We start from the raw sequence: 144179 nt of genomic DNA on the forward strand, positions 1-144179 counted from the left end.
TATTGAATATTCATATATGTCAGGTATCGTCACATAAAGCTTTGAGGGATCCACTGACTCATCAGGGTTTGGGCCACCTCTTAGAGGATCTATACACACAAAGAAAAATTAGAAATATAGGCAGTCCTTATATGTTGGATTTGAGCATTTTCATAAAGGGCTTAGAACCCAAATTTTTTAAAATTAAAAAATATATATGTAACCCTTGAACCTGCTCATGAAGCCATTATAGAAACAATCAAATTCAATGGAGAGGGATCACCCATCAGGATATTTTGGGTGTGTAGATTTAATCAATTAGTGAGGATCAGTGGGGCCCAAGATCAGTTCTAAGTGACAGTATTTGAAGTTTTGAACTAGACCACAAGCAAGACAAATACCAGTGATGCACACTTCAGGTAACTCAGGGTACTTTGTGAGATGGCTCAGAATTCAGATAAAAAAAAACACTTTAATCTAAAGGTGGGTCCCCCTCAAAGTCCTATGGACAAAATTAATTTTAGAGAAGTACAACTGGAGATGTCAGAAGGAACAAAGATGGTAACCAATACCAAAGTATCCAATCTATCAGACCCAGAATCAATCTAACATCACTCAATCACTATCAGCACACCAACAATGACAACAACTACTCCTCAAAAATATCTTTCTCTTGATAGATTGTGATCTCAGTGCCCTCTCCATATTTATGTGTAAGGTAGATTTTCCCCAATTTGGGTTCTTTTACTGACTCACAATTTGGGTTCTTTTACTGACTCACAGGGAGACAATCTCCAGACTATGATTGGTAAAATAATAATATAAAAAAAAAGAAACCTTCCATTGCCACATCAACTTTTACTAATGCCACCCCACGATGTGTGCTAATTTACACATGAACGGGGGTGGTATTAGCAAAATTTGGCGTGGCAATAGAATCTCCCTTAAAAAAATAACCCCACTAAACTCCTTTTTTTTACAGAGAACTTTAACTTACTCATTCCACTTCTATTTAATAGGAAGAACAAGTGCAAGAATTCATGGAGTTGGTTTGAAGTTGGAACTTCTTAGAAGTTTAGGTGTAGTTTGAAGGAAAAATGTCCATTGTTTTCTTATAAGGTATTAAAATTTCTATATTGGGTTTTATTTGATTTCTTATGGACTTAACAGGGTGGTTTGTCTTATTTTCAGTTCTTTGATGAGTTTCTTGAGTGGATAAGTGTTGTTCTCCTGTTTTATACTTTTACTTGAACTTGATTGGTTTTGTTTCATTATATCATGAATGGGTCTCTAAACAGATGTGTTTTGCTTTTGTTTTGAGGTCTTCCTCTATTATTTTCATTCTCTTTGCTTAAATTAATTTTCTAGCTTTAATGTTTATTTATTACCTCTTCTAAGTATCTCAGATGCTCTATTTGTTCTTTATTTCAGTTGTTTTAGGAGCTAATTAGCATAGATTTCCTTATTAGGCCTAGCTAATCATGTCTTTTAAATGGTTTCCATATCTGATTACTCCCAAAACAAAAAAAAAATAGGACCTTGTAATTCTAGTTTAGAATTGAAAACCCAATTTATTTTGTTTCATAACTTGATCTTACCATTATTGATTCTCAATGTTAGTCATGGGAATTTTGATTTCTTGTACTCTTTCATAAGCTAAAGTTTCTCTATTAATCTCACCTTACAAAGAAACCTTCTTTGCGGATAGATTTGTTTTCTACTCTCTAGTCTCAACAAATGAATAAACATGAACTTCAAGGATTCCCGATGTTTCTCTTATGGGTGCAGGACCCCTAGTTTATGCCAAAGCCACAACACTACACAAACACCGGCTCTGATACCATTTGTAGGAGCAACAATCACTCATCCACTAATGTGTATAATGCACCACCGTTAAGATCAAGACTCAAGTGCTTTACATCAAATCATTATCTCAAACATGAATATGAGCCAGACCAATTTCGAAGATGATGAGTGTGCCACTTCTCAAACTAATGGAAGAAATACAAACCCATTGTTCCCTCAATCACAAGATTTACTTGGTACTAGTATTCAATCACTCGGGCGGCAAATTTCTAGTTTGGTAGAATTCGATCAAGCTCCAACCATATCAGAGGATTCCCAAACCTTTAGAAAACATTTGATGAATCTTCTTGAAGCATCAAATGAAACAGAACACACTAGGGATGAAGATGGTTCCTTTATAGGTAGCTCCAATGCGTCATCTTCGACCACGAACCAATCTTGCTCAACTTCGTACGAAACAGATTATTTTGCTGCTATTGTTGGGAGTTCTCGATATCTAATGCCGGCTCAGTCCTTACTTGAAGAAGTTGTTAGTGTTGGGGGCAAGGCTATCGACCTCGGTTCAGATAAACTTATTGGAAGATTAAGTTGTAATGGCAGACGAGGAGCTCTTGGAGTTTCCCCTGAATTGCAAGCAGAGTTATTGTGTAATGGGTTCTCATCGGCAACAAAAGATGAACTTCAGATTAGAATTACAAAACTAATGGCATTATTAGATGAGGTAAGTGTAACATAGTATTTAATTTTTCTTCCATGTATTCGGTCACTCAAGCTTGGTTAGTTCAAAAATGTTTTTTATGTGTTTTTTATCCTACCCATTAGATGGGTTTCAATCTAACATTTAGGAAAAGTTTCCATATTTAGAAATCATACAAATATCGATTTTAGGATGGTTTTACAGTAATTGGATATTTTCTTCTTAGTTTCGAGAGAGAGGAATAGAAGAGGAATAAAAGGCACTACATGAAAAAAGGGGTAAATTCGATGGACCTTCGTGTCGAATTTACCCCTTTTTAACGTAGTGAGGGTGTACAAGGGTTTGGGTTTGGGATTAAACTCAAGTATCTTTCTTGTAGTATTCTCTTTTGATTCTTATTGTGAAAAAGGTCAGATCACACCCCTATTATCATTTATGGAGCCTGATGATACTAGAGAAAGAAATTTTTCCAAGAGTATTTTCATAATTTCACTGGTATTATGTAACACCCCAGTTATGTTTTCATAGGTATATATTTTCAATTTCCTCAATAAAAGGGTGTAATTTGTAACTGTCAGTTTTCTCTTCATAGTGAAATCGATGTGATCTGTGGACATACCTCAATCTTGAGGGAATCACTTAAAATGTCTGTGTGATTTGCGGTTTTTTTTTTATTTTTTTATTTGTTTCTTGGTTCAATTGCCCCTATTTTCTTAACAGTCATGTGGACCTAGGCGAACCACGTAACTCTTGCCGTTCTCTTGTTTTGATATTTGTTTGTTTTTGCTATTTTTATTAATCATTTTGAACATGTAATCTCCGAAAATCTCAAGAATTACCTTTCAATGGTCAGGTTGAAAGAAAATACGAGCAATATTATCGTCAAATGGAAGAAGTGGTATCTTCATTTGAGGTGATAGCGGGCTTAGGGGCAGCCAAGTCTTACACTTCTCTATCACTTCAAGCCATATCCAAACAATTCAGCAGATTAAGAGATGCCATAATCACTCAAATACATATAGCAAATCGAGAATTTTCTCAAGATTTACCGAGAATCAACAACGTTCTTTCCCAACTTAGTCTGTTTGATCAGGAGATAAGACATACTCAAGCACCACTTCAACATCAACGACAAAAATGTGGACCGATAAGAGGGTTTCCAGAGAATTCAGTCGGGTTCCTTCGCACATGGCTTTTCGAACACTTTCTCCATCCGTAAGCACTTTTAACCTACAATGTCATTTTCATGTTTCCTACATTTTAATTCATATTTTCAACTACTTGTTATGAGTTTCTTATAGATATCCCGACGAGTTTGAGAAGCTAATGTTAGCATCACAGACAGGCCTAACCAAGAACCAAGTAATTTTCAAGCACCCTTTTACGAACCTTTGGAAATTTTTTTTTTTTTTTTAGAACGTAGGTTGATTTTTTGTAAACTATGGGTCTTGTCGTGGTTGTTTCAGGTTTCAAATTGGTTTATAAATGCTCGAATTCGGCTATGGAAGCCTATGATAGAAGAAATGTGTAAAGATGAGTGTGAAGAGCCTTCTACGGATTTGAGTCCATCAGAATGTGTTCTGACGAAAAACAAGAGTGTCTCAAATCATGCAAGAAAGTAAAGAAGAATGGAGGATTGAAAATGGGTGTGATGTTGATTGAACTTTGATGTCATGTTTGTTAAGTAGAAATGTAAAAGGAAGGCAGTTCTAATGAAGAATAAACATTATCATTCACCTTTCTTGCTCAAACCATCTTGAGAGAAGATAATTATTTTGAGTAAATTGATCCAAGCAAGCCAATCCCTTTCTCAGTAAAATTAGAAGTTAAAATCATAAGGTTCATCAAAACTCACAAAAAAAAAAAAAAAGAACTTTTCATTGTAGTTGGGGTAGTCAAGGTCCATTTTCTGTTGGTTTTCTTTTTTTTTTTTTTGGATGATTTAGATTTACCCCTTGAGTTCGAAGCCATTTCAGCTCTTGGTATATTTAAATAATTTCTCTTTGATATAGAAAAAAAAAAATTCTCACTTCATGCAGGAACCAACGATAACAATCAAAATAAAACAAATGAAAACAAGTTTGCTATGAATTTATAATCCGTACTAAGAGGACACTTTCGATTAGGAAAAAAGTTAAGACATTGTGAAAAAAAGTTACTCCAACATTATACAAGTCACAAATATAATAGATTGTTTTGAATTTCACAAAATTTCATATCTCCGAGACCCAAATCGAGCAATTTATTTTTTACTTTTTCTATCTAACATAATAAAAATGAAGAAATAAACCAAAGGATCAAGATTCATTTTAAGAAATGGAAAAGATTTTAGGATGTTTCAATTAAGGATTTGATGACAATGATGATGAAGATGATATGTAAAAGCTCTTAATCTTTCACTAGGATGGAAGACTTTAGGCTAATTTGCTAGGCCTACTCCTTTTAGATAGTTTGTATTTAACCATCTTTGCAATTTTGAAGAACCAGAAAGCACAAACCAACTGCAATCCGAGCGCCATTACCTGCAAGGAACCAATTTTACTATCAATATTAATAATGGCACGGAAGATCATTTAACATTATCAAATCAACAAGAAAAATTATTTCAAGTACTCTATCTTAGCTACATAGCTCCAATGTTCCTAAAAACGACCGAAATAGAATTCAAGATGACGACAATACCTTTATAATCAATGGGTTGTCGGCAGATAAAGTCAAGTAAGCGAGATAAGGTCCACAAATCATCCTTCCGAATGTGAAGATGACTGCAAACAAAATCTATAAAGAACCAAAATTATTGTATAAAAATCGAGGAATGAAAGAAAACCAATGTTCATTGTTTGAAACAAATCACGAAAAAAGATGGTGTTAGGAGAGAAAAATCACATCGGCTGCCAAATTAAGGTCGGTGTCCTTGTAACCGAGTTCTTTGAGAAGTTCCCTTATGTGGAGAAATGGACTAGAAATCTCCGTTATCCATAATGCCGCAACCAACTCTGACCCACACTACAAAGTAATAGAGTCGATCGATAATCGTTAAATAAGCAATAAATGAGTCTAAACATCTATAGTAGATGTTGAAGAGAAGGGGACATTATGGGTACTTGTACAAGGATCTTAGAAGAGAATTTACAAACAAATAAGCTCAAGAAGTTACTACTAGACCAAAGACATAACTACTTTCCCATAGAATAAATTCATCACAGGCCCTGTATGGAAGCTTATAAAAAAATTCCTAAGGAATACAGTGACATTAGGTAAACCGCCATTGACCGTAAGTCAATGTTGTATTTTCTTGATGATTTAACGGTGAAATTTTGAATTTTTTTTTTAAATCCTCTTCAAATACTTAAATTACTAAATCAAAATTTCAATGTTAAATCATCAAGAAAAAGCAACGTTGACTTACAGTCAAGAGGGTAAACCTAATCTTGCCTTTTGCAAGGGGTAAACCTTATATCGCTTATTTAACAGGGGTTTATTTCAAGAATACCCCAATATATACATATGGAATTTTCGAAATAGTAAAACTAATTCATATTTTAGGAAAAAAATTTAGCTTCAATAGAGGCTCTAAGGTTTGAATTCAAACCTTCAAGATCTGCTAGAACTTGTTATGTGTAGGCTGGGTAGCTCGAATTCCATTGTTGTTATTTTACTCTCTAGCCATCGAAAAATGGTCCCATTGAGTGGAGAGGTTGCTTGGGAAATCAGATATAAGCCATCATTTTGGTCTTATTTTGCATATTTCTCAATTTTTGGGATAAGGCTTTGTTGTTTTTAATTAGTAGTTACATTTGGATTGAGAGAAAATGAATTTTTCTCCCTTTCTCTTGTTTGGATTGTTAGGTAAGGGAGAGAAGAGAAAAAAAAAATGTGAGTTTCCTTTCTCTCAAAAAATGGAGAGATTTGGAGAGAAACCCTTTTAAAATATGTTATAATTCCAACTCTGTCCCAAGATTTCTTTTAAGACACTATAAAATTCCAAACCCATTCCTTTTTCTCTCCTCTCAATACAAACATGGTGGAGAGAAACTAGTTTCTCTTCTCTTAATTTAAGAGTTTCTCTTCTCTCCCATTCTCTCAATCCAAACATAGTGTACACGTTTGGATTGAGAGAAGTGGAGAGAAGAGAAACTCATTAAGAAAAGAAAAAGAAACTCATTAAGAAAAGAGAAGAGACTTTCTCTCTACCATGTTTGGATTGACAGGAAAGAACTTGAGAAAACTTTGGAATTTTAAAATATCATAAAAAGAATTAGGGATAGAATTGGAATTGTAAAATATTTTATAAGGATTTATCTCCATTTCACTCATCTTCTCTCAAATTCTTTTCTCTTCTCTCCCCACTTAACAATCCAAACAAGAGAAATGGAGAGAAACTCATTTATTTACTCTTCAATTCTCTCCATTTCTCCCAATCCAAACATAGAATTAAGGTAACTATAACGTTAGACTGAACCTGCATTTTTATCACGGAGTTCACTATTTTACATAAAGAATATGAATTATCCTTTGTCGAACAATAGACCAGACTCAAAGAAAATCAAGGGAATCAAATAGAGTAGCAAATTGAACGTACCATTTCATAAGCTAGGCTCGCCCCGATGCCAATAATGCTAACTAAATGATGGATAGAATTATCAAGAGAGAATTGTTCATCGAAGAAGCAACATATCATGTCATAAATTAAATAAGCACTTGTCAATGCAAGTGTTCGCATCTGCAAGTTTAAAGAACCCAATTAATCATCATCTCATCATTAAAGTCTTAATTATCCCAACTCTCTTACGTAAGGTCGGATTTATTCAACTATCCAACTTTATCTTACATTAAATCAACAATAAAACATTTTTATATATATTGTCAAGATTTAGTAATGAATCATAACAGTTCAAGATCATGTTAAAAATTAAAATCACCATAGTGTCAAAATCACCGTCTTAAAATTATATCTCCACACCAAATTTATTTATAACATGCCAAAACTATGAAAATATAGAGAGATTCTATTAGCACACCAACGTTTATTTATAATACAACAATCCTTTCAAAATTAAGAGGTGGTTTATATGTAGGTTGGTGTATTATATGTAAAAGTTGGTGTGTTAATAGAAGTTCTCAATCATATAAGGTGTCAAGTAACCCTTCTTTCCATTTTTTTTCTTCTCTGAAATTAATCTGATCTAATCACTCAACTTCAAAATTCAATATAACTTACTCAAACAGAACAAACCCATTAACAAAAAAACATATAAATTTAAAGAACTTCTATTGGTACATCAACTTTTACTTAAAGCACACCAAATGACACCCCCTTTGTTTTTTTTTCTTCTAAAGTCTCCCTTTTGTAGATGACTTTGGTGTCCCTTTACTCTAATTTGGTGTGGAAAATATTATTTCATTCATTGGTGTGTTATAACTAAAAAAATTTGTGTTCCAATAGAATTTCACTAAATTATTCAAGCTTAGTAGGAAAAAAAATATTACCTGCAATGATGAAGACTTTGAAGCCAATGGGCAGACAGGACAGCTCCAATCTTCCACAGAAATAGAAGCTAAAGTAACAGCCATGAGAGCATGGATTGTAGAGACAATTCGGTTGCAAGAATTGAAAGACAAATTGGAGAAAATCTTTCTAACTAATATAAAAACTATTGTCCATAAAATCACTCCCAAAACAACCAATTTTACAATGTAATCCTCCATTTAGCTTTCACAAAAAGACAAATAAGTAAACTATAAAGTGAATTTTGGGTCAGATTAAGAGATATCCTCTTCAAAGAACCATCTCATCCATAAAGAAAACCAGAAAAGTAGGAAAAAAAAAAAAAGGTAGAGAGACTTGAGTGAATGAAACTCATGAGTATTTTGAAGAAGTTTGAAATCATAGGGTACAAACATTAGATTTTAAAAATGTTTATTGATTTTTTTAGTTGGGTTGGTTGGGGTAGGTCAGTAAGACTTAATAATATCATATGAGATGACCGAAATACCCTCATATTCAATTCCTTTCAAACTGCATTAAATACACCTTAGAAGTTGAATTTTCCATAAAAGGAATTTGAGTTTGACAACTGCTATTTACACCCCCAACTTTTACTTATTATACTCCAATTATAGATTTAAATACATTCTTCAAACATGACAAAGGCTTGGTTCAAAGTACAATACTTCTTTAAACAATTTCAGTAGTTGCTTACAATTACGACTAGGCTCATATAAATTCCTTCACCCAAAAAATATGAAATTTAGCGTGCACACACACACACACACACAAAATTGAGAGAACTTCTATTGGCACACCAACTTTTACTTATTCTAAACTATTTACTTATTTTCTTTATTTTTAATTGGGATGTGCTAAGTAAAAGTTGGGGTGCCAATAGCATCTCTAAAAAAAATTTACCAAAAATACTCTCAAAATGTATTTAATGCAACTTAACGTGAGCCCTAAGGGTGCATATTAACAAAACCCTTAAAGTCGAGATAGTGGCCTTTGGTGGACACTACGTTTAACACTGAGTTGGCATAGTAGTGCATAGATAATCATAGATTTATTTTCTCAAGATACAAATTAGAAAAATCAACAATTTTATATGCACTACCATGTCAGCTGAGTGTTGTACATAGTGTCAAACTAAGACAATCCTACTTCTAAACACAAGGGTTCAATCAAAGTGGAGAAAGTTGGAATTTGGAGAAAGTAATAAATACCCCCCTCATGGGTTTGCAAGCTGTGTCATCAATGCTCTTAACTAGCAAGAGTACTTGAACATATAAATCCATGTCATGCTCCCTCTATTACAAGAAATTAGGATAAGTATCATCGGTGCAAATTCACATTAATTAATTTTTAAAATTATAAGCATGCCTTTACATTACTTACAACATTTTATAAAGTTAGATATTCATTGTGTAAAGATGTCTCTGAAAATAATAAGAACAAATATAAAAGTAAAAAAACTAATTTTAGATTAGCAAGTAGGATCGCTATATTGAGGATTGAGGGACTAATGTTTTAGATTTTAGAAAATCAAAAGAAAAAATATTTGATTGTCGAGAAAAACTAAATTTTATTGAAAATAGTTAAAAATAAGAAAGACTTGCATTTTAATAAAACTTAGGGAAAATGAATCCACCAAAACAACCTAATTAAATTTAATTCTAATATTCAAGTTCTTAAAAAATAATTCAAATCAAGAATCCAATTAATGATCTTGACTCAGAATGTTTTTCTTTAAAAATCATTGTGAAATAGGTCTAATTAATTAGTCAAATTTTTCTTCCCTTAAAATATTTTATTATCCAAGCATGACAGATAAAGAGAAATAATTGAAAAACACTTAGAATCCAAGGTTGAAGAAAAAATTATGAAAAATATAAAAAAATACTAGAATTAAATCTAACTAGTTTAATATGATTTCATCAATCTCTCTAGAATGGGAGATTAGTCAAACATGATCATGAAGACACAATAGTAAATATAAATAAAATATTATCTTTATTATTGACGAAATCCTTGAATAAAATCTTCATTTCTTCAAAAATTACAACAAAAAAAAAGTAAGAAATAAAATATAAATCTAAAATATAAAGAAAGTGAATAGAAAATGAAAAGAGATGGATCAAAGAGAAAGTCCAAAAACTAAAGAGTTAAGGTCTTTTTATAGGAAAAAATTAGGGTTGCGGGACAACAAATTTTCACCATTTTCATCTAAATTGATTTTTCTTCTTGAAATAGAAATATATTCTCTTAATTAGAATTTTAACCCCTATTTACATTATCTCATTTTAATAATCGAGTCAAATTTATGTTCAAAATGATAAAATGTGATAAAAAATGGTGAAACATGATAGATTTAGAGACTCTAACTTATCACGCATGTTTTACTAATGACAAATCCAAATAAATCTTTCTTCATGAAATATGAATTTGTTCACCTCTTAATCAATTTTTTAACCTCATTGATTTCATCTTAATTCAGTGAGTCAAAAGTTGTAGGTAAAATAATATGACGTGACAGTTTTAGAATGAAAGAAAATTTGATTCTTTCAATCCGAGACCATCAGATCTCTTGAACGATGCTTTGACTTTGAATTTGACATTGACCTTTAACTTTGACTTTGACTTTAGTAGTTTTCACACTTTGAATCTTCAAGTTTTGCCTAGTAGAAATGAACATATAATTAAACCTTCGAAATCTGTAAAAATACATGCAATTTAGTTAATAAAATATAATTTATGATGAATTAACTATTATCATGATTTCATTAAGAAATCGTACCTATAGATTAGAAAATATAGTTAAGTGCTCTATAAAATAATGGAAAAATACACATTTTTAAACACTTAATATTAGACTATCTATTTTAAATTTCTAAATATATATATATATATATATGACATCTTAAACTTATGAAAAAGAACTTATATGTTCACTCACAATCTCAACTATGTAAATGTGAAATCTAATGGTCAGGATTTATCTTAGAGATACGTAAGTATTCTTGCTATACATCTTTTATCTAATATAGTTGGATGTTACATTTACATGATTGGGATTGTAAATTATTTTTTTAATTATAAGAGCTCCCAAAAAAAGAAATAAAAAACATTTTTCAATCAACGCATGTTAAATGCAGGGATTCAGTGACCATCTATTTTCTTTTGTCTGGCAAAATTTTTATTTTATTTTATTTTTTTTATACTTATTTTGAAGAAAGAACTATGGATTCTAAAGGGTAGAGGTGTCATTTAGGCAACAATGTGGCAGTCCAAATGGCTATACATACATATTGTATTACATTAACTCAAGAGATAAAATATGATCATCAAGACATGTATTCTCATGTTACACATAAAATCCCGACAGTTGCATATTGTGTTTACACAGTCGGGATTATCTCAACCCATATTTATTGTCTCTTCTCTTCCTCCCATTTTCCAAAATATCCCTGTGTCATATGAAAGGTGTCAGCTTACCAAGTTGGTGGAAGTCTTAGAAACATAGATCCACTTGCAAGTAACTAATTTTGGCGGATCCATCATAATCCATACGTATCGTTGGAGTACATGAAGCCCATTTTGAACTTCATGGCTTCCAATCGAGCCTTTCGAGTCTACATTAGTATTCACTTATTCATGAAAATCAGGCTCTCTCTATCTTGGCCAATCCCTAAATCGACTTGGCCAAGTCAACCGGTTGGGGGTCCATATAAGGTTTTTGTATATTTAAATGGTTTTTAACAATTTAAATATCTGTTATTTGATATAAAAATTAGAGAAATTTACCAAAAAGGGAGCACCAATTTGGATTAACTCCCAAACACGAAGTATTGTTGAACTTATTTTTGAAAATGGTAATTTATCATTTTTGAAATTATTATTTTTTTACCAAAATAGTAAAAATATATATATATGAATAGTAAATTGATCATTTTTTTATACTGAAAATGCCCTTTGACATAACATCATAATTTATGTTCGTACATTATCATAAGGACCCCATTGACACAACATTAAAAAAAAAATTTACTCAATGTCAACGGAATCCTCTTGACATGATATCATAATTTATTTTTGTACATTGCCAAAAGGATTTTATTGAGACAACATTTTTTTTAAATTACTCAATATCAATAAGATCCTCTTGACATGAGATAGGAATTTATTTTTGTATAATGTCAAAAAGATCCTATTGACAAAGAACATTTGTTTTAACAAAAAAAATGAAAATCAATGTCAACGGGATCCTCTTGACCTGAGCAGATTTTTTTTTGTACAATGTTAAAAGTATCCCATTGAAAAAGAACATCTTTTTAAAAATAAAAAAAATTGTATTTTTGATATAAAAAATTACCAATTTACTGTTCTTATTTTTTTACTGTTTTGGTATAAAAAAAGTTCGAAAACGGTAAGTTATCTTCGGAATTAAGTTCAATAGTGCTTCGTTTTGGGAATTAATCAACTTCCAATGTATGTTTTGGTAAATTTGCCTAAAAATTATGCTTTCCATTTAATGTAGGAACGAATTCCCATTTACATCAAGAGAGAGTGGGCATGCACATGAGCCCATGACCATAACTACAAACCAATAAACTTTTACATTAATTTCAGGCAAAGAAGAATAGCCTTAAGGGTTGAAAAGATCCCACTTTTAATTTGTTTAGATCCACCACATCCAATTGACGGTTATAAATTCCACATGATGTCAAGTTTCCAATACTCACATTGAGGAAATTTATTATTTAAAAAATAATTCAAGATAAACTCATCGAAACATGAATCAAATGAAACAAGGATCAAGATTCATGTTAAGAAATGGAAAATGTTTTAACAATGGACAAGATATTTCTATTAAGCCATGAAATATACAAACATTTGATCTTTCAATGGGATGGTATTTCACCATCCTTGCAATCTTGAAGAACCAGAGAGCAACATTGCCTGCAAATGGATAGCAAATTGAGTTAAAGGAACAAATTTTCATATTAGTGCTTAGTAATGGTGTGGACAATCGTTTAACGATACTAAAATTACAACTCAAGAAAAAAAATTAAGTACTCTAGTCTTAGGTACATAGATCCCATCCCATGGACCTAAAACTGATCAAAATTTTCAAGAATACACTAACACCATTTCAACGGGTTTATGATAAAAAAAAATGGATTATAGAACTTTCCAATGTCTCCTTACGAAAGAATTTGGGACAAAACAAGATTTTTTGCAATCATGCTTATCGATTAGTCGAGCCTAATCCAACATAAGCTCGAAGTAATCAATTGAGATCATAGTAAATGGTGTTTCTTATTGAGAGCACAAGCACATCGACTTTAAGATAAGAGTTAAATAGCAAAGTAGGATTCATGTTTGACATTACCTTTATAATTAAGTGGGTTATCTGCAGATATAGTAAAGTAAGTGACATAAGGTCCACTGATCATCCTCCCGAATGTGAAGATCATTGCAAATGAAATCTATAAAGAACCAAAATTATTATATGAAAATCGTGGAATGACAGAAACCCATTTTAAGTGCAACATTGTTCAAAACAAATGGTGTTGAGACATAGAACTCACATCGGCTGCCAAATTAAGGTCAGTGTCCTTGCAACCAAATTCTTTGAGAAGTTCCCTTATGTGGAGAAAAGGGCTAGAAATCCCCGTTACCCACAACGCTGCCACCAAGTCTGATCCACACTATAAAGTATTTCAATCATAAACCATTGGATTCTCCTACATGCATCGTGTGACTGTCAAACTCGAACATGCTTATTCTATTAGCATAAAGAGTGCAATTCCCATGATAGTTTCCAAGTAATATTTCGGGAAATACACCTTCATAATAAGATAGATGAGAATTTGGAAGGACTGATTTCAAATATTTAAAAAAAATCACTTAAAAAGAAGTTATCTCAAGAAATCAATGAAGATTGAATTAGGTCTCAACAGGAGAATTGATGTTTTATTACCAATTACAAGTTTAATGTTGGACGCAATACTCATACTTGAAGTTATTTCGAAAACAGGACCAACACATATTCCAATTTCCAACACGTGAAGATAGATATGAATCGTTAATGGAAGGACATTTCAAGCCTCAACCCATGGTTGTGGCTCTCCATCAACATGACCATTAGGATTTGACGAAAAATGCAGATTTCCTAGAGATCAATTACAATCTTCTAGGGATTAATACACTTTCATAGGCATACATTTTTCTTGGAAAAAACACACACACGCACACAGTTTCTTGTTCTCGGTGTTTAGTTTCGTCATTGATATGGGATTATAGAATTCGAAAATCAAATATAAGTTATCCTTTTGCTCATATTTTGTGTCTTTCTCTATTTGCATTTCGTGGAAGCTCTCAATCGTCATCACTCTGAACATAAACTAATGCTTGTGAAATTTTTATCTTAGTTTTCTTTTTGTTTATGTATTGCCATTGATTTGGGTTGATAAAAATATGGTATTTGATTCATTAGTACATTACAAAAAAAAAAAATAACATTTATTTGATTAACTTTCTTAAGAACTTTAATGATTTTTTTTGGTACTCAAACTGAAGGCCCTTTCTTTGAGTTCTGAGGAAACTAAGTTTAATTTTGAGCCCAATCTGCTTTTTGTTGTGTATGAGCTATCTTGCGTTCTAATGCGCTATGCAGAGTTGCGGGGGAGCAGGGGGTAGTGCTAGAGCTTAAAATGGGTCGGATTTTATCCGAAATCCAAGTGATCCGAATCTGGCTTTTAGTGGATTTGATTTTTTGAAGTATATCTAAATTAAAAATGGGTCGGATATGGGTTAATGTCCATTGACCCGAGTCGGATATGGGAAGATGTCCCTTGACCCGGGTCAGATACAGACCCATCCCTATATCCAGATGATATATTATTTTGTATGTTGTAAATTATATTTTTATATTTTTTTAGTCTATCATTTATCAAAAAATGAGTATTAGGTGTAGTTGTCAAAACTTCCTTTCAAAAGGGTCGTCTTAAGTTCAAATCACATTTAAACCACATTTTTTAATAAATTACTTTATAATAATTTAATCAAATCTGGATATGAGTTTAATGAAAGTTTTAAAAAAAAAAAAAAAATCGGATATGGTTTGAACTATTAGGATCTAAGTCAGATCTGGATTTGGACCCGAATTAAAAATTCGGATATGAATATGGGTAGACACATATCTGGCCCAAACCCAACCCATTTTAAGCAATCTTTCTTAAAGGTTTTCTATTTTGAGGAGATAAAACACATTTTAGCAACTCCGACTTTATAAATAGAGATCTCTATAGGGTTGGAAAACTTAAGAGAAAATAGTGATTATTTTTGTTCTAATCCGTGGAAGTAGGCACACTGTCGAAACACGTATATCCTTGTGTTTGTACAATTTTTTGTCATCTTTTATATTTTATTTTTCACTCTTTTTTTATTATGGGGTTCATCATTTTATACTAAGAATACAAACTATTTGTCTACGAACAATAAACGAGACTGAAAATTTGGAAAGAAAATTGGAAGAAAATCAAATATAGTAGTGAACATACCATGTAATGTCACAGGCAATGCTCACCACCAATACCAATAATGGTAACTAAATGATGGAAAGAATTATCAATTTTGAAGTATTCGTCGAAGAAACAACATATCGTGTCATAGATTAGATAAGCAAGGGTGACTACCAGTGTTTGCATCTACAAGTTTCAAGAGCTCAAAATCAACATCTCATCGTTAACGAATTCTATTCATTTATCCAATTTTATATAGCGCCATGTCGTATCTTAATTCAACAATAAAACATTTGTGTTGGGTCTAGACCATCATCTCAGGGGCGGAGCTAGTAAGAGCTGATGGGGGCAATTGCCCCCACAAAACTTTGAAACACCCCTATATTTTCAACTAATTACATGCCCCATTTGTCCCCACTCCCTCACCACTTTCCCCATTTGCCCCCACACCCTCACCTCCCTCCAATTTTTGCCCCCACAGAACTTTAAGACACTCCTATATTTTCAACTAATTACACGCCCCATTTGTCTCCATTCCCTCACCTCTCTCCCCATTTGCCCTTACACTCTCATCTCCCTCCCATTTTTGCCCCCCATATAATTTTCAGACACCCCTATATTTTCAACTAATTACATGTCCCATTTGTCCCTACTCCCTCACCTCTTCAATTTTTTATTGATGATATTGCCTCTTGATCGGGACTTCTCAAATATTAATTAGAAATGACCTAAATATCATTTTCTTCAATTTCTAACTAAAAACCTCTTAATTTCTCCCTAAAACCATTCATCTTCACTAAACAACTAATCAGAGTTCTCCTCCACAACAGGAAAATCATAGATCCGCCCCTGTCTCTATCTTATTAATGTTTTATAAGTTTCATCAGAATACTTTTTTAATTAGTTGGATAATTCAAATCAAACCACACATCCAAAAATGCATTCAATGTCTTGGATTATAAGCCACAAATCTGCCTATGGATAATTACATCACTTTCATTTTTCATTTTATTATTTTTGAAAACGTTAGATTCCAACTCCTCCATCAAACAAACAATTGAAACAAGAGGAATAATGAATATTTCCTAAAAATCAATATTGATCGCCTAGGAACCAATACAATTTTTTTTTCTAGGGGTACATTTTTCTTGAAAACCTATATCATCTCAATCGTCTGTTTGACGAAGAGCCTCAACGTGAGGCTAAACTTTTATTTGAAAATATGAATAACATGTCCCATTTGTCCCCATGAACCTTTGAGACACCCCTATATTTTTAACTAATTACATATCCCATTTGTCCCCACTCCCTCACCTCTTCAATTTTTTGTTGATGACATTGCGTCTTGACTGGGACTTCTCAAATATTAATTGAAAATGACCTAGCCATCATTTTCTTCAACTTCTAACTAAAAACCTCTTAATTTCTCCTTAAAACTGATCATCTTCACTATACAACTAACCATAGTTTGCCCCCACTACAGGAAAATCCTGGCTCCGTCCCTACATCATCTCAAAACTATATTTCAAACACAAACCTTTCTTATAGCACAAAAAAATGAAAAGATATTTATGAAAACATGCACTACTTTTGCTCTAATTACGATTTGGGCACTCTATTCATTTTATTTACAAAAACGTGCTTGTGGTACACTATTCACTTTTACACATCTACAAACTCGTAAGTTTAAACGTGATGAACTTACAAATTCGTAGATATTAAAAGTGACGAACTTAAGAGTTTGTAGATACGTAAAAAGTGAACAATGTTAAAATGAACAATGCGCTGAAACCGGAATTTCAGCATATTCAATGCACGATTTGGAGATTCACTGGAAATGAAATTAAGAGACCTTCTATTAACAGGCCAACTTTTACTTATAACATACCAATCTAATGTAAACAATCAGATGTTTTTTTCAAAAGGATTGGTGTGTTGCAAGTAAAGTAAAAGTTGATGTGCCAAGTTACACCACTAAAACAAACCCATTAACCAAAACAAAATAATATGATCTAATCACACAACAAGTTCAAAAATTCAATCAAACAAAACAAACCCATTAACCAAAAAACAAGATAAATTTATTCAAGATTACTAAAAATACCTGCAATGGTGAAGACTTTGAAGCCAATGGACGGACAGGGCAGCTCCAATCTTTGACAGATATGGAAGCTAAAACAACAGCCATGGAAGCATGGATTCTAGAAACAATGAGATTGAAGGAGTTGAAAGAGATGTTTAGGAAAATCTTTCTAACTAATATAAAAACTATTGTCCATGAAATCACTCCCAAAAGAACACATTTCACAATATAATCCTCCATTAATCTTTCACAAGAGAACTAAGTAAAGTTTTAAAAAAAAAAGTGAATTTTGGATGAAATAAAGTTTGAAATAATTGGGTACAAACATTGATCACTGTTCTTTATTTGTTGAATTTCATTCTAGTTTTGTAGTTGGGTTTATAATTGGAGTGGGTGAGGGGTACCTTCTCTGTTTATAACTTTTTTTGGGTGATTTAAATCTACCCCTCTAGAGTTTGGTGAATATTTGAGATAGGCCTCTGACCAAAGTCTTCGACCAGAAGATTATAAGAAAATGACTGAAATACCCCTCAGCTTCTATCTCTTAGCATATAAACAACTCTTGAATTTTTTTTTTCTAAAACATCAATCGCTTTGAACCTCTTCATAAGAGCATCTCCAACCCACATCTTCAAATTTTTCCATCAAACTAACATCTTCTTCAAATTTGAAGATGGAAATCCACTCCAAAGTCCAAACTACTTTGAACTTCCATTCACTTTAAAAAAATAAAATTCATTGAGAACAAAAATAGTATTTAAAACATGTTCATGAAAAGAGATTATCAAAAATGACAATTATAAAAATAAAAGAGACAAAATAGGTATTTAAAAAGGTGAATAGTGATTTAGCTAGAACTTTCAAATTCCACCCCCTCCCCTCTATATCTCAAGGTGTGAATGATGATGATGTAGAGGGGTTAACATAAAAAATGTAAACCGGTTGGGATTAGGTTCAGAGGTCTTCATTTCTATATTTAGAGTTTTGAAGATCGATTGGAAATAGTCTAAGCAATCCTTGAGTTTTTTGTACAAAAACCTTGATTTCTCCATTAAAAAGTATTGTCGTCTTCAACTCTTGATTTATTTGACTAGGTAATCTAACCTCATCTTCAACTTAGACATGAAGTTGTTGTGGGAACAATCAAAGAATATTTTTTCGTTTTTGAGGAGGGGGTTTGTTGGAATGAATTTTTTTTTTTTTTTTTTTTTTTCTCAAGTAGTCTGGTTAAAGCATTATGTCATCAGTTTCAGAACCCAAGGGTATCTCAAATATACACAAAAAATTAGAGGGATACATCAAAATTATTATTTTTCAAAAACTTATAAGTACAAGAAATCAAAAACCACTGGAGAAAGAAACCAAAGACAATATATTTTAACAAGAAATTGCATTTCGAGATATGGTTTTTGAGACATAAATCGAAGATATCCTTTCTTTAACAAACAAAGGCCCGGGATTTATTTACTTAAGAAAAAAGGGTAATTTAGACTTGCCCCTTTATGTTTTGGCCAATATAAGAGACACCCTTATGTTTACAAACTGATGACATGCCCTTGACTTAAGTATTCTTTGAAAGATTAGATGTCCTCATTCTCTACCTCTGGTCTAAAACTCCTTGATTTTCTCTTAAAAATCAGTAACCTTTAAAATGGATATACAGTTTTACCATCTTCACCTTAAGATCCGATCTTTATCAATCTTCAAACCTCAAGAATAAGATAAGATTTTTTGAGGAGTATATGAATGAATTTTTTGATAGAAAAATCAAGAATTTTCATAAAAACATATGGGGTGGGGGTAGGGGGGTATGTCTAAATAATCCTAAAAGATTTGAGTCCAGAAACACATACGACCCCAACCATATAAAGCACAAATGGAATTTATACATATCTCAAGGATAAGACTTGGATTTCAACCTTACATGTATATTTTTTCTCGAGTTATTTTTCGCTAATTAATAGAAGCTGGTCCTTTAACAAATGGGTTCAAAGTTGAGAAAAAAAAAAAACTGAAATTTGGTGAAATTAAATGGATTGTTTCCCCCTAAATCAGCAAGTTTTCAGCAACAACATCACGACGATGAACACTCTTAACAATCTCTCTCTCTCTCTCAAAATTGTGTTTCAGGATGTGGAGAAAATCAAATTTACATTTAGTCCTCGGCTTTGATCTTTTTAGCTCATCTAAATATAACCATCAAGATTTAACCAAATTCAAAAATCAGGGCTCCTCATGGAGAATAAAAGGCTAGATAGACCTCTTAAAAGTGCCTTGTGGTGCACTCTTCTTGTCTAATAACACGAATACTATAGAAAGTTTCAGGTACTATGGGATGTGTCTTTATTGACCTATACATGTACATTATTAGAGGTTAAAAAAAGGAGATTTTGTTGATGAGATAAGACACAATTTTTTTATGGATCATTCTTTATTGCACCTACCACAGTCAGTGTGTGGACTCCTTAATCGAAAATTTCATAATTTTTTAAATGATAATAATGCCCCTCGATTTTTAATAAGTGCATCCACCATTTTCAAAGAGAAGTTATAACAAAGTTCATACCTCGCTGAAGAAGATGGAGTTAGCAACTAGGTTTTTAAGCTTTTTTTTCCGTATTTTGGACCAATTCGTCCTCTCTAACTCTTCCAAGATTAAGATTTTTTAAAAGAATTGTGCCTAGAGGAACCTCAAGATTAGACCTCATGTTGCACATAATGGATGGGAACCATAGATGCTTTTCACTCTTTAAGGAAGAGTATCTATGGTTTCCATACACTTTCACGTTGTGCAAGGTGAGATCTAATCTTGAGGTCACTTCAGAATAATGCTGAAGTGACCTCAAGTTAGAACCTCATATTGCATTTCTTGATGTGAAAGTGTACGGGAAAGAGCCCTAGATGTTTTCTATCCATTTTCACATCACTCCAGCACGACTCTTCAATGAGCTCAACACCACGAGCATGGAAATTTCTTTAATCTGCAACTCCCTTTCACTTCGAAAATCCACCAACTCTTCTTAATTTTCCCAACAAATCGTGAAAGAATTTTCTTACTCAATTTGAAAGCATTGGAACTCCAATTTTGGAGATGAGAGAAAATAAAAATTAGCCCAAATGACGTGAGAAACTACATTGAATGTAAAATGGAAAAAAATAAATAAATAAATAAATAGTTCACAAAAGTGATGCTCGAAAATATTACAGTTAGAAAATAATTCAAGTTAGATGACCAAATAAAAATAAAAATAAATGCAACCTTCCAATCATTAAATACACTCATTAGACAAGCTAAAGAGTCCAATACCTCCCAATAATTAAATTTCCTTCAAAACCCAAAGTTCCAAGCAATTTTGTTCCTAGATCGAACCAAGAAATTCTGGGTTTTTATTTTTTTCTTAAAAACTAGACATTTTGGGAGAAGAGAAGGGTTGAGGGGGAGCTCATGGGGTTGGCAATCCTCCCAAACATGAACATGGACTTTGTCATCCTCTTGTACCCCTAAGAGAAGTTATTCTGAATTCAAGTAAATACCTTAATAACGACCCTTCAAAGTCTACAACCATAAGAAGACTACTGACCTACTTATAACCAAAAAAGAATACTGACCTGGTCTCCCACCCCCAAACTCCCCAACTCATAGTTCGTCTGAATCTTTCATCTCTACGACTACTTAACTATCAACCACCGTAGTTATTAGGAGCTCAAACATGACTACATGCCACCAAATGCATCTTATTTGACCGCCTTTTATCATTCTACAGAAAGTAATGAGCAAGTTTGTTGATACACCTCACCTCTCCACGCTCCTAAGGACTGAGAACAAGAATCCAGATTTCCAACAACATAACCTAGACCTTATTCTTTCAATCATTGGGTTCCTGTTGGCCTTAGACTCATAAGAAATACTAACTCCGACGGGGACGGAGGGAGGACGACAGAAAAGGTATCAATTAAATAGCCCACCTCACACCACAAAAGACCACCCAACAATGCAATTCTAGGTATGAAGCTCAAAATCCTTACTCTTGGGGAGATAAATGGCTAGAACAAACACCACCTCCAAACAGATCAATAATCTTTTTTCAGAAATTTAACCTGAATAGGTGAGGCATCAACCAAGGCAAACGTGTCGTCAACAAATTAAAGATGAGAAATCATCGGACATCCCACTTTGAATATGAAATCAAAGAATAAATTGTTTTTTTTTTTTTTCTTAATTCTCATTTTGTATGAAATCCATCTCTAATCTCATCAACAAATAAAATATACTAAACTACATGCTATTGAATATGAATAGTAACTTAATCTATAACTAAAAGAAACATTTACAGGCTCGAAACTAGCCACTCACAAAATATCAACTAGGGCATCACATGCCCCTTTGCTCTACCTATTTCATTACTAGATACACCTTGGCACAACAACAGCGCCATCTTCTCTCTTAAATCTCAAATTTGACAATATTTTTTTAGGGACGTTAATTAATTTTACTAACTGAATTATACCTTTAAAAAGACGAATCATTGCCCCACTCTAATCAATAACTCAATTCTATTTTTCCTAATTTCATAATTTGATTTTAACTCGTTTCCCCACCCTATTCATCTCATAACCTAATCTTCAATCTGTTTTAAATCAACATTATTACTTACTAGCAATAAATATTTTAAACCATTAAAGTTTTCTTGCACTTCAATTTTGAAATTTCAGTAAAATTACTTCGTTTAAGCACATAAAAAATAACAAAATCTCTTTAAAATTTAAAAATTAAAAAGGATATGACGTATTAAGCATTAAGCACAGATTTCCAACAACATTACATGACCCAGTAGAAATATTATGAACTTGCACACAACAGGTTGGAGCGAAGTTTGGGATTGGACCTAACAGAAGGGCCGGAATGCTAAAACAGCTCACTAAAGGGAAATCATGAAAGATCAAGGCTTCGAGAATATTTTTCTTCCACAATTTTGGAAAAAAAACAAAACAAAACAGGAGCCTGTTACTTAACAAGATACACGTTATATCTTTCTCCATTCATGATTCTGTTTCAACCGAGACCAAGGTGAGAACAAGTCAAGGAATCCAGGAACCCATCAAGGAATCCAAATCAGGAAAGACACCAAGACAACCATTGTTTGAAGATTTCCAAAAAGATCTAAGAGAGAAGAGTATACTCATGTGTGTGCTTCCTGGGTTTATACTCAACCTCCTGCTTAGCAGCAATTCAGAGGGAGGATATGTAATGACATTAAGGGGCGAAGAATACTATTTATTAGCAGCATATGAAGTAAAAAAGGATTCAAAAAAGGCATGTGCCGACCAATGCAACATATATAAGAGACTTGAGTGGCTCATGGTCTTACCAACTCATTCCTTAAGATATCTTGCCCAAAACCCCTTCCTTCTTGTAGACGACTCACTCACTGACAATGACCTATTTGATTTCATTCCAAGTGAAAAATGCCGCCTCAAGAAAGGGCCCGCAAACGAGCTCCTCAGACTCAAACTAGTCGCCAACTTGGAACCTTTCCCCCCTTTTCCATTAATTTTTTGATGGTCAGACGCAACAGAATCATCCTCGAGGTCACCATCCACGACACGGTTTCGGGATACTCTACTATTTCTCAACTTTGAATCCGCTTCAACTCTCGAAGCTTTTCCAGATATTTTTAAGGTATGCTTCACTCCTGGCACACATACCGGGCAGGAAGGGTCATATCGATCAGTTTGGTATGTCATGTTGTCCAAGCACTCTGCATGGTACACATGCCCACAGACCAAGACAGCAACTACTGAGAGTTCATTAGTGGTTATAATTTTCTGGCTACTCCACGAAGATTTCTCTGTCAAGAGCTTCGAACACATACCACATGTTTGAATATCAACGGATGGAGAAGCTAAGAGATGGCTATTTGATCTTGTTATCTTACCACGACTAGAGTCAAAGGTATCGCTGTCGAAAGACCATCTTTCTCTTTGAGAAGAGGCCACGAGCTCGGTGAAAGCACGCATAGACCAACCATCTGGAGATCGACCTTGAGAGCCCATTGTTATGTCGTTGCTGCACGTGGAAAGGACGAAAGATGGTCTTCCTTCAGACATCGAGTTGTTGTTAAGTGACTTAGATTCAGAAATTCGGCTGTCAGACATACCCCTCGAGAGATGGTGTCCTGGTGAACGACGGGCCCATCTAGATGGGGTTGAGTCGGTAGGAAGAGAAAATGAAAGCTTTGATGCTGATGGATCTGCAACTGTTGTTGACTCTGTTAAATCTTTTACCTATAAAACAATAAGAAAGATGAAAGATGTTAAACTAAAAGCAGGAATGACTGGACTTGAAAACCACAAAGCACACCAGATATCCTCTTCAATTGGTTCAAACTCACCTCGGTCGAGAAACTGCTTCCCATGGACAGATCTGTTCCAAACATGTGTAAAGATATCAGATACACTGAACATGGTTCACCATTTTATGTTTCATAAGAAGTAAATCAACATTTAACGTTGACTGGGAAAATTTTAGTTAGAAATGGAACAGGAACAGAAAAGGAATAGCTGACTGGGAAATGAATAGATGTATGCTGTACACAGACATACTGACCTGATTGTATTAAAAAAAAGAAAAACAAAAACCAAAAACCAAAAAAAAAAAAACTTTTTAGGTCATAAGTATGTTACAGTGGGGGTAATTGGGGCGCACTTGCCCCAAGGAATTTTCAAAGTCTATAAGGAGTAATGAGATATTGCGACAGATAACAGCAGCAGATATAAAAAAATCCGCCGCTATTGCCCCATAATTATTTCTTCTACTCCTATTTGCCCCCACAAATTTTTTTCCACTGTTAAGTGCCCCCACGTAGGCAAAATTCTGGCTCCGCCCGAGTATGACACCAGCAAGTCAACAAACATATTCTCTCTAGAAAGTCTGTTAGTTTATGCACGAGTATCGGGCACTCAATGCGCAGGCTTTCAAGATTCCACCATTAAAAATAGAAGCCATAAATGCTTCAACCGAACATTAGATTTCTTAATGTTCGCGATTCTACAATGGATTAGTAGCATACACATCAGGACTTGTAATGGGTGATATTTAATTTAAGATATTATAGAATATGAGAAATTTTCCCCATTGACAGGATGAGATAGAGCCATCATCATCATCAAAACCCTATCCCAAGTTTTTTTGATAAGTAAAGATAATTCCATTTTGAGCAGTAAAGATGACCAGCTAAAAAAGAATTAATAAAAGCAACAAAAAAACACGCAGCACACTAAGAGTCTAAGAGGAAGTAATACAACACATCTGATCCCATCTAACCAGAAAATCCTCAAAAAAGTTTCCTTTGAACTCCTTAAAGACTTTACAACAAAAGACCTAGAACCGACAACACTGCATCCTCCACAGACTCACTCCTACCTTTGGAAACCCTGCAGCTACAGTCCTTCCGAATCCCCCAACAAATAGCGAAGGCGGTAATACCCCAGAACAACCTCTTGGAATCCACAAAAGAGGATCCCCACTCAACCCACGCCTAGAAAACAATGCGGCCTGACCAAGGCAAGCACCCACAATACTGAATAATTCCAAGAAGTGTTACATGATCCGCCATGCAAATGGGAAATGAATAAGCACATGCTTTGCCAACTCCTCGTTACCCAAGCATATAAGAAAAAGATTAGGACCCGGGAGACCAGGACTCCCCATCTCATGACCTAGTTCCCAAAAATCAAGAAATTCCACGTAGCACACTGCAGTTATCTTGATTAGTCAACCATTAAGGTGGAGTAGCAGTCAAAGATATTCACGAAGGCAATCTTTTAAACATGTGGGGGGGAGCACTTCAATGGCCTAGATCATGAGTCGTATGCCTCAAAGTGTTGAGTATAAACCTCACAAGCATGCCTTCTTAAATGAACACTAAAATTAAAACTAATAAATAACAGAAAATTTAAATCAAAAATATCTGGGGGGTTGCCACCACTAGCACATTCACATAGGGTACATGCTTCTGACATTTGGCATTTGAGGAGCTGAAGTTATGCGAGGCCTGTATTGATTAGTAGTATGACTCAGGAGCTTTTATACTTTTTAATAAGGAACAAGACATTTTGGGGAAAGCCTGCCAAGCCTCAAGGCATAAGCTTCATAAAATATTGTCCCACTGATGATGGTAAGATATATATGGAGCAGCATCAAACATTTTTTTTATAGGAAAAGCAAAAAAAATTATTAACAAGAGAGATGTGGCCAAGAGCACGTCAAACATGAAGAATGATGATAGTAGAGGACAAGAAACATGAAAATGAACACAAAGAAAATAATGTGAGGGGAGGGTACATCAGCATGGAAGAGTCGAATCTTCAAGCCAGGGGAGGGTACATCAACATGGAAGAGTCGAATCTTCGAGCCAGAATTTAATGATAAGTGTTTTGGGGCATCTGTTTTTTTGATGCAAACTTTGGCCGTAGTTTAAGGGTGTATTTTTTGAAGATTTTGTCTTCAGATGAGACTCTATTTGTATTCTTTAGGTGTGTTCTTGTTTGCTTTTGGTTGGTCATCTCGACCACCTTATGTATCTTTTTTCTTTGTGGCAATAAATTTATACTTATTTAAATAAATTTGATAACCTCCCCCAACATGAAAAGTAAAATAAAGGGAAGGCTTGCTTGGGAAAACCCATTGCAAGCTAATATGACCTAAACATGTGCTTCCAGAGCTATTTAACATAGCCAAAAGATAAAAGAAAAGTTCTCCTTTGCTTAAGTGTGAGAAATGCAAAGAAGTCATTTTTATTCAGATTTCATTAATATAAAAGCAGGATATAAGATAAATGTAAATAATTGTTTTTTTGAGAATCAAGGAGGGATATGTAACAAGTGAGTGAGCATCAATCATCTAACGAAGATAGACTTGACGTTTTATAACATTTCAAAAACAACCACAAATTGTAACAGATCTCAATTAAACTAGAATGTAGGGAAAATGCAAATGCAGCCATTTTCTCAACAGAGGAACTGATAAAAAAGAACATCAATTAATGGAAAACACTGACATAGCATGCCAAGTATTGCCAACTCAAGACAACATAATCCGACTTCTACCAGTTTATCAATTCATCACCTGTCACAAATGCATCTATGTCAAGCATGCTAAGATGCGTTAGAATTGTGATATTATAACAACTCCAGTGAACAAAATGAAAAAAAAATGGCATTCATCTCAACCAAAAAGATGCCCTTTTGCAGTTCTTTGTGTTTGAATCTGTAATTCCATATTGTAAAACAACCTGTAACAATTTTTTATTCCATGGCTAATTGGATGGTGCAGAAATACAAATGGAAAATGTTAAGTAGTTGCGATTCACATTTCTAATCCTACTGATGCAAGTTATTCCCTTCTAAATGATATAGATTCACATATCAAAGAGGTTGACGATAATTCCTTTCAAAATTGATAATTTTCCATCTGGGAAAAGTGTTCTAGAAATGTTTGTGATTGAGTAAATAGCTCTACAAAACGAATGGATAAGATCAAATTTGAGGATAGGTTAGTCTTTTGATATTTCTACAAACAATATATTACAGTTTAAAAAATTAAGAAGCCCACCTGAAGCAGGAGTTGTCAAATTTCCTGCAGTTCCATCGTGAATCGGAGACTTTTGCCACACAGGTGAATGTAAATTCTCCAATGGACTTCCTCCATCTGAAATATCTTCTGTTTCTATATCCCTCAAACCCTTATTCACAAACCCACCATTCCCACTGATTCTACGGGAATACGGATCTGGGGGATTCTCTATTTCACCTGCCACACGCCCTCGATTATCCCATCGAAAGCTCCAAGAAGGGGAGTATCCAACACTCCTATACAAAACTTCACTATTGTTTCTGTTCGGAAGATCTCTATCCCTCACAGCAACACATGAACAAGCAGACCCCATAGTCGCTCATACACATATACCAAAGATAATCTAACCAATTATCAAGAAACCCACAAAAACCTCCGATTCTTATAAAAATTCTGAAGTCCGTTGTCTATGAAGAAACCTACACTTTCAATGGCTCCTGAAAAGAAATAAAATCAAACATAATTCAACAAAGACATCGAATTGCAGATTAAATCTCTAGTACAAACTATAAAATAATTAGAACACGCCAATCCATCAAAAAACCTAATTCAGATAGAATCATAAAAGCAAATATCATCAACCCCAACAATAATCAAATTGCAGAAGATTCTAGTATGATTCTGAATTAATAATTTAAAAAAATAATCTCCCAATTAAACAGAAACAAATTTGTAGAAGATTTTAGTACCGAAAGCTACTTGAAACGAGAAATTAAAATCCGTACGATCAGATTTTAGCAACGCGTTCTCTATCAGTGAACCAAAAGATGAAATCAGCCACAAATTACAAAATCACGACCTGTTTATAAAACTCGATTAATTACAGTCAAATCTCCATTAAAATTAAATAAATCTAGATTATTAATTACAATATATACATGAGAACGAAAACATGAACAAAAAATCAAGAAGCAATATACCTAAAATTGAATCTAATCTGCCCCCTTTCCGAAACCTTACCGAAAGTTTCGATCGAGATCCCTAAAATAAAGGAAACTGTTAAACAGTTCTAGCATTCTAGGTCAAAATAAACCCAAATTAACGACCAAAAGAGATAATTAAAGTCAAATCCACCATTACTGTTCAAACAAAGCTTTAATTTCAAAAAATCGATAGTCAAATAAACCCTAGTTTTCAACATCAGTCACAGAAACACAAGCAAACAAATACGAAAGCTTCGAAGTCTCACCTTTCTAGGGTTAGGGTTTCAGAAGTCAGAGAGGGATGAAGAGAGGAGTGGGAGTTTTAACTAAGTTGTACCTAAACTCCGTTAAAGGATATTTGTCTTGTTTCGTTTCGTTTCGTTGCAGTGAGGTTGCCGTTACTTTAACGGAGTTAAAAGAAAGAGAATTGTGCCACGTAGGATATTATTCTGCTTTTTCACGAATCCGAATTTTTTTCTTCTTTTTTTTTCTTTTTTATTATATAATATTCTGACGAAACTGTGAAAGTTAAAGTTGGTGGTCTCTTCTGCAGCACGCCGAGTGCGCAGTACGCATTCCTTTACTTTAGTGGTCATACGTAATCAATGCATTCTACGGGTTCTGACTTCTGAGTCTTGACTTCAGAGATTCGTCGTTGCGCTTGCACACCCGGCGTAGGTTAGCGAAAGTCAGTCATATCGTCTTGGTCTTGCAGAACCCCACCAAACTTCACTTACAAAGCTACTGTTAAGGGTCTGTTTGATTGTAGAGAAATTCATTTTTAAGGATAAATGATTTTCTTGGAAAATCAAAAACAAAATTTGATTTTATGGCATAGTTTTAAAACTCATCTGGTCAATCTTGAACTGGATAGCGTCGACTTGATTGGATTGGATTTCGAGGTTAATTGAACCCAAAACTAAATTGAATCAAATTGGTAAATTATCGAGTCAATTTGGTTGAGTCATCTAGAAAATGCACTTAATCAAGTCAAAACTTCAATCAAGTTATTCTATTAGATTTAATATTTCTATGGATAACAAGATTAATAAAGAGAACTACTATTGCCACACCAACTTTTACTAATGTCGCACCAAATCCTATATAAATCATCGAGGAATTGCACGTAATTGGTGTGATGCTAGTAAAAATTGGTGTGGCAATATCAACTTTCTTAATTAATATGAAAAGTAGCCGATGTCGGCTAGCTTAGGTGTTGTTTGTTAAACAAAAAAAAATAAGTGATGAATGACTTTACATGCTGAAACTTATAAGCATTGAATTTAAGAGTTGAAAAAGTTGTGTATTTAGATGCAAAATCATGTTTGTTACACATTACTAAAACTAGTAAATTGTCTTTTTTACCCTTATAATCATATTATATATTGTTTGTATGTTTTAAATATTTATTTCTTATCAAACACAATAAAATATATTATTTCTTATAAAATTAAAATACAATTCATTTTTAAATAATAAATAATACTCAAATTTTCAATATCTAAATAATAATTTTTATTTCTAAAATCCCACAAATTTCAAATTAAAAACAATAATGTCGTACAAGTCACCAAAATTTGAAATCAACATTGAAAAAACTTATTTTTAGATGAATAATTTTCAATGGAAATGAAAAATGTGTAATTATAAAAGCACCACACGAATTAATAAGGGCAACCCACACCATAGCCAAATCTTTTTATATGAGTTAAAGTTTTTGGAATGAGCCAATTTTTGGTGATGATGATCTATATGGCCTAAAGATCATCCTCACAAAAAATCAGTTATTTCCGAAACTTCTAACCACATCAAAATTGATTTCCAAAAAAAAAAATGAACGATTTACAATTCTTGAACTTGTTTTAATGGGGTTAGAAGTTTCAAGATAGGCTGATTTTTTGTGAGGATGATCTCTTCATTGTAGAGATCATCCTCAACAAAAATCGACTCATTTCCAAAACTTTTAACCCATATAAGATAAAACAAGTCAACCATGGTGTGGGTTTATTAATTTGTGGGATGCTTATATAATTATCTTTTTAAATATAAAGGTATACTTATCTATGCCAAAAAGGAGAAGTGACTACCGCTTCAGTGCAAAAATTAAGCATGAAAATAATGTCGAATTTTTTTCACTTATTTTCAACTATAAACACTAAAAATATAAAGTAAACAAACGCGGCTACTTGACAAAAAGTGTTGAAATTTCTTTTTTCAACATTTAGCACTGAAAAATAGCACAAACAAACAATCTCTTAGCTGGTAAAGTCTTTAATTGATGATACTAGAAACCTGTGTTCAAATCCCATCAACACCAAATAACTAAACTCATTAAAAACAAACCGATAAAAGAAACACAAGATTAACAAATATTAAAAATTATTATGTACATATTAATTTGACTCACTCGAGTTCACTCCATAGCTATCCACTTGACTCTATGGACATCTAAGTCACGTTGAGTTTTTGAGTTTTGTGATTTTGGATTCTAAGGGGTGGGAGTAATTGTTAGAGAATAACGTCACGAGGTGACAAAATCTTTCCGGACAGTGAGATGGGAATTCATTTTCATGGAAAATCACTTAGGATATAATCATTATTATCATCAAAACCTTATCCAAAAGATTTGGGGTTTGCAGGTTCATCCATTCAATTTTAACCATCTTTTTCTAAAGTAAGTTCATATATGTATCTTCAATCATAGTATTAATGTCCATCGAGTCAAGTAAAATTCATGACTCGCAAGTTGACTCAAATGAGTGAAATAAAAATATATTAAATTTATAAATAATTAAACAATATTTTTAATGATTTAATATAAAGGGTAAATTACACTTTAACCCTTGTAGTTTAACATAATTTCATTTTGACCCTCTAATGTTTTGATAATTGCACTTACCTCCCCTTTCACTAAGGAGTTAAAATTTAAATGTTATTTTACTATTTTACCCTCTTATTTTATATTATTTTTTATTTAAAAAATAAATTAAAATACTTCCTTCTTAACATTCATTGAACTCATTTTTTCACGACATATTTTTATTTATAAAAAAGAATAATATTTTAAAAAAGGTAAAATGATCTCTATAAAAGGAACCTAACAATTAGGTTGATGACAATTTGACAGAAAGGGTAAGTGAATCACTTAGATAACTATAAGAGAGGTAAGTGCAATTATCAAAACATTAGAAGTTAAAATGAAATTATGCCAAACCTATAGGGGACAAAGTGTAATTTATCCTAAAATAAATGATGATATTTATTTTTTATTCTTTACAAATATTACTGCTTAACCAAGTCAAATTTGATCAACATTTTTATCTGAGATATTTTTCAATCTAACTAGGTCAACTAGACAAGCTGAGTTGATGATTTGCCAAGTAAATTAAATTGACTAGTTTCATTGGAGTGGACCTTCCACTCTCTCAAGATCCCTAACTGGGATTATAAGCATTCTGTTCAGTGTTCTTTCATTGAACACAACTAAATCATCTCAATCAACTTTCTCTTAATTTATGACTTATTGGAGTCACTCCAACAATTTCTAAATATATTTCTTTCTACTCATCATCTCAACACTTTCCTTTGGAATAATAACTTGACTCCCCCTCTGACATACTCCCTCTTCTACTCTCCTGAAATGACATGTGCATAGTACCATAGATTTTTTCCTTGTGATACACCACTGCACATCCCCATAAATACATGCAGTTGTGCATCCCAAGAACAATAAATATATATATATATATGATTTTATACTCATGTCACGTCAGGAGAGTATGTCGGAGGAGAGCCAAAAAATCAAATCATGATTTTCTGACTCAAAAACTCACTCCGTGTGTATGCGGGTGACATGACAAGGGCACAGAACCATAAATCTTTTTCTTCAGCATACACAAAGAAAATGATTGATGGTGCTGTGCCCTTGGCACATCAGTCAAGTACAGACCAAGACTCCCTTTTAAAAAAAAACAAAATAAAAAGGTTTCGAAAAATTCACGAGTTTCAATGCAGCCTGATTCATTGGTCGCAATCTCAATCACAGACAATTCAAGAAAATAATGGAATATAAGTTCGCCATCAAGAGATGCTTGCATGCATCCCTCTAAACACATTTCAATACAATGTGCAAATGTGTTTTTCAGCCAATTTTTTGTATAAAATAAAAATTCTTTCCTTATCTTTTTACGAGGTTCAATCGGTTCAACGGTACATAAACCAAATCTACTGTAGAAGGTTTCATACAAAGCTATTAAGTGAGATGAGATGAAAATAAAAAACAAAAAAGAGAAACAAAACAAATAGAAAAAAAAAAATTGTAAATAGTATAAGACACGTAAAGAGTCCAAAACTAATGTTTAGCATATGTGGGACTAAACCCATAAAACATCTTTTTAACACTCACAAATACATGAACACATCAACAATACTACCGAAAACATCTATCATCTATTACATGAACATACACCAATTAAGATATAACTAAGTACCTTAAACATTTCATGATGCCTATGATGACGTCGATGATGATTCGACATCTCTCTTTTGGTCTCTCTCATGGCGCAAACTGTTTTCTCTGCTATAAAGATCCTTGGCACCCTAAGAAGTTATAGGAAAACAATGTGAGTTTTAATTTTATATGAATTAATTACATAAATTGTAGATGAAACATTCTCCAAAAACTGATTAAATTACAATAGAAAAGAAGTTCATGTCATAAACTCAATAAATCTATCAGACAAATGTCATACATAGTAAGGTTCGAGTTCAAGGTTATAACAATAAGTCAAGTACCTGACCAAGTTATAGGAAACACACATTTTAAGTTTGAAACCAAATTACCTTCTCCATTGCCAGCTTTTGATCTACTTCAAGAATAATTTTAACCTTTCGAGAAGTTACCTTTTCTCTACTCTTTTGGCTATAGTTCTAATTGTTGAAATAAATACAATAGATGTAAGTGGTTGGGACATCAAAATTGTTACTTTTGCTCCTTTCCCTTGAAAAATGTATTTAGAAGTCATTGTATGCTACTATGCTTAACCGTGTGAAACTTGCCATTATTTTATTTGCTTTATCTGCTTTGGCTTGAATCTCCGCCGGATATAAGAGTTTGAATCAATTTAACGATCAATGATCAAGTAAATTGTAAGAGCTAGGTGTAGCGCTGGCAACGGGTGAGACAATATCCAACTCATCTGACCCAAGTTATTCGGGTATTTGTACAATTTTCTTATCCATAATTATTTTATCCAAATTTTTTTAGGTTGGTTATGGATGTGCATCATATCCAATCCAATCCAAACTGAAATTCATTTATCCGAGTTTAATCCGATAAATTCACAATAAGATATATGCATAACCCAAAATTAAGGTCCTTCCATCAACTTCACAATGGGTATATATCCAACTCGGATATCCGCTTGAAATTTGGGTACAAGTCGGATATGGATAGCCTCTAAAAATTTGAATAAATGGTAGGATATGGATACCCTTAGCAAAACTGGGTAACAAATCGGATACGGATATCCAGATATAGAGTTGGATAAGGAGACAGATATATGCTTCATCCGACCCATACCCAACCCATTGCCAGCCGGGAGAAAGTAAAGGTCTCATCCCTAAGATCACAATCGAAAAGAATTAAGTACCAACTGGAGACCATTTAGAATACCACTAAAAATTGTGAGAAAGACACGTAAATTAAAGGAATGAAATGAACACTTACTTGGAAGATTGTTCCAAGCTTTTTCAAAGCTTTGGCTCGTAGCTTGAGCACATCCTTTGAAACACTAGTATCTTTGAGAACCTGAAGCAGAGTATAGAACTAAAAATCAGTTCCTTAGTTATGCAGTCATGTTTTGTCTTTTTAAACATTTTTATCGGGTTTTGTCAACATGTTCCCTAAGGGCACACGTTAAGGTGCATTCAATACACCATTGAAATAAACATCTGAGTGTAATTTTGATAATAAAAATCCTTTTTAGGGCATCTTTTGTTAGTAAATGCATTTCCAAGGTGCAATTTTTAATGCAATTTAATGTATGCCCTGAGAGCACATGTTAACAATACCCTTTTATAAGTCAGACACACAAAAAGACTTGCAAAAATGTACTTCAGTTTTGTTTGTGTTTTCTTTGTTTTCAGCTATTATTTGTGGAATACCTATACAATTTATTCTATCCATCTATATTGCATGGAGGGTTACTTGAGTGTAAATTTATTTTCTCAAAGCAGGATGGACCATAACCAAAGCTCACCGCTCGGCAGACATGTGAGAGAGTTGACTCAATGTCAACCACGTTGATCTTCCAAAGATTGTTAACCATGGCTTCTTTCTTATCTTCAATGACTTTTGACAAGTTCTCTTCGCCATTCTCATTGTGCTCAACCTTCTTCCCATCATCCTGCATAAGAATTAAAGATACTGCACCTACACATTCCGGAATACAAAAGAGTCAGTTTCTTTTATCTTAGAAACTCCAAACGAAAATGATGGGGCCCAAACCATTTCTCCTCCAAAGAAGCTCTCTTTAATTGCAGACAAAATTTCACCTGAAGCTGCTGTTACTTGTGATTTTATACAGTGACCTTTGTCTCGCACCCATTCTGCTAAGAATGGCACACCCATGAACCGTACATTCTTCCCAAGTTCCTTAGCAGATTGCCTCGTGTAAATATAACCGATAGTGTGCAACATAGCCTCACCAAAAGCTGAAATTCAAAGTATGATTTCTTAAAAAGTGTAATTTGGTGAGGAAAAACAAAGGGGGTGAAAACAATGTTGAGTGTATATTTTCCTCCTCTCTCAGGTGTGTCATACCGCATTTAAGCCCTGTGACCTTCGTTATATTCATAGTTCTCCCCCTCTCCAACAGATCGGTCTTTTGGAGTAATTGGTTGATTAACATGGTATCAGAGTACTAGGTTTGTATGGGTCACGGGTTCAATTCTTTCCACCATTATGGGTGAGGGGGAGTGTTGAGTGTATATTTCCCTCCACTCTCAGGTGTTTTATACCCCATTTAAGCCCCATGACCCTCTAATATTCATAGTTCTCCCCCTCTCCAACAGATCGGTCTTTTGGAGAAGTTGGTTATTTAACAAACAGTGCTTCTTTCTCATTTTAATAGAGCGGGTTTTCAAAGAAATTGTGATCCTATGTTCCTTGGGTATGGCAAAGACAAAACATTTGTACATTAAAAAACGAAGTGCTAGTCACCAATATGGCATCCATTTTGAAGTGCCCAGGGGTATTATAGTAATTTGATCTCATAACTATTTGAGTTCACAGTTTCCACAACTGATCAGGGCTAATGAGAATAAAAAAACATTAACTTTGCACTACATTAATAAAGTAGTGGAACACAAAAAAAGATTTAGATTCATAGAAGTGAAGTAGATTTCGCTATTTCAATTGTTTCTGCAGCAAAGTTCGGTTTTGGACAAAACCGAGAATGAAATATTGAATGTTCTGGATTGTCTTAGAAAGTCAATGTTTCACTTGAGATCCTTTCCATTTTTTCTCCCAACCGAAAAAACAACTTGAAATGAAGATTTTAAACCTTGTTCAAGGGTATGATTAGGTTCAAGGATTCTAACAAGGAAGAGAAAGGAGTGGAGTTCGAAGAATCATGCACATTTCAATTCAGACCACTTAATCATGGAAGGATAATTGCTCAACTTGACTAGATGGGCCTCCAGTAATGGTTCAATATTTGTAAGAACTTGATTTTATTCCAGAAAAGACACTCAAATTGTTGAAGAATTTGGTTCAGTTTCCAACAATTTTAATTTTAATTTTAATTTTTTGGGGGGTTGGGGGGGAGCTAATGATCCAATGATTCTTTGGCCATGTTCTTTAAGTAATACCATCTCATAAGCATGAAAATATTAAAAAATGAGAAATTAAAAAGAAGAATTTGGTTCAGTTTCCAGCATATTTAATGACCCAATGATTCTTTGGCTATGGACTCTTAAGCACAAAAATATTAAAAAATGACAAATTCAAATGCAGATTTTATTACCAGCTTCCGAGAGACGGCGGGCTTCTAAGTTTGCCTGCTTTATGAACTCATCCCTTCGACCTTCAACATATGGCTGAAGACGGTCTTTCAGATGTTTTACAAGCTTTTCTTCCCGTTTACTCTGCATCTCCTGTACTTCAACAATGAAATGGTGATTCACTGGCATGAATTGAGGTGCTTAATCTAGAGAAATTCAATTGCCACACCAAATTTTACTAACGCTACACCAATTCATATGAAATCATCAAAGAATTAGCACACAACTTGGTGTGAGTTAGTAAAAGTTGGTGTGGCAATAGAAGCTCTCTTAAGTCTATTTGAGAACACTAGTGAATGACGGGGTACCCTCATCTTGTCCAGAAATTTTTGTTCTTGGCCTTCTGGGGCCTGTAAGTCTTCTTCAGTTTCCTCAGATAGTAAAGAAGCCATGGCAAGCTGACCAATATAGTCTTCAAAGAACTCACTTCCGAAAAGCATCCCAAATACAGCGGCAGGATCCACCAAAGAATCTCTGAAATATGGAAATGTGTTAAGCCATAAATACTACAACTCTCTCTTCTTCTTGTATTTTAGATGAAAAAATAAGGATCGGATTAACATGGCAAAGCATAGCCAAGAAGAAATAACATTTTCAACAATAAGTAAGGCCCCACAATTTCAATTAGAACACCCTATGGAGAAATTTGTGTCAACTTACTGGGATATGCCCGCCTTGCCATGCTGGTCATAGGCTTCACGCTTCTCAGGATCACTTATAACTTGATAAGCCTCCCCAAGTACCTTTGCAATTATAACATAATCCATAGAATAGCAATTATGTTCATTTGTGTACTAACTGACATAATAATAAACAACAACTCCTAGACCACTAGAATACCTAATTAATTCATCTTTATTTGTGTTTTGTCCTTAGTATATATTGAGTAGGAGTAGTTTTGGCATTTATCTTTAATTTACCTATTTGTGGACTATCTGATTACATAATCATCAACTTTTTCCTGTCCGTCAATATTTGTAGTCCATCATTCATTATAAATATTCTTCTTATTGACATCCCTCTCCCTCTACATAATAATTCTCCTCTCTAGATAGTCTTAATCTCAATTTCTCTCCTTTTTGTTGACATCTCTATCCTCTTTAAATAAAAACTCTCCCTCCTTCATCTCCATCATCTCTTTCTTCTACAAATTAGTAAGATTCCTGGTTTTATCAAAGCTCCCCGTGGTGCTCCTGCTAACATTGCTTCCACATTACAAAGCTTGGTGGTGACCCTAAGGAATGTATCACCCCCCCACCCCACTGTGTGAGAGATACAAATATTTGTATATTTCTAGGGTTAAGGTCAGGATCTAGGGTGTTATTTTTGTTTTATTAGATTTTGGGTTCGTTGAGAGAAGCAGAATAAGATGCCTGAAGATCTAATCCATTAGATCTCACTTGGCCACATCAACACATAGATTTCATTTCACGTCTATCCTTTAGTTTCTGCCTCCCTCATGGTGTTTATGGAGCTTGAAATGATAGGCACATGTTAGCAAAGAATCACTGTGACGCAAGCAGAGTTTTCCAATTTTTTTTATATTTTTTTGCCTTGATGTTGATTGATGAATCGTCAACGTGTGCTACATTTATGTTATGGTGCTTACTATCAGTTGCTTGTTTGACATGCATATGAGGAAGGTATGTCAAATAGTAGCACCTAAAGGAAATTCCATCTCTTATAAAAGTGATTCAAAGGGAAATGATTCCATAAAAACACTTCTACTAAACATAAAGTCATGCGAAACAGGTCTAAGATATCCAGTTGGGACTTATTTTATTCAAATGGCTCCAATTCCTACTACAAAATAAAAGGACCCACATTCGTTTTTCTTTTTTTCGCTGTTCTTTGTAGATAATAAACCCTAATCTCTACTTCAACATTGCATAAACAATGCAAGATTCTGATTCATCCTTCAATAAGTAAATTAGACCAAAAAATCGTACCTGAAAATTGTGGGCCGCCTGTGGATCTCCAAGATTTTTATCTGGGTGTACCAGCCTTGCCTACAAGAGAAACCCATGAAATAACTTTATAATAAACTAAAGGACGTTAAATTATTATAGGTACTATTGGCACACCAATTTCTACTTATTACATCCCAATTTCTTAAATTATTTATCACACTCTAATTAGAGATTAAAATGCACCATTCAAACATTACAACAGCTCGGTTCAAGTTATTACTTCAACATTACAAAACATTATAACACATTCAAATAACTTCAACAGTTCTTTACAATTAGAATTAGGTCCATATAAAATCCTAAATCTAACAAATAGAAATGTTTAAAAAGGAAAAGGAGAATGTTTCTATCGGCACCCCAACTTTTACTTATTCTCATCCATTGACTCTTTTTTTATTCTAATTGAGGTGTAATAAGTAAAGAATTGGGGCGCCGATAAGAGCTCTCTAAATTATTCAATCTATAGCAAAGGATTCAGACATCTCATTCATGCTTCGTGGTGCAGTATTAATGAAAATATAATTAGGACCTCTCATGATGGGACCCATAGATTCCTACCAAAAATATATAGGATGATGATCTCCGATCCTGTTTTGTGTGTGAAGGAAGAATAACAAATTAGGTCTATGCTTTATACACTGAAGTGCCTCCAAAAGAAGCATTAAGTTGTGAATGTAATCCTCCAAAGATCACCATCCATACAAAGATAATGCACCAATAAGACCACTGAGTGATGGTTAACAAACAGAACATCTCGGTGTAACTTCTAAAATTTTCAATATTTCTAGCTGACCCTAAACAGATCTGAAACCCAAAAAGAAAAATAAAATAGAAATTTAAAATACTGATTAAAGGTTTTTTTTTCCAGATTAGATAGTAAGAAAAAAATGATATTCTTTGTAATTTTGAAAATGAAGCAACGTGATTCTAGGGTCATGGGTTGCAATTTTCCCGGTTTGTGACTAAAATGACCCTAATTATATTAAATTATATATAAAAGTGAGGGTATTTATGACCACTCAAATTTTGGTGTCGAAGCATTTCTACTCCACCTTCTTCATTATAAGAATAAAGATTCGAAACATAGCTGGACCTAATTATACACACTACTGAAATTTACAAAATTAAACCTGTTGACATGAGGTTGAGAGCTTACCTTAAGGTAGTAAGCCTTCTTGATCTCAGCTGGAGATGCATCAATGCTCACACCCAAGATGTCATAATATTCAGTTTCCTTCACCATAACTTCAGACCAAGCTAGGAAAATAAAAATCCCCAAAATCAGATCCTATGATCAATCATAAAAGGGGGTAAATCACTTAGATAAACATTGGTAAATCACTTAGATAAACATTTTCCTCCCTAACTTAGTAAATATTTTAAGCCTTACTAAGGGTCGTTCTGCTCAAATGGATTACCATATTGGCAATCCAACACCACAGCCATCTAAATTTCATGGGGAAAAAAAAAATTCCTTTGGGCTTGATCCAGAGTTTTGAAAATCGGTGCTCCCGAACTTCCACATAACTCACAAATTTAAAATTAAAATTCAGCGGTGAAAAATAACTTTTTTTTTTTTTTAATTTCGAAGTCCATAGAACTTTGTCCTCTACAACCCTGAAACATCAGATCATGGTTTTGCATGCAACAAGTTAAGCCCAAGGACCCTCGGTGAGGATGAAATCCTTACTAACTTAGTAAGGCTAGTTGAACTCAATCACTTGAAGCCCAAAAAATGAAGACAAACTCCAGTGCTTGGTATCATGTAGGAATCCATTTGATGAATTGTTCGCATTTGACTGGTATCCGATATGACTCCTCTATTACTTAGAAAATATTGTCATAAACAATAAAAATTGACCGAGTTGGCTGGGTTTTATATATTTGGATAATTAATTAATTTTTAGGAATTAAAATATTTATTATCTTAAATAAATATGATTTTGTGATGAAACATTCTAATCTAGGGCTTAAAATGGGTTTGGGTCGGCTTGGATCTGAGTATATTCATATCCGGATCCGACTTGGATCTTATTAGTTAAAACCATATTGATTACATTAAATCCGGATCCGACCTGACCGATTTATTGATTCGGGTCGGATAATTTTGGATTATTCAACATTTTTTTGTTATTTAAATAGGAATCTATATTATAAATAATGAAAAGTGAGTTGAATGATTTATATACTAGATGACTCAGGTGAGTCAACTCGATTTTTGGGACTAAAGATTTTTGCCTGGAGTTGTAAACCCCACCCACATAGGTGGGAGTTGTAACTCCTTTAAAAATGGGCGTTGAGGACCTTCTTGGAGTTGCATCTCCATGGAATTGGTGAACCAAACAACCTATTAGAATTTTAAGGTGAAAGTTGTAACTCCAACCCCCATTTCCAAACACACGCTTACAGTAGTAGTGGTAGCATGGTTTCAAAACTCTTCCGAGACCGAGAGGTATCGCCCAAGTCGCCTCGGTATCAGGCATGGACGAGACAGACGGACAAGTCAATTTTTCAGACGAGATATTGATCCCCACGTTCATTACTCTTTTTTTTTTTTTTTAAACTAATGTATCGGAAAACTCATCCGAGACACCTCGGTATCTGGCATGGACGAGACGCAAAACCAAGTTTTAAACCATGAGTGGTAGTCGTAGTAAAGTCCAAAGATTAGTAAAAATGAAATAGCCCCAACTTGTACAAGAACAAAGATCGTTCTTTAAGACGAGATTCAATCCAATCAACAATTGTACATTAATCAACAATCAACAATCAACAAAATTAGATTTCCAAGAGGGAAACAAAACAATTAAAAAAAGAGAGTAGAGAGACAGAGAACAATCTAACAGATATAAACAATGGGAGGGACAATAAAAATAAGAAATTAACATTTTAGACAGAGAACAAACTTTAAAAATTAAAAAATAAAAATCTAAACTTTTAACATCCTCACATTTGAATTCAATGCCATAGACGACAGTAAATTAATCAGATTTTCAGTAGATGCTTAGATTCTAAGATAAAGAACTGAGAATTTAAAAAACGAACCAAAATAAGAAGAAAAAAAAATCTCAAATCAAATCATTAATGTAGCAAAAATTAAAAATAATAATGAGACAATCTTACAGCAATAGATCGATTTAGGGTTTTAGAACCTCTTCTTGTTCTTCGTTTAGAAAGTTTTTGAGAGAAAATGGAGGAAGGAGAAGCGAAGAGATACTCAGATATTTAAGGAAAATAGTCTCATCAAAATAGTCTCATCCACCGTCATAAAACCTGGTCCCAAACGAGTTGACTCGAGTCGTTTCGTCTCGGACGAGTCAAAATTGTTTAGATAGCTTTGAAAAATTATTAACTTAACTAGAAGGTGGCATTGGGAAACACACATGTATTAAAAGGGCTTATTTGTAATTTAAAATACTGATTCAAAGGTTTTTTAAGACTAGATAGTAAGAACGAAAAAAAAAAGACATTCTTTGTAATTTTGAAAACGAATATCCTAAGGGCGTGGCTGCAATTTTTTTTGGATCTGAAACTGAAATTATATTTTTTATATTAAATTACATATAAAAGTGAGGGTATTTATGACCACTCAAAATTTGCTAGCCAACCACTTCCACTCCACCTTCTTTCACTGTAATAGTAAAGATTTAAAATATTGATTAAAGGATAAATAGTAAAAAAGGGAAAATAATTTTTAAAGACAATTTTCGAAAACTACGGACCAACAAGTCCTCATTTATAATATATATATATATATGGGGGCGGTTCAAGGGCCATATGTAAAAACATATGAAAAAACAATAGTTTTTCAAAATATAAGTTAGAAGTTTTGGATTGAGCTGATTTTTTGCAATGATGGTCACTATGATCAGAAAAATCAGCTTAATCAGAAACTTTTAAATCCATCAAAAGTGATTTACAAATTATTGAAAAAAGTTGACAAAAAATCGACGATCCACATTCTAAATCACTTTTAATGGGGTTAGAAGTTTCAGATTGGACTGATTTTCTTTTCAGATAATCTTTCTATCATAGAGATCATCCCCACAAAAAATCAGCTCAATCTGAAACTTCTAACCTATATTTTGAAAATTTATTAATGTTTCATTGTTTTTACATATGTTTTTTCATATGGCCTTTGATCCTGACCCTATATATATATGGGTCAGGTTCAAGGGCCATATGAGAAAACATATGAGAAAACTTTCATTTTTCAAAATAAGGGTTAGAGATTTTGGATTGAGCTGATTTTTTGCAAGGAAGGTCACTATGATGAGAAGATCATCCTCACAAAAAATTAGCTCAATCAGAAACTTCTAAATCCATCAAAAGTGATTTACAAATTAGTGATAAAAATTGGTAAAAAATCGACGATCCACATTCTAAATCACTTTTAATGGGGTTAAAAGTTTCAGATTGGGTTGATTTTTTTTTTTTTTTTTGGATGATCTTCCCATCATAGAGATCATCCTCACAAAAAATCAGCTTAATCCAAAATTTCTAACCCATATTTTAAATTTTTTTTTACTTTCGAAAGTTTTCTTATATGTTTTCTCATATGGCCCTTGAACCTGATCCATATATATATAAATTGACCGTTCAAAGCTTAGTTTTTCAAAAATTATTTAAGATATTCTAAATAAAACTTCCCTTGATCATGCGATGGACAGGGGTGATTTAGAGTGGGGGCTATAGGGGCACTTGCCCCCACAAGAACTATTAGATTCTACGAATTAATGTGCTATTACGACATATTTTAATGATGGATAAAGAATTCTGCCACTATTGCCCCCACAAAAAAAAAAAAAATTCCACTCTTAATTGCCTTCACAACTTTTTTTTTCACTCTTAATTATCCCCACAAAAAATTCTCTACTCTTAGTTGCCCCCACATAAGCAAAATCCTGGCTCTGCCCCTGGTGGTGGAAATCCTTAGTTGGATTAGCTTTCATGTTGTTTGTCTAACATTAATCCTGACATGGTCTAGTCTACATGTTATTTTTCCTATAATGACGTAAGTTTAGTCTAATGTAGTAAATAGCTCAAATATGAATTTATATAAATTATAAGCCTCAAAATATGCATTACAAAATAAATCTTAATACTAATTAAAATAATAAATTTTTCATTGCCATATGCCTATGCAAATGATGCTTAAAAAAATGATATCTGATTTATCTCTATCTTAATTTGTTCTTTGGTGAGTTGGTGGTTGAAGAATTTTTATGAGTCAAAACTAACCTTACTAGTTTAGTAAGATTTCAAATCTTACTAAGGGTGTGAGCTCATATCTTAGCATCCAAAAACAGAATCCGATGTTACAATGTCACATGTTTGTAGAGGACGAAATTCTAAGAATTTTGAAAAGAATTAATTAGAAAACATCATTTTATTTTTCCATTGAATTTTAATTTTAAGTTTTTGGAGTTTTGTAGCTGTCCATTTTCAATCACTTGAATCAAGCTCAATCTAATTTTTTTTTTTATGAAATCTAAAAGGCTATGGTGTTGGATTGGCAAGATGGTAATCCATGTGGATCCAACGACCCTCTGTAAAATTTGGAATCCTACTAAGTTTGTAAGAAAAGTGTTTTTACGTTGTGGAGTTGATGAGCCTTTTGGTGGGATTCCCCAATCCGAATTTTCTTGGTTATGCTATTCATGAGTGGAATCCGCTAATTTAGCTAAACATTGATAAAGTGAGACACATAAACACAAGAAAAAAAAAAATGGACAACGTATCTTATACCTTGCTTTGGATAGTATAACTTGGGAGACAAACACGGTTGGCCGAAAGGACTTTTTAAAACTTTTGTTATTGTTACAATTATTCTTCAAAAATATCAAAAACACCTTTAATATGTAGATTATTAATCTATCCTTAAATATTTAATAAATTACTTAAAATACTATTAAACTGTTCTACGTTTCTCTTTCATCTCTCCTAAATATTATTTGTTAGTTGGGGAGTCGTCCATGGTTCTCCCTTCACCCCATGCATATGGATCTCATGTAACCAATGGCATGTGTGCATTGGAAATCGGTTATCGTTGAGAAATTTGATTCGAAAAGGTTTGAGCGGATTCTCTCCCAAATCTCCAACTTTGGAGAGTAGTGAAGAACTAAACAAAATAGATGGTTAATTATTGACTAACAGAAGACATGAGAGAAAGAAAAATACACAAACAAATAAGGACGATTTGAGATGCGTCACCACAGCCGATTCGACTATACAGGATAGGATTCATTTCGCCCGTCCTGACGTCGCTCCCAATATGGTTCAGACTGGAAGTGAGCATCACATTGTCCCATGTCTACATAATAAGGTATACAAATAAGAGACATACATATACATAGGTTTGTGAGAAAAAAAAAAACAATTTAATTCGTTTTTGATAATTTTTAAAAATTAGATTTTTTTTGTAAATATTAAAATATTTAATCATCTTTAATAATTTTCTCTCATTTTTTTTTTATTTGAATTAAATTCTTTTAAGATCTTAAAATCATGTGCTCTACATCTTTGTGGTATCATATCAATGTTTTTGGATGCCGTATGTGCTTTTACCTACAAATCATTGATCACTAATCTCGCTTGCATAGCAAAAATAAAAAGAAAAAGAAAATACTTATACAAAGAGAGATTGTAGTAAGGAGTACCTCAATACTCCATACTCATCCTTTTGATGGATTCATTGGGTGAGCTCACGATATCAAGACCTTAATTTTTAGAAAAAATAAACGTTCCAATATAGCGAGAGGAAGACCCAAAAAGACATGGATGGAGATAACGTGAGCAGATATGAAAACTCTTTCTATAGCATAAGACATGGCCTTGGACAAAGTGGAATGGAAAAACAAGATTCATTTAGCCGATCCAAATCTTTGGGATAAGGCTTTGAGAATGATAATGAATCCAACATACAGAAAGAAAATCTTCAAACATAACTTTATCATCATAAGATAATCGATAAGTCCACCATTAATGTACAAAGAGAGAAGGGTTCTTGGACCACATACATAACCACCATACCTATGTACAAGTTCAGAGGTCACTAAGCATGAAAAGTTCAGACTCATAACAAAAACTCTAATACATAAACTCAAGACTCTCATGCATTAACAGAACAAACATCTAATGCATGCTTTTACATAAAATAAAATAAAAGGCAGCAGTGTTACAAAGACAACCTTTGTCCTCCGAACTAAACAGTCTTCTAGACCTCTCAACATAATGAAGAAAGAAGGGTTAACGGATACAAACCTTCAAACCTGGGTATTAGCTGAAGCAGCTTCGGGATGGTAATGAAGCATTTCTGTCCACATCATCTCTCTGATCATCTCTTCCCCTAATTCCTCATCTATTTCGAGATCGATTGGGACTTGGGCTGGAGGGTTACGGCTTGGGTCATATAGGGGAGACATGTATGGGTGTTGAAGCGCTTCAGTGACACTAATTCTCTTGGTTGGATCAAAGACGAGCATTTTCTGAAGGAGGTCGATCGCTGGTGGACTGGCTTTGGGATAAAGACGGGCAAATGGGGTCCCCGGGGATTTTGGGAGTGTTTTGATGTAGTTTCTGGCTTTTGGATTGTCAATGAACTCAAGATCGGCCTCACTCTGGCTGCCAAGTACGTTGATGATCAGTTTGAGCTGGTTGAGGCACTCAGTACCGGGGAAGATGGGTTTACGGCCAAGAAGCTCTGCAAAAATACACCCAACGGACCAGACGTCAATGGATGTCCCATAGTTGTCACAACAGAGTAGGAGCTCGGGAGCTCGGTACCAGCGAGTGACAACATACTCGGTCATGAACTGGCCCTTGCCACTACTGGTGCGTGCTAACCCAAAGTCACAGATCTTTAGGTCACAGTTCGCATTGACGAGGAGGTTCCCAGGCTTCAGGTCCCTGTGGAGGATGTTTGCCGAGTGGAGATACTTCAGACCTCGAAGCAACTACATTTCACAGATATAAATATATAAATTTCAGCAATAAATTCAAACAAAGTAGATAAATGACTAAAAGTAGCATAAAAAGATTACAGTTGAAGGGGTCATTTTCTATCGAGGTGGCAATTGACATAAAAGAGGACTAAATGGAAGGTTGGTATGTTTTGAAACTTTTATATCTTCAGTTGTCAAGCTCCGTGACGTTTTTGAAACTAGCGTCACCAAAACTATGGTGATGACTTGTAATATTTGTAGCAACAGCATTAAGTTATATAAATGCTTTCCCACTATAAACGCTTCTCCAGAATAGAAAAGTCGAAAGCAATTTAAATTGCGAATGGTGGCAACATAGTATAATATAGCAGTAACTAAACTTTAAATGAAGTATTCGAAAGAAATCACATATAATCAGTCAACTAAACCATTTGGATGTCCGTAAAAGTTCTTCAATGTGCTTATGCTTAGAACAATGATATCATTAACGACTGTGTTCACAACGGATCAGACTTCCATCGCTAAACCATCACAGACAGCAAGAACGAGATGATTCTCATTTTACAGTAACTACAAAGTGTTGGATTTTGTATTCCCATCAGACCGAGTGAATCATGGGGTTGAGCTTTTCCTGCCGACCTGGAATCCTCATCTTGGCACCAATGAAGTATACTTGTTGAGAGAAAAAAAAAAGCTTAAATGAAAGAAGTAGATGGTGTTTCCTGTCGAACTCAATGCATAGCTCGTATGGCTTCTTGGTAACAAAATCTACATTGTTTTTTTCCCTAAGAAGGGGAAACTATATAACCCAACCGAGGGGTGAGATTAAGTTTTTAAGAGCATTATGTAAGTTTGGGTTTTTTATAATAGGATGGAAGGCTAGGATCTGACGGAATAATCCAAGAGCTTGGAGTGATCCAATGGTTAGGGCTTTGATAAAAAGCCATCATTTAGAAGGAAAAAAATTAAGATTTTGTAGTGGTTTGAAGAGTTGTCTCTAATCATGATGGAGAGACTCGTGGCTCTACTTTTGCAAGGTCCAAGAGAGAAGTAGCTCATTGTTGAGGATCCCAGTTTCAATTCCATCTAACAGCAGATGGGATCAGGTCTCCAAAACTATCTATCACCAATGAACACTGTACTCATCACAATGCCATTTCAAGGAGGTGTATTGCGAAAATCCCAAACATGTTTGGTTGAACATCTTTTGTTTAGCTAACCTATTAAATAGACAGATTAGTAGGAGCGAGTTCAGAATTGTGAAACTAACAGTTGTTGCACTGTGCAATACAACTGAACAAAGGCCTTTCTTGTACCTTTATAGCACCCCTAAGGGGTCTATCAGAGTTGAACCACTGTATAATAGAATCACAGAGAAAAAGAAGTCCTACAAACGACAAAATAAAGAAGACTTCTTGGGGGATTGATAAAAAAAAACCCTATATTGTGCATAGATCTGGAGAATTTGAACATGGAATAAACAGAAATCCAAAAAACATCTCACTATCAATTTCTGAAGATTGATTAGCCCTAACAATTAAATCAATAGCACCCGTGATGCTTCAAGTCTTCAACATGATAATTAAGTGTGGGTGTCATTAATAGTATACACCCTAGGACCAGTATCCATCTTATATGTATCCACGAATTACATATGCCAGTTATACTAATCAAGTCTTACACTGGACTGCTTAAGTTGATTGATACTAAACATAAGACCAACATGGAATTGATACTTGTCTTCTCTAAGGCTTTAAGTGTCTAAAGTCTACTAAACATTCAGTAACTAAAGGGGAACAAGAAGTTACTGCCTCATATCTCTTTCAGTGAATAGACTGGTCTGCCCGCCCCTACCAGCTCCAAGACTGACTTCGAATATTTGGATTAATCAATCAATTACAAAGGGCAAAACCATATTTTTGTGCTAGTAGGTTGCTAACCCTAATTTGTTAAGGGTATTTAAAGTAGTTTTCTAGCGGATAGATATTGTAACTCTTTTTTGCCTTTTTCAAGCATAGTGAAATCGGCGAGGCTTGGGGGTTTTTACCTGAGTTAGGGTTTTCCACATAAATCCTGTGAAAAATGAAAACAAAAAAGAGAACTAAAATCACACACAAAAAAACAAGGATTTACGTGGTTCGGCGGTGTACCTATGTCCACGGATCAGATAAAAAATCCAAACACTATATTCTTTCGAGTTTTACAGCTCTAAAGATCTCAAGCAAAAAAACAGGAGTAGAAAAAATGCATCTATCTCCCAAAAATAGAAAAAACTTAAGAAAATAATACATAATTCCCCTTTCCGGGACCCCACCCCCGCAGCTCAGTGTACCCCCAACAGAATACAAGACATTTACACAACAAATCCATGTGTTGTGGTTGATTTCTTTATTATCATTTCTTGTTCGTTCGCTTCAATTAATTCTGTATCCCAGGACAATAAGTAGGATTATTTTTCCCCAACCATATGGTCTGGTAGTAAACATTTTATAACTATTCTAGTAACGAATTAAGTAATAATATGATGTATCGAGTGGAGGAAACTAATTCAAACATTAATTCATTATAATTGAAAGAACAAGTATCCAAGACCAATTAGAAACAAATTTATTAATTACTACCAATATAAATAGTCAACAGAGAATTGCTGACCTGGAAAAGGAAATATTGGCAGTGATCATTCGAAAGTTCTTGAGACGACTTAATAATTTGATGAAGATCCGTGTCCATTAGTTCGTAAACAAGATAAACATCCTTGAAACTTCTCCTATGGGTGGCCATCATAACATCCTTCAAAGCTATAACATTTTCATGCCGAAGGTGTTGGAGAAGCTTAAGTTCTCGTAGAGTTCTCAGTGCGTCTATGCGATTCTCAAAGACATTATTAATCTTCTTAATTGCAACTTTCTCATTTGTTTCCTTGTTCACCGAAGAACAAACGATACCGTAGGCTCCTCTACCAATGGGCTTAATCGGCACATATTTTGTGTCGATCTCGAATAAGGTTTGCCACATTGAGTAGTAATGCTTCCCTGGAGACCCGACCCCATTTGGGGGATCCACATAAGTTGCCATTTTTCCTGAAAATCAATATAAGCCCGTCAATGATCACAAAGAAAAAATGAGATCACTTGAGTTTAAAGAACCCATCACAAATGTTTCTAATTTTCTAAACTGTAATATTCATATTTAATAACGGGGATTGGTTAATTTACAAAGGGATTAATAACAAATTTTATGAACTTGAGTACTAAAAAGGAACAAAAATCAAAATAGAAATAACTATTCTCATTAATTTACAAAAATACTAATTTAGGGGTCCGTTTGGATCTTCATTTTTTGCACCCAAAAAATATATTTTAGAACAATTCGCATGAAAATAATTTTTTGGGCAAAAAAATATTCGTCCAAACATACCTTTAAAATTTAATTTTCCACATAAAATTAAATTAAGCAAACGAACAAAATGAAGAAAATAATAACAGAATGTGAAAAAATGTGGAAAAAAATGAGAAACTGATGGATAATTAAAACAAAGGAATCCTTACCTTACTTGGAAGAATTAAATAGATTTATTAACTTAATCGATTTCAAAGCCTCTAAATATCTTCAAAAAACCTTCGACTTTTACACAAATCGTTGAGTTGCTGCAACAATTCTCTGTCCTAAACGTTCTGAAAAATCTCTTATTTTCCTCGAATCCAAGCTCTAATTTCTACTGCTTTTATAGCAAATCTACTGCAATTCGCACAAAGACTCAAACTTTCATCTATCCAACACGATTCTCTTAAAAAGACCAAATATTTTCTCCTAACACCTTCAAATCAAACCCTCACCTTCACAAATTTCAACTCAAACCTTGAAAAATCTAGAAATTTCCTCCAAAACAACGACCCAATTTATCCTTCCCTCTAATTACCACACTAATTCTCCATAATTCCTCCAATTTTTCAAATTTTCCGAGTCAAATTCTCTCCTTCCTTCCGAATTCGACCCCGATTAGCTCAAAAATCCATGAATCTTCAAAATTTGCTCAAATTCATACAAAAATATCCCGTTTATCGATTTCCCGCCAGAACTATCTTAGATCTGAAAGTCTTCTTCGCTCTCTATCCATCTAAATAGTATCTCTCGTCGCCTTTGTATGAGATTTTCGATGCAGACTCCTTAGATCTCCTGCCGATATAGATTCGTTCTCTCGTCGCAATCAGACCTTCGTGATCAGATAGAGAGAGAGAGAGAGAGTTTGGCGTGGCGCATAACACCCCGGCTTTCGCTCGGCCAACGACAAAAGTCAAATTATTTATTTATTTATTTTTTTTTTTGGAAATCCTATATATCCTATATCCTAAAACTATTAAAAGAAAAATGTTGATCCTGTACTCCTGGTAGTTGTGTTACAATTCAAACCGGACCTCTTTTGAGCACCACTTGATATATTTTTCTGTCTATGTTCCGACCTAGGAGTTTCAATGGATTTGATTATATCAAAAATCCAATCCGTTAGATAATTTTGAGTCTTGATCGATGGTTTATTTTGATGAGGATCTAATTTAATAAGGTTTCAATCCAATAAACTTTTGGATTGATTCGGTATCAACCTTGTCTCGATCCTATAAAATATGTGAAAATATATAAATTATATTTATATATGAAGTATACTTATATTTTGTGTTTCAAATTGGGTTTTATTCGATTGACTTGATATAATTTTTATTGGATTAGGTGTGGATTTTTTTTTTTTTTTAAATTAGAATTTTCGTCCACACAACTCATGTCCTGACCCTATAAAAGTTAATCAAGTTAAAATTTTAATATTTAGATTTAATAAAACTTGATCCGCAAGAATTCGATCTCGTAACGTCTCCAATCTGATCCTTATCAGATTAATTCCAATGTGATTTGGATCCGGATCCAATCCAATAAAAGACCCACCTAGTCCATGGATCTTTATTTCAAAAAAAAATCATGGTAGGCCTTGCTTACATGGGTGGATACCAGCTTAGATATTATTGACTTGTGTAGATCAATGGAGTAGGGAGTAGGAAGAGTGAGTTATGTGGCATGTATAGGTGTAGAGAGTGGAGTTGCAAACGAACTACCCGAAGTACAGGATCTATACAGTCACCAACTTTACCGCTCTTTGCCCAACAAAAGTTCATTCAAGTATGGCCATAATGATTGAAACAACTAAATAGCCAATCCTGACCTTCGACAAAGTGGGCCCTGTTGATCATTTTGTCATCCACGGTGAAAGTCCAATCATTTGTAATCCACATTGCACTACCGTGCCCATTTGTCATTTAGCAATGAATCCAGTGCAGATGAGTGAGTTTTTTTTTTTTTAGTCGGTTTATCAGGACTGTTCATACACGAGGAAAATATCTAGACAAATGATTTTCTGACGCCCTCTCTGATACATATGCTCCCATCACATAATAGTAGATCATTTGTATCGGGATGCATAGAATCATAAATCTTTTTCTTGTGTATCCGAAGACAAATGATCTACGGTACTATGATGAGAGTATATGTCCTAGGGCGTTAGATTATCAAGACTCAAATATCTATGGTTTTATGCACTTGAGTTGATTTCGGGTATCTTTTTTTTTTAGTCAATTTTATCATAATTTTTTTTTTTTTTTTTGCTAATCGAGTGTCCAGGCCCGCAACTAATCTCGGGGAGGACTACCACAACAACCCACTGTTATGGTCCCCCAGTTAAATCATGAGAAAAACCTAAGAGGGGAATCGAACCCGTGACGTGCGCCTAACCCACACTTCACGTGATGGGTGGGTCAATTGTATCATAATTGTTTAACAATATATGAGGACTAATGATAAATCGACATAATAAGAAAATACGATGCCTGTACATTATAAGGGAACAAAATCGTTGATATTTTCCGTGTGTATCCCTGAAGAAAAAGATCTATGATTATATGCCCTTGCCATGTTAGCTGCGTACAAACCGCTTATGTTTTGGCGTGTTGATTTATCGCGGCTCATATATGAGAGAAGATCTTGTACTTTCAAGATTTAAGTTGCAATTTCGAACTCAGTTATCCACCACTTGACCTATTCTTTAGAGGCTTGACCCGTAAATCTACATATTAAAAATAAGCTTGATTGATAATTTCTAATTCTTCGATTCAAAATCTTTGTCATAAATGCCTAAAAGGCTTGTAATGTCTTGCTTATACACCTATAATGGAGCCCAAGAGTCACAGTCTTGAATATTCAGAAAATGGGGGGATCGTGAAGTGTACTAGACATGGCCAACTAGCGTAAGTCTTAAATGTTAGAGTATGTGTGTGAAGACTTTTTTGAGTTTCCACTCTTCGAGATGAGAATTGTTTTTTGGTTGTCGACTTAAACTTTCTACTTTGTTAGTACTGACTTGATTGACCTCTTCTAATGGTTAGTTTGATCTTCTCCTTTGTTGATATTGATTTGATTGACCTCTTCTAATTGTTAGGTTGATCTTCACCTTTTGTTGGTGCTAACTCGATCGGTTGACCTCTTTTGATGGTTGGCTTGATATTCCTCATTTATTGACGATTGTTGATTTATGTTTTTTTACCACTTCTCAGTTGATAGACGACAAGAATGAAAGAATGATGAGATCCCGATGTGGTGTCTACTAAGGATATTCTGATAGTCAAGTTAGTACTTAGATAGAAAAAGATGAATAGTACTCAAATACGAAAATCAAAACTTAGCTAAAACAACCCAACCAAACAACAATTTTTTTAGTTTATGGAGGATATACTTATAAGTAAGCCTTGGAAATGAGTATCACCACATTACTTGTTTAAGTGTATGATGAGCTGGATAATTAAGATACATTTGAAAGCTTTAACAAATGTAACCATCACTTAAAAACAAGCACTTGAGTCTGACGTAGGTAGTTGAGATACACTTGAATGTTTTAGAAGATGTGCATCACTTGTAAGCAAGTACTTGAGTTTGATGTGCAAGTGTTTTAGATCATTTATGCAACGTTGAAAAATGTAGAATTCTGCCATATGCAATCCCATCAATACGATAAGATCTTGGTCTGTATCCTTTTTAATGTAAAAGGATGGGAGCTCAGGCTCAAGTTAGATATGAGCTCGAGTTCAAGTCAGACATGAACTAGGCATTAAATACGAGTTTGAGCTCAGGTTAGAAAAGAGTTAGGGATCAGACTAGAATCAAGCCAGGGATCTCATGTCTTTATGTGATATCATTCAAATGAATTCCTTTAACATGTTGATTTAAATAAGTTTGGGAGCTCGAACTCTGTTTTATTACGTGAGAATAATAATTTTTTTAGGATATGTGTCACAATCTTAGGTAGGGACAAAATTGGTTACCATAATGTGCATCGCTGAGTATTATGTCATTACTATGTTAAAAAAAAAATTCCTATAAGAAGGTTGACCTAAACCAACAAAGGTGGCAATAGATCAAATAGGGCACATTGGATACCCGTCCAAGCCATAGTGTTCAAATAGGGGAATACTAGAAATGTCGTAGTATGGTGCACTTACCATGATGTCTAAGATAACACATTTTTTCATCACTCCTTGCACTTGTGGGCATGACGTGTTCATTGAAAACTTCACATCAAATCCCAAATGCCAAGGCATATCATGCTTAGAGAACCCACGACGATCCTTCCAGGATATATCATCCCATCTTGACTTCGGGACAATCCCCGAATAAAAAAATTGATACCAATGACAATGAATCTTCACGTCATACACATAATATTGATTAATGAATCACCAATTACGTTGAACTCGTCTTCTGATAGCTAGCTTTTTCAATTTGAAATCACCCCGTCTAGATGTGAGGGGTCCTACATTATGTCATATGACCTACCAGCCTTTTTGACATTAGTGTAATATTCGTTAATTAGATTAGAATTAAAGCAAAGTGCATGGCATGGGGAAGGTATGGAGAAGATGTAGTTTTCACTCAAAATCCATAACATTCTCCAATTCCCATCCAATATGTAAAGCACGACAAATGGAGGCCGCCCAAAGGCACCACCACGTGGGTCCCACTTGAGTGTGGGTGTCCTTCACGTGTTCCATGTTATTGGCAAATATAATATGGATTCTATGCCCTTAAAATGTGAGATTATTTTTATTTTTAGGTTGAACCTTTATAAGGAGCCAAATTGCAACACAAGAGTATCTAATAGGGATGTCAATGGATCAACCCGAGACCGATCCAATAAGGGTGGGCATATGGGATTGGATTTTTATCCAACATGATTTCATAATAATTGGGTTAGATCTGGACTGAATCAAATACAATTTGATTAACAAAATATACATAAATTTATTTATTTCAACAAAATATATAGTGTAATGTTCAATTTCTTTGATTTGGACATGATTGATCCAAAATTATGGGTGCAACTTGGTCCCGTTCAAATTGAGAACCGAACCAAATCAATAGCTTTGGGGTGGTTTGGTTCAGTTTGGAATAAGTTGTGGTTCGGTTTCAGATTACGAAAATGTACAATCGATCAATTTGATTCAGTTCTCAGATCAAACTTGTATAGAATTGAAATTGAATTCCTATGCAATAAATAAATAAATAAAATTTCATATATATATATATATATATATATATGAAATTTTATGTTTGTTTTTTCATTAAAAAATATTATTTACAATTTATAGAATATTGACAATCCGTAGAATCGAACCAAATGGACTTTAATTCGGTTTGGGTTGGTTTGGTTCTAATGAAATGTGGTTCGGTTATAGTTCTTATTCAATAGAACTGACCTATGTCGGTTCGATTCCAATTTGACCTCAAACCAAATTGAACTGAACTGAACCGAACCAAGTTGCACCCCTATCCAAAATGAATAGATAGGTTATCAAACTGGACCCTTATTGAATTAAATCCTTATTAGAATCCAAATTCTCGATCCATGTCCAAAGTTATCAGATTGGAACAGATTGAGTTTTGGGTTTGATTCAATCCCTAGGGCAAAGTCAAAAAATTTGACAAATCACTACAGTTTAAAAAAAAAAAAATTTAAGAAAAGAATAAAAAAAGCTGAAAGGGTCTATCGAAAAAGAATCAACAATTAATTAACTGAGAAAAATTGATCATTAATTGAAAAAAAATTCAATTATTAAGAAAAATACGTGATTTGTTTAATTGTTGATTATTTTAGAAAAAAAAATGGATTTTTCCATCCTTTCAAAAGAAATAAAATTTGTTCTAACCTTTCCCCATAATTTTTTTGTTTTGTTTTTTTCCCCCTTAAATTTCTCAAACTTAATTAAATTGACCTAACCCGTCGAATAATCATCCCGGCCTATAAGATCGAACATCTACATCGGAACAGAAATGAGTGTACAACATCAATACTAGGATTCAAAACCAATTTGACAATAGTTGGACCAATTCTATTTGATATACACAATTTAAATAGACTTTATTTATTAACAAAATATATAGTGGAATGTAGATCCTTTCTTACAATTTATTGAATTGGAACATATAATTTATTTAAAATCAATTCGAATAAGTTATCAAATTGGATCCTTACCTGATCGGATCCTTGTTAGAATGCAAATTCTTGTTTCATAGCCGAAGTTATCGGAACAATCCAAATCCGAAGTTTTCGGAACAAGGGGTTTAAACGGTGTTGATTGATGGAAAATGAGTGGGACCATCACCGGATTATGGTTGATCTATAAAAGTTTTAAAAGGGAAAAAATTGGAACAAAATAAATATAAGTTGGAGATGCGGGGTATCGATCCCCGTACCTCTCGCATGCTAAGCGAGCGCTCTACCATCTGAGCTACATCCCCATATTTTTTTAAGTTTTCAACTTAAAGCAATATATTATTGTGAAACTAGAAAATTACTACAATTCTAGAAATAGTTCATTTATAGAGTCAAATTAGATGTGTGGATTACTATGAAACAGATCGCTAGAAGCAATGTAAGAGCATACATGGAGATTGAATAGAGTGTTAATACAAGGTCAAGGTAGAAAGACGAAAATAGTGCACATGTTGTCAAAATTGATCATTAACGACGATGAAGAAACATGGTCTGATGACCACTTAGTGGTGTTTTGAAAGGTCTCGTGCTTGTTGTGCAAAATTTATAGACATACTACCGTGGCAATTGGCACAAGGCACGCGCGTGTTCTTGCCTTCCTCCTCTCTTGTTTACAAGAACTCAAGGAACCCTGTGATGAGGGGTGACCATTTTGAGGAAGGGAGATCAAATTTTCAACTTGTATGATTAAATGGAATGAAAATCTCATCCTCTATTGGTCAAGTTAACAAAGAGTTTTGCATTCTAAAATGAGAAAAATGTTATTAGATGGGCAATTTTGTTGTATTATTTAACTTAAAAATATTTGATGTAACCTCGAGGGGGTGGCTGAATGGCAATTTCAAATCCAATAAATAGTGAGAGTCCGTAGGTTGCGTGTTTGGTACCCATTATAAGGAATATTTGCTCGGGGCCACCCACAAGGGCGTTCCCTCACTTATATGATGTGTGTGATGTGCGGGCATTGCACCTTCCCAGAGGCGGAGGGAGGGGTCCATATACTTTGGTTCCGACCTTGGCTCATCTGACCCCCTAATATATATAGTGGTGTCGACAACCAATGTTAGGAGTAAATTTTGTCTTATATGACTTAAAAGTTTTGGATTAAACTGGCTTTTTGGAAGGAGATCATCCTCACAAAAAATCAGTCCAATTTGAAGCTTCTAAATCCATTAAAAGTGATTTACAAATTATCGACAAAAAATTGACAGTCCACAATTCTAATCACTTTTGACGAGGAGATCATCCTTACAAAAAAGTAGCTCAATCCAAAACCTTTAAGCCATACAGGACAAATTGTTGGCTCCTTGCTAGCTGTCAAAACTGACTCCCCATATATATATATATATATATATGGGTCCCGTTCAGCAACAAACATTTTGACAAATATTTTGGCAAAACATTTTTCAAAACATGGGTTAGAGGTTTTGGAATGGGCTGATTTTCGGTGAGGATGATCTCTACGGTGAGGAGATCATCCTCACCAAAAATCAGCCCATTCCAAAACTTCTAGCCCCAGTTACAAGTTGAAAAATCGTGGACCGTTGATTTTTTGTAAATCATTTTTGATGGGGTTAGAAGTTTTGGAATGGGCTGATTTTTGGTGATGATGATCTCCTCACCGTAGAGATCATCCTCAACAAAAATCAGCCCATTCCAAAACCTCTAACCCATGTTTTGAAAAATGTTTTGCCAAAATGTTTGTTGTGAGGAAAAAATATGGATATTTCTCTTTGTTTTAAAATATTAAAAATTATTTTATACATTTATAAATTTGACATATTTTTATTTGACTCATCTGATTTTACTGAGAGACATTTGATATGAGTTAGGGTGTGCATGTCATCAATTTGAAAATGCAAGATTGCCTCTGATTTTGACCTAAACGTCGATGACGTGTCTAAATCAATTTGTTTTAGTCATGATGGAACGACATTGGAATTGACATTGATTCACACATTGTTGATGTGGAGGTGCACACATAATCATAGATTTTTTCTTACTCGTATCTTGACAAAATAAAGCATCTATGGTTCTGTACACATCCACGTCAATAATGTAAATGTGTGAATCAATGTCAACTTCAATGTCACTTGAATATGTATATATATATATATTTTTTTTTTTAAAACAAGTTTCCTTCAATCTTGTCGTTTATAAAGGAAACGATATAGTAGGATATTTGCAGCATGCTAATAGAACTCATCGAGCCAACAAAAAACTAGGCCAAGTCGACTTGAGTGACTACGTTGAATTTTGAATTGATTTTATCTAGAGACTCGATGGATTCAACTCACAAAATTGAGTCAACTCGTCAATTCAATGAAGTCAGCTTGAAAATACACCGTATTGGGTTAAAAACTCAATTGAGTTATGTAGCTGTACGTAATCATTTATTTTAAAATAGTCTATTTTTAAAAAATTAAATTAATTTTTATTTGATTTGTTAAATTGACATTAGAATTTTAGTTGAGTTTTAAAACTATGATTTATAGCTACATCGAGTCTTGAAGATTAATTCATCATCCCAACCTAAAAGCATTAAAGTTGACAACCCCACACTTGATAAATGTCAGAGTGTAATTTATTTATTTATTTATTTTTTATCTAAGTGTCTATTCCGTTATTATAATTTTTTATATTTTTGAATATTTCATGAAGATTTGTTTAAGTAGGGCTAAAATCAGATCAGTTCACTATTGGATCAATATCACTCCAAAACCAACCCGAAAATTTAAAAATATGTACCCATCCAAACGGATTAATGAATATGTGAACCAAATTCGATCCATTTCTTTTCATCCTTAATCCAAAATCGATCCGAACACATGCCTTGTTTTTAAATGATCAATGTTCAAAAAATTTTAAAAAATTAAAATCATAAAAATAAAATTTAAAAAATTTAAAATTTTAAAAAAATCTACTTTCCAATTACAAATATAGAGAGACCAAAATGACTAAAACATTTTATCGATATGTATTTATATGAAATTAAGAGAATTTTTTTGGACTGGATTGGGATAGATTCAAATCTGATCCGAAATTGTTTCAGAACTAAGATTCCAATCTGATCCGAAAGTCCAATTTTTTGTATTTTTCGAATCATTTCGGACATTAGATATATTTCGGGTCATTGCCAACCCTTTATTTAAGGATGAGCTCATCAATTTTCAAAAGTGATAAGCTTGTCATTAGATAGATCTTCACAAGATATTTGAAATATATAAATAACAATAGCAAAATGGATTTTCAGATAAAAAATTACTTCTAAATCTTCAAAATTGCGAGTATTTATATGTTGTTTTTCATTCGTCAATCACTGTCACAAATCATCGAAATGAATTGAAAGTAATGTTTGAATCTTCAGAATTATGTATGTATATGTCATTCTTCATTAGATATTTGCCATCACAAATCATCTACATGAATTGTAATAGTCATTAAAAAATTCAAGTAAGATAAAAGAGATAATAATGAGTATTTTGGGTACTTAATTTTTTTTTTTTTTTAAGATAAGGAGGAACATATTTAAAAAAAATTTATAGGGATCGACTAGTTGCACATCAACTAGTACCGATTGCATTCCAACCTAAAAAATAGCATATTTTTGACTTTTCTAAAATTTCCATCCTATCCCTAATTATTACACCTCATTGAAGAATTTTACGACAATACATTAAGATATATAGCCCATCATTAATAGGAGATTAGGAGTTCCTTCAATTTTTGCACCAAGTCTATCATTTAACAATGTATAATGTCAAAATAAGCTAAATTAAAATATTGTACCACAAAAAATTAAGAAGAAAACTTCCATTAATTCATTTGAAACTCTCTTACAAATAAAAATATATATGAAGCAATATAAAGAAGGGTTAGATCAAGGGACATATGAAAAAACATAAGTAAAAACAATGCAACATTAATAAATTTTCAAAATATAGGTTAAAAGTTTCGGATTGAGATGATTTTTTGTGAGGATGATCTCTATGATGGGAAGATCATCCGGAAAAAAAAATAAGTCCAATCTGAAACTTCTAACCCTATTAAAAGTGATTTAGAATGTGGACCATCGACTTTTTATCAATTTTTGTCAATAATAAAAAATCACTTTTGATGCATTTAGAAGTTTCAGATTGAGCTGATTTTTTGCGAGGATGAGGATGATCTTCTCATCATAGTGACCATCCTCGCAAAAAATCAGCTCAATCCAAAACCTCTAACCCATATTTTGAAAAATCATTGCTTTTACATAAGTCCATGAACCGCCGCCTATAAAGAAATACTAAATGCCGTGTAATTGTATATATGAGAGTTGCTATTGACACTCCAACTTTTACTTATTACATCCAAATTTCTTAAATTATTTATTGCATTCTAATTAAAGATTAAAACACACTTCTATGGTCCAATACCCACCATAAAAACACAAAAGATTAGAATACAATACTCAAAAATTACAAAAGTTTGGTTTAAGTTATAACCTCAACATTACAGAGAGAGAGAGAGAGTTTCTATTGGCACTCTAACTTTTTACTCATGCACGTTCATTGATCTTTTTTTAGGGTGAATCTTCATTTCATGTGTTGAATACAACTAAATTTCGAGTTTGGTACTGAAGTTAGAGTAGGTCGCGGCAATTTTAACATAACTTGAAAATGATATGAAATTAATAAGTTTGGATCAAGCCTAAATTTTTAAGATTAAATGAGTAAAAGATGAAAAGTAATAAAATAAATAAAATAAAAAATATAGTAAAGTTATAGCGGGTGAAATATAAAAAAAATATAGTAGATCTCACGTAATTATAATTTAATGGGAGGGTTAAGGGTATAAAAGTAAAAAAGAATAAAATTGAAAGAATATTCTTAAAAAAAAAAAAAATAGGTTAAAGGGGTAAAAGAAAAAAAATAATAAAATAAGTTAAAAATGATAAAGAAGAAATATAATAAAGTTAGAAGAGTAAAAATAAAATTGAAGGAATAAAGAGAAACACAATAAAATAATTAAAGTGGGTCTCACACAAATGTTTGCATCTAATAACTATTCCAACTTAGTTGTGTTTTATTAAGTTCGAGAGCCAACACATTTGTCCTATGTGACTTAAAAGTTTCGGATTGAGCTGATTTTTTGTAAATAGGATCTCTATGGTGATGATATCATCCTCACAAAAAATCAGTTGAATCTGAAATTTCTAAGTGCATCAAAAGCATTTTACAAATTTTCAATAAAAAATCGATGATTAACAATTCTAAATCATTTTTTATGGACTTAGAAGTTTAAGATTCCTTTGGATGTTTGATAAGGATGACCTTCTCACCATAGAGATCATCCTCATAAAAAATAAGTTCAATCTGAAATTTTTAATCCAAATAGGACAAACATGTATATACTAGTAAAATACACGTGCCTTGCATGTGAATACATAAAAATTTAAATATTATAAAAAATATTTAATATTATATTATTTAATCAAAATTTGATAGTTATCTTGTCAATGATTACTATAATTATGTGTGATAGAAACATATAAAATATAATCATTATTTTTATTATATATATATATATATATTTAATTTGATTTTTTTTTAAATGTAGAAGAGAGAGAAGAAACCGGCCCTTTAATGGTCTATATTTAAAAAAAAAATTGATTTTTTTTTTTAATTTAGAGGAGAGAGAAGAAACTGGTCTTTCAATGTCTGAATTTTTATATTTTTTCTAATTTTTCAAAAATTAGATTTTTTTATAAATAATTTTTTTTTTTTTTTTTTTTTTTTTTTTTGGCTTTTGTTCATAATTTTCCCTAAACCTAACAAGGAAGGAAGATTACATTAAAAATTTAAATGAAGAGTAAAATAATTCCTTTTGATTTTCAAGGAGGTAGAGGATAAGAGAATAACGTTACAAATAAAAAAAATATATTTTCTTAGAGAGGAATATAAATTCATTATTCCTCAAATCTAATTAGGATAATCAGTTTTCAACAATGTTTTGAAGATGAGTGTATAGATATAAATTTAAATACAGCTTGATACATGTGTAAAAAGTTGATTAGACCTATTAGATTCACTAAAATGTTCATATTGCTGCTCAAATGATATAATGCAAGGAGGAAGGAGGCTTTGAAAGCCAAGTCGATCTCTTTTTGTCGGAGGGAAATCATAATCATAACGGCAAATTCAAAGGAAGAAATTCTCAAATAATCTCATCAACAGAAGGAGATTCCAAAACTAAACCTTTTGTAACTTATTTTTCTATTTCTAAAGGGAAATAAACCTAAAAGTGATGAATTAAAAACAAAAGTGAGAGTTCTCCGTATCTGTGCAACACCGTTTCAGCAAGCAGGGGCGGAGCTAGTAAGGAGACATTGGAGGCAATTGCCCCCACTCAACTTTTTTGGGCATTTTAGATATTTTTGAATTTAGGGACAATTATCAAAAAAATACAAAAAAAAAAGTATTTATCAAAACAAGTTCAATTTTTAAAATATTTCAAAAAAGATACAAAACCAGTCTTTCAAAGACTGGTTTTTCTCTCTCCTCAATTTTTCTCAATACATTCTCTCTCCTCTAATATTTAAAAAAAAAAAAAAAATTTAAAATCAGTCTTTCAAAGACCGATTTTTCTCTCTCTTCATTCATTTCTCTCACCATTTCTCTCACCATTTCTCTCACCTCTATTATTTAAAAAAAAAATGAATTTTTTTTAAAAAGTTTTTCTCTCTCTTCATTCATTTCTCTCACCCCTTTCTCTCCTATTATTTAAAAAAAAAACGAATTTTTTTTTAAAAAAAATTTCTCTCTCTTCATTCATTTCTCTCACCCCTTTCTCTCTCCTATTATTTAAAAAAATGAAAATTTTTTAAAATAGATTCGTTTTTTTTTTTAAATAATAGGAGAGAGAAATGAATGAAGAGAGAGAAATTTTTTTTTTAAAAAAAATCATTTTTTTAAGGAGAGAGAAAAGAGTGAGAGAAATGAATGAAGAGAGAGAAAAACTTTAAAAAAAAATTCATTTTTTTTTTTAAATAATAGAGGAGAGAGAAATGGTGAGAGAAATGAATGAAGAGAGAGAAAAACCGGTCTTTGAAAGACCGATTTTAAAAAAAAAATCATTTTTTTTAATATTAGAGGAGAGAGAATTTGTTGAGAAAAATTGAGGAGAGAGAAAAACCGATCTTTGAAAGACCGATTTTGTATCTTTTTAAATATTTTAAAAATTGGATTTGTTTTGATAAATACTTTTTTTTTTGTATTTTTTTGATAATTATCCCTTGAATTTATTCTTAAATTTGAAATATCCCTACATTTTGAAATACTGACATGTCCCGTTTGACCTATTGCCCCCATTCCCTCATCTTCCTCCAATTTTTGCCCCCTCCCCCTCTAATTAATTATAACTTTGCCCCCACTAATAGAAAATATTGGCTCCACCCCTTTCAATAAGGACATATTTTTATTTATTAAAAAAAATAGCATTTTAAAAAGGGTTAAATGGTTTTTGTAAAAGAGGCTTAGCAATTAGGTTGACGGTAATTTGATGGAAAGGGGTAGGCCTGTCAACGGATATATATCCGATTGGATATTACTATATCCAAATTTGAATCCGAAAAAAAATAATACTATTCGAATTCGAATTCGAATCCGATCGGATATTCCTAACAAACATTCGAATTCGAATCCGAAAAATATATCGGATATCCGATAATATCCGATCCGAAAAAAAAATCTTATAAAATACCATCGTCTTCAATTTGTCGGAGTTTGCACAGTCGAAACCCCCGAAAAATCACTCCGACTGGTTCGGAGAGAGAGAGAGTGAGTGAGTGAATATGTACCTGTAATCTTGTCGGGCGGAGAAGATGTGTCGGAGTTCGCACAGTCGAAACTCGAAACCCTCAGATTTCCTCCTAAAAAATCACTCCAACTGGTTCGAATCAGATCGGAGAGAAAGCGAGAGAAAGAGAGAGAGAGGTACCTGATGCTCGCCGGCGGGAGAAGACAGTGATGCGGAGTTCGATCGAAATTCATCTCGTTCCGAATCCGTTACTGGTTTGTGTCGTTTTAGCCGGTTAGAGAAGATAAAGTTTAAAAGATAATATTTCATTGTATAACACAAATACACATCACCATATATACATATGTAAAATTTTTGTTGTAAAACATAAATACATGATATATATATTATATCGGAGCGGATATTATTGAATCGGATATCGCGATATCCGAATTCGTATCCAAAACACATTCGAATTTTAAAATGACATCCGAATCCGAATCCGATATCTGAAAATTTCGGATAATATCAGATTTTTCGAATTCAAATTCGAATTCAGATTTCGGCTATCCATTGACACCCCTAGAAGGGGGTAAGTGAAATGCAATTATCGAAACATTAGGAGGTCGAAATAGAATTGTGCCAAACCTACAGGGTCAAAATATAATTTATCCTTAATTTTTCAAACTGTGCCACGTAGACACCGTTTCAATACAGATTAGGGACGTCTATACCTTTAATTTCCTTACTTTTTGACCGTATTACTATTTAAAAAAATAATTTTAATTAATTTAAAGTTATTTTAAAGGAATAGAGGATAGAGAATATAAATTGAAAAAAGAAACGTTTCGGTGTGAATCATATTTAGAGTTAATTTCTATTTAATTTTTAAAATTAAAGTATTAATTAAAAAAAAAAATATTGACGTTGTTTTTAATATTATAATTTATAATAATAAAAATTAAGAATTAAGAAAAAAACGTGGGATACAATCCAATTTGCAGTTAATTTCTATTTATTTTAAAATTAAAAAAAAAAACCTGCAGGATAGAGTCCTATGTGGCATTAATTTCTTTTTATTTTTTAAATTAAAAATAATTTGTTGTTCTTAGAAATGGAGCTTTTGCTTGATTAGTTAGACAATTTTTTATTTTTTATGATTTGGATTTGGATTTTGTTCTCTATATTTGTTTTTATTTTTGGTTTTTTAAGATTATAAGTTTTGCTCTCCACAGTGGGATTTGCCTTATTCTATGTTCTTTCAATTTCAGAATTCAGATAGCTCTCATATTAATTGGGATGTAATAAGTAAAGATTGGGGGTGCCAATATGAGCTCTCTTCATAACTTTAGGAATCCCTAGGAGTCTTCTACCATCATATATTAGAAACTTTTCTCAAACGAACGTTTGATTCACCGTATCTCACGCGTTCCATCTCAGTCGTTCTTTCATCAAGTTCCAATCTCTAGGCGTTCTCTTCGAGTCCGAGTTTGATTTAAAAAAAAACCTACTCATGCATGTTTTTTCGAAGTCTGAAAACATGGTTAAATATATAGGATTAGGTCTTCTTTGAGGTTTAAACTTCTTCTTCACACGTGATTCCATTCTGGTGGAATTCTAGGGTTTATTATACATTGCAGATCGATTTGCTCACAAAACATTCTTCGGTTGCGTTCTTTGGCTGAAATTCGTGCAAATCAAGAGATTTAAGGTTCCTTCAAATCTTTTATCGGTTTCTGGAGGTAAGAGAGCCTGCAAAGACATTCAGTTAGTGTAATTTCATGTTTAAATAGATTGATTTTCTCTTGAAACTGTTTTGATTTTCATGAAAATTCTTTTTTTATGTTTTTTTTTACTTCAATTTCGTCTAGTATTCATGTCTCATTAGTAGTTAGTTATCAATTCTGATAATCTGATTACGTAGTTCTGGTCATGGTCTTAAAACTCGGTACTTCGTCTCACGAGTTGACTCGTCCGAGTTGTCTCGTCTGGCTGAGATAAACTTTTTAACTCTGTTTACAGTTATTTATTCATGTATATTTATATGAAAATAATTATAATTTTATATATATATAGAAAATAAGGTGGATTAGAGGATTATGAAAGACTTGTCTTGGACATGATAAACTCTGTTTACAATTATTTATTAATGCATATTTATATAAGTAATTATAATTTTTTTTTTATATATTATAACATAAGGTGAATTAGAGGATTAGTAATGATAGGATCATATTTTTATTAAGATACTAAATATAATAATTAAATTATTAAAAATAATTATTTTAATGTAACAAATACAAACCCAGTTGACTCAGCCAAGGCGAGTCATTCCGGTTGTCGAAGAGACATTGTGCAAGATGATTCATATTGAATATTTTGCTCGTTCTTAAACGATACGAGAGTACTTCGGTGAGTCATCTCAATCTTGGACGAGATTTGAAACCATGGTTGTGGTTCAATTTGCTCTTCACTTCTTTGCTATTTTTCAACTTGTAAGGGTTCAAAAAGGGTTGATTTAAAATTGTGAAATTCTCATTAGTGCACCATTCAATTTATTTCCAAAAATGGTAAAAGACCATGTTTTGGAATTAATTTTCGCTGTTCACTAAAACTAAAGAAGAGAAATAATTTACTATTTTATAAAGTTGATTTTTTTAACAGTTTAATAAAACTAAAGCAGGGAATTTTTTTATTGTTTTATAAAGTGGAAATTATTTTAACTGTTTATTAAAGATAAGACGTTTTTTTGTTTTATTATTGCTAACGAAACAGTGAAAGAAATTAATTCCGAAAATAGTAAATTACCGCTTTTGGAACTAAAATGAATAGTGTCTTAATATGGGAATTCCATACTTTTTTCTACTGTTTTAGTAATTTAATGATGGAAAATAACCTATTTTAAGGGTTTTTTTTTTTTTTTTAATTATTTGAGTTCATAGAATTTTGTTATCTAGATCCTTGTGGCACGGATCATGTTTTTGGATGTTACAAGGTGCGCTCAATGACCCTTGGTTAGGCTAGACTTACTCGAAAGAAAAGAAACAAAACCTATATGAATCAATTTAAATGAAATAGTACAAATAGATTTTCCGTGTGATTTTTAATGATGTGCTCAAATAGCGGAAAAGGATTTGCATGTACATCGTTGCCTGGCAAATGATTTGCCAAGTAAATATTTTCCTTGCAATCAAACATTCCCTTATTCTTCTTTGCCTTTGTAGATCTTGAAGGAGGTAAGGTAAGATGGGAGCTCTACAAGGACCAGTTATTTGCGCCAGTATTGCTAAAAAAGTGGGGGTGGAAAATGTGATTCCTAGAATTGGATTATGGGGTTGCCAATGGAGCTATAGAGGTGGGATTAAGTTGGGAGGATTGTCGGGACCTAAAGGGAGTTATCTGGGTGGGATTAAGGTGGGGGATTCTTCTCATTGGGTCCGTAAAGGAAGGTGTATGACAGTTCAATGTAGTTCCGTTTCATCTTCAAATGAAAATGACTATGGCTTCAATGCGAAAGAGGATTTCAAGGAGGACGATGAAGAATATGTGAACACAAGCATAATTGACGCATGTAATCTTATTTAATTTCTATTAATTAAAATGTGGATTTTCGTTTTTAGGAGATCTTATGTATGTTTTTGTGGGTCTTAGTTCATTTGCTTCACTATTGAATATTTGAATTGTCTTTAGTCTTGATCGATGATTTTGACATTGCTCTGGCTTTGACCAATAGCTTAGTTGTTCACATATTGCAATGCAATTTGCAAAAAAAAAAAATAATAATAAAAAATGCTATGGTGGATGATGACATTCTCATGAAGCATTGGACGTTAGCATTCTTCATGTGTGTGTGTGTGTGTGCATGCATGTATTCTCACATATGTGTGTGCACATATATATACTCACATAATGTTGTTCATTAGTAGAGAACCCATCTTGCAAGAGTGTCATTTTGCATACAATTTGTTATATTCCAAACTAAAATTGAAATTGGATTGCTTAATAACCTCATATCAAAATAAATTGGGTTGATAACATTCTCACGAATCATTGGATGTTAGCATTCTTCATATATGTGTGTGTGGGCACGTGCTTGTGTGTGTGTGTGCGTGTGTGCACACATATATCCTCACATAATGTTGTTCATTTGTAGAGAACCCATCTTGCAGGAATGCCATTTTGCTTACAATTTGTATTGTTCCAAACTAAAATTGAAACTGGATTGCGTAATAACCTCATATCAAAACAAATTTCTGTTTTACTGTTCTTGCATCTTCTTTAATTACTTAATGCATTGTAACTGATGACCATGTGTTTGGGATTCTCTATGCAGTTGAGGTGAAAAGGGAAATAGATGGTTTCGTTATTAAAATGCGAGATGGTGGGTATTTAAGATGTGTTTATAACATCCCTCGAGGCTTACTTGTCCCGGATCGTACTCCATATCCTTCCATTGTTCTAAAAATGGAAGATGGAAGCGATCTTCTTCTACGAATTTTTGTCTGTAAGTACTTAATTTTTGAAATCATCCCGCATTTGGATGTTTTAGAAAAAGAAAAAAGAAATGTTTTTTAGTAACTTGATTAGACATTGTCTTCTTACAAATTATCATTTTAACAAGTGCTGATTCGCCTTCGATTGCAGCAAATTTGCCAAGTGTATTGCTCATGAACGCAGATCGCAATGTTCAAATTGTATGTTATTTAGGCCTCTCTTTTTTCATGATTTTTTAAACTTTAGTATCTTCTTGTCTATTTTCTTATACTATGTCAAATACTATAGAGCTTGGCAATGGTGCAACGCCAGACAAGACCTAATCTATATAAAATAATAGAGGAGATGATTGAGAAGATGGGATATGCGGTTAGTTTTTGTTGAACTTTTACACTTATCACGTGTTATGGAACTCCATTATTTGCGTGATTTCCCTTGAGATTCTTTTTCGCGAAATATCCTTTCCATATGTCAATGTTCTGTTTTTCTTGTTTGCAGGTGAAACTTGTTCGAATTAACCATAAAATGAATGAGACACAATTTGCTCAATTATACCTTTCAAAGGTAAATTCATGCTTAATCCTTCTGTTACTTAACAAATATATCACTCTTATACATTTCAAATGTGTTCACAGGTTGGTAACGAAACAGAGATAGTCAGCTTTGATCTTCAATGTTCAGATGCCATTCACATTGCAGTAAGACACCGGGTATGTATTTTCTTTTGTGTGGCATGTGCACACACATGCATCTGAAGGGCTTATTTGTAATTTAAAATATTAATTAAAGCGTGGTTTTGAAGATTACATAGTAAAAAAAAATGTTTTTGTAATTTTGAAAACTAACCAACGTGATTTTGGGATGTGTGATTGCAATTTTCTTGGTTTTTGACCAAAATAACCTTTGATTATGTTAAGTTTAAATGTTAGGGTGGGGGCATTATTGGAATCTAAATTTTGGTGTTGAAGCCTTCTACTATACCTACTCTCATTATAATGGTAAAGATTATTATGTAAAGACTGGTTCTTCAAAACATTGGATAAGGAAAATATTTCTAAACAAGCAAGAATGTAGATAAAGTGACGATTTTCTGTATTAGTCCTGTGTAGTTAAATGTGGGAACATTTCTGTCATTTTTGTTAGTCTTTCTTGCAAGATAGAATTCCATCAGTTTGAAAAAACAGGGGCATCTCTAATTTTCATAAAAAAACTACCTCTTTTTTTTTTTTCATTTTCTATTTCTTGTTCTTGTTGTCTTAGAACCTTATGGATGGTTATCTGTCTTAAGCTACTAAATGCCACTTTTTGGTTGGTCATGTACAGGTGCCTATACAAGTTCACAGGTCTTTTATACACAGTGATGGATTGAAAGTTATTGTATCTGCAAAGCCGAGTGATTTTGCCTTTGATCACTTTCTATCCTCGGAATTGGATAGGTAGAATTAACCACCTTACTCTCTAAGAGCCCATTTGGATACACTTAAAAAAGTTTTAAAAAAAAATATTACTTTTGAAAGTTGAAAAGTTTTTTTTTTTTTTTAAATAAACTTTTTTTTTTTATTTGGGTTAATTTTAAAATATTACTTAAAAAGTAAAAAATTGAACTTTTTTGAAAGAGCCATGATAAATTGATTAAAAAACACTCAACTGACGTGGAATGTACATAAAACCATTGATTTTTTTCATCGAGATATAGAAGGAAGGAAAAAAAATCTACGGTTCGGTGCACATTCTACATCAGTTGAGTGTATTAGAGTGTCTTTTTTTTAAAGTCAGTTTAGTATTATTCTTTTCAAAAAGTATAAGGAAACTATTTTCTAGCTTCTAAAAAGTACTTTCTTCCAGAGTTATTTTCTACTTTATATCCAAACTGGGCATAAATCTTCAAGAAAAGAAAAGTGACTATTGTTTTCTATTTGATGAAAGCAAGAGTGTTTCTTTTAATATTATAGTCATGGTGAAATTTCTCTTCATCAATTTTTTTGTTCATAAAAAATTAGTTATTTCAATTTAAAAATTTATCCCCATTCATTGTACACAACATCGGTTGTAAGTTTAAGATGTTATAGCGATTAGTGATCATTATAACTCAACTTTCTAATTGAGACAGCTATAGGTCTTATTTAGCGAGAAGATGTACTCTTGTGTTAATAATTTGACACTTTTTTACAGGCCTGATGGTAAGCCATGTCTTGAAACTAAAGAGTTTGGTCTTGTCCGTAACATGCTAAATGCTTCTGTTGAAGAACGTTATATGGATGCAGGTATGTTTTCTTCTCATCTATCTTTCTATCTATCGTTCGAAGAGAGAACTTTTTGCCTCACTTGACCCGTCTCATTAATAGTTGGAAACAAATGCAATGCTAGTTAGCTACTAAATTATTTTCGGCCACTAATTGTGGATACCAAAATTTGCTCGATTAGCGATATTTTTGTTTAATCAATGTCACAAGTGGCACTCTTTTGAACCAATATGGATGTTTGGCCAACCCCTTGATGGGTCTACCACCATTTACATACCCAAAACGGCTTGATTACTACTTTTTGATTTGTCCAATTCCCTTTATGGTCACATGAGTGTACCATCCACTTTTCAATTTAACGCGATAATGTTCATCATATTTTGGATTTTTATTTATTTTTGATATTGGAGAATGAGAAAATAAAATATTAGGTGGTAACATCACCCAATTCATGACCCATTAGTGATCAAGTTTTTCTTTTTCTTCTTTGATTGGTATTTCCAATCAAGTTAATGGCACATAATCATGAATCTCATGAATTGATGATCTTGAATGTTAAATTTAGCGAGCTGCTATTGGCACCCCAACTTTTACTTATTACTCCCAAATTAAATTTAAAAAAAAAAAAAAAAAAAAAAGTCAATGGTTGAGAAACTGTAAAAGTTGGGGTGCCAATAGAAACTCTCTCTCTCTCCTCTCTCGATTTAGGATCTTATATGAGCCTAATCGTAATTGTAAACAACTGCTGCCGAAGTTGTTTGAATGTAGTTATAATTATTTGTAATGTTGAGGTAATAACTTGAACCATTGACTTTTGTAATGAACAATCTTTGATTGGGGTGTAATTAGTAAAAGTTGAGGTGCTGATAGCAGCTCTCTAAATTTATTAAGGTTCTTTGTGAATCATTTCATTTCATTTTTATTTTAATTTGACTTCAACTCAAATGAATGGCCCATTTCTATTAGATCATAGAGATTGTTTTTTGGTAGCTAGGAACTACTTGGGGAGCTTTGAAGTTTGAACTAATTCTCATTTCGATCTCATCGGTTCTGTTATTTATTTATTTTTTGGCCTCTTGAGTTTCAAAGACTTGACCTTTTATACTTTTATGATGATCTGATATTATTAGCTCGATGGAGGGATGAACTCACCCAACTAAGGTCCGACAAAGGAAACTGGGTACAACAGGTATTTCACTTTTATGTAGATCTAATCCTCAGCACAGATAGATCATTATCTTATGTGAATCCCATTACATTGCACTTAAATAACACATTTCTTTCTGTTTCAGTAGTTTCAAGCGGAACATCTGTAAATAGAAGCTATTTTTTGGAGCAAACAAAGTCAGCTTTGCTAGCAAAATTCATCGTAAATATTTCCTTCCAAATCACCAATTTAGATAGAAAATTTGTGAATATTTTTATAGATAGGAGAGAACTTTAGTGTTAATGTTGTGTTTAACATAGACACAACATGCAACTTTGTTTTGGTTATCCAATTTTAATTCCATGGTTGCTTTTGTGTCCAACATTGTACTTAAAATTGTACCAAAGGTGCAGAGAGGCCAAGTGATGGTTGCCAATTTGGTTTGCCAACTTGCTAAGCAAATTCAAGAATGAGATTCTCTTGATTGTCTTGGATGATTGTTATGAACACTTCGTACAGAGATTCGATTGATTCTCTTGGATGATTATAATGAATCCTAATAAGATTTATACAGAGAATGTGAGAATTAGATTCATATCTGGTTAGATCTAATAAGATTTTATCATAATCAAATTCTAATCCTAATTTAATCGTTATCATAATCTGCAAACGATCTGATGTATCAAGATACATCTTATTACACTGCATTGTAACGTAACACTCTAATAGTTAGTTGTGTCTATTTGTGGTTAAAAATTTTATTCTGCCAAATTTAGGTTCAAACCGTCTCAATTGTTTGTAAGGGAACGTTTATGATTTTGGTTGAGACAGTTTCAATTTTTTTTTCGTGATCGAAACCTTGTTTCAAAACTCAAAAGGTGATTTTAAACCTTGAATCTAGTGGTGCCTCCAAATTGGGGATATGTTCAATTTTTGTACAATTATGCAATTTAAGGCTGTATTCAGTACGTGGCAAGCAGTTATTTAAAAAATATTTTTCCTTAAAATGGGTATTTTAACCATTACATTTATGTTAGGGATTTTTTTTAAAAGAGTGTGATTTTCTGAATCAAAAATTGTCGTTCGATCTGTAAGCGTCTGACATGGCAAGGGCATAGAATCATAGATCTTTTTCTTCAGGATATACAAGGAAAATGATCAACGGTTCTGTGCCCTTGCCACATCAGCCAAGTACAAACTAAGTGAAAATTTTTGAATTAGAAAATCATTAGTGTTTTTTAAATTATTAATACCCAAACAAAAGATATTATCATTTATAAAACAAGAGTAGTCTCAAAAGGCATGTAATCAAATATTTGAGTAGAATTCAAGATAAAAGTGAACTATTGGAGAGTTCGGATCACTAAAGTCCCATTACAATTAGCGAAAACCCAAGGATAAGAATCAACCCTCGATTTTTTATTATTATTAATTATATATCTATTAAATAGTAGGAATTACCAGGGCTAAAAATGGGCTGGATTTTATCCAAAATACAAGTTATCCAAATTTGATTTTTAGTGAATTTGATTTCTTCAAGTATATAAATATGGGTTGATGCCCCTTGACCCGAGTCGGATACAGACCTATCCCTATATCTACCTATATCTGAATGATATATTATTTTATATGTTGTATGTTATATTTTTATATTTTTTAATTTATAATTCATCAATAAATGAATATTAGGTGTAGTGGTCGAAGTTTTTTTTTTAAAAAGGGAGAGGTCTTGACTTCAAATAACATTTAAGCCACATTTTTTAATAAATTACTTTGTAATAATTTGAAATTATCGGTTGAATCCGGATGACTTTAATCCGGTTTGCAACGTAAACTACCATAAATACAAAATTTTACATAGTTTTGTGATTGAAGCACTTGGTTGTGTCTAATGCAAAATTTTACATTTGCTTGAATATCATGTAAACGTTAAAAAAACAAAAAAAAACTATTTTTCTTTTTAAAACCTTGTTTAAAGTTAAATAAAAAATGATAAATAGTTACATATACTTTTAAAGAAATCGAAAAATTATAGACAAAACATTTTCATATAAGGTCATACAATACTATTCTCTTTAAACCAGGGTTATAATAGAAATCCAAAATCTCTTTAATTAATTACAATTTACCTTAAAACACCTACTACATGATACCAACTTTCACTTACTAATTTTTCATTTTGGAAAAAAAATCCAATTGCCCCAAACATGCCAATATTAGCATTGATAGTTCTTAAATGTAATTCGTCCCAAACTCATTTAATACCTTACATCTTGTAGATACGTGATTCTCGATTACGAGTCCACTTTTATGAAGGTTTGGAGTCGTCATCATTCATATTGTAAGAGAGTGTGAATGATCACCCGATGTACATTTTTTTGAAAAAGTGACATTTTGGCGTTTAATGACTTTCGTTTGAAAGTTGAGAGTAGATAGATGAGTTGAGAGTATATTTTTTTCTTAATTTTCCATTATCTTTTTTTTCTTCTTTGAGTTGAGAATGAGAGGGGTTCTCTAAGATTTGGAGAGTATTTTTAGGGGTAAAATGGGATGGATTGATGAGAATGAGTAAAATGATTAGGGGTTTAAGAGAGGGATATATGTAAATTGGAGGGGATGGAGAGACATTTGTGTAAATGGGGTTAAATGGGTTATTTATAACTCAAATAGGTTGGATCTTTCAACCTATTTGGATTGAGTGTTAGGTGGAATGAAATTAATGATGTATGGTTGAGAGAATAAAGATGTAATATGGTAGTTGAGTATTTGGTCAGTTGAGGGAATGAGGTTTTAATTAAATAAATGGATTGTGTAAAAGGGTAATTAATTAAATTTTTGGGAGAATGAGAGAGATGGTGACATGTGTTAGGATGTGTGGAGACGTTTAAATGAATTGATGGGAGATAATGAGCATTTGATTTGAGAGGAGGGGTGTGTGTTTGATGAGGGTAGGTTAGGAGGAGGTATAGGTTAGAGATATTTGATTTGAGAGAATGAAGGTTAATAGGGAGTGATGATGGTAGATTAGGGGGAGGTGTAGATTGTAAGTGTTTGATTTGAAAAAATGAGGGTTTGTAGGGAATGATGAGGGTAGGTTAGGGGGAGGTATGAGTTGGAGGTGTGAGTAGATGATATTTAGAGAAAAGGTGATGGGATAGATTGTGGGATAATGGAGGTGAGTTGAGGTGGTGACATGTGTCCCACCTTGATGATCACGTTGATTGGTTGTGATGCTGTGTTGGGTTGAGAGTTGAACTTGGATAATGGATTGGGATTAGGTTGTAGGTTGGGCTTGAGTTAGGTTGAGAATTAGTGGGCTTAGGTGGTAAGTTGAATATATTTGGGTTGAGTTGAATTAAGCTTGTGGTTGGATTGAGAATTAGTGGGCTTAGGTGGTAAGTTGAATGGGTTTGGGTTGAATTAAATTGGGCTTAGGTGGTAGGTTGGGCTTGAGTATGATAGTTGGATAGTAAATTTGATAGTAATGGATGATGGGTTGAGATAGGTTGAGAAGTATAGAGTGGTGGGGTAGGTTTATGTCCATGGGCCACGTGGTAAGGCTTGAACCATTTATTAAAAGAAAAAAAAGGATTTTTGAAGGTTTGGGTTTTAGGGCCCATTCCAATTTTCATGGATTTTAGGGTATTTTGCATCGAGGGTCCGATCAAATTTGGGTGTCTACACATTTAATGAAAAATAATTATTTATTTAATTTATAAAAAAAATAAATATAAATTAATGCAAGTAAGACTATTATCCCACAATTATTATTTTTTAATTTAAAAAATAAATATAAATTTTGTAATTTTAAAATATAAATAGAAATTAACTGCAAGTAGGATTCTATCCCACGATTTTTTTATTTAAATAATAATTATATTAATGTTGGGTAATGTTTAAGAAGTTGAAGAAAACCAGAGAGAGAGAGAGAGAGGTTTAAGTAGTTAGAGAGAGAGAAAGAAGAAACTTAACATAACGTAAATTTTTGTGGAGGTATTTTCTCCACAACACTTTACAGAGATTTTATTGTAATTTTAATTAAATTTTGTATTGCTTTACGATGGAATCCACCATAATTTTAGCATCCAATCACCCTCACATCCTGCAAACAAACGTAAATGCTTGTGTTTGTGCTTGTCTACAACGCAAACAAATAGGGCCTGAAGTATTTAAAAAAAAAAAAAAAAGAGGATATGATTGATCTACTAAGATCCGAGTTGGATTTGGATCGACCAGGCAAAGCCCGGTAATCTATCAAAATTTTAAGAGGATATGAATTACATCCCCATCTTTCAATTTGATTATTGGTAAATTAGGTGTTTTAGACATTCACACATGACCTTGACAGTGATTGTTAAAAGTTTTCTTGAAATTTGTCAAAATCATAACGGGATGGGTTCTTAATAAGCAAAAAACATAAGGGATGTCTCAAATATATTCTACAAAACATTTGAGAGGTATGACTAAATAACCATAAATAAATAAAAAATCTAATTTGATTATAATTAAACCTTGAGTGAATCAAACTATGACTTGCCTTATGAGCATTTAGGTGATTTTATTAGTCTTATAGGAAAAAAAAAACCTAAGTTAAGGGACAAGTCAAAGCACATCTTTAATATTGAGAGGGGTATCTCAAATATTGACCAAAAGAGTTGTGAATCACTAATTCCACAAAAACGTGGGGGCATCTAATATGGAGCAAATTAGGTATAGTATTAGTGGGATGGATGTCATCCATTGGTTTCGGTTTTCAAGAATCGAATGAGAAAAAAAGTATTTCAAATCATTATAAAAAAAAAAATTAACATATTATCTAAAAAATTATTAACTTAATTATAATTTGTAAAGTTAAATTTTTTTTTTTTCAAAAATTCATCTTCTTTTAAATTAATAAAATTTTAGAAGAAATAACTCATTTTAAGCTCCGATTCATAGTTTATATAAGAAATTGAAGAACTTTATGTAACATGCATTAAATTAATAAATTAATGGTTTTTGTTTCTATCGGTTCGATTCTATTTTAGACCTGGCTTTAATTGGTTCCAATAAAAAGAGAATTAGAATTAGAGTTTTTTTTATTCCGATTTCAATTAAATGGATAGCCGTTGACACCTCTATTTCAGACTCTATATTATATTTTAAAATTAAAAATAAATTAAAATAAAGATTTTTTTAATTAATTTTGAAAATGGAAGTGCAAGAAAATCCTTAATTTGAAATCCAAATCAATTGAGAAAGTCATGCATGAGTGACCTCAAGATTGGACTCATATCGCACATCTTGATGTGAAAAGCAGATAGAATTTTGTGTTTTATAATGATCTGGTGCACAAGATTATAAAGGACACAATTCTAAGAGCATTACAACAAGAATTAAAAAAAAACGTTAATTTTCATAATTGAATTTTAATTTTGAATTTGGGAGTTCAATAGCCATCCATTTTCAACATCTTAATTAAAAAGATTTTGTTTTTGTATTTGTTTTTTATTTTAATTTTTTTACTTTCAAATATGAGTTTCTCCATGAAATCTAGAAGTCTGTTTTGTTGGATTGCTAATTTAATAATACATAATGGTCATTAGTAATATTTGTAATCTTATGAAGTTAGTCATGGTAGTCAGATTCATAAAATAAGGTGAGCTTCAAGATTGTAGCAATTCAAGTTGGACTTCCCGGATCTATAAAAACAAAAAAGTTTGGTTGGGCTACTTTAAATGCTAATGTTGATTTTTTTTTTAAATTTAAAAAATAGTACTTTTTTAATAAATAAATAAATAATTAATTAATTATTTTTTTAATTTTTCCTTAATTTTTTCTTTTCTTAAAACAAAAATTTTAATAGTACTACACGGCATCATACAATACTTTCAACGACATTGTTTGTGAAAAGACCCGTTAATTTTTCTCGAGTGTGCAACACTTTCATATACAGAAAAAACATTTATGATTGATTAATGTTGAAGTGACCTCAATGGGGATCCACAAGAGACATCTTGATGTGGTGACGGCGCATGCTCATAAATGCATTTCTTCGAAATACGAGTAAAACACATCTACGGACATGTGGGCGCCACCACATCAAGGTGTTCCCATGTGTCCCTACTAAGGTCACTGTGCACACAACGGTGTCGGTATAGTATTAGGGCAATGTCGTAAGAAGTCAATTTAGCATTTTTCTTAAAATTTTGTGTTTTACATCCACGTGGCACCTAAGGATCCAAGGCACACCCACGTGGACTCTTAAGTGTGGATCATTAGGTGGGTCCACACTTGATATCCTGAGTTAATGCATAGTTGTCGCTTTGCTTTAAAATAAAGATAATGGGTCGCAGTTAGCGAGTCATCTGGTCTAGAGCCAATCACTCAGGCGAGATGGTCAACGAGTCATCTTGTCTCGCAGGCAATCACGCGAGATGGTCAATGGGAAGATTCATCCGATATTTTCAAAATATCGAACGACTTATATGTAAAGTCAGCCGAGTCAAATGGATTTGTTTTCTTATTTACATAGTAATTAATTTTCCATTTATGCTTTATTCAGTATATGGCAAGCGGTTATCTTAAAAATTATTTTCCCTAAAATGGAAATTTTAACTGTTCTTTAAGTCAGGATTTTTTTTTTCCTTTTTTGTTGAAATTATTGATATCTAATATGAAGATATTTATTAAACATGAGCATAGTGACAAAAATCATGATTAAATATTAATTTTAATAGTTGTTGATTAAATCATGATTTAAAAAAAAATTGGTTGAAGTTTCTTTTTTCTTTTTAAATCTCCGATATATATATATATATATATATATATATATATATATATATATATATATATATATATATATATATTTTGCTATCAAGTTATTTAATCGAAGATTTTTTTGAGAAAAAAATCAAAGTTTAATATTATTTTTAGCATTTATTTAAATGTTGTTTTATTGTTTATTATTTTATATATACATATTTTCTTTATATTTTTATACTTAAAAATGTATTTTATTTTTTAATTTGTTTCCTTTATTGACTTTTGTCACATATTTCCAAAGCCTTCTCTTGCTTAATTATTCTAGAATCCCGATATTAGGATAATCGACTTTCGGCTACTGGGGGGTGAACATAAAGATAGGAAGACAGTTATGGGAGAGTAGAAGTCCTAATCACTAAAGTCCTATTACAATTAGCAAGAATCCGAGGATAAGAATTAATCTTTGGTTTTTTATTTTTATACCTATTATTTATTGTATATATCCATTCAATAACGCTGTGTTTGGATTGAGTGGGAAGAGAAGAGAAGAAAAATGAATTTCTCTCCATTTATCTTGTTTGAATTGTTAAGTAGGGGAGATAAGAAGAGGAGAGAAATGGAGAAAAATCCTTTTAAAATATTTTATAATACCTACTCTGCCCCTAGATCTCTTTTAAAATACGTTTCAAATTTTAAAGTTGTCCTAAATTCTCTTTTGTCAATCCAAACATGGTGGAGAGAAATTGAGCGAAGAGAAAGAAAGAGAAGATAAGATAAATTCAATTTCTCTCTATCATGTTTGGATTGACAATAGAGAACTCAGGATAATTTTGGAATTTTAAAATATTTTAAAAAGAGATTTAGGAGTAAAATTGAAATTATAAAATATTTTAAAAGGGTTTTCCTCCACTTTTGGAGAGAAAGAAAAGTCACATTTTTTCTCTTGTCTTCCCACCAATTCTTTTCTCTTCTCTCCCCACTTAACCATCCAAACAAAAGAAATGGAAAGAAGCTCATTTATTTTCTCTTCCCTATTCTTCTCTTCTCTCCAATTTCTCTCAATCCAAACATAGTCTTAATGAGTTTCTTTTCTCTCAATCCAAACACAACCTAAGAGAAATTATCAAGTTTGATAGATTATGAAGAAGGAATCTTGAAAGATCTCTTTTCTTGGATTTAACCATGATTACTAGTGGATCTAGAGAGATCTCTACTATTTGATGGAATTAAAACGTAAAATTGTTAAGAGTTCTAAGGAGAATTCTAATACAATAATAACCATTGGAAATAAGGACCAATAAATTAGGTGGTATAATGAGATTTATTCAAATCTCCATATGATTAATTGATCAAATTCTCATAATTAATTGATGAGATTTGTGTAAACATGTAATATATGATTGGATATTGATCAAGTCAGTACGATTTATAAGTAACTTGTGTGTTCTTGACATTCACACACAACTTTGAGAGAGATTGTTAAAAGGTCTCTTGAAATTTGTCGAAATCTTAAAGAGGATAAGATCTTAATAGGTGAAAAGTACAAGGAGTTGGGATCTTAAAGTTAAATATGATGGGTTCGAAGAAAAATAAAATCAAGGATTTAGATCAAATGTTGAAAATGAGGGCGTTCCTATATTTTTTGTTAGCTCCTCATAGAAGACTGTGTTTTATGTAGTTTGTAAACATAATTGATGTCTCAAATATATTTTACAAAATGTTGAGGGGTATGACTAAATTTCCAAAAAGGGAAAATCTAATTTGATTAGAATCAAACTAAGATTTTGTTATGAAAAAATTCCCTTCGATCAATCAATATTGGTAACGTACATAGATAAAAACAGAGAAAACAAAGAACACAAAAGAGTTACGAGATTTGACAAAATTGACTTTGTCCATGGGCGACATGATAATTCTTTACTGATAAAAACTGCGAAAATACAAAACATTTTAGAGGGCATTTAGACCATTTTTGTCAGTCTCTCATAGAAGAAAACCTAAGTCGGGGGCATGTCAAAATAGTTGTGTATCACTAATTTGACAAAAACGTGGGGGCATCTAATATGGAGCAAAATAGGTATAACATTAGTGGGATCAATGGCACCTCAAATGCATGACAAATCAAACCGCCAATCAGTTCTTTTCGAACAAGTTCATGAATTGGCCTAGTTGGAGTAAATCGAGTAACAAATGTTTAATATAGTAGGAACAAATTTGGTAACACACGTCTAGACTAGGGGTGTCCATGGGTAGGTTCCGGCTCAATGCCCAAGGCACTTTGAACCTTAACCATTACATTTTGTTTGGTTCCGATTTCAAAATAAATGAAATTGGACTCGAAACTATAAAAAAACAGGGGTACCCATTGTTTCTGAATCTCAAGGATTGAATGAGAAAAAAAGTATTTCAAATCATTGAAAAACTTTTTTCCTTCTAAAAAATTAACATATTATATATAGAATTAGTAACTTAATTATAATTTGTTATACAAAAATTCAAAAATAAAAATTTATCTTCTTTCAAAATAATAAATTTTTAACAACTCATTTTAAGCTTTGATCCATAGTTTATATGAAAAATTGAAGAACTTTACATAACATGCATTAATTTTGAAGTAAAATAATATCTTAAATCATTAATAGTATAAAAAGAAGTGGCAAAATAAATCGGTTCTGGTTGTCGCAAGTACACGTCGAATAGAACGCAATGACTTCGATTCCTATTGCTTTAGTTCCATTTTAGACTTGACTTTAATCGATTCCAATAAAAAGGAAACTAAAGTTTTTGGTTCCGGTTAAATGGGTACCCATTGACACTCTTATTCTAGACTCTAGCTTAGATGTTAAAAATGAGAATAGAAATAAAATAAGGCTTTTATTAATTTTGAAAATGGAAGAACATAAAAATCCCAAATTTGAAATCCAGATCAATTAAGAAAAAAATATCTATCGTTAATTTTTTTCGCTTCTTAAACTAAAATTTGATTCGTGCTACACTGACATCTTACAACACTTTTTCTCGAGTGTGCACCACTTGTATCTCAAGGAAAGCATTTATGATTTTGTGCTCATCACCATGTCGGCATAGTATGGGGGCGCAGTGTCATAGGAAGTCAGTTTTGCATTTTTAAAATTTCATGCTTTACGCAGGCGTGGCACCCAAAGACCTAAGACACACCCACATGGACTCTTAGTATGGACCATTTGGTGGGTCCACACCTCATATGATGAGTTAATAATGCATAGTTGTTGCATTTGCTTTAAAATATAGATAGAAGTTGTCCTAGACTTCTAGTTGACCCATTCTCAACATTAAAATGGGCTGCAGTTAGCGAGTCATTTGGTCTAAGAGCAAACCAGCCGAGATGGTCAACAGGAAGACTCATCCGATATTTTCAAAATATCGAATGAGTTATATATAAAATCTGCCGAGTCAAATACGTTTATGTTTTCTTATTTACATAGTAATTAATTTTTCAAATTATACAAATAAGATAGGATTTTGAGACTAAAAATCTTCTAAACACCTTATAATAGGATAAAATTACAATTATTTAAACATAAATATATTCCAATAATTAATTTAAATCAATTTAAACAATTTGCCCCATTAAGACAAGATGACTCGCGTGATCAACCAGTATAACGATAGCAAGACCTTATAAAATACTAGATTTTAAAAGAGAAACTCTGTTGTACACTAACTTTTACTTACAACACACCACTCTTTTTTTAAATTAAGAAGAATTATGCTTTCGTATGCTGAATATGATAAATTTTGCATGAATAGTTTTTCAGCGAATTCGTTGGTAGGTATTTTTAATTTAAAGCGACGAAGTTGCTGATAAATTACCCATGAATTTGCCATTAAAAAAATTAGGATTTTTTCCCTTAAAATTTTCCTACTAATTTTGACTTTATATTCACCAACGAACTCGTTAGAAAATGATTCATGTATGATTTTGGATTTAATATGAACAATGTATCAAAATCGGAATTTGAAAATAAGTTACGCATATTTTGGGAAAAATCCCTTGAAATTTAACGTATATGCATATAGATTGGTGTGTTATATTAAAAGTTGGTGTGATAATAAAATCTCTATTTAAAAATCATGACTATCAATTGAATTTATAAATTCATCCTCATAGACAAATTTGGATTCAAATGTATCTTATTCAATTTAAAAATGATTTTACTTAATAATTTATTTACTTTATAGTTTTATATTATATTTTATATTTTTTAAAGTCCGGTCCAAAAAAACCCGGTTCGTCCCGGTTTGCACCTCCTAGTATAACATGCCAAACTTTCATAGGTAGGAACGTGGCTTACGTCATATGTGGTAATTATAATTATTAAGAGGAAAAAAGTCAAATGTGCGAATTGGCCCAAGTATTAGGCTGTAATCATTAATTTCATTATGCCACGTGGTATTTAATGTAATTTGCTTGATCAAACTTTGCAGTGCTGTCGGACAATTCCCCCGACGCATACTCTACGCTCCATCTGCCACGTGGCCTACACTCCTAAGTAGGCCCACAAAAAGACACCCACTCCGTATACAATCCTTTCTATGCTCTCTCTCTCTCTCTCTCTTTCTCTCTCCGATTACTTTCCAATTTTTCGAATTTGAGATATTTTAAAATCCATATTTCATTTTTCAAATCTCTTCTCTTTCTCTTTGATTCTCTCATTTGGTGGAGAACGAAGAGATTTTCTTCAATTAATGTTTCAGAGATAGGTTCCTTGATCGAAGATCTTAGTCGAATCGTTTTTAACGTCTTTCGATTCTTCTCGTCGCGACGAGCTATTCGAGGTACTTTTTCCTCTCTTTTGACTTTTGATTTTTGTTTCTTTTGTGGGTTTTACTTTTTGATCTAATGTTATTTAGGGTTTCAGTTTTGGTATTGATGGTCAATTTGATTGTCTATGCTTGAAATTTTCTAGTCTGGACTAGTGAACTTCGAGATGTCTGGACCGTTGGATCGATTCGCCAGGCCTTGTGAGTATTTCTAATTTAATCGAATTTTCATAGTAGTTCTTATTGTAGTTGAATTGTGATTTTGTTTTGATCTAGGGATGTTATAGTTGAATTTCTCGATTCCAGGGTTTCTCCTTTTTTGTATCCTCTGTTTCCATAATAGGGCAATTTTGATTTTTTTTGGGCGTCATATTATGAGAATTCCGATCTTCGATACTTTGACATTTTTTGGGAATTAGGGACTTTTACGAACCTTAGTTTTTTTTTAGAAAGGAGAATATACATTTTGCAAGAAAAAAATCTTTCAACAGTACCTGGATAAAAAACTACCCATAGAACAATCCCTAAATTTTATATCATCTCATTAAGAGATTTCTATATATTTATAACATTTTGTATGTGATTTGTTTTGATCTAGGGATATTATAGTTGAAATTTTCGATTCTAGGGTTTCTCCTTTTTTGTATCCTCTGTTTCCATAAAAATTCGTTTTCTATGTCTTTAATAGGGTATATTTGAAAATTTTGTTTTGGGCTTCATATAATGAAAATTTAATCCTTGACTTTTTTCGGAATAAGGACTTTTGCCTTGTTCTATTTGAACCCTACCTGTTGTTGTTTTTAATTAAAATTTCCTTTATGGGCTGCTGGATTACCAATATATATATATATATATATATATATTTTGCTTCAGAAAGGAAAATATACATTTTCTTGCAAGAAATTTTTGTCAACAATACCTGGATTAAAAACTACATTGAGAGATTTCTATTCTATTTATAACCTTTTCTCTATGAATTTTGTTGTTGTTTAATTTAGTTTGTACTTTGTATGATAAATGACATGTATTTAATGGGAATGATAGGATGCTTTAGTCTTTTGATTATGGGTAGACTCAATACTTGTTGATTAAACAGTTCTCACATTCTTATCTTTATACCAACCACCTGTTTAAACCCCTCTGGAACTTTTGCTCAGTCTCAACTGATTAAACTCAATTTTGAGCTCGTGGGTGCAAGTCCAGCTTACCCATTAAAACAAAAAAACAGATTAGACCCTTTTTGAGACTTTTCCATTGTGTGGCAATTTCATAAGATTCGTCTTTTGGGAATTGCATGAATATTTTTTGGCTCACTGGTTCATGGATGATTTATACCGTTTTACAGGCTTTGAGGGATTTTCTAGTCATGAAGAAAGAAGAGAGAGAAAATCTGATTTTGAAAATTCAGAGGACGAAAGGAGGACGAGAATTGGATCTTTGAAGAAGAAAGCAATAAATGCATCTACCAAATTAAGACGTTCTCTTAAGAAGAAGAACAATAGAAGGAAAAGTGATAGTCGAGTTATTTCAGTTTCCATTGAGGATGTTCGGGATGTTGGGGAGTTACAAGCTGTTGATGCATTTCGTCAAGCATTGATTTTGGATGAATTGCTACCTTCAAGGCATGATGATTATCATATGTTGCTAAGGTGCTCTATTCTCACTTCTTCCTTCTTTTTTTAATCTGCATATCTACATGGTATATCTTTCTCTGGTCTATGGATTCAATTTTTATCTCGTAAAGTTTTCATTTATGATATATTATAGGATATTTTGGAGGCACAGTTATTATTATTATTATTTTTGAAGAAGATTAATCCAAGTCACAAGTGTTACTATTGATCTATAAACTTACATGTGCATCCTCATATTGGGTCTTTCAGGCTCATATTGGCACCCCAACTTTTACTTATTGTACCCCATATTAAAAATAAAGAAAATGAGTGAATGGTTGAGAATACGTAAAAGATGGTGTGCTTGAAGCTCTCTTGTATTTGTTTTTTGCTAGATTTCTATTTCTTTGGTTTTAGGAATTTACATAAGCCTAATCATAATTTTAAACAACTCTGAAATTGTTTGAACTTTGAACGAGTGTTATAAAGTTTTGTTATGTTGAGAATATAATTTGAGCCAAACCTTTGTAATGTTTGAAGAGTGTGTTTAAATCTTTAATTGGGTGAGATTGATAGTTTCAGAAATTTGGGTGTTATAGGTAAAAGTTGGGGTGCCAATAGCAGCTCTCTAATTTATAATACACACAAAAATTAATTGTAACGAACAGGTCACCTGATATGTGAGTGAAAATTTTAAGGTTTCCTGCTTGACAAACAAAGCTAGTGTATCTAGCTGGTTTTATTGAACTTTGCTATTTTTAGGTATGTTACCTTGACAATATGACATAATTGAGTAGCAAGCTAATATTCCCAAATCCAGATTTGGAAGCAGACACTAGCACAGGAAACATGGTAGGACTCTTCATTTCTCTCAATTCCCATAAATTACAACTGGATCTAGTATGAACTGGTAATCAGGACGTACATGGATTGAACTTACAACGGGGTCTCGAAAAACAAGTAATTTCTACTGGGTCTGTATCCTTTTTTGAGGTTCCCTAGGATTCTACCTCGACTTTTTTAGAACAGGTCCAAGTCAAATAGCAATGATTTGAAGCACTTTTTATTTTTATTTTTGTACTATTTTGGAAACCCAAGGACTCGATCGTATGGATATGTAAAATACAAGATTTCCAGAACAAAGTCAATAATACAGATACGGTTATTCCAACCAATTTATTGCTTCAATTACTTTAGTTTTGACACTGATAGACTTTAATTTTGATTGATATTGGTATGGGTATCCTGTCCAATATGCTGATTCAAAGGTTTCTGTATCCCTTGTTTCCTTCTAATATGTTGACACTCATACAAGGCACCTGGTATGACTCTTCATTATCCTAAAACCAGGAGACACATATGGATATGGGTATCCCATCCAATACGCTGGTACGATGCTTTAAGTTTTGTTTCGTTGAGACAACTTTAAGGAGTAGCACATGTAATGGCACTACTAGTATTTGAAAAGTTTCTTTGCCTAAAAACGTGTATTGTAAAAATTTCTGCTGTAAAAACAAATTAGGAAATTTTGATATAAATTAGAAATAAGCAAATGTTATCGTGGAAATATCTGTGCATGTTGATGTATTCGGGTATTATAGATTGCAAAAAAAAGAAAAAAAAAAAAAAAAAAAAAAATTTCCCACTCCATTAACACCTGATCAATTTCTATCTACTTTATTTTGGTTGTCATGGATTTCTGGTTTTTTCTATCCTTTTTGGATTACTTACCTGTTAATAATTAGTAGTTGTAATCAGTTTTTTCTTTAATCCTGTATGACAGTTTTTTCACTTGGTTAAATGCTTCTCCAAACAATTGCATTCTCAATGATTAAGTTAATTGCAGATTTTTGAAAGCAAGGAAGTTTGAAATTGATAAAGCAAAACACATGTGGGCCGAAATGATTCAGTGGAGGAAGGATTTTGGTGCTGACACTATTCTAGAGGTAATTTGATCTGATAATTTTTCCACACTTTCAAGGTTTTTCACGTAGATTTTGGATTCTATCACTTACCCTGTATCTCAAAAACCTATATTTTTGCAGTGTTTTTGATTTTTGATCGATTAACATGTTTATTGTGTTGGTATGTTTCATCAGGATTTTGAGTTCAAAGAGTTAGATGAAGTTTTGAAGTATTATCCCCATGGTCATCATGGTGTGGATAAGGAAGGAAAGCCTATTTACATCGAAAGACTTGGAAAAGTTGATCCCAACAAACTCATGCAAGTAACAACTATGGATCGGTATGTAAAATACCATGTGCAGGAGTTTGAGAGGAGTTTTGCCGTGAAGTTCCCAGCTTGCACCATTGCCGCAAAAAGACACATTGATTCGAGTACAACAATTCTTGATGTTCAAGGCGTGGTATGTTTGTGTCATGTTGTTCTTAGTCAATAATGTGTTTTGAATTTTTGATTGCAGAGGTTATTGACTGATTTTCGCCTTTTCCTTCCCATATCTTTCTAATTCAGGGTTTAAAGAATTTCAGCAAGTCTGCACGAGACCTCATTGTTCGTTTGCAGAAGATTGACGGAGACAATTACCCTGAGGTGTGTAGTTTTAAGATCTGTAACTTCACACTTGGGATTAATTGGTTCAAATTTCTCAATTATTTAGGGATTTGAAGTCGTATAAGAAATGTACTTTTGGGTATTTTTCTCTATTATGACATGGAAAATACATGCTGCAGACACTATGTCGAATGTTCATCATCAATGCTGGTCCTGGTTTTAGACTTTTATGGAGCACTGTGAAGTCTTTTCTTGATCCCAAAACTACTTCCAAGATTCACGTATGCTTTAGTCCTTTACTCTGTTGTCAGTGGTTACCTTTCAGTTCCATAAGGAAATTGAACTAGGTTTTTATAGTATGAATTGCTTTGAAATTCCATCTCAGGTTCTTGGAAACAAGTATCAGAGCAAATTGCTCGAGATAATAGATGCCAGGTAATTACTTCTCATTTTTAAATTTGATTGGATTTTGATTGAGTTTTTGTAACTCTATTTCATATTTTAATTTTGCATATATGTTTTAAAATTTCTGGATTGTCTTTGGTTTCAGTGAGTTGCCAGAATTTCTTGGTGGTACGTGTACCTGTGCAGATCAGGGGGGTTGCCTCAGGTCTGATAAGGGTCCATGGAAGGACCCAAACATATTGAAGGTTTTGTTACTTACCTTGGAAAACTTTTATTTCTTATATTTGGGAATGATGTAGAAATGGGTTTTTAGCTTTTTCTTCATCTTCTGTGATTCATATATGGTTCAGAAACAATTATGATTGTTTGCTTGTGTACTTTATTATAGATGGTTTTAGATGGTGAAGCACGATGTGCCAGACAAATTGTGACAGTTTCCAACAGTGAGGGGAAGATAATTTCTTATGCTAAGCCACACTACCCAGCTGTAAGATTTCTAATTAATGTTCAAAAGTTTACACCGTGGAACATGAGCTTCAAGTTCCATTTTTTTTTTTTGGTTATTTATTTATTATTTAGTTAATATTGTTCCTTTCTCTGTTGAGGATTAATTTTATTCTTTTATTGAAGCAGATAATAGGTGGTGATACATCTACCGCTGAGTCAGGGTCAGAAGCTGAAGAAATTGCCTCCCCCAAAGCAATGAGGAGTTATGCACATCTTCGGTTGACTCCTGTTCGCGAAGAAGTAGGTGTTCCTTCATTTAAATTTGTGGAAGGGATATATAATATATTAAGTAACATTGTCAATTGAAATGATCATTAGAAATCACTTACATACCATGGGTACTCTGGATTAGTTGGGTCATATATGTTCTGATACAAACCTCATGTGTTTCATTGGTTCCCCTCCCAGTCCGCGTGATTTAAAATTTTCGCTCAACTTCGTTATGGACTCATCATTGTCTTATCCCAACATTTTTATGTTGGCTGAATTAATCTGCTACATCATTCAATTCTGTCTAAGATCGATTTCTGCGTATTGAATCCTTACAAACATATCAGCCTCATGGATTCATTTGTTGGTAACAGACATAATTAAGTATATTGCTAATTTATAAAGTACTTATTTTGATATATAAACTTTGTATGTCTAAATAATGTGAACATATCTATATATCTATATCTATATATATATATATTGTGTTATTTAAACATGTATCCACACACAGCTTTCACAATTTCTGAGTTCTGTTGTATTCTGTGGAGTACACAGCAGTATATTATCCTTCCCAGAGCACGTCTTAGACAATGGTTGTGTGTTGCTATTGGCGTCTTGATTTAACTTTTATGATTTTTGAATGATGATGTGCATCATTGAATTTTATATTTCAAAACAGATATGTATGTTGTTGTTGATATGTTTTGATAATTATAGGCTAAAATTGCTGGAAAGGGGAGCTACTCTGGTGTATTTTCGGAGTATGATGAATATGTTCCCATGGTCGACAAAGCAGTAGATGCAGGATCATGGAAGAAAGAAGTATCACATCAAAGGTCTATTGCTTCCAAAGGTTAGCAATCTTAACTTAGCCTTTGTAAAGGAATTGATACCTTTATTACATTATTCTACTTTTGTTAATCCTCTCTCAAAGTTTGAACTTGATGCCCTAAAAAATAAAAATAGCTTGTGGAATTCATGGTTTTGGTAGAAGCAATTATTGATTTATTAATGGCCACCATAACAAGTTTGCCTATGTATCATCATTAAATGTGTTTGTAACAGCATTAACATGTAAGGATTTGTCATTTTTATTGTATAACGTGGTATAGGAGAAGGTGCCAAATTAGTTACGTTGGTAAGGGTGAGTGGAGTGTTGATCCCACGACCTTGGTTCAAACCTTGTTGGGCCTTATTGAGTCCACCTTCATGTTGACTGCTAACCATCTTACTTGCCTAGCCAAAAAAATAAAAACCCAAAAACATGGCATCGGACAGCAGGGTTTCGAATTGTTGTACAATTTTTTCGTTCGGACGAGGTATTAATGGTGCTAGAGTATAACAGAGGCTGTATATAGATTAATGTTCTACTGAAGGTTTTATTGGACTGGTTATGGTTTTCTAAAAGGGGCTCATGGTCTTGCAGAAAGTAGACTTGTTTTGGGTTTAAAGGGGACTGACTTTTAAGATAATATGGATATGGATTGAAAATAGGGAATTTATCTAGGGTTTATGGTGGTGGTCGAATTAAGCTCAGACAGTTTAATGTCGTATCAATCAATGCAAAGAGTCTAAACGCTGTGAAACATGGCAGCAATAGCAATCAAAGAAAATTCTTCTTAAAATTTAGGGATAGTCAAGGCAACATTTTCAATTAGAATCTCTAAAATAGAAAACTACAACTAAAATAACTCTTCATGAAACTTATTGACCAAACAGTTCAATGATAGAAACTAATACTAGATAAACTCTTGTAGCCGAAACTTATTGACTGAAAAATGGAACCTGCATATGTCTGGGCTGTATGAACAAAGAACTCCCTTTAATGGAATGTACAAACAGATCAAACCCATAATTTTTGGGCTCGGTTGAACTGGCCTTAATGAGCTTCCTTGATCTGTAAACTTTAATGACTGTGGGTCTGTCTTCATCATAATAGTGTCTACTTAACTTTATAGTATCGCAAACTTCAATGAAATGACTACTATAACAATCAATACTTACTGCTGGTTTATATTGCCAACATTAAAACCATGCAAGAAAATTCATTTGTTACTTAATTCTTAACCTAGTACTAAATTGGAGTACCTCAATAAGGACTACTACAATCAAAATTAATGGTTGTATTATTAAGATTTCATTTTCATATGTTGAAAAAATATCATAACAGCCAATGCTTACAGAGAAGAAAAGAAATTTTGGTAATAGTTTTTTTCCTCCTAAGAAATTTATTCTCTGCTTTGCTTTCTCTCTTCTCTCTACAATACATCATCTTTCAATCCCACTATTTCTTTAATGCCATGGATTTTGTATTGGAATCATCAAAATCCGATATGTTCCGATACAATACGATACTTTGAACCATGTATATCACAATATCGAATGTGATGCAGTTTAGACACTTCTGAGTGAGAAATGACAAAGAATCACTGGAAACGTTATTTGACATCAAAGCTTTGTCTATTTGAGAGATTGTAACAACAAATGGAACTCAGCATGACAAGAAAAGAATGATGGTACAGAGTTGCTAGGTGGTGTGGGGCAATTGATTCTGCTATTATGTTGGCAAAACCATTCTAGGAATAATCAATTTTGAAAGAATTGTTGCTAAGTGGGGTATAATTGCTTTGCAGCATCCTAGGTATTTCATATTTTTTGCTTAATTAAATTCTATTGATTTAAAAAAATATTACCTATACTTTTATTTTTTACTATTGATTTAAGAGAAAAACATGTTTTTGCTGAATTAAATCCTATTGATTTAAAAAATAAAAAATATTACCTATATTTTTTAACTATTGATTTAAGAGAGAGATTCAAATGTGGGATCGTCGACTGGTTATTTAAGTCTGTAGTTCTAACATCTAGAGGGTATACTAATCAAAAGCTGGTTATTTTTTTTAAATTTTATTTTATGTTTAATTGGGTGTGGGACTCATGTGATATGTTCTGGAATAATCATCAAAGCTATTCTCTGCAGGGACACTTCCTTTGCCTGATACTCAAAAGACTCCAGAAGGAGTTCGGGCTCGGATTTATGCTGTGCTTATGGCTTTCTTCATGACGCTTTTTGCTCTCTTTAATTCGCTAAGATGTCGTGTAACCAAGAAACTTCCTGCATTCTCTGATCGTGACCACATCATCCCTGACCTCACACCCGACTCAATGCCCGTGGAGGAGTTCCGCCCCCCTTCACCGACTCCAGCATTTACGGAGGCAGATATCCTCTCATCTGTACTGAAAAAGCTGGGTGAGCTGGAGGAGAAGGTCGACATACTTCAAGCAAAGCCGTCTGAGATGCCCTTTGAGAAAGAAGAGTTGCTGAATGCTGCTGTTTGTCGTGTAGATGCTCTAGAAGCTGAACTAATTGCTACTAAGAAGGTACAATTTCACTTTTTACTTTACATGCATCAACATATTAATGTTAGGCATCTAATTGCTGTTCATAGAAATGAAGTCAGTCCTATGGCCCTAGTTCTCCAGCCACCAAGTGAGTGATCTTTTGGTTTCCAATAGCCATTTACTTAGAATCAAATGCTTTTAAGCTAGGTTTCTCTTCTTTTAAGATCTTAAGATCAGTAAGCAAGATTATTCCAGAGTTGCGATATGAGACATTTATATCACTCAATTTGGGTAGACTAATAACATTAAAGCACACAGATCAGATTCCTGTTTAGGTATATTTTCTAGAGAGCTGCTATTGGCACCCCAACTTTTACTTATTACATCCCAATTTCTTAAATTATCTATCACACCCCAATAAAAGATTAGAACACATCGTTTAAACATTGTCAATGTTTGGTTCATATTATAATCTCAACATTACAAAACATTATAACTCGTTCAAACAATTTCAGTAGATGTTTACAATTACAATTAGGCTCATATAAAATCCTAAACCCCAAAAATTGAAATCTTGCAAAAAAAGAAAAGAAAAACGAGAGCGCTTCTATTGGCATTCCAACTTCTACTTATTTTCTTTATCTCTATTGGGTTATAGTAAGTAAAAGTTGGGGTGCCAATAGCAGCTCTCATTTTCTATGATCATTAGCTTACATATGTATTATGGATTTGTCACCTCGAACTCTCCATTTGCTGTTTTGTGTGTCTGCAATCAGTCAAACATTAGTTCACAGTGCTTATTCTATCAAAACTGGAAAAACCTCTAGGCTGACTAATCAGTCTGTCTGTATGTAATGCGTTGAGTACACATTTACATGTGCCTTTTTCCTGAGCAGGCTTTGCATGAAGCTTTAATGAGGCAAGAGGAACTACTTGCATACATAGACAGTCAAGAAGAAGCCAAGTTCCGGGTAAGTCGTGAGGGAGACTACATAGCTTTTCTATCTACTTGAAAGAAGACTGTTGTTGGAGATTGATAACAAATCTGTTTCTGTTTTTGTGTGCAACAGAAAAAGAAGTTTTGCTGGTAAAGGGAGGGTCCATTTGGTCATTTCACTATCATTACACTACACAATGTTTGAGATATACATATTCTGGTGTTACAGAGAAGGTTTGCTGATAAGGAAAAAACTATATCTGATACAAATCTGACGAAACTAAGTTATTTCTGCTCTTGTATGTTTCAAAGTGTTTATGGTTTGATTATTTTCTCTTAAAAATGAATTCTGCAAATGACGACAGTTTTGTGGGATGATCATCTACCATATTTTTCTATTCCAAGAGTCTGTGCAAATGAGATGAATGTTTCACAGGTCAATAAATACACCTAGGGAATTTGCATTTGAGGGTAAGTGCATTTTCGGTACAAAATCCAATTTCTAAAGTGTATTTATTGCACCCTAAAGCACACGTTAACAAGACCCATGTTTCACTAATAATAATGCAGGTTGGTTAGGGTTTTTGTGGACTATAGAGGCTTTTAAAAACAAAGTAATGTACTTTTTTATTAGAAAGGAAAATGGGTTGGTAGAGTTACTGTACTACTTTTTGTGTAAATATGTTATTCTTGTTGGTAGTAAGAACTCCTAAAAGATTTTTTTTATTAAAAAAAAAAAAACAAAAAAAATTCATATTTTAAATGTCGAACAAATCTCCATACAAACTGTTGGCAACTTAATAAGGGACAACCAGTGTCTTCTTGAAATTATAAAATGATTCAAAACAATGATATTGTCACATTAGTGCTCTTTTGCCCCAACCCATATGTCACTTGAAAATGGTTCATTAAATTAATAGTACATTTCTTTTATCCTTTGTTTCTTAAATGGATTTTGAAATAAATTGGAGCTGTGGAAAGTATGACTAACTTACAATAACAGAGCATTCTTCTTTCATACCAAAATAAGGTGACATTCCTTGCTTTAATAGCTCATTAGATCATAGCTATTAGAATCAGTTTTTTTTTTTTTGAGGTATGATGGGAGAAGAAATTGTTGGAAACTAATGTGTATTTTTATGCCGATTAATGAGTTCCCAAAATCAAGATCGACTCACTAACAAAGAAATCAAGATCAACTCACTAACAAAGAAATCAAATCAAGATCGATTTATTGTTCATGTGTTTCAGATCATTTGATGCTAATTGAAGTCCTAAGGACTGTAAAGCATTAAATTAGGATTTCAACAACAAAGCCTTGCCTGCGCACTCACACACAGTACTGTCCCAAAGATTCTGGACGAATTCCATTCCTCTCTGTGTTATGTCAAATCTCCGTTCAAGTTCTTTTTGGACATCTACTTAGTATTAAAACTTAGGGACTGCTTGTTACGACTTTTTTCAGCAACTTTATGGGCTTTGAGCCGAAAAAGCACACGTTTGTTGGTAACGGTTTCTGCTTCAACAACTTTTATGGGAAGTCCAAACTGCATTTTTGAGAAGTCTTGCTGAGATTGCTTTTGTGCAAGAGCCACTATAAGAAGCCTACACTGAAAAATATATGGGGTGAAATCAGATTTCACCCCTCATTCTTCTTTACTCATTGATTAAATAACAGAATCAATTCGACCTCTGTCTACTACTTTTTCGTCAGTTTCTGTAACAAATAAGATTCTCCTGGACACAGCTTCCTAGACTTTGAGCTACTACTTCTCCTAGGCACAAAATCCTGAAGCAGAAGTTGGAATTTATAGCAAACAGACCCTTAATGTTACGTGATGGGTTTCAATTAAGAGGTTCACTCTCTACATGTGAAGCACTTTTACCAATAAAAGGAGAAAAAAGAAAATGGAAAGCCAACAACAGTGGTTTTGCCTTCTTTTCAGATTTACAAAAACTGAGAAAAGGATTCAAAACATGATGAAATGTATAAATTTTTACATTAATGCGATGCCCGAGTTTTATTTAAAATAAATATAAGTGTGAAAGAATGGGGAAGCTGTGTATTCAACCAAAACCTTGGATTGATTTTTGGTAAAAAGACTAGAAGAAAAAAAACATAATAAAAAAATTCAGAGGACATTTGGATGGCTTGGGCGAGCTTAAAATCACCACCACCACCACCAGTTGCAACAAGTTTTCATGTTTTTGTTCTGAGCATCGCACGTTGTCCCCAGACATTTTCCTTACCAACAGAATGGATTCTGCAATCACAGGCCAAAAAACTTAAAGATGAAAATACTTTGATTAATCTGAAATAAACATTTACGCAGCTAAATAGTCAATTTTATGGATCTTAGTAGATTACCAATTTCTTCTTTTTCTTCTTCTTGTCAATGTAGGCTAGAAGCTCCTCCTGTCGGACAAGCGTGTCCTCCAAAGCCTACACAAAAATAGGTAATAAATAGACGAAAAGAACTTTTAATTGATAATGTCTTCTTTGTCTTCTGGAATTAGTCTGACATTATAGTTATGTAGTTTTAATGTATTTCTTTCTATCTACTTCAAAATGCCTGTATTTCTATACTAAATTGTAATCACTAATCATCCAATGGATGAAATAGCCAAAAAAGTTAAATAAAAAATAGATAATTATTCAAGAGAGCTTCTATTACCACACCAACTTTTGCTAACACCATCCCAATTCATTTGTAAATCACCAAAGAATTAGCACACGTCTTGGGGTGGCGTCAGCAAAGGTTGGCTTGGCAATAGAAGCTCTCTATATCAATTTTGTGAGAATTAACATAAATGACAACCATTGCTGAATTAAACAGCTTTAACGTATAATTTCAAAGTAGAAAAAAGAAGAAACATATGAAGGGGTTTGATTTTAGGTACCCAAATAAATTTCTCTGACTAAAAACAGAGATTTTATTGATACACCAACTTTTGCTAACGCCAACCCAAGATATGTTTAATTCTTTGGTGATTTACAAATGAATTGGGGTGGCATTAATAAAAGTTGGTGTAAAAAAATATTACGAGTGTATTCTTAAAAAAGACATTTGTCTCTTAAAACTACTTGGAGAGAAACAATGTAAAATGTATTCCTCTTAATCTTCTATCTTCAACCAAAGTGGTATTTTATACTTAGTAAATGATCTTACCTTCTTGGTTGCCATAAGCTCTTGTTCCAAGGCATCAACACGACTTACAGCAGCATTCAACATTTCTTCCTTCTCAGCTGGCATTGCTGCAGGTTTCACACTTAGAACATTAACCTTCTCTTCCAAATCAGCGATACGTTTCATGATGGATAAGTAATCAGTGCTGGAGATGGTGGGCTCGGTCAACCGGAAATTCTTGGTTGTGTCCACACAGTAAATCGGTCTGGCATAGAGGTGGGTGTCGGTAACCTTCTTTGGCATATTACGTGCTAGTCGAATCATAGTGACAATGCCCATAACAAAGGCCATGATACCACCAAAGATCTGAGAACTAACCCCTTCAGGAATCTTGCAAGAATCATTTACGGAGAAGCAATCTGCAACACCAAGAGTTGAAAATTGATAGTGGTTCAATGTTTTCGATTCAGAGAGACTTCAGAAACAAATTCCTTGGTACGAAAACATATATATATATTTCCATTTTCATTTAAATTTTTTTTTGGTTCCTCAGTTCACTTATGGTACATATATGGCATAAATATAGGTGATATTTAAATGGAATATCTGGAGACATAGTGCATATAGAAATATTTTTCTAACTAACTTAGTAAGATCTTAAGTCTTACTAAGGGTTGTTTTGCTCAAATGGATTGCTCTAGATTTCATGGAAAAACTAAGATCCAAAAGTAAAAAAAAAAAAAAAGGCATTTTGGGCTTGATCCAAGGTATTGAAAATGGACGGCTATTGAACTTCCATGGAACTCCCAAATTTAAAATTAAAGTTCTACGATGAAGATTTTTTTTTTTGCAAAGTTCATAGAATTTTGTCCTCTACAACCTTGTGGGATCGGATTTATAGTTTTGCATGCCACAAGGTGAGGTCAACGACCCTTAGTAAGAGTTGAAATCTTACTAAGTTAGTAAGGCAAGTGGGACTCTAGTGCATATGCAGAGGTCAATATCCACTATTTGATGGGGACAAAATCATAGAATTTAAGATAAAATTAGAGAGATTCTATTACCACACAAACTTTTGCTAAGGCCACCCCAATTCATATTTAAATCATCAAAGAATTAGCACACATCTTGGGGGTGGTGTTGGCAAAATTTGGTGTGGCAATAGAAGCTCTCTAAAATTAGTTCATAAATTTATTTATTTATTTAAATGGAACTTCTTCTGAAAATCAAAATTCACATTTGTATATACTTTTCAAGTTTTAAGATAAGACTTAGAATTCATAACCATGAAACAAAAAATGTATAATCTACCTTTAGAGAATGCGAAGTTGTCATGTTGAATCACTTTATTCCAGGTTGCATCCACAGCTTTGTCAACCATTGGGATGCAGTTGTCATAATCGTAGGTACTTGGGAAATTTCCTCGACAAATTTGAACCTGCTTATATTTTTTGCAGAATTAAAATATGAAAAAAAAAAAAAAAAACACTGAAATAGATGATATTGAATTCAATCACAAGTGAAAGGATCAAAGGAAGTGCTGAATACTTACTTCTTCGTGAACTGGAGATAGTTGTGGATGTTGTATATAATCTCTTGGGATTCTAGGAGAGTAAGATGGCATTTCAACTTCATCTGGAATTGTCACCCTATTCGAAGAGTCATATCCCTTCATGTTGAAAATAGTACCAAAAAGTAAGGCAATTCCTTGGCAAACAAAAAAACTGGAAGACAGAAAAGTGGTAGTTATGTTGGAAGAACATGCAACACCTTTGGGTACACTATCTCATCCTCAGAAATTGTCTTCTCATCAATGCTTGAAGAACAAGTCGTGATTTTCCTCGTACATTTGGCATCGCCGTTTTGAACACACTATATATGATTGATAATTAGTTAGTTGAGTTATTAAAACGAAAGAAAGGAGGAAGAGAAAAGGAGGAGAGGGGAGAGAAGTTGACCTTCAATATTTCCGGATTTTTCCATGGTCCTTTATCTGAGCGCATACAACCACCTTGATCCGCACAAGTACAAGAACCACCCAAAAATTCTGGCAATTCACTATTATAAAAAAACAGGAAAAATAATTAATGAAATTATCTTGATCTTTACTTAAGAAAAAAAGAAGAGGAAAAATATTACTACACGTAGAAAGCAAGGGATTCAATTTCAGTTTTGGTGTCTATTTCGGTCATCTTGGAAATGGAAATATGTCATAGAAATATTGTGATCAGTTTTTTCTCTTTAACAAATTTTATACATGTCAAAAAAAAATAATTGTGATCAGTGTATTGTAGAAATGATTGAGAAAATTTTCATTGAAAATACAAAAGAGCTTCTATTGCCACACCAACTTTTACAAACGGTACCCGAAGATCTGTGCTAATTCTTTGGTGATTTGCGTATGAATTGGGGTGGTGGCATTAGAAAAAGTTGGTGTGGCAATAGAATCTCTCAAATATCAAATATCACGAATGATAAAACAAACATGAAAACACACTAATAAGTCATCAAACTGCAATAAACAACCGTATAAAGTGTGTTAATGAAGATCAATAGCTTTATGCTATATGTACGTGCTAATACACTTTTAAAGTACACAAAAAATAACTTGTTATACTACTGATACCAGTATACCTAGCTAACCATAATTCATTTCTACTAATGCATGACGATTATATGTAAGTTACAAGTCCTTTCCACAAGTAATTCGTAATTTTTGATATTTTAATAAATTTAATTAATGTTTTCAGATAATTTTTTTTTTGTTGCTGAAGATTTCAATTGGATTTTATTGATGTTCACAAACATTTCCTGATATGAATATTGGTTTCTACTGAAATGTACACAAACAACCTATAGATTAAATTGTGTTGAGTCTTGTGAAAATGGAAACATGTCGTATATTTTGTGGAAATACATCGCAATTTAATACTATGAGACACAGACTAAAATCAGTAGAAAAAGCAGTTTTGAGTTCTATAGTGGAAGATGAGAGATCGAACTACTTACCTAGCATCAATTACTTCAAGCAATTTGCTTTGGAACTTATTGCCAAGAACCTGATGGACAAAACCTCACATTGGTTAAGTAAATTTCCTTGATTAGAACCAACTATTTTATGGTTAAAGAGAAGATGACTGCTTACATGGATCTTTGCTGTGGTTTTGGGATCAAGGAAAGTCTTAACCGTGTTCCATAACAGTCGAAATCCGGGACCCGCATTAATGATGAACATACGGCACAAGCTCTATGATACAAAAATAAACATTTCTATATGAGATCACAAAAACTTTGTGATCTACACACCAAAAGGAAACCAAGATGTTGGCACCAAATTAATTTAAACAAAGGAAAAAAAAAAATTACCTCGGGATAATTATCACCGTCAATCTTCTGAAGGCGCATAAGAAGGTCCCTTGCAGCTTTGTTGAAGCTTTTAAGACCCTAAGGAACCAATTCTCATATTATTGTTAGTCAAACAGTATAGTAGATATTGCACAGAAACAAAATAAAAAATAGAATGAAAATGATACAAACTACGCTTCTTTTTCTCAAATCAGACAAAACAACCCTATGTCATATGGCAAAACCATGTTGAGTGCTTATTTTCCTCAACTCTCGGGTGTCTCAAACCCCAGTTAAGCCTCGTGACCCTCTTATATTCATAGTTCTCCCCCTCTCTGACAGACTGGTATTTTGGAGTAGTGGTTGGTTAACATGGTATTAGAGTGCTAGGTTTGTATAGGACCCGGGTTCAATTCTTTCCACCCTTATGGGTGAGGAAGAGTGTTGAGTGTATATTTTCATCCACTCAAAGGTGTGTCATACTCCCCCACTTAAGTCCTGTGACCCTCTTATAGTCATAGTTCTCCCCCTCTCCAACAGATTGGTCTTTTGGAGTAGTTGGTTGGTTAAACTTTGGTCTAATGTTAGAAAATTAGAAGTGTTCCTTAATTTCTCCGGAAAATAAATGAGACTATCCTCACATACCACTCCTTGCACGTCGAGGATAGTTGTGCTCTGATCGATGTGCTTTTTTGCCTCAATTGAACAAGCTGGGAACTTGACATCAAAGGTCTTTTCAAACTCTTGTACGTGGTATTTCAAATATCGTTCCATAGTTGTAGCTTGCAACACCTTTGCAACATCAATTTTACCCAATTGTTCAATGTAAACGGGCCGTCCTTCCTTGTCTACTCCATGATGTCCTTGGGGATAGTGTTCTAGGACTTCATTGATCTCAGTGAACTCAAAATCCTTATTAAAAGATTTAAGAGAGAAATAAAACAAGTCAGCCACATGGATTATAATATATGAGAGGGTTCTATTGGTAGGTATGAATACCTCCAAGATTGTGTCGGCACCGAATTCCTTGCGCCATTGAAGCATGTCAATCCACATTTGCTTTGATTTTTCGATATCGAATTTCCTGGCCTTCAAAAATCTGTATCATCCAATTATAAGTTAATAGCTAATACATGAATTCAGCATCAGCAACAGTTTAATTGAAAACATTATGCAAGTATTTTTTTTTTTTTTTTGGAGGGGGAGAGATTCTATTGCCATGCCAACTTTTGCTAACGCCACCCTAATTCGTATGTAAATAACCAAAGAATTAGCACACATCTTGGGGAGGCATTAGCAGAAGCTGATGTGGCAATAGGTCTCTTTTTAAAAAAAGACAATTCTATAGAGAAAAAATTTAGATTACAATTAGCATAAAGTAAACAAATTTTCAACAAAAACACGGTGCTTATCCTGACTCTAGACCAAAGCTCTAAAGTTCTGCAACTATTACTTTATCTACATATGCATTTTTGTCTACCTCTGTAGTCTATCATCTTTACTATTACAATGAGAGATAGCGGAGCAGAAGTGGTTCGACACCAAAACTTGGATTCCAAAAATGCCACCACCTTAACATTTAAACTTAATATAAGTAGGGTCATTTTTGCCAAAACCAAGAAAAGCAATCTCATGCCCCTATCAGGTTGGATGGTTTTCAAAATTACAAAAACATCATTTTTTACTATATAATCTTCAAAACACCCTTTAATTAATATTTAAATTACAAATAAGCCATTCAGATACATATGCTTTTGCACATTCCACCTTCAAGTGACATAAAAAAATTACAGAAAATTTCAGGATATTTTCCAAGATTGTTAGAACCTCAACCACACTAATCTGAGTAATCATTTTTCTTTCATACAGAGATTTTTCCAATTAAAAACCAAGAAAACAAGTTAAAAAAAGAAGAAGAAGATAAAGTGTTGTAACCATGCACCAAACACAACAATGATGATGGAACAAAGGGGGGAAAGTTACCTAAGCATCATATGATAATCATCATGTTTTGAGGGTAGTACTTCTTCTAAGATAAGTGCTTGACGAAATGCGTCAACTGCCTGTAATTCCTCTGCATCATGTACATCATCAATGGAAATAGACATAACTCTACTACTTCTCCTACCCCTTTTCGTCAAAGAACTTCTGAACTTTGTGGAGGCATTAATTGCTTTCTTTTTCAGAGATCCAATCCTAGTCTTCCTCTCATCCTCAGAGTTTTCAAAATCGGATCTATCAAGACCTGAAAATAATAAATAATGAAAAGGAAGGAAACTCAAACATAAGATATCAAAATTCCATAAAAATGACCAACTAATTTTTTTAATTATCATAATAAACCGAATTTTCAAGTATTTAAAACTACAAAATATTTTAAATTTTTTAGTATTACTTAAATACATCAACAGAAACAAGCCTTTGTATTCTACCCTAAAATTCCTTCAGCTTCTTTGAAATCTTTCAAAATCGATAGATTAAAATTGCAACTATGTCAACAGGTGTTGAGCAATTAGAGTCCAAACCTTTTCCTGGTCGATATCTATTAATAAATATCGGAGGTTGATTTTGATTCTATTTACTTCAGATTTCTTTGAATTGGTTTTGAGACCCTTAGGAACAATTGGTGGTATATAACAAATTTGATCTTTTTTCTGATTGTAATTATTGGAAGTAATTATTAAGCTTCTCTAATTTTCTAAATTAAAAAGAAAAAAAATGCTTTGAAACAAAAGGGATCAGATGATATTTGTTTACCATGCCTAGAGGATCGCTCGAGGTCACTCATGATTCTTTCTTGTGAGCTCATTCTCGTGGACAGCAAAGGGCAGGAGAATCAAGCACTCATATCAAGATAGCAAAACAGGTGTCCTCACTAAATGCCTGCATCAAGTCCAAAAAAATCAAAAAATCAAAAAATAAAAAAATAAAAAAATTGGGTTCAATCATAAATCCACAATATATTGAATGAATCTCTATGTTCTAGCTGCTTCTCGTACCAAAAAAAAGAACAAAAGAGAGAATTCCTAGGAGTCATGGGTCCTAACTATGAACCCAAAAAAAAAAAAACAGCTAGAAGAAAACATGGGAACGATGAATTCAGTATCACTCATCTACATTATAGAAATCTAGACATGAAGATTGAAAACACAGATATTTTTGAAGACAATGCATCGATATACATTTTTCATTAAATTTGTTCATTCATCATTGGCAAAATAAAAATAAAAATCCCTAGAATTTGAATATAAATTTCAGTCACATATCAAAAGGATATCTTTGCAGTTTCAGCTGCAAAAATCAAGCCTTAAAAGAAAAGAATTTCTTAGAAACCTTCAAATATTCACAATTTAAAGAAAGTAGATTAAAAATTAGTATCTGCGAATACCATAAAAAATCCAGATCAAAATAAACAAATCCCTAAAAGAAAGATTGAAACTTGAAACCCTAACTGTAATATTTTGGCTATAATTTGAATATAAAAGCACATCTTCAGTCACATATTAAAAGGAAATCTCTGTAGTTTCACCTGCTCAAGATCAAACATTACATGACAAGAATTTCTTAGAAACCTTCAAACATCAACAATTTAAAGAAAGAAGATTAAAAATTAATAGGTATCTTCGAATTCCATAAAAAACCCAGATCAAAATAAACAAAACCCTAAAAGATATCAACATTGAAGCTTAAAAACCTAACTGTAATCACTTCAATATAATTTGAATATAAATGCGTTTCAGCTGCTCAAGATCAAACCTTGAAAGATAATAATTTATTAGAAACCTTCAAACATCCACAATTTAAAAAAAGAAGATTAATTATTTAATAAATAGCTGCGAAATCCACCAAAACCCAGATCAAAATAAACAAAACCCTAAAAGATATCAAGATTGAAACTTTAAAACCTAACTGTAATTACAAGAATCGTATTGATCTCTGTTTGAGAGATAGAGTTGCAAAGGAATTACCTCCGAGAAAAATATATGAATTTGAGACACAGAAGGATTATAAATGACCGAATTATTCTCTCGCGATGCCCTAAAAAATCGGCGCAAAACGTATAGTAAGAGAGAGTTTGTTGGATTTCTTGACCAAGTCTTCTTCCCGCCATGCCTTCTTTTAGTTTCTGTTTCTTAATGAGAGAGAGAGAGAGAGAGAGAGAGAGGATTTGCCGTCGATGCAAGCCACTCGTTTCAAAATCCTAACGTAACTAATTAACAACGGCTCTTTTTTGGGAAATAAAAATAGGGAGGCCGGTAGTTATTGGCACCCCAACTTTTACTTGTTACAACCCGAATATCTTAAATTACTGATCACACCCCAATTAAAGGTTAAAACGCACTCTCTATAACCCTTGCAAAGGTTTGCCTCAAATTACTATCTCAACCATCAACATTACAAAACATGGTAACACTCGTTCCAACAATTTCAGTAGTTCTTATTTTTTATTATAACCGATAATCGGGTATCCTTGTAGGCCCCTGTAGACAGTGGATTGGGCCTGCATCTGGGCTTTGCCCAGTCCAAGGACAATGGTCTTGTCCAAGGACTAGTCTCGGAGCACGTGGCCCCTGAAGAATTAATGCTCATACTCGGTATTGGACTCATGACTTACGGGCATTAACCTCTTATCGGTCCGAAATTGCCATTGAGCCAACCCCTCGGGGTTAACAATTTCAATAGTTATTTACACTCATATAAAATCTAAAAAATAGAAATCTAGAAAAAAAAAATAAAAATGAGAGAGCTTGTATTGGCATTTACTTATTCTGAGACTTTTCCCAAAACGTGTGCAACTTATGTCCAAATTTTGATTTCGGTACATTATTCATTTTAATTCCCAAAACATGATAAATTATCGTTGATAAATTACCAGCGAGATCGCTCAAAATCGTTGGTATTTTATTAACGAATTCGTAGATTATAAAAGTGACGAATTCAATGTAAAAAATGTGTTTTGGAAATTAAAATGAACAATGTACCAAAATCAAAATTTCGTCATATTCAGCACACGAAATGAAGATTCACCCTTTACTTCTTGTCTTTATTTTTAATTGGGATGTAATAAGTAAAAGTTGGGGTGCCAATATCAGCTCTCTTACTTAATAGAGTTTTTTAACTTTCTAAATAGTCCATAACTTTGGGGTAGCTTGATTATCTACTTAGGGCTGCAACTTGGACAGGTCTAACCTGAACCCGATGGATTCAACCCGACCTTGGGGCAGATTTGGGCACAATTGGCTAGGGTTCTTGCTCGGGTTTGGCAAAAAATTTGTTAACTAAACCAAACTGGTTAGGTTCAGGCATACGGGTTGTCCAATTTCCCCGAACCTGAATTTAATATGATTATAATTTAAAAATATTTTTATTTCTTTCTCATTCACAATTCCTAGTTCAAACATTAGTATACATCATCATCTTTTTCTAAACATTTTGCCTATAATTTCATATACGTGAATTTTGAAATATATTTTTAGGATAAATAATTATAAATTATAAATTATAAATTTTTTTATTTACATATCACATATCTTTATATAAATCATTATCGTTACTAAATTATCTAATATTAATGGGGAATGAGCAAACCCAAATTGGGTTGAGTGTTTCATGCCTGAAATCGGGTTGGGCGAGGCCACAAGTGTGTATATCGAGTGTGAGTTAATCCCCAACCCAGCCCCTCCGCTCGGGTTGCACTAGTAAATCTACTTAGTAAACTTTTTCTTTGTTAATGGTCTCTCGATGTCAACTCTTATTATAATATCTTGAAATATCCAAACTACCCTTTTTATCATCTTCTTTATATACTTAGGTTTTCCAACGATTGCCGTCATTTACGATTATATCATATGACTCCAACTGTTTTAAAACCCTTACCACGGGTAGGACTATTAATGGGTTGATTCTAATTCTGGTTCTAAAATAAATAGCATCAGAACTACCAAAAAAATGGGTTCCCATCGATTTCAGTTCTCAATAATCAAATGAGAAAAAAAGTATTTCAAATCATCATTAATTTTTTTTCCTTCTAAAAAAATTAACATATTATCTACCAAATTATTAACTTATAATTTATTATATTAAAGATATGGGTTGATGATTTTATTTTTTTCAAAAATTATAATTTATCTTCTTTGAAAGTAATAAATTTTAAGAAGAGATAACCCATTTTAAGGTCCAATCCATAGTTTATATGAAAAATTGAAGATGCTTTTATATAACATGCATTAATTTTGAAATAAAATAATACCATAATCATCTACAATATAAAAAGAAATGATAAAATAAATCAGTTCCGAGTAATCGTATAAGTACGTGTCGAATAGAACCTAACGGTTTCAGCTATCGATTTGGTTCCATTTTAGACCTGGTTCTAATCAATTCCAATAAAAAAGAACCAGAAATGGGGTTTTTGATTCCCATTCCGGTTAAATGGGTGCCCATTTACATCACTACCCAAAGGATCCATTAATTGATATTATTAAGTAATAGAAATATTAGAGTATTGTTAATTGTAATATCTTTTCGGCATTGTGGTGTTCCACCAGGTGAAAACTGAAAAATTTGACAAGAAAATTCAATGGGCCAAGGCCGTTGAACTTGTTGATGTTCCTAAAATTTGATGGTTTAAAGCTGTGGAATTTCTCCTATTCTCCATTAATTTGACGATTTTGACCCGTTGAAAAAAAAATTCGACAATGAAAATTTTGATGCCTTGATCTGTCAAATTTTATGATATTTGATGACTTTGGACAGTTGAATATGGCCTTTTTTTCACGTTGTAAGTGGGGATTTTAGATTCGGAATGTCACTCAAGAAAAGAAAATTGACATCAACCGATTGGGTTTGTGGATTTTTGAATTTTTCCCTACTAGAATGTGAAATATTATCTTTTAATTTACCCTAGACAGAGGAAGAATTAGTAGCAGGTTATCAAATCGAATATTCAGGCATCAAATTTGGTTTATTTTACGTTGCTTCCTATCTAAATCTACTAGTTTCTTCATTATATGTAAGAGTAAAATGAGATGTCTCATTCGAGATGAGTTGATTTGGCTGTGATGATGGAAGATTACTTTTGAAGGGTTGATGTTCATTTAGTTTGCCATTGAAGGGTTGATGGTTTTTGGATGAATAAAGAGGAAGAATGAAGGTTTGGTTCTTGGATTCTTACTGAGTAGGAGAAGAAATTAGGGTGCAATAAAAAAAGCAAATGGTAACTATCTACACCTCAAATAAGTTACTTAATTTAAAAAATTGAGGTGCCTATAGCATTTCTAATTTTTATTTGTTAAGAAGTTGAAAGACAAAAAGCCTTTAGGTTAGGTTATTTTCTGTTGTTTTAAGGGATTTTTCTAAATTATTTAAAGTCGTTATGGTAAGGTTTTTTTTTTTTAATAAGTTTCAACATCAAAAGTTGTTTGTTTATTTTTATTTTTACGACGAGGGTCTCAGACTTGTAGGCCCAACTAGCAGGGGCAAGGCAATAGCCTCTTAAGACTATGTTTGGATTGAGAGAAATGGAGAGAAGAGAAGAGGAAATAAATGAGTTTCTCTTTATTTCTCTTGTTTGGACTGTTAAGTGAGGGAGTGAGGACAAATGAGGTATGTAATTAGTTGAAAGTATATGGGTGTCTCAAAGTTCTGTGGGGGTAATTGCCCCAAAACAGCTCTTTCCTAGCTCTACCCCTACATGTAAGCAAGGATAGATCCTTGTGGGTGGGTGGCTAACTGGAGGACTTGAAAAAAAGTTTTTGTTGAATAAATCTAATTCGACATTTATTATTATCATCATCATCACATCATGGAACCATGGTTTTAAATATCATCTGAGACATATCTTGGTATCATTCAACAACGAGAGGGATATTCATGGTGTCTCTTGTGAGATAAATAAGATGACTTGGATGGTATTTTAAAAATCTTGACCGAGTCAATAAAGAGTCAACTAGGAAGCTTGTGATGTTGAATAGATAATTTGATAATCCACATGGGCCCAATGATCCTTAGTAAGATTTCAAATCTTGCTAAGTTAGTCATGGTAGCCTAATTTATAAAGTAAGGTTTGTTCTGAGTAACAAACTTGATAAAGCAAAGGGAGTTCTTTCAAGAGCATCTCTAACACACTCGGGCTCACTATAGGCATCCCCTCATAATTTTACAGAGCTAGAGCCTTAAGGAGGGACTCTTAACGTACTTGGGCTCTTGCTCTTCACTTCAACTTTTTCTAGGGAGAGAGGAAAAGTTCGATAGGCAAAAGTAGAGAGTGGATTTCTCTCTCTTTACTTGTTCGCGGGAAAAAACTATGGCAGTTGTGAGTCATAGTACCGTAACTAAATTTTGTGAAAAAGTAAAAATAGTTAAATGTTTTTGAAAAGCAATTTTGGCTCATGGCATTGGAGTGAAGACCCCTTGAATAGATAAATGGGCTCTCCACGATAAACTGCCTAGCCGATTTTCCTCCTTGAAATGCCCAATTGCGTTGGAGATGCTCTAATAAAATTACAACAGGTAGGCTGCCCACTAAATCTCTCTTTAAAAAATATTACATTTTTAATAATAGATTAAACATCAACCCTCTTTTAGAAATTTCCCCAATATCTATTATATAATTAAATGATTTTATTACTAAACATTTCCTAATCTATATAATAATTATTTTAAGAGTTGTGATAATATGACGCCCTCCTCTTGCATACACTCCCATCACAGAACCGTACATCATTTGCCTTGGGATACAAAAGAAAAAGATTTATGATTTTATGTATCCCGAGGCAAATGATCTATGATTCTGTGATGGAATGTAGGTGGGAGGTGGGCGTTGAGAAATCATTAGTGTTATTTTAAACTATCTTATTTTGTTAAAAAATTATAATTATTTTAATTTAAATATCAGTGTAACTCTTGAGATTATAACACGGGTTCAAATCTATGCAAGTTATTTTGAAGAGCAAGAGAATGAGAGTTCAGTTTTTTATCTATTATTTTTTTTTTGTTTTTTTTTTGAGATTTGAATTTAACTAGAAGACTGTTATCAACAGAGAAAGATTAGCGAAGAAGATTCAGGATTCAAGAAGAAATCAGCTCTGCTAGTTACGATTTTATTTCTTTTCAATTCTGGATTTTTCTTCGAAGAAGAACACGACTAGTTTTATTCTTTTAATAGATTTTGCTTTGTCTCTTTATTTTTAAGTTCTATTTCGTTGCTTCAGAAATTTTTTCCGTTTTTTTGATGAATAACAATGACCGGGCCAAGTTCCCTTGGAGTTGAAAAAGTTGGCTCCAGCACCATGGTAAATATTATTTCAACAAAAAGAAATGTCCAGACTAAGTTGATGGAATTTGCGATTGATGAGGAAGAGACTACTGTAGCTAGCTTTTATATTGAGGCTCACAATAAAGAACTAGGCAGGGCGTGGGATGAGTTGCAAGACACACAGTGGCTGCATCGAGTTCACTTGGAGTTGAAAAAGGCTGCTTGAATTTCACTCACAACTTTATATAGGAGTTATGCCTGAGAAGACATCTACAAGACACACAATGGGAGTTACGCCTGAGAAAGCAGCTCAGTACTGGTGGGCGATATTGAAGATCACCTGTCATTGCATGAAGATTTTTTTAGGACAGTAACTTGGGCTTTGTAGAAAATTAAAGATTTTTCAGGCGGTAAATTTTTTATTTTTTATTTTGTTTTTTTAATGAAAAGGAAGGTCCTTTTGAATTTGTATCACATTATAAAATGTCACAGATTAATGAAGAAAGTTCTGGATTTGAATCCACTGCCAATGTTAGCTGTATTGTCATGTATATATAGAATTCTTATAAGAAGGAATCATGAGCAATCTTTATAATTATAGAAAGCAAAATATAGGAAATAATTACAAAAATAGAGAGATGATTGAGGAAGAGAGTATAAGCTATGATATATGTGTTGTTACATTCACATTGCTAGCAACACGTGAACATGTTTCAGACAGTATTTTTGCGTATTTTTGTTTGATAAAAAAAAATAAAAATCCATCTGGATATATTGTGATTCACTTCTATTGCTAAATAAATAAATCTTGTATCACCTCAGATTCAAATTATTCGTTGCAGTTTTAAATGATGTAGTTGTTAAGAGACTAAAACCTCTCTCTCGGAGATTTATTAAATTAAAATTATGTGACTATAATTTATTTATTTTTTCACTTGATGCATATTATTAATTATAAGAATACCAGATCCTCAAAGAACAACTACTTGGTGTTTAGATCATAGGAATATAGGGGATTTGATATTTTAAACAATAGCATATTTATCTTGCTGTAATTGTCCTGTGACTACAACTAAGTACATGGCTGACACTACGTGAAAATTAGAAAATTCGACAGAAAAAATTGACAGGCCAAGGCCCACGAATTTTAGAAATTGAATTTTGACGGTCTCGGACTGTCAAAATTCTTGACGTTCCCAGATTTGACGGCTCAGAGCTGTCGAATTTCTCCCATCTTTCATTAATTTGACAAATTCAATCTGTCGAAAAAAAAAATTGACAATGAAAAATTCGACGCCAATTCTACCCCTTGGCCCGTCGAATTTTATGAAATTTGAGGGCCTAGGACCGTCAAATTTGGGCTTTTTTCACATTGTGTGACTGCTGTAATTGTTTGGATGAAATTTTCAACTCAAAGTGAATAAATTAGGAACAATGTCTAAATCTGAAGTAAAATATTTTAAAAATAACATTAATTGTGATTCTACAACCATTTGTCCCATCTCCCGGTCATTGAGTTCTTGAATAAGAAACTTCTGATGATTCTTCAACTTATGAATTAGGTTTAGAAATTTCAGAATGATTGATTTTTGTGAAGATGGTCTTCTCACCACAGACACCATCCTCACAAATAATCAGCCCATCCCGGATTCTTAGCCCATATATGACAAAACACTTTTTCTACAATCCAAATATATAATATCCAAATGTTCTGTAAACTAGGTAAGAAGTTTATTAAAATGGTCTCTCAACAATTTTTTTATCTTCGGTCTTTATATTTTTTTTTGTTGAGAAAATTGAGAGTTTTGTAGGAAACTTACTTTGACGCTGTAAAAGAAAAAAATTTGAAATTGTAGCATCACACCTTGTCGCATGAAACAAGCCATGCACGTATGAAACAACGCAATCTGGAGGAAAATTTCAATTTTCTCCAATATCTCAACTTTTACTTATTATTTTTGAGAGTAACACAACTGAGAATCAATATATATATATATATATATATACTACTTAAATTTCAGACAGTTTTTTGTCTTTATAAGGAAAAAATCATATGAAAATAGTGGATGCAACAATCATTTCAAATAAATGTTTTTTACATGTTATAAACATGAACTCTAAATTAATGCTAATTTTCATGTTAACTTCTTCACCCACTTGGTGTGAATTCCACTTGGAGTAGGGATGTAAACGAATTGGTTCTGGTTTTGGCAGTGCAACTATAATTAAAATTTATTTTATGATGATTCTGATTTTTTGTTAATTAATTTCAAAATTGATACTGAAAGAGGTGGATTTATAGTCAATTGTTGAATTAAAAAAAACATTGAAAAAAAAAGTGGAGAAGTGGTCGTATTTATCCTAGAGATACATGACAAGATCTTTGATGGGGGCAAACCCAGGATTTTTGCTCAGTGGGGGCCAAGTGTTAACGATGGTGGATCTAATATTGCTTTTCTTTTACTTGAATGTTTGGTTCGTCACCTTAAACAATTATTGTCCATAATCTTCATTAGGGTAATAGAAGATTCCCACTGATTCATGGTTTTGAGAGGATGGATGCTTAGAGAGACAAAGAGATGATGCAAGTGGTACTTAATATAAAAAATTAGGGTATAAGCCTGTTATTTTTCAAGATGCCTGTGGTGTCCTGGTTCTTCGGTTGTAGCTAGTCTGGGTATGCCCCAACCCTGTTGACCTTTCAAAAAAAAAAAAAAAAAAAAAAGTATCAGCATTTAATCTTGAAATCTTAGTAAAATTTAAGTAAGTGTTGTTGAGCTCAAATGGATTACCAAATTGACAATCCAACACTACAACCCTCTAGGTTTCGTTGAAAAAGTTAGATCCAAAAGTAAAATAATTTTTTTGCGCTTGATACAAGGTTTTGAAAATGGACGGTTAAGAAAATCCCACAAAACTCTCAAATTTAAAATTAAAATTTAACACAGAAAATAATCGTTTTAAGTTTCTTTTTTTTCAAAGTTTATAGAATTTTGTCTTATACATCCTTGTGGCATCAGATCAAATTTTAGTAAGATTTGAAATCTTATAAGTTAGTAAGACTAGCCTTACTTTTTAATCTTTTAAGAGAGATTATCCACTGTTGCATTTTATAACAAAAACTCCCTTGGACCTGTCAAAACTCCGAGGGAACCTTACTTTATAAAGTTTAGTACTCAACAAAGCTTACTTTATCTGTTAGTTACCCAACAAACCTTGCAGTGGGGATCCGCACCATACAATTCAAATTGATGTTGGTAACTGCATCAATTTGTGGCATCCAAAAACGTGATCTCATACGAAGCTACAAAGTTTTACAAGAAAAAATTCTAAGAAGTTTGAACAAAAATTCAATAAAAAGTTAATTTTCACAATTGAATTTTAATTTTAAATTTGGGAGTTTAATAGCTACCCATTTTCAACACATTGGAATAAGGTCAAAAAGTTTTTTATTTTATTTTATTTTTTATGAATTTTTTCTTTTTCTTTTGAATTTGAGTTTTTCCATGAAATTTAGAATGATATTGTGATAATTGCCAATTTGATAATTCATGTGGGCCCAATGAATTTGAAATCTTACTAAGTTAATCTTGCTAGCATGATTCAAAAAGTAAGGTTTGTTCAGTAATAAAGTTAATAGGTAAGGGAGGTTTTGTAATAAAATCTTAACATATAGGTTTGCCTGGTAAATCTTGGTTTGTTGAATAACAAAATTTATAAAATAAGGGCCCTTGGAGTTGTCAGAACTCTACAGGAGGTTTTTTTCTTTAATAAATAAAATAAAATGCAACAAATAGGCCAGTCCATATAACTCTGGTTTCATTCACTAGGGGCATGCATGACATCAATTTAAAAAACACAGGCGGTATCTTTAATATCAGTCAAGTGTTGAGGTTAATTACCAGTTATTATAAAATTCAAGAAGTTGAGTGGGGGCTGTTGCCCCCATTGGTCCTATGTGGATTCGCCTCTGATCTTTGACAACAGTTGGATTTTGTATTTATCACTAGTCAATGCATTTCAACCTTGTTTTAAAATTCTTATTAATAGTAAATTGAATTTGGGTCCAACTGTGATCTCACCGATTGATATTTCTTTTGGGAAAATTACTTAAAGCACTCCAATGGAGGGATTTCTTCCTAAATAATCCATAAGTTTTGGACGGTAGCCTGATAATCTACCTAGTACCTTTTATTTCTTAATGGATCCTCATTTTTGTTTATTGCCGAACTCACCACTTTTATTTTTGAGTTCAACATTTTTAATAGCCGAGCTCGACAATAAAAAATGGTGAACTCGACACTGGTAAAACCCACCTATTTTTGTGTTTCTCAAGTTTTTTGGACTAATTAAAATACTTGGAAAGATTGACAATTTTTTTGAGATAATGACTTGTCTAGATAAGAAGTGGTGAACATGACATTGGTAAAACCCACCTATTTTTGTTTTTCAAATTTTTTCGACTAAAATACATGGAAACATCGACAAAAAATTTGAGATAGTGACTTTTCTAGATAAAAAATGGTGAACTCTACACTAATAAAATCCACCTATTTTCATTTCTCGATTAAAATACATGGAAAGATCGGCAGATTTTTTGAGACAATGACTAGTCTAGATGATTTCAAACCAAAAGAACCATCCTTGATCAATTTTCATCCAAAAATGAAGTAAAAAAGTGTTTTTTACTTATGTCTTCAAAATGCTTGAAAAAACCCTTGAAAATGACTTCTACTTTCTTAAATCATTTTTTATGGAATGGAGTCTTTGAAATTTGATTGTGATGTCAAAAATCCAATTTTGTTGTATGAAAACGGCGAGTTCAAATGATTAGGACATTCAATCGTGAGTAATGGGGTTCAGGGTCTGATTAGAAAGAATGTTTTTGCTAAATGAACGATTAAGAGAGGCCCTTCAACTTAGGGACTAACTAAAAAGAACTCCCTCCGTCCATGTGATCAATCATCTTTATCCTTGCTTATTGATCACATAGGTGAGTTTGGGGAACATATTGAAAAAGGAGAAATTCAGATACTTTTCAATTGATCGGGACACATGTCAACTCAAATTTAACTTCGATATACAAATATGAAAAAATAAAAATAAAAAGGAACCTAGACTCTTTTAATATAAAAATATGTGGCTAAAGACATAAGTGGGTTGGGGAACAAATTTTTTGTTCAAACTGACTGTCAATTGCAATTCTTATGGAAGTGATTATATAGTTGGAAGCAATGCTGCCCAAACGAATAATGCTGAAGTGACCTCAAGATTGTACCTCATATGCCCTTTTCGACGTGGAAGTATGTAGGAAAAAGGTATGATTCCTACACACTTACAATTCAAAAAGTGAGATATGAGATACAATCTTGAGGTCACTCGAACACAACTTTGCCCCAAATGAGCCATTACACAAGAACCATAAAAAAATAAGCATAAAAATTTCATGATGAAAAGTAATCTAATGTTAGTATAATTAATTTTAAGAAAAAAACAAATATAATTACTCTTTTTTTATTTCTCACTTTGAACTCCTTCAACTTCTTTCTTATCCTCCTTTTGCCCATTATTTTGAATTTCTTGTTCTTGTTGCCCTTCTTGACATTCACCCCCAGTCTTTTCTTCTAAAGCTTTGGCTTCTTCTTGTTCAATCTTCTTCTTTTGGAGAAATTCAATGAGGTTTTGAAGTACAATTTCAGATTCATCACCCCTCATGAGTTGTTCGGCAACTTCTGCAGGGGTTACTTCCACCTTTACTACCAATTTTTCGATCTCTTCAAAAAGAGGGTGGTCATGAATCCCCAAATAGTTGGAGGCAAGGATCTTCAACCCACAAGGAGTACAATAGGACATGTGAATGTGCATGTCCATGCGGCCAGGGCGCAATAGAGCTGGGTCTAGGCGTTCCTTGTGGTTGGTTGTGAACACAATGATCCTCTCATCTCCACAACTTGACCATAGGCCGTCAATGAAATTGAGCAATCCAGATAAGGTCACCTAATTAACAAATATGAATTAGAAATATAATTAAATTTATAAATAAGCAAATGTACTATAAGAAGGCCAAACTTTAGAATTAACTTATGAATACATATTATGTTAAAATTCGTTACGATCCTATAGAAATAGAATTGATTATGTCAAAATCCAATCATCCTAAATGAAATGTTGCTAGATAGCATAATGAGATTTTTCGTTATATTTTGTAACAATCAACGAGATACTGATGTGGGAAGAGACATACAAGAAACCTAGGGAATGACCTCCCTTTTTAAAAAACGAAGAGGGAAAAGAGAGAAAAGATGATATGGATGCTTAGGTTCTCTTGTTTCTCAAACAAATAAATATGGTTACAACTTTCTATTTTAAATTCTAGAATCAAATATAGATATCTCCTGAGGGGTTGGCTTAATGGTGATTTCGGAACGATAAATGGTTAATGCCCATAAGTTGTGATTTCGAAACTTAGTATGAGCATTAATTCCTCAGGGGCCACCCATGAGGGTGTAGCCTCACATAGTTGGTGCCTGTGATGTGCGGGCGTCGCATGTGCCCCGAGACTAGTCCTTGGACAAAACTATGATCTATGGACTGGGCAAAGCCCCGATATGGGCCTGGTCTGCTATCAAAATTATAAAACATAAAAATATCAATATAGATAAATTATTGACATATGACGAGCTGCAAAAGACTGTATGGAGTGCTAGGATCAAAACATAAGTCAAAAGGGCTAAACATAAACCTTAGCTTCAAATGAGATTATGTCATATGGTTTTTTTTCTACTACTGCGAAACAAAAAAGGCATTTTTTGGGTTATATATTAAAATTTCAGGGGTGAAAAAATAATGCATGTTTGGGTAATTTGAGTTGGTCTTTGCTTTATTCAACATAATGAACTTTCCAAAAATAGTAAAAATCTGTAATTTGATTTTAATTTTTTTACTAACTTTAGAATACTTAATAATGGGGATTAAACCCATTGTTCAGTTGGTTTGACATATTGCAAAACAATTTTGAGGTCATGGGTTTAAGTCCAGCTTACCCATAAAAAAAAAATACTTAATAAATAGTGTTATATAATAAGTGAAATCAAATTCGAAATTTGGAAGTTTATATAAGCAATTGTAAAGTGTGTCTTTTCCATTAATTTAGACTTGATCAATGGAACTTCAATTTGCTTTAGAGAATTATTTCATGTTTTCCTTGTGAATGGAAGTTCTTTAATCCGAGGAAGACTGATGGTGTAGAAGGATTATTTCACCACACTTGTTGGTTCTGAAACATTACTATATGTTGATAGATAGATAGATTAATAAACTAACCTCGGATTGAGTCTGACCGTTGTTGCTTCGGGCTTCCGCTGCCTTACCTTGTAGATCGATGGTGCGATCGATGTCCTCAACAACAAGTATCGATCGGTTAGCACTAGCAACAAGCATATTCCTAAACTCCATATTATTATGGATAGAGGTGAGCTCTAAATCATAGATATCGAATTTAAGATAATTCGCCATTGCAGCAATCAAGCTCGACTTACCTGTGCCTGGAGGGCCATACAACAAATACCCACGTTTCCAAGCCTTCCCTACTCTCCTATAGTACTCTTTTCTCTGAACAAACCTCTCCAAATCCTCCAATATTTCCTTCTTTAGTTTTGATTCTATTGCCAATGTAGCGAAGGTAGCTGGGTGGTCGAGGTTTATCGAGCCCCATTCAAGTCTCCAGCCCGTTTCCCAACTGAAGATCTTCAATGTCTTGTTCTCTTCTTTCACTTCCTTTGATTCCTTTAGTATATAAGGCAAGTAAGATTCCAACACTTTTTCCTTATGTTTCTTTTTAAAACTAAGTTCAAAAGATCGAACTTCGGATTGAAGAGTCTCGTTGAGATTTTGGCCATTATTTAAAATTGATCTTTCAATTTGATTACATATGAATCTCCACTTGAATTGTACACCTTCGAAGACGTCGACGATCTCTTCGTTTTTTTCCATGGTGAGAGTGAAATTCGTCTCTTTTTCAGGTTTGCTTACTCTGAATCTTTGTGTCGAGGGAGAGATCTTGGTGCGGGTCCCTAAGTAAATCTCCGCAGCCGTGTAGATTTGGTTGTTGGCAAGTCCATCAGACTCTTCGATGACCATTGTTAACTCAGACGAGAAACGATTGAAGAGATTTCGAATGCCCGAGAAGAAATAGTCTCGGAACTCATCAGGTAAGATATCGTTGGCTATTGATCGAACCAGCATGGCCGTGGTGGCTATAGACAGTGCTGTAGATAGAATTGCTTTGTTTGAAGGCATGTTAGTATCAGAAAACATATTTGGAGTAACAAATTGGATTTGGGTGTTGGCTATTCAATTGAAATATGAGAGGTTTTGATGAGTTTGGAAGAAAGTCTAAAAAAAATCTCTCTCTTGGTTTTGGGCAAATTACTAGTTGGATTTTATAGAGTAGAGGAACTTTCTTCTGCTTTTCCTAACCTTTAATAGTCTTGTTCATTCTAGAGGATTTAGTCTAAACACTTGAATATTCAATGGTATGTGTTTAATACCTGAATCTTCTAATAAAAATCAAATTTGACAGCCTAGTAGACCCACTTTGGATCAGAAAATCAAACTTTGACAACTAGTAGACCCAATTTGGATCAGCCGAACCCAAATCCATATTATGGAAAAATAAGCATAAAAAATGAGTGCTGCTGTTGGCACCCTAACTTTTACTTGTTACACCCCAATTTTTTAAATTATTTATCATACCCTAATTAAAGATTAAAACACAGCATTCAATATTACAAAGTTTGATCATATCATTTGATTCTCTAATTGTCATGTACCAAAAGCGACTTTTTATACTGCGGTACGGTGCTTCTTTAACAAATTGGGTAACCCTAGTTATAAGACATTGAAACAACTTCTACAATTTTTTTAATAAATAGAATAAGGCCATATAAAGTCCTGAATCAAACAAATAAAAGTCTATCAAAAAACAAAAAAAGTGAATTTCTATTGGCTCCCTAACTTTTACTTATTCTCAATCATTGACTTATATTTTTTAATTGGGTTGTAATACGTAAAACTTGGTATGCCAATAGCAATTCTCTATATTATATCCTGCCAACTTTGATCAAAGGGTAAAATTACCATTTCGTGAGTTGAATATGACGAAATTCCAATTCCTGCTAACTGTTTATTTTAACTCTCAAAACATGAAGAGCTAGATCGTGGGTTTTCAAAATAACAATCACGTTGATATAAAATAGCGATATTATATATATATATATATATATATATATGGGTCCCGTTCAGCAACAAACATTTTGACAAACATTTTGGCAAAACATTTTTCAAAACATGGGTTAGAGGTTTTGGAATGGGCTGATTTATTGTGAGGATGATCTCTATGGTGAGGAGATCACCCTTACCAAAAATCAGCCCATTCCAAAACTTCTAACCCCATCAAAAATGGTTTACAAAAAATGGACGGTCCACTATTTTTCAACTTGTAAACTAGGGCTAGAAGTTTTGGAATGGGCTGATTTTTGGTGAGGATGATCTCCTCACAGTAGAGATCATCCTCACCAAAAATCAGCCCATTTCAAAACCTCTAACCCTTGTTTTGAAAAATGTTTTGCCAAAATGTTTGTCAAAATGTTTGTTGCTGAACGGGACCCTATATATATATATATATATATATATATATATATATATATATATATATATTTCAAAGTGACAATCTCATTAATCTATATAGTGACGATCTCACTAGAAGGTAGTGAACCTACGAGATCGTCACTTTTATAATCAACGAGATTGTCACTTTTAAAACAAAAACTATCAACGCTCTTGCTATTTTATATCAACGGGATCTTCACTTGATAAACTTGTGATATTGCTCTTCACATTCTAGGAATTAAAATGAATAGTGAGTCAGAATGGGAATTTTGTCAAAAGTTCCTCATGTTTCAGGAAATTTCTCTTGATATCCAATCCGAACCTAATCCAAATCCTACGTTTTTAGAGAAATTCTATTAGGACCCCAACTTTTACATATTACACCCAATTACTCATATTATTTATCACTTCCTAATTAAAAATTAACACATGCCATTTAAAATAAGAGCGAACAATTTTGACATCAAATTTTTTTTTTTTTCATAATACTTCCAAAAGATAGAAAAAAAGAAAAAAGGCATGAATTGCCACTACCGACAATAGCCCATCAAAAAGAACAAGTTGACATCAATGTCACTCGTTTACTCTGACTTCTAGATGCAAATCTTGTGCTATTCGCTCTTTGACATCTCTCCATGAAAATGAAGAGAACGTCCAGACCTCATGTTCTTTCCTAACGTGGGAGAATGAGATTCTGACTGAATTAATTTTAACATTTTAAATTTAATTGGGATGTAATAAATAAAAGTTTTGGTGCCAATAGAAGTACTTTAAAAAAATGAAGTCCAAATGTTAGCTTTGGATCCGATCCATCTCTTACCGGATTGATTCCATCCAAATCCAACCCATTACAACCCTGAAGTTTGCCGACATGGAAATGTATTAGGAAAGAATCTTCTTTCAGTGGAGGCCAAGAAACCGGATGACTTTTGAAAATCATTGGTCTGATTTGTGCGTCTTTGACTCAGCCAATTCAGATTGGCTTGACTTGTTTGCATTTAGCTCATCATAAAAAAAAAAAAAAAAAAAAAAAAAAAAAGAGTATTCAAAATGTGCATAAAGAATGTTCAAAAATTCATTTGGTTAATTTTGATAAGTTCATAAAAAAAAATTCAAAAATTCATTACAATCCTGATTTCTAAAATAATGATAATAATAATAATAATAATAATAATAATAATAAATAATAATAAATAATAAATAAATAAATAAATAAAAAAGAAGAAGAAGAAGAAGAAGACGATGAAAGAATGATCTGATTCAAGATTGATCAGACCTCCTCGACCAAGTTGAGATGGTCAATCTCCTAAATCCAAAGGATAGTTAATGTTCCATTCATCCTTAAAATTAAAATATGAAGCTATATTTATCTTTTTTGTTCAGTGTAATTAAACGTTGAAATTCATTTTTCTAAGTAACTCATTTTTAAAAAAATGCGTGTTTTACCCTAGAAAGCCATATATATTCTAAGTTCAAAAATCCTAAAGACTGTATTGTATTTTCACAGTTTTCATCAATGAAAGATTATCATCACCGCTTGTGAACGTTGGCAATTTTGCCAAACCACATAAATCTCTTGTGTGTGTGTGTTTTTTTTTATCTTCGTAGTTTATCAATCTTTATTGGGTTGTAATAAGTAAAACTTGGGGAGTCAATAGCAATTCTCTATATTATATCCTACTAGGAAGGGTAAATTACCATTTTGTGAGTTGAATATGATGAAATTTCGATTCCCGCTAACTATTTATTTTAACTCCCAAAACGTGAAGAGCGAGATCACAGGTTTTTCAAAGTAAGGATTATGTTAATATAAAATTGCAAGATCATTGATAATTTTTTTTCAAAGTGACAATCTTGCTAAAAAGTAGCATACTGACGAGATCGTTACTTTTATAACCAACAAGATTTTCAGTTTGAAAATAACTATCAACAATCTTGCTACTTTATATCAACAAGATCTTCACTTGTTAAACGTGCGATATAACTTTGGGAATAAAAATGAATAATGAGTCAGAATCCTCACGTTTTGGGAAATTTCTCTTGATATCCAATTTGAACCTATTCCAGATCCTATGTTTTTAGAAAAATTCTACTGGGGCCCCAACTTTTACTTATTACACCGCTTAAATTATTTATCGCTTCCCATCTAAAAATTAACACATGCCATTTAAAATAAGAATGAACACTTTCACATCAAAATTATCTTCCAAATAATTCCAAAATATTAAAAAATGGCACAAATTGCCACTATTGACAATAACCCATCAATAAGAACAAGTTGACATCAATGACACTCGTCTACTCTGACCTGTTGATGCGGATCTTGTGCTCTTCGTTCTTTGATATCTCTCCATGAAATAGAAGAGAATGTCCAAACCTAATGCTCTTTCCTAAAGTGGGAAAATGAGATTATCATCATATTAATTTGAACTATTTAAATTTAGTTGGAGCGTAATAAGTAAAAGTTTGGGTGCCAATAGAAGTTCTTTAAAAATAATGAAGTCCAAATGTTGGCTTTGGATCCGATCCATCTCTTACCGGATTGGTTCCATCCAAATCCGGCCCATTACAACCCTGAAGTTTTCCAACATGTAATCATGTATTAGGATGGAATCTTCTTTCAGTGGAGGCCAAGTGAGATTGGCTTGACTTGACTTGTCTGCATTTTCATTAGGTCATCATCCCAGAAAAAGTATTCAAAATGTGCATAAACAAAATTCAAAATCATTTGGTTAATTTTGATAAGTTCAAGAAAGCTCCATAAAAAAATTTGAAGATTCGTTGCAATCCTGATTTATAAAATGATGACCAAATTAAAACAAAATTTTAAAATTTTAAATTTAAAAGATGAACATGATGAGAGAATGATCTAATTCAAGATTGATCGGACCTCCTAGACGAAGTTGAGATGGTCAATCTTCAAAATCCAAAAGGATGGTTAATGTTTTATTCATCCTTAAAATTAAAATAGAAAGTTATATTTATCTTTTTTGCACAGTGTAATTAAACGTTGGAATTCATTTTCCTAAGGAACTCATTTAAAAAAAAATATATTTTCTCCATATTTTGTCTGTCCTGTTCCCTCATATTTTTCTTGTTCTTAGTCAATTTCAAAGTCAAGCAAGGAGTACAAGTCAAGTAAGGAGTGCAAGAGATGAGACCTTTTGAAGCAGAAAAAATATATTTTCTCCGTATTTTGTCTGTCCTGTTCCTCATATTTTTCTTGTTCTTTGTCAATTTCAAAGTCAGGTAAGGAGTGCAAGAGATGAGACCTTTTGAAGCAGGACAAGTGAGATAAGATTGGTCAAAAGTTTCTTAGGGCTTAAATACTTATAGGATTTAGTAATATTTATTTTTGTACTTAGATACCCTATATATATGGAAATGTTCGGCACCCTACACTTTACCCTATGCTTTACCATACGTGTTTTGTCCTACATGGGTTAGAAGTTTTATAAAAATTGGATGGTTAACGATTTTTCAATTTGTAAACGTGAGACTAGAAATTTTGGAATAGGCTGATTTTTGGTGAGGAGGATCTTCTAACCATAGAGATTATCCTCATCAAAAATCAGTCCATTCTAAAGCTTCTAACACATGTAGGACAAAACACGTATGGTAAAGCATAGGGTAAAGTGTAGGGTGCCGAACATTTTCATATATATATATATATATATATAAGGTAGCGTTCAATGGCAAAACATTTTTCAAAACATGAGTTAGAGGTTTTGGAATGGGCTGATTTTTGGTGAGGATGATCTCTATGGTGAGGAGATCATCCTCACCAAAAATCAGGCTATTCCAAAACTTCTAACCCATGTTTACAAGCTGAAAAATCGTGGACCGTCCATTTTTTGTAAACCATTTTTGATGGGGTTAGAAGTTTTGGAATGGGCTGATTTTTGGTGATGATGATCTCGTCACCGTAGAGATCATCCTCACAAAAAATCAGCCCATTCCAAAACCTCTAACTCATGTTTTGAAAAATATTTTGCCAAAAAGTTTGCTAAAAAGTTGGCCATTGAACGCCCCCCATATATATATAGGGTCCCGTTCAGCAACAAACATTTTGACAAAACATTTTTCAAAACATGGGTTAGAGGTTTTGGAATGGGCTGATTTTTGGTGAGGATGATCTTTACGGTGAGGAAATCATCTTTACCAAAAATCAGTCCATTCCAAAACTTCTAGCCCCAGTTTACAAGTTGAAAAATCATGGACCGTCCATTTTTTGTAAACCATTTTTGATGGGGTTAGAAGTTTTGGAATGGGCTGATTTTTGGTGATGATGATCTCCTCACCGTAGAGATCATCTTCACCAAAAATCAGCCCATTCCAAAACCTCTAACTCATGTTTTGAAAAATATTTTGCCAAAATGTTTGTTGCTGAACATTTCCCATATATATATATATATATATATATATATATATATATAGGGTCCCGTTCGCCACCCTTAGTTTTACCACACATTTTAACAAACGCGTTTTGTCTTACATGGGTTAGAAGTTTCGGAATGAGCTGATTTTTGGTGAGGATGATCTCTATGGTGAGGAGATCATCATCACCAAAAATCAGCTCATTCCAAAACTTTTAACCCCATCAAAATTGATTTACAAAAAATGGATGGTCCACGATTTTTCAACGTGTAAACATGGGGCTAAACATTTCGGAATGGGCTGATTTTTGGGGAGGATGATCTTCTAATCATAGAGATCATTCTCACCAAAAATCAACTCATTCCAAAACTTCTAACCCATGTAGGACAAAAAACGTTTGTTAAAGTGTGTGGTAAAACTTAGGGTGCTGAACATTTCCCATATATATATAGGGTCCCGTTCGCCACCCTTAGTTTTACCACACACTTTAACAAACGCGTTTTGTCTTACATGGGTTAGAAGTTTCGGAATGAGCTGATTTTTGGTGAGGATGATCTCTATGGTGAGGAGATCATCCTCACCAAAAATCAGCTCATTCCAAAACTTCTAACCCCATCAAAATTGATTTACAAAAAATGGATGGTCCACGATTTTTCAACGTGTAAACATGGGGCTAAACATTTCGGAATGGGCTGATTTTTGGGGAGGATGATCTTCTAATCATAGAGATCATCCTCACCAAAAATCAACTCATTCCAAAACTTCTAACCCATGTAGGACAAAAAACGTTTGTTAAAGTGTGTGGTAAAACTTAGGGTGCTGAACATTTCCCATATATATATATATATATATATATATATATATATATATATAGAGAGAGAGAGAGAGAGAGAGAGAGAGAGAGAGAGAGAGAGAGAGAGAGAGAGAGTATCTAAGTACAAAAATAAATATTACTAAATCCTATAAGTATTTAACCCTTTTGAAGAGACTTTTGACCAATCTTATCTCACTTGACCAATCTTATCTCATTTATTACAAGTTGAATAAATGTGGACTGTCCGATTTTGTAAATTAGTTTTGATTAGAAGTTTCAGAATAGGCTGATTTTTGGTGAGGATGATTTCCTCATCATAGAGATTATTCTCACAAAAATGCAGTCCATTTTGAAACCTTTAACCTATATACCCTACGCTTCTGAAACTTATAACCCTATCATAATCTCTATGATGAGATCATCCTCACCAAAAATCAGCCCATTCTGAAACTTATAACCCCATCAAAACTGGTTTACAAAATCGGACGGTCCACATTTATTCAACTTGTAAACTAGGTTTAGAAATTTCGAAATGAGCTAATTTTTTGTGAGGATGTTCTCTTCGCCATAGAGATCATCCTCACAAAAAATTAGCTCATTCCAAAACTTCTAACCCTATTTTGAAAAATGTTTGGCACAATGTTTGACTCTCTTTAGGGCTTCCGAACACTTCCCTATATATATATATTAATGTGGATTTTTTCTAGATATATTAATGTTGGTTTTATTACCTTATTGTTTGTGGTTTGTCACATTTTGAACAGATCTTTTCCTATATTAGTCCCCATCTAATAAGAAACTTATTAGATCTAAACCTAATCCGATATAATGTCTATTTCTGATCTAGTCCAAAAGATTAATAATTTGGACATCGAAATCTAATTGATTCGATATGAAACAAAAGGGTCGTGATCAGTTGACTCAAGAAAAAGAAGAAACTTATAATAAAATATGTAATCCCCACCATTATTACGACATGAAATCCTGAGGATACTCATGTATCCCTACAAGAAATCTTGACCTTTGAATTTTATATTTTGACAATGGGGATTGCATGTTTGTTTATGAGTTTCTTTTCGTGGATCAATGGATGTTAACCGTTAATAATACTACCAAAAGGATTAGATAAAATTATCAAGAAATAGGAATTTGTTCCTAATGTATAAATGAGTCAAGATATGGTGAATCATCAAAAAAACAATCCTGACTGATAAAACATGAAAGTTGATAGTCGAGATAAATCACATTCCCCAAAAACAATTGTGACGTATAAGGATGACTATTTTTTTAATATTGAAAACAACAATCATGCACTAATATATAAGAATAAAATAGTTTTTTTTTTTTTTTTTACTTTGGCGGCCGCACATACCCATCACCCTAGTATGTGTTCAGTGGTTAAATATAACTACTTTTAAGTGGAGTGTCATATAGAGATTTGAAAGTGTGACCTAAGGAGCAAACCTAATCGTCCTTACCATCTCAACTAACTCCTAATCGTTATAAGAATAAAATAGTCGATCCTCCATCTTTTCTATCAAGTCTTCAATCTTTTTGAAAAGAGGGTGGTCATGAATCTCTAGCTAGTTGGAGGTAAGGAATTTGAACCCACAAGGAGTACAATAGGACAGGCATGTCCATATGCCGCCAATGCACAATAGTGCAAGGTCTAGGCGCCTTTTTTACGACTCCATTATATTTTGACTATATGCCAAATTTAAATATAATGATTAATGACTACAAATCTGAAATTATTATTTTTAAAATTCATATAATGTAATTTTGAAGAATCTCTAGGTTTTGGTGAAAATTAGATGATTACCCATGATTTTGAATTGAAAATGAATCCCTCAACTTCTGTCTTCCATGAAAAACAGTTTCTCTAGATGTAATTAAGAAGACAACTAGAGAAACTGTTTTTTCACAAATGCTCCACGACTCATAGAACTGATTATATAGATGGAAGCAGTGGATTATTAAAAAAAAAAATGTCCAAAGCAATGCTAACCTAAATGAGCTCTTAGAAAACAATCATGTACAAATAAGTATAAAATAGTCCATGTTAAAAAAAAAAAACATGTGATATTAATAAAATTGCTTATAAGAAATAAATATATATAATGACTCATTTTTGTTTCTCATTTAAGCTCCTTCCACATTTTTCCCTTCAACATCTTTTAAAGCTTGTGCTTCTTCTCGGTCAATCTTCTTCTTTTGGAGGAATTCGGTGAAGTCTCGAAGTACAATTTCAGGCTCAGTACCCCTCATGAGTTGTTCGGAGACTTCTGCGGGGGTTACCTCCACCTTTTCTATCAATTCTTCAATCTCTTCAAAAAGTGGGTGGTCATGAATCCCTAGATAGTTGGAGGCAAGGAGTTTGAAACCACAAGGCGTACAATAGGACATGTGAATGTGCATATCCATGCGGCCGGGGCGCAAGAGAGCTGGGTCTATTCGGTCTTTGTAATTTGTTGTGAACACAATGATTCGCTCATCCCCACAACTTGACCATAGGCCATCAATGAAATTGAGCAATCCAGATAAGGTCACCTAGTTAACAAAAATGAATAAAATTATAGTCAAACTAATTCATATGCAAATGAATTAATAGAAATAACAATTGCTATGAAAATGTCACAAAATAGCTTAATTTTTCATTATATAATTAACTTCAAACGAGCATAACTTTGTCGTTGCAGATCAAAATGACTATTTGTATACCAATTTGAAAATTATGATAGAGATAATGTCATTGACCATTGGGCACATTTTACTATTGCAAAAAAAAAAAAATAATAATAATAAAATAATAATAGAACGTTTCTGTGGTAAAAGTTGCATTATTTGGATTGCACTTTATATAGTAAAATTATTTTGAGCCCATTTTTTTTACATATTATTTAAATATGGGGAGTGTTCCGCATACAATCTTAGAAGGACAATGTTGGGAGAAAAAATTTGTCCTATATGATTTAAAAGTTTTAGATTGGGCTGATTTTTTATGAGGATGATCTCTATGGTGAGGGGATCGTCCTCACAAAAAATATGTCCAATCTGAAACCTTTAACCCCATCAAAAGTGATTTACAAAATTGAAGAATTGTGGACCGTCGTTTTTTGTCGTTAATTTGTAAATTACTTTTGCCACTGTAAGAAGTTTCAAATTGGGCTGATTTTTTGTGAGGATGATCTCCTCACCATAGAGATCATCGCCAGGGTTAGGGTTAGAAGTTTCAGATTGGGCTGATTTTTTGTGAGGATGATCTCCTCATCATAGAGATCATCCTCAAAAAAAAAAAAATCAGATCAATCTGAAATTTTTAAGTCATATAAGACAAATTTTTTGTCTCCCAATGCTGTCCCCCTAAGATTGTCTATCGAACACCACCTATTAAATATATTAAGATTAATAGAAAGTTGTAATTTAGAGTTTTTACTTTACGGTTTGGGATAAATAGTGTCGTATATAATTAGAATCTAATCAGAAATCCGAAAGTTTATTTAGACATCAATGAAACTTTAATTCACTTTAGGGAATTAATTCATGTAACTTTTAATTCACGTGTAATTGAAAGGCTAATAAACTAACCTCGGGTTTTTGTTGAAACCGACTGCCTCTATCTTGTAGCTTGATGGTGCAATCAATGTCCTCAACAACAAGTATTGATCGGTTTGCAGTAGAAACAAGAATTCTTCTAAACTGAAAATTGTTTTTGAGAGTGGAAAGCTCCAAATCATAAATGTCGAATTTAAGGTAATTCGCCATTGCAGCAATCAAGCTTGACTTGCCTGTCCCTGGAGGGCCATATAACAAATACCCACGTTTCCAAGCCTTCCCTACTCTCCTATAATACTCTTTTCTCTTAACCAACCTCTCCAAATCTTCCAATATTTCCTTCTTTAGTTTTGATTCGATTGCCAGTGTAGCGAAGGTTGCTGGGTGATCGAGATTTGTCGAGTTCCAAATACCTCCCTTGAGGAAGTCCACAGTGAAGAGCTTCAATGTTTTGTTCTCTTCTTTAAATTCCTTTGATTTCTTTAGTATATAAGGCAAGTAAGATCCCAACACTTTTTCTTTATATTTCTTTTGAAAACTGAGTTCAAACGATCGAAGTTTGGATCGAAGATTCGAGTTGAGATCATGGGGATTTTGTAAAACTGATTTTTTCATTTGTCTACAAACAAATCGCCATTTGTATTGTACACCTTCGAAAACATCTACGATCCCTTTGTTTCTTTCCATGGTGAGAGTTAGATTCTTGTCCTTTTCGGGTTTGCTCACTCTTAGTCTTTGTGTCGAGGGAGAGATTTTGGTGCCTAAGTAAATCTCTGCGGCCATGTAGATTTGGTTGTTGGCAAGCCCATCGAATTCTTCAATGACCATTGTTAATTGAGAAGAGAAATGATTGAAGAGGTTTCGAATGCCCGAGAAGATATAGTTTTGGAGCTCATCAGGTAAGATTTCACGGGCCATCGATCGAATCAGTATTGCCGATGCAGCGAGAGACGCTGCTGTAGATAGAACTGTTTTGGTTGAAGGCATGTTGGTAGTAGAAAACATGTTTGGAATCACAATTTGGGTTGGCTGTGGGTGTTGGAATTCAATGGAATTGGAGAGGCTTTAGTGAGTTGAAGAGAAGTCTAAGAAGAAAAACTCTCTCTTGGTTTTAGGCCAATTTCTTGTTGGGTTTTATAGAGTTGAGGAACTTTCTGGTGCTCTTCCTATCGTAATGGTTTAGTTAAATTCTGGATACGCTATTGAAATTCAATAGAATTGAAAAGGATTTAGTTTTAGAGACTTGAATCTTCTAATGGTATGTGTTAGATGGTTGAATCTTCTCAATAAGGATCCGATTTGACAATCTTATAGACCCATTTTGGATCAACACTACCCGAACCAATAGGGACCCAATCCGGATCTATATGAAAAACTATTGTTTTATATACTTATATAGATATATTATGTGTAATTATATTTTTTTATATCCTATCAGTTTTGGATTTAAACTTTTTTTTTTTTAATAAGTCCAAATGTCAGTTTTGGATTCGATCCAATTCTTATGGGATTGGTTCCATCCAAATCTGATTCATTACAATCCTAAAGTTTGCCAAAAATAAAAAAAGAACAATTTGAAGAACTTGGCGGCCAAGTCAGATCTATCGGCTTGACTCGTCTGCATTTAATTCAACATCGCTGAGAAATATTCAAAATTTGCATGAACCAAGTTTGGTTCGGCAGTTTTTGGTGGTTCATAACCCCCCCCCCCCCCCCCCCCCCCCCCCCCCAAAAAAAAAAAAAAAAAAAAAAAAAAAACATATCTATATCTATATATATATATAAATGGAGAAACTTTTGAAGATTACATAAATGATGTTTGAGAGTTTTCTCAAAACCCACTATATGTTTTAGTTTGGTTAATTCAAATAAATTCATAAAAGTTTCTTAAAAACTTTGGGAAAATTTTGAGGATTATACATGTAGTGTCTTGCACTACACTGTGTCAATATTGTCTCAAGTTAGTCGTCACGTGGCCTGAGGTTTTGTTTCTGGCACGTGACCAAGTCACGCCCAAAAGGCCTTGACATAGTTCAGTGGTAGCTTGCCACTTATTAATACTTCAAACACCCACTTCCTGGGCGATGTGGGACTAAACCCCTCACCCCAAGACTGTGCTCCCAGGCTTGAGCTAAATCTCTCAGGTCTTCAAAGCACAGTCTCGAGGTGAGGGGTTTAGTTCTACATCGTCCAGGAAGTGGGTGTTCGAAGTATTAATAAGTGGCAAACTGCCACTGAACTGTGTCGAGGCCTTTTAGGCGTGACTTGGTCACGTGGCAGAAACAAAACCCCTAGCCACGTGGCAATTAACTGGGGACAATATTGACATAGTGTAGTGCGGGACACTACAATACAAATGATATTTTAATGTTGGCTTTTTTTTTCTCTCTTAAATCCCATCATCTTCAACCTCCCTAAAAATCATATCTTTTTCTTAAAATATAACTGTTGAAGAGGATAAAATTTTGACGTTGAAGAGTAAAATGTAACCCATGTTATAAATTGTTTATCTATTAATTGATTTCCCGATTTAAGGGGTCCTTATTTAGAGAATTTTATGAATTTTTTGGAAAAATTTGGAGAATTTTGTGACTATGTTGTCAATCCAAGATAATGTTGTTTCGTATCCAATCCAAAGAATTAATAATTTTGGAATTCTAATCTAATCTGGTTTGACTTGAAACATAAAGGATCAGGATCAGTGGACTCATGAAATAAAATAAAACTAAAAAACAAACAAGTAATCCTTATTACTAGTACAATTTTTTTTCACTTGTCGTGGGTGTTGATGCAATTTTAGGCATCTACCTCAAGATTTCGATCAAAATCAAGATCCCACACACAAATCTCAATGAAATAAAATAAAATGAACATAAATTTTTTTACGTGATTCGACAAACATGGCTATATCCGCGGATTTAAAGAGTCACTTCATTATAATAAATCTCCTTGTTACATGATTTCATCTTCTTTTTCTTTTCCTCTTGTCCTTTTTTTTTTCTTCCCCTTACAAAGGTCTTTCGCCCTTTAAATCGACAAACCTTAAACCTAAAAAAGCAACACTAACCATACTTAGATTATAGTTTTCATATTTACTCCAATCCAAATTAAATAATTATCTAAAGGGGAAGAATTCTTCGAAATTGAGATTCTTTCCTAATTAGATAAAATTTCTCTCAAATGTTGTTATATGTCTACCTCAAGATTCTTATTTATTGGTGCGAAATGAACAGTCTAAATGGGAGAGGGTTTTATCCCTCTCCAATAACCCCCTCTCGATGGTGGAGATTGATGTACCAAGATTCACCTTTGAGAAATTTATAACTTCTAACAATCCTTCCTGAATAAACACTATCCCTAATTTCCAAACTAGTATGATTCCCCGAGTATCCGAGCTTATCTTCTTCCTTGTTTAACACAAATATGATCTTCCACTTGATTAAACTCTTATAATAAATTGATGCTTTAATAATGGAACCGACTATCTTGAAAGTTGGGTATAAATTCTAAAATGATTTAAGACTTTGATAAATAGAATAATCGACTAATCTATAAGTCAGACTTGTATTTCAGAATGATCCAAGACTTTCCATCTAATAAATCAACCAATCTAGGGGGAGGAACCAAGTCTTTTTTATATGTAGAAACAACAAAGAGGTTGGATTTTCTTTTTGCATATTAATCGACCAACAACGAGGTCAAATTATCTTTTGGTGTATCAATCAACCAACAAAGAGGTCGGACTTGATTTTTAAAACTGAGCATAAAGACTTACCCATTTTTCTAGGCATCTACAAGAATAAGACTTGGTTCCCATGTGGAATCGAGCTAAAGTGTTTTACCATTTACACCATATTCAACCCAAATAATATGACTTAATTTCCAATATGAACCAGGCTTAAAAACTTGTACCTTTTGAGCCTACTCAACCTTAAGAGTAGGACTCGATTCCCAAAATAAATTATCTGAATCTTCTTGAACTTACTCATCCTCAAGTGTAGGGCTCGATTCCTTCAATGAACCCAGACTTATTATCCTTGAACCTATCACTTCAAGTGTAAGGCTTAGTTCCCAAAATAAATCGAGTCTTAATTTTCTTTAACCTACTTAACCTCAAGAATAGGGCTCGGTTCCCTCAAGGAACCAAGTCTTATCCTTCTTGAACCTACTCAACCTCACGACTAAGACTTGGTTCCCAAAATGAATCGAGACTTAATCTTCTTAAATCTACTCAACTTCAAGAATAAGGCTCGATTCCCAAATGAATCGAGTCTTAACCTTATTGAACCTACTCAACTTCAAAAATAGGGCTCAATTCCCTCAAAGAAATGAGCCAACTTTTGATACTAAAAAATAATTCATCTTTATAATTAACATCAGCTCAATTAAAAACATTTAAAGCAGAATCCCTATGCCACATGAAATTTGATAGCATAACATAAATCCCCTTTACCCTACTAGTAAGTAAATCCCTCAATTTATTAAAATCCAACTTATAGTACCTTCTTAAGTAGTACCTAATTCCAAGTCGTTAACTAATTATACTTAGATTGAGCCCCCCTATAGAAATTAACCATTTAGCCTCATTGACCGGTTTATACTGAGTCCCCATATATACCATTTTAAATGACTCGGTGGTCGAAAGTTGAGTCTACGGTTAACTAATTGAACATTTAACTATTTGGAATCCCAACACTCGATTGAGTTGGGTATATAATTAGCCCTTATGTTACTGTTATACCGAGTTGATTCAAGTAACAAATTGGATCACGTGGGAATTGGGTTACCCTAAACTAAGTCCCCGAGCAAATTGTTGACTTGGTACAATTGAGTGAGAATTGGGGATCCCCACTTAACCAAATTGGACCCCTTTCATTTTTACCCTTAGTTTCCTTTCTTTTTTAGGTAGTAAATTCTCTTTCATTTCCCCTCTCTTAAGTAGAGAAATCGTAGCCCCTTAACTTGTTGCACATGTCCATATGCATTTTGCACCTTACATTATAGCCTAGACCTTTATGAAACATTTCCTCGAACACCCTGCGAGCATGGGCAAGATCACCTTTCTTGCTGCCTATATCACATCCCAAACTTTCTCGATTGCACACCCCAAGCATATATGCATGATATATTCAAGAAATGTGTTTCAATGCCCATCAAAGTTGATGTGCTTGGAAACACAACTTTTCCTTTTCATGTTGCTTTACAGTAAGGCTCTTATACTCATCAAATTTTTATCTTCTTGAATTACAAATTAGGATAACCTTTTTTTAACTTACCTTCTGTAGTGTCATACATTAAGAATGATGTTCATGATATACATCAAGTTCACCTTTTTAAAATCAATGAAGTTGACGTGCATGTGGCTCACCCCACTCTTAACTTTTAATTTAAATTTTTTATTCCTTTTTTCATCTTGAACATGTCTCACCACACACATCAAACACTAATGTGCATGCCTCATACCATATTCAACTCTTTTACTTTTTTGGTTTCCTGCAACAACGGGGTGGTTCCATATCCATAAAGAAATTGTTGTACATGAGGTAAATCTTAGAAGTATTCTTTAGAACTTACCTCTCACCATGCTGCTTTCTTTTTACAGAACAGGGTTCGAAAACTTTAAACCCACTGAGGATTCATCATGGGGGTCGCCCCCAAACTTCTGATTAAGACACCGGCCATTCCTCATGATTTCTTGTGAGTCCTCTTCATTTCCTACGGACGGCACCAAGTTGTAGATGTGATTTTAGGCATCTACCTCGAAATCTAAATCCAAATCAAGATCTTACACACAGATCTCAGAAAAAGTAAAATAGAGAATATAAGAGATTTTTTACTTAGTTCGACAAACGTGCTTACATCTACAGACTCAAAGAACCATTCCATTATAATGAATCTCCTTATTACATGATCGCATCTTTCTTTTTTTCTTTTCCCTTTGTAATGGCCTTTTGCCTTTTTAAATAGAGAAATCTTAAACTTAAACTAGCAACTCCAATCATAGATAGATTATTGTTTTTACATTTACCCCTATCCAAATTTAGTGATTATCGTAATTAGATATATTTTCTTCAGACATTGCCATATGCCCGTCTCAAGATTCTCATTGATTGGTGCGAAATGAATGGTTCAAATAGGAGATGATTTTATCTCTCCACAGTGGGTGCAACACTATGATTTCCTAAAAGGTCACCCATCCTAATACTACTCTCGCACTAGCATGCTTAATTGAGCAATTCTGATTAGAGTTGGTGCATTAGTACTGATATAATCAAGCCCCCTCACTAATAGTACATGTAATCAAGTAATTATAAGAGAAAATCAAGAAAAAAAAAACCTTTAATTATTAAAATACTATACATGTAATTTAATGGTAACAAGTAATTATTAAAGAAAATCAAGAAATGAGACTTTTCTCCTAATGTATAAATGGGTAAGGCTCTCGTGAATCATTAAGAAACTAGAAATCGTAATTGTTAATATATGAAATTTGTTGGTTAGAACCAACAAATGTTAGGTTTAGTAGCCTGAGTCTCTATCTAAAAAAGAAGAGTCTTGAGTTCAAGCCCCCTCGTTGGTCACCCACAAGGATTTATCCTAACTTACCTGGTACGTGTGGTTTGTGGGGTATTGCATGTCTCAGGAGATTTGAGCAAAATATGGTGCTCTGCCTCACCTTATTAGTTGGGCCTATGGATCTAGATGCTCTCGTTGAAAAAAAAAAAAAAAAGCATTGATGGCCAAAGATAATGCTTTTTCCAAGATACGTTATGTCCCTAAAATAAATCTCTGACATTGGATTTCATATTTTAATGGTTGGGGTTTCATTTCCCTAATGGACCTTTGTACCCGAAAAAAACAAATAATGTTAAGATTTGGGTTTTGGTCATATGATGACCCAACCTTAGAATCTGTTCATGTGTTGTTCCATCATCAACCCCAAACCCATAAGACTAGTCATGGTTGGATTCTTTAAAATAGAATGTCTAGTAATCAAAGCATGCTCTATGTTCGTAACCATTTAACTATAAAAACAGGGCACGCCTTTTGGTAACCATTATTGTAGAATCGACTCTGTTTTGTAAGAATGGGTTAACTAAAAAACAATTGTCACATTTAAGTAACTTTTGTAGTGTTTATCAAACAATTAAAGATTACTATTTCTTTTTCTTGAAAAAGACAATTATACTACTAATAAGCCTAAAATATTCTATAATCAAGGTAACATTAACAAGATAATTACTTATAATAAAAGAAAAATATAATGACTTGTTTTTGTTGCCTCATCACTTTGATAAGTTCCTCATCCTCGCTCATCCTTATGATTTCTTTTAAAGCTTTTGCTTCATCTTGTTCGATATTCTCCTTTTGGAGAAATTCAATAAGGTCTCAAAGAACAATATCGGGTTCATTGTTGTTCGGTGACTTCTGCTGTAGTTACCTCAATCTCTTCTATCAAATCTTCAATCTCTTCGAAAAGAGGATGGCCATGAAGCCTCAACCTAGAAGGTGTACAACAGAGTTGTTCTTCGTGATTAGTTGTGAGCACAATGATCCATCATCCCAACACTCGGCCATAAACCATCGATGAAATTAAGCAATCCAGATAGGGTAACCAAGTTGAAGAAAGAAGAATAAAATATATATATATATATAAGGACAAGATGTCGTTGGATGGCAACTACGTCAAAGTTGATTCTTTCCAAAATTTATTAGTTATGTTTGCTGGTTCTCAAAGTCTTGATAAGCTCCTCAGGAAGGGTAAGTCAAGCTTTTGAAACCCCACAAAGCAATGAATTCCTTGGGGCCATCCTCCAGGTCCGGTTGACCCTCAACTCAACCAGTGGCATAGGGCGATGTGTGTGACCATGGGATTAGCCTCACCTGAAGTGTGGGGATACCCATTATAAGCACACACAAAAATGTTTGTTGTTTCTCAAACATAATTATATAAACAAAAGAAAAAATAAAGAAACTTGGGATTCTTCTTCATTCGAGTTAGGGTTCTTCGCTCATGCTTCCGCTTGTCGGTCTTGTAGTTCAATGCTGCAATCAATATCCTCAACAACAAGTATTGATCAATTTGCAGTAGCAATAAGTACTCTCTGAAGCTCAGAATTACGATTATGATTAGTGAGCTCCAAATCATAGATGTCAAAGTCAAGATAACTCGTCATTGCAACAATCAAGCTTGACTTGAGGGCCAAATAGTATATACCCTCGTTTCCACGTGTGTTATAGTATGTGGCTCATATTGAGTGGAACATGTATATAGAGAAAGCAAGCAAATGGCGGAGTGGAGTGTTGCATTCTGAACCAAATGGAGTGGAATGACATCATTTGTTTTTGGGATTGTTGGGGATAATTAATAGGTTGGGGGTGAGGGGGCAACGCCCCCACGGTATGGTACGGGGGTATTATTAGAATTTTCTGATACCTATTGTACGACTAGGGTTTATTATAAATACATATGATGTAACCGTAATTTATAATATAATGAAAATTCAGCTTCTCGCTCTTGTGGATGTAGGCACACCGCCGAACCACGTTAAATCTGTGTGTTTTTATTTTCTTTCTCTTTTTTTTTCCTCTTTTTGTATTATTCATCATAATTGCCACACGTAGTACAACACACGCCTTCCCCACTCTCTTATAATACTCTCTACTCGTAACAAACCTCTCCAAATCCTCCATTATTTCCTCTTTTAGCTTTGATTCCATTGCGAGTGTAAGGTCGTTGGGTGGTTGAGATTTATCCAGCTCCATATCTCTCCCTTGTTTCCATATATCTTCTCAAAATCCACAACAAAGTTTCAATTTCTTGTTCTCTTGATTCACTTTCTTCGATTTCTTTTAGTATATAAGGAAAGTAAGAACTCAACACTTTTTCCTTATGTTTCTTATGAAATCTGAGCTCAAAACATCATTCTTCGGAGTGAAGAATCGTACTAAATTTACTGAATCTTTGTGAAACTGAATTTTCAACTTTTCTTGAAAAAAATGTCCATTTAAGTTGTACACCCTCGAAGAAATCAACAATGGCTAAGTTAGAAATTCTTCTCCTTCATGAATTTCCTTACTCGTAGTCTTTGTGTTGAGGGAGAGATCTTGGTTCGGGTTGTTAGAACCCAATAATTGTGTGGCCAAATTGACCTACACGTTTTAAGTTGCACAAGAATTCTATAGATTAAAGACGTTAATAATAAATGATAAATCCCAATGTAATTAGAATTAGAAATATACTCTTTAGGTTTTAGTAGGAAATCTTGATGAATAGGAATCTTACTAAAACAGGATATCTAGACCCTTTATTTCCATTTATTTAAGTGGATCGACACCCTATAATAGAGAGACGCACATGAATGCACTTGTAGGGTTTTGAATCGTTGTGATCTCCATCAATCATTAGAACTCTAACTGATTCAACATAGAAAGAAGAGAGAAGGTGAGTCTGAAAAATGAAGAACTTGATTGGGGAGTTGTGCACATAAGATCATTGGCTCGTAGATTACGAAAGGCATATCTCCAACATAATCATAAATCATTGACTTGATGGAAATTGATTTTGATCTTTTTGCTACCTTGAACTCAAATCTTCTTCCCTTGCTATTTGAAGCTCATAGCATCCATCATTTCTAAAACAGTGGTGTCATCTTCACAAGGTAGCTATTTGAGTATGAGAGTCCCCAAAATCTCTTTGATATCCTTCTTCAAATGAGTTTGTTAGGATGACACTTCATCCTAGTAATAACTAACTTGTTTGATAATTGTGAAATGCCATGAACAACGATCAAGATTCACATCAACATGTACAATCACACATGTCGAACCCAAAATAAAAAGAAATGACCAACATAGCCAGGAGTGTTGAACAAAATTGATTAGTAACACAATGCTTGATGCTACAAGCCTACAGCAGGGTGAGATTTATATAGAAAAGTTTTTTCTTGAAATTTCAAATTAACAAATGTGATACATTAATTATAAAAGATGTTAGAATTTGTCAAATCTTTTTTATTGATAATTTATTGTCTTCTGATTATATTATACATTGAAACAGATCCTATCTTTCAATAAGTTTCCTTTTTTGTTTTTTATTATACATTGTATTGGACACATAATTAATATGATACATTAAATCAAACAGATTTTACAACTTGCCAAATCTTTTTCTATTAACATATTCATTTCTTCTATATGCGATTTGCATCGTACTTTGAACCAAGCTTGTAATTTTCAACAAGTTTCCTTTTTTTTTCCTTACCGAGCGCACAACACATGTACATTAATTCCAAAAAAATTTACAACTTGTCAAATCTTTTTTTCTATTAAAAGTCTATTATCATATGTTTAATCAAATATGTAAACTTCAATAAGTTAATATTTTTATTTTTCTCCTATACATCGTGCAAAACCTACGAATAATCAATTGTAATACATTTAAGAGAAGTCGTTGATGTAAACTAAGAAGATTGAGAATGAAGAATTGCAAACATATTTTATTTGTATCTTGAAGCATTAAGGGTTCATTTTGGGGAGTTCTCCTGCTTTCAATAGAAGTACTTTTGTGGAATCACTTCTATAAGATTGTGATTGTCCGACATTAATTGGAGTTTAGATGTGAATTTTGGGGCATTTCTTGAAAAACAATTTCTACATACTAGATTGTGTTCGAATAACCATAATGTCCCTTAAACAAGACGAAAGAGTTAACCTTAGAAAGTCTAGCAAGTATGTAAATCAGTAAACCCCAAGGGGTTGGCCTAGTGGCAAGCAGAGCCTTGATAACCTCCTCACGAAGGATGGGTCAAGTGTTCGAAAGCCCACAAAGCAATGAATTCCTTGGGTCCACCCTCCAGGGTCCAATTGACCCTTGACTCAACTAGTTGCACGTGGGACTTTCTAAGAGGGCGGTGCACGTGACCATGGTGTTAGTCTCACCCGAAGGGTAGGGATACCCACGATAAAAAAAAAGTATTTAAGTCAGTAACTGAAAAAATCAAAGATTTTTTTGTTTCTAACTTTAAACTTTCCACAAAATCCAGAAATCAAAAGTGAGCCTGCGCAATTTCAACTTCTGATCCTCTTTTGCCTTGTGTGTGTTGGGATCAAGAAGTACCAACCCATCAAAATCTCCGAAAAAATGCAAAACCTTTCCCCTTAATAACAAGTTTACTGTTATTTAAACAATAATACAATCAATTCTTACTTTACTTTTACGTAATTAGTTTGTGATTGTAAATGCTATTCATTCACGATCACAAGTGACCAAACTGATGATTACCTTATTTCACGAATGATCTGGCCAGATCGGCCCTTATATGTTACAAGTTGAAATTCTATAATTGTCAGAAGAGGGAGATTCCTTGGTTTAACGATGCCAATAAAATATATGATTGATTCAAAGAGTGCCTTGACATTCAGGTGATCCAACAACCACTGTATTGATTTTGCCAAGATCACCAAGTTTAAATGTTTTATTGAAATAAATTTTAATCCTTCACCAGGATGCCAACCATTTATAAGCTCTCTCACATCACATGATGCACTTTCAAAGAATGACCCATCACCAGAGATTATAGTTTTTACCAATTGATCGAAAATATTATCAATTTTATGCCTCAAAACTATTATCATCACCAATTCGAATTATTCTGGAACTAAACTGAAACAAATGCCGATATCCAAAATGAAAACCATTAACAAATGGTAAAGAAGAATTAATAACAGTTTCTCTCTTGCAACACTTCTACCTGCTTGAGCCTATTTATTGGCCAACTTCAGTTTACTTGCAAATTTTATACATAAAAAGGATAAAAATATATATTATATAAGTTGTAGACTTGACGAACTCCGATGGTTATTTCGAATGGTTTGAACTCAAAATATTAAAAATCTACTTTAACCCTCTAGGTTTATGGCTTAGATAGGGGTGCAAGTTGATCCAGTTCAAACTAAGAACCGAATCAAACCGATGGCTTTGGGCTGGTTTGGTTAGTTTGGAACAAGTTGTGGTTTTTCTCCAATCAATTTGGTTTGGTTCTCGGTTGATAGCTTATATAGAACCGAACGAAACCAAATTGAGAACCAAACTCTTAATGACTTACCACTTTTTAGGAGGTAGGACTTAAATTAATGACTTCTTTTATGAATATATTAATGACTTATTATTAGAAATTCCATGTTTTAATTTTTTTCATTAAAAATATTTTGCTTCTAAGTAGGTTTGTAAGATATTGGCAACCCATAGAATGGAACACGAGCAATTGAAAGATCACTAGATCGACATAGGTAACAAAATCATTTTGTTCTAAAGTCTGTATTGTTATTTTTAGAGGTGATTTAGATACATCACTCCATGATTTCACTAGAGATTGATTACAAGGGCATTTAAATAATTTTATTATAGTCCATATTAGAACACCTAGGTCAAGGGGTATGCCATTAGTTTGAAAACACAGGGTACCTCTATTATTTACCAAAACGTGAAGGGGTGGATGTCTAAATCATCCTATTTTGTTCGACGTGGCGCACTCTCGACTGTGGAAAAAGTGCTACAGAACGCTACATCGTTTGTTTTGAGCCTCGCAATAAAACCCTAGACCAACTCTTCTTCCATATTTACCAAAAATATTTTCTTGGATCGTACTCTTCTTCATCGATTTCGGTATTTTATTATCGATTCTAGGGTTTGTTTCGAACCTCGATCTGCAATTTCTTTTGTTGAAGTTGTATTAGATTCTGTGAATCTGTCTACTTGTTCGATTATTTTCTTCTTAATCTATCTCCAATTCGTGTTTTTCTCCTCAAAATTTCAAGATGAGATGAGATGAGATGATGATGGGTCCATCAGGAGGTGGTGCATCAAAGAAGCTAACAGGGTTGCAGAAACAAGTTCTAGGGTTATACAGAGGGTTTCTTAGAGCGGCTCGTACGAAGGGCCCTGAAGATCGGAAGAGAGTAGAATCGATTGTTTCGAAGGAGTTTCGATACAACGCCCAACATGTCGATCGCAAGAACTTCATCTACATCGAATACTTGCTTCGTCGTGGTACCAAACAGCTCGATCAGCTCAAGAGCCCTGACATTGTTGCGTTATCTACTGTTCCAGTTCGTCCTCCTCCATAACCCTAACCTAGTTATTAACTATCAGATGAATCACCGTCGCCATTAACGATGATACAAATTCCAACCCTAATTCGTCTTTTTTTTTTTTTTTTTCCTGAAATGAGATGATGTATGTTCGATTTGATTGAATTATTATTATTACTTTTGTAGACTTATTTGCAATTTCTTGAACTATGGGCTCAATTGAGGGGTTGTTAAGGCCAATTTTAGGGCAATGTGGCGCTCTTTTTTTTTTTTTTTAAGAAAATAAAAAGGAACAATTTTTTGGGGTAAAATCTCTATTTGATGATTTTTGGGTATTTTCCAAGCCGAAAAATTTATGGAGATGGTATTGCCACACCAAGTTTTACTAATGCCACGCCAATTCCTATGTAAATAAAGAATTGTACTCAGTTGGCGTGGCGTTTTCAGCAAAATTTACCATTAAAGAGTCCAAATTTACTATTATAGAGTCCCTTCAAGTGGCATCAACCATTTTTTCTCATTTCACCAACTTACCATAATTCCAAGATATTTTGGACTCAAATCAGTAATTTTAATTTCTTAAAATATGTTGAATTCTTTAATGGTAATGGTAATCAAAATTGAAATTCTCATGGCAAGATGGTTTCCTTCGTGGATTAGAAATAAATAAATAAATATACATTGAGTCTAAAAGAGATAATAAAATATAGTCAATGTGGAATGTGCATATAACCATAGATTCTTTTATTTGTGTATCTAGAGGAAACAAATCTATGATTCTATGTTAAAAAAAACATACAATGGAAACTTTTAGCCTTGTCTTTGGATTAGGTGATGTTATTGGTAATCCCATCAATTGAAATTAACCCATAAAAATAGAGAGGAGAGATAAGGAAAGTTGAGGGATGAATAAAGTAGGGGTGTTAATGGGTCGGTTCCAGTTCGGTTCCGAAGAAGTTTAGAATCATAATCATTATATTAGTTCAGTTCCGATTTTTATCGGCTTCGGATCCGATTTCAAAATAATTGGAATCGAAATTCAAATCGTCAAAAATCACGGGTACGTATTGATTCCGATTCTCAAGAAACGAATGAGAAAAAAAGTAATTCAAACCATCATAAATAAAAAAAATTTCTTTCAAAAAATTAATATATTATCAACAAAAGTATTTACTAAGTTATAATTTGTTATAGTTAGGATACAAATTAATTAAAATTTTTTTTTTTAAATAGAAAGTTATCTTTGTTAAAAGTAATAATTTTTTAGAAGAGTAACTCGTTTTAAGTTTCAATCGATAATTTATAAGAAAAATTGAAGAATTTTATATAACATGTATTTATTTTTGGAATAAAAAATACCTTAAATCATCTATGACAAAATAAATCGGTTCCAGGTACCCGTGGGTATCCATTGGATAGAACTTAACGGCTCCAATTCCTATCGGTTCGATTTCATTTTAGAGCCAGCTCTAAACGGTTCCAATAAAGAACTGGGGTATTCGGTTTCGGTTAAATGGGTACCCATTGACACCCCTAGATAAAAGAATATATGGCTGATCGCTTTATTATATTTTCCAAAAAGGGCAGGGGGAGACCCTTACAATTCACTTGAAAGGAAGACTCCTTAAGTACCCATAATAGTTCTTTTACACAATGAGAGGCAAATTAAAAACAAGTGAAGAGATGAAAGAAGCCAAAGAATTGAGGGCCAAACTTCCAAGAGCATCCGCAACAGCATTCTTTTCTCTCCAAATATGCTGAATTTCCCAAGTTATCAAGGAAATGGTAGTTTTAATCTGATGGAGCTAAGTTTCTAGTTTCTAAGGAACCGAACATCCGCAAAGAGAATCACCAAAAGTAAAGAATCAGATTCAATTAGAACGCTTGAATTTGAAAAATTAAAACTTTCTAAAGCTGTTGCAAGCGTTCTAAACTCGGCCATATTGTTCTAACCTTCACCAAAACTCCAACAGCCAGCTTGAATAAAGACCCCATGTGAACAAATCTCCCCGATATATATCTTTCTTCTACCAAGTTTGTCAAGATTACATGTAATCCAAGTTATAATGAACTTGTTTGATAAGTGTGAAAAGCCAGGAACAACGATCAAGCTTCACATCAACATGTACAAACACAAGTTGAATCTGAAATAAAAAAGAAATGATTAACATAGCAAAGAATTATGAACAAAATTCATTAGTAACACAATGCTTGATGCTACAAGCCTACAACAGGGTAAGATTTATATAGAAAAAAAAATTCTTGAAATTCTAAGGCAACAAATATAATACATTAATTATAAAAGATGTGATAAATTGTCAAAACTTTTTTATTACTAATTTTATTGTCTGTTGTTGTATTATACATTGAACTAATACATAACTTTCAATAAGTTTCTTGTTTTTGTTTTTTTTCCTAAACATTGTATTACACACATGATTAATATCATATACTAATTCTAACAGATTTTATAATTTGCCAAAACTTTTTCTATTAATATATTCTTTTCTTTTGTATGGAATTTGCATCATACATTGGATCAAACATGTAATTTTCGATAAGTTTTCTTTTTTTCTTTTCCCTACATATATGGTGTACAACAAAAATAATCAATATGTACATTAATTGCAAAAGATTTTACAACTTGTCAAATCTCTTTTTATAAATTATCTATTTTCTTTCTATTTGTATCAATGTCATATGTTTAACCAAACGTGTAACTTTGAATGAGTTTCCATTTTTTGTTTACTCCTTTATATTTGCAATACATATACATAATCAATTATAATAGATTTTAAGAAAAATTATATTACATGAACTGAGAAAATTGAAAGTGAAGAATAGTGAATTTTAGTGAAGGAATTGAATTTTATACATATATTAAGGCAGATTTACCAAAACATGCACAACTTTTCGTTTATTTACCAAAACGGTACACTATTAAAATTATTTCCGAAAACAGTAATTTTACCATTTTCGGAATTAATTTTTTTTACCAAAACGGTAAAAACAGTAAAATGTATATTTTTTTTTACCGAAAATACCCTTTTTTATTTTTTGACTTAAATTAAAGCATTAAGGGTTCATTTGAGAGAGTTTTGCTTTCAATAGAAGTACCTCTATCGAATCACTTCGATAAGAATGTGATTGCAACATTGATTGTTTGGTGATTGTGGTCAGGAAGTGCATTTCAGAGTTTTAACTTGAAATATGATTTTAGAATTTTGGGTCATTTGATGGAAAACATTTTCTACCTTTTTGATTGCATTTGAATAACCGTAATACCCCCTTAAACAAGAGAAAAGAGTTAACCATAAAATGTGTAGTAATTAAGCATACAATGTCAAGTATATCTTTGTCTAAAAATCTCACAATTTTCGTTTCATCCAAACTTCCCACAAAATCTATAAACCAAAAATGAGCATGGGCAGCTTCAACTTCTTACAATTACCAATTCGAATTATTCTGGAACTAAACTAAAACAAATGCCATATCCATAATGAAAAATAATTTGTTATCAAGATTTGAAAGTTGAAGAAAGTGCAATATTGAGGTAGAAGGGTAAATAAGTTTACTCTATTTGATGATTAATCAAATTAGTCTTACTAACATAGTGAGGAAAAAAGGCTTACTAAGCCTCATCCACTATCAAAAAGACCTCGAGATTTAAAAAATAAGTTTTTCAAGATTTGAATCTCGAGGTCTTTTTGACAGAGGATGAGACTTAGTAAGGCTTTTTTCCTCACTATCTTAGTAAGGAAAGGGTTTCTCTTTTACTTTTCCTAAAATATGTTGAATTCTTAATAATAAAATTGAAATTCTAAATGAAAACCACTTTTCTTTTGTTTTGCTCAAATGAATTACCACATTAGCAATCCAAACCACATTCCTTTAGATTTCATTGAAAAACTCAGATTCAAAATAAAAATATTCAAAAAACAATTTCTTTTGGACTTGATCCAAGATTTTGAAAATGGACGGCTACTGAACTCCCACCTTTCTCTTGAATTTAAAATTAAATTTCAATGGTCAGATTTTCTGGCGCCACATGGTGAGCCCAAGGACACTTAGTAAGGGTGGAATCCTTATACCTTAGTAATGCCTGCGGGATTGAGCCTAAATCTATATAAATGTGAAGAAATAGAGTTTCATTGCAAGATGATTTTCCTAATGGATTATATATATATAGGGACCCGTTCAGCACCAAACATTTTGGCCAACCATTTTGGTCCTACATGGGTTAGAAGTTTTGGAATGGGCTGATTTTTGGTGAGGATGATCTCTACACATTTCAAAAAATCGTGGACTGTCCATTTTTTGTAAACCATTTTTGATGGGGTTAGAAGTTTTGGAATGGGCTGATTTTTGGTGATGATGATCTCCTCACCATAGAGATCATCCTCACCAAAAATTAGCCAATTCCAAAACTTCTAACTCATGTTTTGAAAACTGTTTGGACAAAATGTTTGGTGCTGAACATTTCCCATATATATATATATATATAT

At 33.1% G+C, this 144179-nt stretch overlaps 10 protein-coding genes, 1 non-coding gene and 3 pseudogenes across 25 annotated transcripts; 4 read left to right on the forward strand and 10 right to left on the reverse strand.

The window, feature by feature from the left end:
- The first annotated feature begins 984 nt into the window (after nucleotides 1-984).
- LOC147405086 (BEL1-like homeodomain protein 11) lies at nucleotides 985-4218 on the forward strand. Its single transcript, XM_086441221.1, has 5 exons — nucleotides 985-1098; nucleotides 1768-2506; nucleotides 3336-3697; nucleotides 3784-3844; nucleotides 3949-4218. Exons 2-5 carry the CDS (start codon nucleotides 1919-1921, stop codon nucleotides 4102-4104), a joined length of 1167 nt encoding a protein of 388 aa, XP_086297347.1. The 5' UTR covers nucleotides 985-1098; nucleotides 1768-1918; the 3' UTR covers nucleotides 4105-4218.
- Nucleotides 4219-4624: 406 nt separating this feature from the next.
- LOC147405087 (uncharacterized) lies at nucleotides 4625-8368 on the reverse strand. The gene is made up of 5 exons (XM_086441223.1): nucleotides 7973-8368; nucleotides 7065-7205; nucleotides 5369-5488; nucleotides 5165-5260; nucleotides 4625-5004 (listed from the first exon to the last, which is right to left on the reverse strand). Exons 1-5 carry the CDS (start codon nucleotides 8189-8191, stop codon nucleotides 4897-4899), a joined length of 684 nt encoding a protein of 227 aa, XP_086297349.1. The 5' UTR covers nucleotides 8192-8368; the 3' UTR covers nucleotides 4625-4896.
- Nucleotides 8369-11530: 3162 nt separating this feature from the next.
- Nucleotides 11531-17822, reverse strand: LOC147405088 (uncharacterized; annotated as a pseudogene).
- A 4680-nt stretch (nucleotides 17823-22502) lies between these two features.
- Nucleotides 22503-28558, reverse strand: LOC147405089 (uncharacterized). 6 transcript variants are annotated; one of them, XM_086441225.1, is made up of 6 exons: nucleotides 28406-28498; nucleotides 28137-28197; nucleotides 27906-28015; nucleotides 27196-27653; nucleotides 23975-24006; nucleotides 22503-23867 (listed from the first exon to the last, which is right to left on the reverse strand). In XM_086441225.1, exons 4-6 carry the CDS (start codon nucleotides 27527-27529, stop codon nucleotides 22956-22958), a joined length of 1278 nt encoding a protein of 425 aa, XP_086297351.1. In that variant the 5' UTR covers nucleotides 27530-27653; nucleotides 27906-28015; nucleotides 28137-28197; nucleotides 28406-28498; the 3' UTR covers nucleotides 22503-22955. The 6 variants fall into 6 exon arrangements, with proteins under 6 accessions (XP_086297351.1, XP_086297355.1, XP_086297352.1 ...); XM_086441229.1 differs by lacking the exon at nucleotides 27906-28015 and having other exon boundaries at nucleotides 28406-28495; XM_086441226.1 differs by lacking the exon at nucleotides 28137-28197 and having other exon boundaries at nucleotides 28406-28429.
- Nucleotides 28559-32446: 3888 nt separating this feature from the next.
- Nucleotides 32447-41418, reverse strand: LOC147405090 (chaperone protein dnaJ 10-like). 2 transcript variants are annotated; one of them, XM_086441230.1, is made up of 10 exons: nucleotides 41297-41418; nucleotides 39330-39430; nucleotides 38153-38212; nucleotides 36864-36946; nucleotides 36512-36677; nucleotides 36167-36296; nucleotides 34695-34853; nucleotides 34400-34572; nucleotides 33868-33948; nucleotides 32447-32738 (listed from the first exon to the last, which is right to left on the reverse strand). In XM_086441230.1, exons 2-10 carry the CDS (start codon nucleotides 39414-39416, stop codon nucleotides 32649-32651), a joined length of 1029 nt encoding a protein of 342 aa, XP_086297356.1. In that variant the 5' UTR covers nucleotides 39417-39430; nucleotides 41297-41418; the 3' UTR covers nucleotides 32447-32648. The 2 variants fall into 2 exon arrangements, with proteins under 2 accessions (XP_086297356.1, XP_086297357.1); XM_086441231.1 differs by lacking the exon at nucleotides 41297-41418 and having other exon boundaries at nucleotides 39330-39448.
- Nucleotides 41419-45107: 3689 nt separating this feature from the next.
- On the reverse strand, nucleotides 45108-50405 carry LOC147405091 (mitogen-activated protein kinase homolog NTF3). Of its 2 annotated transcripts, none has more exons than XM_086441233.1 (3): nucleotides 49953-50405; nucleotides 48769-49196; nucleotides 45108-46128 (listed from the first exon to the last, which is right to left on the reverse strand). In XM_086441233.1, exons 2-3 carry the CDS (start codon nucleotides 49189-49191, stop codon nucleotides 45439-45441), a joined length of 1113 nt encoding a protein of 370 aa, XP_086297359.1. In that variant the 5' UTR covers nucleotides 49192-49196; nucleotides 49953-50405; the 3' UTR covers nucleotides 45108-45438. The 2 variants fall into 2 exon arrangements, with proteins under 2 accessions (XP_086297359.1, XP_086297358.1); XM_086441232.1 differs by having other exon boundaries at nucleotides 49665-50404.
- Nucleotides 50406-55874: 5469 nt separating this feature from the next.
- On the reverse strand, nucleotides 55875-55947 carry TRNAA-AGC (transfer RNA alanine (anticodon AGC)). The gene has a single exon. It is a non-coding gene; the product is annotated as a tRNA-Ala (tRNA).
- Nucleotides 55948-63473: 7526 nt separating this feature from the next.
- Nucleotides 63474-71786, forward strand: LOC147405093 (bifunctional nuclease 2-like). Of its 3 annotated transcripts, none has more exons than XM_086437800.1 (11): nucleotides 63474-63753; nucleotides 66703-67049; nucleotides 67812-67982; nucleotides 68123-68172; nucleotides 68261-68341; nucleotides 68471-68536; nucleotides 68608-68682; nucleotides 69296-69408; nucleotides 70145-70236; nucleotides 71346-71404; nucleotides 71511-71786. In XM_086437800.1, exons 2-11 carry the CDS (start codon nucleotides 66725-66727, stop codon nucleotides 71529-71531), a joined length of 1053 nt encoding a protein of 350 aa, XP_086293926.1. In that variant the 5' UTR covers nucleotides 63474-63753; nucleotides 66703-66724; the 3' UTR covers nucleotides 71532-71786. The 3 variants fall into 3 exon arrangements, with proteins under 3 accessions (XP_086293926.1, XP_086293925.1, XP_086293927.1); XM_086437799.1 differs by lacking the exon at nucleotides 63474-63753 and adding an exon at nucleotides 64781-65220; XM_086437801.1 differs by lacking the exon at nucleotides 63474-63753 and adding an exon at nucleotides 64782-65220 and having other exon boundaries at nucleotides 71508-71786.
- Nucleotides 71787-82699: 10913 nt separating this feature from the next.
- Nucleotides 82700-92842, forward strand: LOC147405094 (phosphatidylinositol/phosphatidylcholine transfer protein SFH8-like). 2 transcript variants are annotated; one of them, XM_086441235.1, is made up of 15 exons: nucleotides 82700-82924; nucleotides 83008-83110; nucleotides 84255-84558; nucleotides 86369-86468; nucleotides 86622-86888; nucleotides 86996-87073; nucleotides 87214-87315; nucleotides 87420-87469; nucleotides 87585-87684; nucleotides 87828-87926; nucleotides 88073-88186; nucleotides 88877-89012; nucleotides 91140-91540; nucleotides 92398-92472; nucleotides 92572-92842. In XM_086441235.1, the coding sequence occupies exons 2-15, from the start codon at nucleotides 83077-83079 to the stop codon at nucleotides 92590-92592; spliced, it is 1881 nt and encodes a 626-aa protein (XP_086297361.1). In that variant the 5' UTR covers nucleotides 82700-82924; nucleotides 83008-83076; the 3' UTR covers nucleotides 92593-92842. The 2 variants fall into 2 exon arrangements, with proteins under 2 accessions (XP_086297361.1, XP_086297360.1); XM_086441234.1 differs by having other exon boundaries at nucleotides 82701-82924; nucleotides 83056-83110.
- A 1574-nt stretch (nucleotides 92843-94416) lies between these two features.
- LOC147405095 (phosphatidylinositol/phosphatidylcholine transfer protein SFH12-like) lies at nucleotides 94417-102898 on the reverse strand. Of its 5 annotated transcripts, none has more exons than XM_086441238.1 (15): nucleotides 102880-102898; nucleotides 101669-101794; nucleotides 100895-101156; nucleotides 99911-100010; nucleotides 99557-99823; nucleotides 98933-99010; nucleotides 98712-98813; nucleotides 98576-98625; nucleotides 97525-97624; nucleotides 97337-97438; nucleotides 97119-97235; nucleotides 96878-97004; nucleotides 95609-95985; nucleotides 94807-94881; nucleotides 94417-94702 (listed from the first exon to the last, which is right to left on the reverse strand). In XM_086441238.1, exons 2-15 carry the CDS (start codon nucleotides 101718-101720, stop codon nucleotides 94685-94687), a joined length of 1827 nt encoding a protein of 608 aa, XP_086297364.1. In that variant the 5' UTR covers nucleotides 101721-101794; nucleotides 102880-102898; the 3' UTR covers nucleotides 94417-94684. The 5 variants fall into 5 exon arrangements, with proteins under 5 accessions (XP_086297364.1, XP_086297363.1, XP_086297365.1 ...); XM_086441237.1 differs by having other exon boundaries at nucleotides 102822-102891; XM_086441239.1 differs by having other exon boundaries at nucleotides 94417-94723; nucleotides 102822-102891.
- A 10488-nt stretch (nucleotides 102899-113386) lies between these two features.
- LOC147405096 (AAA-ATPase At3g50940-like) lies at nucleotides 113387-116604 on the reverse strand. Its single transcript, XM_086437802.1, has 2 exons — nucleotides 115491-116604; nucleotides 113387-114164 (listed from the first exon to the last, which is right to left on the reverse strand). Exons 1-2 carry the CDS (start codon nucleotides 116481-116483, stop codon nucleotides 113682-113684), a joined length of 1476 nt encoding a protein of 491 aa, XP_086293928.1. The 5' UTR covers nucleotides 116484-116604; the 3' UTR covers nucleotides 113387-113681.
- An 8565-nt stretch (nucleotides 116605-125169) lies between these two features.
- LOC147405097 (AAA-ATPase At3g50940 pseudogene) lies at nucleotides 125170-127587 on the reverse strand (annotated as a pseudogene).
- A 6403-nt stretch (nucleotides 127588-133990) lies between these two features.
- On the reverse strand, nucleotides 133991-135988 carry LOC147405098 (protein HYPER-SENSITIVITY-RELATED 4-like; annotated as a pseudogene).
- A 3157-nt stretch (nucleotides 135989-139145) lies between these two features.
- Nucleotides 139146-139924, forward strand: LOC147405099 (LYR family of Fe/S cluster biogenesis protein). The gene has a single exon (XM_086437803.1). It carries the CDS (start codon nucleotides 139417-139419, stop codon nucleotides 139708-139710), a length of 294 nt encoding a protein of 97 aa, XP_086293929.1. The 5' UTR covers nucleotides 139146-139416; the 3' UTR covers nucleotides 139711-139924.
- Nucleotides 139925-144179: the final 4255 nt, after the last annotated feature.

Source organism: Akebia trifoliata, chromosome 4 (assembly GCF_017979445.1).
Source record: "Akebia trifoliata isolate Shusen 1 chromosome 4, ASM1797944v1, whole genome shotgun sequence".
In the NCBI taxonomy this organism is placed as follows: Eukaryota; Viridiplantae; Streptophyta; class Magnoliopsida; order Ranunculales; family Lardizabalaceae; genus Akebia; species Akebia trifoliata.

Coding starts and splice junctions, on each gene's coding strand:
- LOC147405086 (XM_086441221.1), top strand. CDS start 1,919: ATGAATATGAGCCAGACCAATTTCGAAGATGATGAGTGTGCCACTTCT. Junction 3,698..3,783: donor TTCGAACACTTTCTCCATCC/GTAAGCACTTTT, acceptor AGTTTCTTATAG/ATATCCCGACGAGTTTGAGA. Junction 3,845..3,948: donor CAGGCCTAACCAAGAACCAA/GTAATTTTCAAG, acceptor TGGTTGTTTCAG/GTTTCAAATTGGTTTATAAA.
- LOC147405087 (XM_086441223.1), bottom strand. CDS start 8,191: ATGGAGGATTACATTGTAAAATTGGTTGTTTTGGGAGTGATTTTATGG. Junction 7,206..7,972: donor CAAAGTCTTCATCATTGCAG/GTAATATTTTTT, acceptor TTAAACTTGCAG/ATGCGAACACTTGCATTGAC. Junction 5,005..5,164: donor ACAACCCATTGATTATAAAG/GTATTGTCGTCA, acceptor GGTTCCTTGCAG/GTAATGGCGCTCGGATTGCA.
- LOC147405089 (XM_086441227.1), bottom strand. CDS start 27,529: ATGGGGTCTGCTTGTTCATGTGTTGCTGTGAGGGATAGAGATCTTCCG. Junction 24,007..27,195: donor TTTGACAACTCCTGCTTCAG/GTGGGCTTCTTA, acceptor TGTTTGGAACAG/ATCTGTCCATGGGAAGCAGT. Junction 23,868..23,974: donor GAAGCAGTTTCTCGACCGAG/GTGAGTTTGAAC, acceptor ATTGTTTTATAG/GTAAAAGATTTAACAGAGTC.
- LOC147405090 (XM_086441230.1), bottom strand. CDS start 39,416: ATGGTGAAGGAAACTGAATATTATGACATCTTGGGTGTGAGCATTGAT. Junction 38,213..39,329: donor AGAAGGCTTACTACCTTAAG/GTAAGCTCTCAA, acceptor TTTCTCTTGTAG/GCAAGGCTGGTACACCCAGA. Junction 36,947..38,152: donor AGGCGGCCCACAATTTTCAG/GTACGATTTTTT, acceptor ATAATTGCAAAG/GTACTTGGGGAGGCTTATCA.
- LOC147405091 (XM_086441233.1), bottom strand. CDS start 49,191: ATGGCAACTTATGTGGATCCCCCAAATGGGGTCGGGTCTCCAGGGAAG. Junction 46,129..48,768: donor GCCAATATTTCCTTTTCCAG/GTCAGCAATTCT, acceptor TGTGAAATGTAG/TTGCTTCGAGGTCTGAAGTA.
- LOC147405093 (XM_086437800.1), top strand. CDS start 66,725: ATGGGAGCTCTACAAGGACCAGTTATTTGCGCCAGTATTGCTAAAAAA. Junction 67,050..67,811: donor CACAAGCATAATTGACGCAT/GTAATCTTATTT, acceptor TTCTCTATGCAG/TTGAGGTGAAAAGGGAAATA. Junction 70,237..71,345: donor AGAACGTTATATGGATGCAG/GTATGTTTTCTT, acceptor TGATATTATTAG/CTCGATGGAGGGATGAACTC.
- LOC147405094 (XM_086441235.1), top strand. CDS start 83,077: ATGTCTGGACCGTTGGATCGATTCGCCAGGCCTT. Junction 87,470..87,584: donor CTCGAGATAATAGATGCCAG/GTAATTACTTCT, acceptor CTTTGGTTTCAG/TGAGTTGCCAGAATTTCTTG. Junction 92,473..92,571: donor AAGAAGAAGCCAAGTTCCGG/GTAAGTCGTGAG, acceptor TGTGTGCAACAG/AAAAAGAAGTTTTGCTGGTA.
- LOC147405095 (XM_086441238.1), bottom strand. CDS start 101,720: ATGAGCTCACAAGAAAGAATCATGAGTGACCTCGAGCGATCCTCTAGG. Junction 98,626..98,711: donor AAACCACAGCAAAGATCCAT/GTAAGCAGTCAT, acceptor TTTGTCCATCAG/GTTCTTGGCAATAAGTTCCA. Junction 94,882..95,608: donor AGCTTATGGCAACCAAGAAG/GTAAGATCATTT, acceptor ATTTTTGTGTAG/GCTTTGGAGGACACGCTTGT.
- LOC147405096 (XM_086437802.1), bottom strand. CDS start 116,483: ATGTTTTCTGATACTAACATGCCTTCAAACAAAGCAATTCTATCTACA. Junction 114,165..115,490: donor ACGGTCAGACTCAATCCGAG/GTTAGTTTATTA, acceptor TTTGTTAATTAG/GTGACCTTATCTGGATTGCT.
- LOC147405099 (XM_086437803.1), top strand. CDS start 139,417: ATGATGATGGGTCCATCAGGAGGTGGTGCATCAAAGAAGCTAACAGGG.